The following is a 144,179-nucleotide window of genomic DNA, read 5'->3' on the forward strand; positions in this document are numbered from 1 at the left end:
AATTGATTTGTCCCCCTTTGCTCCTCAAAAAAATTGCTTTTTGGGTACACAATGGGATGCTGCATGGAAGGCTCCAACCTGAAGGGAAATCCTTCTACCCCCCCCCCCCCCCCCATGGTAGAAAACTTGTGCAACAGAAAGGGGAGTGATATTTACATTTTATTGTTTTCAGAGAGTTGCAGAGAAGATTTCCATTCTGTAGATTAATTCCATTTACAGTTTACTGAATTCAAACACTGATGGGAAAACACTGGGACAACACAGTATATAGATAGCAGCCCCCGAGTTTTGGCAACTCTGGTGATTTTAGTATGGACTTGGGCTATAGTAAGTTAAAGAGAGTGAAGCAGGAATCTGTGACAGACTTTATGTTTACTCCAAGTACTGGCTTTGTTTTTCATTTGGGAGGTAGCAGCTGTACTGTCTTTCTGCCAAACCAGTACTATACTGTCATACCTTTGAATTTCTGAAGTTCATGTTAAAATATCTAACATGCTAGAAGGCTGAATTGATCACAATATTCTTACACAACATTGTGCTTTTCACAGTTACAAAATAAGATAGATGAAACCAATATGTACTCTGATCTTTGTTGCTTTCCCACAAGGGAGGCAATCCTTTGATTGGAAGGGGGAGGGGAATGTTACAGTTTTTCCAAATTATTTCTCACACCAAGGAGGAGTAGCAAGTCCAGATGTTAGCTCAGCACTTCAAAATTTCCATTACTACTAAACTTCAAGGAGATATGCAGTTGTCCAAACATCTCCAAATGTGACTATTCTTTTTTGTGTGATCTAATGGGATCCTACCACAGCATTGTCTAGGTGGAACATGGCCAAGCTGTCCCAATCTCTTCAGAACACAGCCACTACAACTGATGACTGAAAAATATTTGACGCATGGCATCTAAAATGGAGGGCACAACTGACTGCTTGACTTTTGCCTGAAGCTCAGAGCTCACCTTGTGCCACTGTCAATTCTTTCTGTGCTCCCAACATGCTACTAAAACTCCTCTGTGCAAACGAACTTTTCTGCTGCTTAAACAGCTCCCACAGAATTCACTGCATCTATTTTTAGTCCTGTTGCCCCAGGTCAATGCCATACCATAATACCAAATAAGGTAAACAAACAGCCTTCTGCCTCACCAATTACAAGGCACAAGAGAAGCCTAAATAGATGGTGAGAACATCCCATCATTATTTAACAATAGGCCTAGCACTGATAGTACAACATTTTCCCTTTCCTCTTATAAATTAGCATTTGAAATCTAAACATTTCTGTTTTAGCTATATCCCATACATTTGCATTTTTCAAAATGAATGCAGAGAAATGTGAGAAAAACAATGAGCCTTTGGACACTAAGTCATACTCAAAACCTCATATAGCCAATTTTTAAAAAGATACTCAGATCACTGTATTCTACTGCAGCAGAGCCAGAAGTGGCTCAGCTGCAGTAGAAGAAGCTGTTTGGATCTAGAACAGAGCTGCTGACAAGTGAGACTTGATTTGCTTTTCTAAAACTGCTGGGGAGCATTACCTAGGGTTGCTGTGGGAGGTAACTGTGGAGTGCTTGGTGCCTGCTGGAGAGGGGTTTCTGATTGCTTTTGTGTGTCTTTTGTGTAGCTGTTGCTGAGTGAGGAGAGTTTGTTTGCCTGGGGGTAATGGCTGGCCCCACCCTCTGCTGTTGCGTCAGAGGTGGTTGGGGGCTTGAGCCTTTAATTTGCTTGGCCTGTGGCTCTTAGCCTGGGGGTCTAGCCTAGGGGTTCTGTAGAAAGGTGCGCAGTTACTCAAAAGTAGTTTCAAGTGGCAGTTGGTAGTGAGATTTAAAGAGAAGTGAAGATAAATTTTGAAATGAATTGCAGCAGTATGGCTGGTGAGGGAGCAGAGGCAGTGATGTGTAAAGACTGAAGGATTTCTACCTGAGAGTAGCATGAATTACACTTGCAGCAAGTGTAAGACTGAAGGATGTTGGTATTTCTACCTGAGAGTAGCATGAATTACACTTGCAGCAAGTGTAAGTTAGTGGCCCTGCTGGAGGAAAAGATACAGGGACTGGAGGCACAATTGTCCATGCTGCAGTGTATAAAGGAAGATGAGGATTTCCTTGACAAAAAGTATGAGGTGCTCTTGAAAGGAAAAGAGGAGGGAGAGGAAACAGTATCTCAGCAATTAGAAGAGGACCCAACACAGGAGGAGGGTTTCTGGAAAAATGTAACGCGAAGGAAAAAGAAAATCAGGAGATATTCTGAGCCCCTGCTGCTCAGCAATAGGTTCCAGGATCTCCCTACAGTAAACTTCCCCAGCCTCCACAAAGCTTGAAGAAAGTTTCTCAGGATCCTGTGGATAAGAAGCCTGGAGCTTCTGCTCCCCAATATAGGAAGAGGAAGTGGTGGTGATTGGAAACTCCTTGCTCAGAGGGGTGGAGCCCAAAGTGTGCCAACCGAACTTGTCATCCCAAGAGGTCTGCTGTCTGCCAGGTGCACGCATCCAGCACGTGACAGAAAGGATTGGAAGACTTATCAAGCCCACAGATTGCTATCCTTTTGTGCTGATCCACGTGGGAACGAATGATACTGCCCATCATAGCCCTGAACGTATTAGAAAGGACTATGTGGTTCTTGGTCAGAAGGTGAAGGAGCTGGGCACACAGGTTGTGTTCTCCTCAGTGCTTCCTGTTGAAGGCCTTGGCTTACAATGAGAAAGAAGAATACTTCAAATAAACGACTGGCTAAATCGATGGGTGTCGTCAGGAAAGATTCGTATTTCTGGACCATGGTTTACGTTTTCGAGAAGGTGGGCTTCTATCAGGAGATGGTTTGCACTTTATGGTGGTAGGGAAAAGGGTGTTTGGTAACAGCCTTGCTAACCTAATAAGGAGGGCTTTAAACTAAATTATATGGGGAAGCGAGACAATAATTCAAAGCCTTGCATGATGCCAGAAACTGGGCATAAAAACATTAAAGATTTGCTAAGAGTGGTGATTACGCTAGGTAATGTTAACTTGCAGGCTTGTATGGAAACCAAACCCTCAGGATGCATAAAACGTGGATTCCGATGTCTCTACACTAATGCACAGAGTATGGGAAACAAACAGGAGGAACTGGAAGTCCTAACAAAGGAAGGAGACTATGACATAATAGGCCTTACTGAAACTTGGTGGAATGACACTCACAACTGGAATATTAGGATTCAGGGGTACAACTTATTTAAAAGGGACAGGCAAATGAAAAAGGGTGGAGGTGTAGCAGTATATGTGAAGGAGGTGCCGTATTTTTTGGACCATAAGACGCACTTCCCCCCCCCCCCAAAAAAAGTGGGGGGAAGTGTGTGCGTCTTATGGAGCGAAGGTACATACCTTCCTCCGGGGGGGCCCGTGATCCGCTGCAAGCGCTGGGATCGCTCCTGCCTGCTGGCTCCAGCTCTGACGCTTACAGCAAGCACCAGGATCGCTCCATCCGCCCTCCACTGCTTGTAGAGAAAAAGTTAGGAAAGCTAAAGCTCAGTATGAGCTTAGGCTGGCCAAAGATGCTAAAAGCAACAAAAAAGGGTTCTTTTCTTATGTTCAGAGTAAGAAACAGAGCAAGGACACAGTAAGACCACTGCGAGGGCAAGAAAGTGAAATTGTAACAGGTAATGAAGAGAGGGCAGAACTGCTCAATTCCTACTTTTCCACTGAGGGAAATGGTGCTCAACATGGCAAAAACAGAACATATAAGGAGGGTATGATGTTCCAACCTAGGATCAGCATAGGGGTAGTACATAAACACCTAGTTTCTTTAAATGAAACTAAGCCCTCAGGGACAGATGAATTGCATCCAAGGGTTCTAAAAGAGCTTGGGGATGTAATTTCTGAGCCTCTGGCTATTATTTTTGAGAATTCCTGAAGAACAGGAGAGGTGCCGGAAGATTGGGGGCGGGCGAATGTTGCCCCATCTTCAGGAAGGGAAAAAAAGACGATCCCGGTAACTACCGACCCGTCAGCTTGACGTCTATACCTGGAAAAGTTTCAGAACAAATCATCAAACAGTCGGTTCTGGAACATTTAGAAAGAATGGATGTGATTACTAAGAGACAGTATGGTTTTCTCAAGAACAAGTCATGTCAGACTAACCTGATCTCTTTTTTTGAGACAGTGACTACCTTTCTGGATCGGGGGAATGCTGTAGACAGCATTTATCTTGATTTCAGTAAGGCTTTTGATAAGGTTCCACATATTATCCTTGTTGACAAGTTGGTAAAATGTGGTTTGGATCCTGTTACCGTTAGCTGGATCTGTAACTGGTTGATGCATCACACCCAAAAAGTGCTTGTGAATGGTTCCTCATCCTCTTGGAGAGAACTGACAAGTGGAGTGCCTCAAGGATCTGTCCTGGGACCTGTTTTGTTCAACATCTTTATCAATGATTTGGATGAAGGAATAGAGGGAATGCTTATTAAATTTGCAAATGATACTAAATTGGGAGGGGTCGCAAACACAGAAGACAGAAACAGGATACAGGATGACCTTGACAGGCTGGAAAACTGGGCTAAAATCAATAAAATGAATTTTAACAGGACTAAATGTAAAGTTCTGCATTTAGGTAGGAAAAATCCAATGCATGGGGGAGAATGGGGGAGACTTGTCTTAGCAGTAGTATGTGCGAAAAGGATCTAGGGGTCTTAGTGGATCATACGTTGGTTAAAAAGGCAAATGCAATTTTGGGCTATATCCACAGAAGTATAGTGTCCAGATCACGTGATGTGATGGTATCGCTTTACTCTGCTCTGATAAGACCTCACCTGGAGTATTGTGTTCAGTTTTCGGCACCACATTTTAAGAAGGCTATAGACAAGCTGGAACGGGTCCAGAGGAGGGCTATGAAGATGGTGAGGGGTCTGGAGACCAAGTCCTATGAGGAAAGGCTGAAGGAGCTGGGGATGTTTAGCCTGGAGAGGAGACGGCTGAGAGGTGATAAAACCATCTTCAAATACTTGAAGGGCTGTCGTAGAGGACAGTGTGGAATTGTTTTCTGTGGCCCCAGAAGGTAGGGCCAGAACCAATGGGTTGAAATCAAGAGTTTCTGGCTTAACATTAGGAAGAACTTCCTGACCGTTAGAGTGATTCCTCAGTGGAACAGGCTTCCCTGGGAGGTGGTGGGTTCTCCTTCCTTGGAGGTTTTTAAACAGAGGCTAGATGGCCATCTGATAGCAATGAAGATCCTGTGAATTTAGGGTGAAGTGTTTGTGAGTTTCCTACATTGTGCAGGCGGTTGGACTAGATGACCCTAGAGGTCCCTTCCAACTCTGATTCTATTTTCCCTGTTACAATGCAGCAAGAAAACCTACGATAATCTCATAAGAATTTCAAACTGGAACTTGTAACACTGAGTTCAGTTTGACTGTTTAATGTTATACAGTATACATACTATAAACTGAACATAATTGAAGAGCACACTAACTGAATTTTAGCAAATGATCTCTCTGTACATTATTTATTGTAGCTACTGTATGCCAATCTCAATGTGTTAGTACATAAGGTAGTCATTATAACAGTATGGGGAGAATAAAATGTAAACGTTTTGAACATTATCATATAATCTGCACCTGGTTGCCTAATTACACATAATATCAAAGAAATTAACATTTATACTGCAAAACTATACTGAATTTACATTAACATTTTATGACTGATATGCAGCAATATTAAGGGAAATAATGACCCAATTGTGTCCATGCAAACAAATCTTCCACAGTCTGCAAGAAGTTTCCATATCTGTTTTATACTTTGTATAAAATGGTTTTAAGATAAATATTCCATAAATGTTGTCAGTGCAATTCTGTAAGTGAAAAAATGGGATACTAAGTTTCTCTAATTTGCACTGCTAAACTACAAGCAATCCGCTTGTTACTTGTACAAATTAAACTATCTAGGTGAAATCATTTGAACCAACTTACTGTTGTAGACAGCTGTTATCCAAAACTATGGTCATAAAAATATAGGAGAGCCAAGGAGGAATAATTACTAGCTAAAAGAGCTACTAGAAAAAAAGCACTTAAGCAGTACAGCTCGATTCACACAAACTGTCTGGCCTCAACTATTGCTGCTGCTGAATAATTACAAAAAAAATCCCCCCAAACAATAGAAATTATATAATTAAAAAAGCTTAGAAAAAAGTTGAATTTCCTTTGAAAAATATACTTGCAAACATGTTCCAAAACTACCACAATTTCTCACATGCCTTTCCCCAGTTTACAGTTCCTTGAAATTTTAAAAGACGCCTAATTTTATGACAATGTTCCATTATTCAATGAAATAAAATATTAATAAATTAAAACTTGATTCTCTCACATTAACAGCTAGCAAAGAGAGGAAAACAGAATGAAAAACTATATAGTTTGCTTGGCTAAGCATAAATAATAACCTATACATTTTGGTTCAAAGACAGTTTGGAAAACTGCATACAGGAATAATGTATTAAGTGGTTTGTTCCTTGTTTTTGCAAGTATATCCAAGAAACAAAGGTCAACCACTCTAAGGTAGGACATATGCTCCATACAGATTTTGAATACCCTGACTGATATATTCTGCAGCCAATCATAGATCTGAAAACACCTCATAAGCCCACCTCCCTAACACACATAACATTTAAAAAAAGTGAACAAAAAAGAAGTATAATAAACTCTTGGTAGAATATTCTTCTCACAAGGCAATGTAGCATACCCTTCAGTCGGATAAAACGTTAAAAAAAATTACATCGCAGTTTCATTACATTTTCTCATAAACATGCAACTCACTGTGAAATACAAAAACACTTGGCTCTGAAGACCAGCTTTATAAAGACAGACTGCATCAATAAAATCTTCTTTCTGATTAACTTTACATGATAATAAAACCTGTATTTTTTTTTTTTGCTAAAGTTCAGATAGCAGGTTTCATATTAGAATGAAATAATTTGCTCTTTGTGAACATAATGTTCAGGAGAAAATATACACATTGAAATACTAGACTAATAAAAAATTCAGTTACAGAATTTTATTGATACAGTAGATTAACAAAAACTAATAAGGAAAATAAGATGATAAGATTTCATTACATTATTTAATAACACATTTTAAAAATTAAAATATTAAATTCTTTTGAAATTCTCAATGCCACTAGCGGTCCAGAGGAGTCTGGTATCAATACTGAGGTGTGAAAAATGAATCCTGTTTCACAAATCTGCATCTGGCTGATTTTTTTTATCCCACATAATTCAAAAGCAATTTGGCATCTCCAGAGACAGCTGGGTGCCAAAAGTAAACACTGGATTACATACATTAAGGAAAACAGACCATGTCTCTTCTGTTACTTTCCAACAAATAGTGTCAAAGAAAGTGTCACTATTTTGTCAAGCTGATTATTTTTTCACAGTTAAATGCCAAGAAAAATAAAAAACACAAACACTGATAGATATTGCTTGAAATCCATTCTAACAATTTTTTTCTCTTTTTTTGAAATCAACAAATCTAACAAACAGTCTGGCACTGTCAGGTTTAAAGCCGCAGTAAAAGCTATACAAGCACTTTAGAAGTCAGAAACATTTAAAAAAGGGATTATTTACAGGTGGTTTCTTCAGTTCATGTGTCTATATAGCCAGCACACATTACACATCACAAAACCCCACAGTTAATGATATTAATATGTGCATGGCTTATGCTCGTGACCTAGGAACTCCAAAAGCAGGGCAGGAAACAAAGATTTGTCTGGACTCTCTTCAGCAACCCTACTGTGAGCACCAATAGCTTAGTTCAGCCTCATGCTTTATGTATATTAAGAGCATTCTTCAAAGCTTCCACTTGAAAAGGCTGATGATGTGGCTTGTTCATCGCCTTTCCCTTTTGGACGTCCTCCGTCGTACCTGTGAAACACACAAAAATCAAGAATCACGTCTCAATTCAGTTGAGCAGAACAATGAGTATCAGCTGGTTTCCACATACATTATTATTCCCTGGATCAGAAATCTTATGTTAAGTCTGCTGTAGCAAAACAAGACAGAAGTCCAGTTGCAACTTAATAACTACCACAACTTTTTTTTTTTTTGCATCCACATGATATCATCCTTAGATGGCTGGAGAGGAGCAGGCATTCACTGCTCAATTGATCATGCAGACCTTCTGTTGCTGCTGTGAATGCCTCTTCATTTTGGCAACAAGGAAAGCAAGACAAAGAATCATCCTTGAGTCGATAGCATCTATCTACACTGCTTTCAATTGGTTGCATGTCTATATTTGGACCAACTAGTACTATTAAACACAACTGGACATGGATTGAAATAATGTATTTAAAAAGCTTTATATGGATTTATAAACTTCATATGAAACTCTATGAAATTACCCCAAAAGATAATAGATGCAATTGCATCATCAACACAGATGCCCATCCAGATAAAACTGAGTCCTTTGTTACAATTTGGAAAACAGAAAACAGGAAATGTGAGTCTTCTTTCACAACATCTTTGTGATTTTAGAGGTGGCTCTGTTATGTATTTAAATTTAGTCTACAAGTACTCTAGATTACAGGGTCTGCAGTGCATAAATATATTCTTACTCTGATTGTGGAAACTTCCTCTTCTTCCATTTCTACTTCTTGGGGGATATCTTCAACAGGAGAACTACTCTGAAATACATCCATCTCTTCCCCAGATTCATTTTCTTTACTTGCTGTTTGTTTTGACCGCACAGCTCTTCTAAAACAGAAAAACAAATCAAATCTTCACTACACAAATTACATTTAAGCAAGCAGGACTGCGATGTGGAAGGGAGAGAAATGGCGGCCCTCATAGCACTTGCACTGTCTTACTCTCTTCAAAGTTCTTTCCAACATTCCCCTTGTTGTTGACTATTGGTGTCTGGCTGTAACTTAGTTTTACATGGAATTTACCTACATGCCTAGGTGCCATTCCTAAGCAGACATGGACCCAGAACACCATGGGCAACTAATGGCCTGAGCAGACATTGTTTGTTTACCTTTTAAGCATTTTATGGCCTTCCAGAATCAAAGAATCATGTCTTACCCTTTTTTTGGCTGTGAGGTTGGTGTTTTTGGTGGTCTTCCTCGTCTTTTCTGTGGTGTAGACTGGTTAGACTCAGTTGTACTTATTTCAGATGATTCAGATCTGTTTTGGAAGCATACCCAAATTAAACAGCAAATTTAAAATGAACTTGCAAGCTGAAAGCTACAACAGGGTTTACAAAACAAAAGGACTCACCTTTGTTGTGTTTTTCTTGGTGTCTTGTACTGCCGACCTTTTGGCTTTTGTTCTATATTCTCTATTTGCCTTTCTTCCTCCTCCTCTTCTTCCTCCTCCTCCTCTACAGGTTTAACTGGTGCAGCTTTTTTTCTACCTCGTTTAGAAGTCTTTACTGCTGGTTCTTCCTTTTGTGTGCCTCCACTGGCTGCCTTTGGAGGTCGTCCTCTTCTTCCCTTCTTTGGTGGACTGTTCTGTTCATCTTCACTTTCTAAGACTTCTTCCTTTAGCCTTTTTTCCTCTGACCACTGAGGTTCCTCAGACTCTGAAACAGCCGCGGATCTCTTCCTCCCTCGCTGACCACTCCTGAGTTTAGGTTCTTGTCCCAGTTTACTCAGGTCATCCATACCTAACTTCTCTTCTGGGTCTGTGATAATTTTCTTTCTACCTCTGGGCTTTTCAAGCTCTGACTAAGAATGGAAAGACACACGCCCAATCAAAATGGGTTGATGACAGTTTTTGAAGATAAAGAGATTTGATAAAAGTTTTCTCAATTATTAAATCGCATATTGATGGACCAGAAGGCTACAGTATGCTATAGAAGTCAATACCTAAGCTCAAGTACTAGATTTTTCTTGCAGTCTTGCTCAGCTATAGAAATGTACAAATGACTAGATAATTCTAATATTAGAAAAGCAGATTAATTAATTTAATATTGGTTTTAATAAAAAACAAGACAATCTCTCTAAGCCATTCCTTTAATTAGACAAGACACTAACACACAGTTACTATTACTGTCTGAATTGCGCTAGAGTTCCTATTTTAGAAAGACAAGATGTATGAGAACAAATGGCAGTTCATTTCAAACAGGAATGAGTTCTGCTTATTTTTCAGATCACAGAGTTTAAACCTGAAGGTTAACCTGACTTTTGATACTGAGTCAGCCACAGGGATAACAACTTTTTAGAACGTTTTTTCTATATTATTTTAAATTTAGTTTTACATAATTTCTATGCCACCTTCCTGTGGCTCAAAAACCATACCACAATTTATAAACTAGACAGTAAAACACAGCAATAGAATGAGGAAACTGCAGTGCAATTAACTAATCCTTACAATTTCAGAGTCATCTCTCTTGTCATTCTTCTTCCCTGGCAAAGGTGAAGCCATGGTATAGTCTTCATTTTCACTGTGGTCCATTTCAGTACTATCAAGTCTAGTACAATATAGATGTTTACAATTATTAGGATCACAGTCTATCCTATTGCTTCCTTTTTAACCCAAATACCTAAGAGACAACAGTTTCTTGGTAAAGTTTCAAGCAACAAATTAAATACTAACAAGAATTCATTTTAACAGGTAACATGTTCACTCACTTTCTGCCTAAGACAGGCTAAATATCTATTTTTATGACAGGCAGCATGCCTAGAAATCCTAGAAACTGCGAAATGTAGCATCTACAGAGATTGTACTTTCCTTCCCTGTTGGGTGCAGGAGTACAGAAAGTACCAGTATACATGCACAGAAGGGAGGGCAGTTAATCTAGATAAGACAGAAGTAATGCTGGTTGGGAAGGCTGAGATTCTAGAGGGAATGAATCAACATGTCCTAAATGGAATAACACTGGCTTTTTCAGACCAGGTCAGGAGCTTGGGGATGCTCACAGACCCTGCCTTGCTGTTTGAAAAATAGGCTGGTGGCCTGGCACACCTTCTGTCAGCTGCATGTCATCTATCCACTATCTCATTACATAGACTCAGTCAATCTGGTCACACTGATCCATACTTCTGTAACTTCATGGTTGGATTATAATAATAATAAGTTTTTATTTTTATTATTGCAACATGCTCTATGTGGTGCTGCCCTTGAAGACAACTAGGAAACTACCACTGGTCAAGAATGCAGATGTCCAACCATTGTCGGGGGCTAACTGCATAAATATATGTTGCTCATTTGGAAACAGCTATATTGGCTGCCAGTCTGTATCTCAGTTCAATTGAAGGTGCTAGTTATAACCTTTAAAGCCCTTAATGATCAGCGATCCACATACCTGGAGGACCATCTCATTCCACATGTCCCTGTGTGCCAACTACAGTCTCAGGCAGCCATCTGCTAGCTATCCCACTATTTAGGCTGGCCCGTCTTGCATTGACCAGAGTCTGGGCATTTTCTATCATGGCTCCAGATCTATGGAATGGGCTTCCTGAAGTGAGGGGACCCATTCCTTAGAGAACTTCAGGAGGTGTTGCAAGACCTGCTGTTTGTCAGGACTTTTAATGGCAGATATCTTTTAAGAGGGGAAAAGAGATAGATTTGGGGCTTGCTATTTTATTTTTAACAGAAAATGTTTTTAGTTATTATTGTAAGTTACCTTGAATCAAGAGGAAAGGTGGGATATGTTTAAATAAATAAATGTTTCATTTATTCAAATCCTCCCTTTCCTTGTTGAAGCTAACCATAGTTAGCATTATGCCTTTTCCAATGTTTTCATTACCACAACTAGCTCAAAACCAGAGCCTGCAAACATAGCTCAAAGTAGGCTCTGAAACCTGGGATCTGAACTCAAGCATAGTTGGCAAAATGCTGAAGGTGTATTGCTAATCATGGATGGCTCCTAAAAGGTAAAGAAGAGAGAACCATGCTAGAGAGGAGAGAAGAGTTCATAGTACCAGTGAACAAAGTTGCACCAGTAACAGCAATCTTGGGTTGAACATTTCATTTAACAACTACAGCTGCTAAGAGCATAATGGAACACAAATACATACCAAAATAAAAACAGCATGTTAAAATATATGTAGTCTACCCAAATATCCTAAACAGATTACATCCAGAAACAGAAATTAACTAGATCAATTTATGATACAACTGTTCCAGATACTAATAGTTACCATGTCATTTGCCAATTTACAATTTAATCTTTTCTACATTAAATGCAAAGAAAGAAGAAGTAAAAAAGAAGAAATTACATTTAAATCCTGCCCTCCACTCCAAATCTCAGAGCGGCTCACAATCTTCTTTATCTTCCTCCCCCACAACAGACACCCCATGGGTGGGGTGCTGAGAGAGCCCTCACAGAAGCTGCCCTGTCAAGGACAACTCTGCGAGAGCAATGGCTGACCTAAGGCCATTCCAGCAACTGCAAGTGGAGGAGTGGGGAATCAAACCTGGTTCTCCCAGAAGAAATAACACTGATCTGATGTAATAACCCAGTAAGGCAGCAAACCTTTCTCCTGTGCTTATTACATAACTACTGAAGCTTCAGCAATTGGATATGACCAAGAATTCTGCTGAACACTCACCTCCCTTTGATTCTTCCAGGTGAGCTTGGATTTGAATTGCTACTGGCATTGCTTACAGTTTCCATTCGTGAAGATTTGGATTGGGATTGCTTGCCTGCTGATGAAAGAGGCTTATTAACGGCTCCAAGAACGTTGGCTGCTTTGGGCTGAAATTCAAAATGAGCAAACAAACCTCCGTTTTAACCTATAAACTTAATACAATGGATACGTATCTAAATTAACAAACCAAACATGGTATGCACATTTTTATGATTCTGTAATCCCAATGCAATTGTAATTCAGTATATCCAAGTTCTGAGTGTCAAAATCAAATAACATGACAAAAGAGTTAGAGAAAAACCTGTATTCCCCCCACACCCAGGTTTCAAATCTTTTCCAATTTCCTCAGCTTCAAACAGAAGTCCACACTGGTAAATAAAATAATATCATATTTAGAAATGTTATTTAGGTTTTAAATTACCAACATACAAAGGCTGTAAATGTAACAGAACATAAATATTCTTGTTCCCTGACAAATTACAAGGACTTTAGTAACATGAATAAAGTTGTAGAACAGATAACATAGAACAGATTTTTCACTGCCAACTATGAAGACACAATACAGCGTGCCAACTTTACCAAAGGCAGCTGTCAATGTTTTTTCTTGTTCTCCAGAAGGCATATGGTCAAGTTCAAATTGCAGTTTTCATCTTCAACAAGATATTTCTCTTTTTACAGTTACCATGTAAACCACAGCATAACTGTTTCAGAGTTACCTTGAGCATGGTTCATTCTGCGGCTTCATTTAGACTTTACATAAAGTATAAGTAAATTACTTGACTGTGTATGCATTCCTATTAGCTCCCATAACAATGATACTCAGTATTTATATACAGGGTTTTCAATGTTCACATTACTTCATATATACTCCCCCAGTAATTCTTACAACAGCCCGATCAGGTAGAGATATACGTGAACGAAAATAGCTTTGTGGCAGAGGCAAAATCTGAACCACAGATCAGCTCATTCGCCTAAGCACTATGTTCAGTTAGTTAAGTGGCCCATACAAATCTTGGTTCAGTTTATGAACCACCCTGAACCAAACCAGAATTTTTAGATTCGTGCCCATCCCTACTGGTTATAATATCAGTTTAGGACACCCCAGATTTGATTCCCTGCTCTGCTGTATAGTGTCCAAAACATTCTTTAGCCTGGCTGTTCTATCTTCAACAGGGCAAGTAAATACATAAGTAGAGTAAGAAACCCTGCCTTAATCTGCTGGAAGACTGTAGTTAGGGCCTGTAAAGTTCAAACTGGGTTTTTATGTTTATTACATCAGTTGCTTTGAGCTATCAAGAGCAGCAGAAAAGCAGGGTATAAGTATTCTGATCACTCTTATTCTGTGATGTTACAGCATTGTTATTACTTTCTCTGTACAGTAATGGAACCAGGTAATAGAATGTAAAAACCCCTGAAGGGGTGTCTACCTCTGGAAGTCTGCTATGCTTACAAGTGAAAATAGATGAATGACAGTTGAATAGCCCATTACAGAGCAGAGCAGATTTTCCAAGGCACATTTCATTTCAAACACTGGTCAGATGTGAACTATTAATGCTTGCAAAGGTTTATATAGTACAAACCTCACTTTTCACAGGCAGGATGCTTTCCTTAACCTACACTTTAAGTCCTGATACCTTTAAAAACAAAATGGAAACCTTTCTGTAGAAAAGGCAGTACATCATTTTAGTTATCATGATTCCAACTTTACTGCTAAATAAACAAAAATAAAAACTCACTTTTCCAGGAGTGAAAAATGATTTCATTTCTGGAGGCAGATAATTTTTGGTATTGCTGAAATTCTGCAAGGAAAAGAAGGAAATCAATTAGAAGAAACATTTGAACCATAGCTTAGGCTGTAATTTGAACTCCAGACTAGTTATTATTTATCTCTTTTTTATATCAGAAGAGATTTTTGACATACTTTTGGAGCTGAAGGAGAAAAAATTAACACAAAAAGGCACTTGATTTATACACTATGTAAGCTGCCACAAGATTTCTATTTTTCTTTGTGCTGCACGAGCGGGGCCAGACCTAGGCTGATTCCGCATTTGACGTTTGCCCTCCGATCGCTCCGGGGTTGTTCCATGCGGGCCAGATTTCCCGATTCTGCATTAGAGGATTCCCCCCGGATTCAATTCCCAATCTATTCCATGTTTTCTGATTCCACATTACCGCTGCTCCCGGAGTTCCCCCTTCTCTCATTCGTTTCCCTTTTTTTTTTTACACGCATGTTTGAATTACAACGTAATGCCGGAGGCATAATACTGGTAAAGTCACGTGTTTTCCTTTTGCCCTGCCATTGGCAGGTTAAGCACCATGAAATCTGAGTTGGTGATCCACCGTTTTTATCCACACATGCTGAATGTTAAGCACACAGTTTTCCGTTAAAACCTATAACAAATTACAGATGTGTGAAAGGGGGGAGGGAAGAAATATGCAGAGGGGTTAAGGGAGAAAGTTTCCCCAACCTATCAAAAATATAAAGCTGTAAACATAATCAAATTTCCGCTCCAGTTTGAGGCCATGGGGGGGGGGGGATCGATAAAGGTGGCAATCACGTATGTTTAAAGTAGTTCGTGCAACATCGCTTTTTATTTAGTTGCGTTGCTACGATCTTATTTGGAAAAAAATATAGCAGCCAGGATAGATTTTTTTCAGAGGGGAGAAGAACATAATCACAATGCAATGGCAAATTATCAAATTCACGTGGAATATAGTAAAGAAGGGGACGGGTGCAAGTAAGTGATGCATTCGGAAAAAGAAAATAGTGTTACATCGTTATATTGTTTTCGCGTTGTAACGCGAAACGAGTTGTTTTTTAAAAAAATTAATCCATTTCAGGAAAATATTGCATAATTTTCAAAGGGAGTAAAATTGCGGAAGTATGACGAAATAACTGGGCGGAATCATGGGCATGAAGTTATGTGGGTGTGTTCTACAGATGCAAGAAGTTTGACAGTGCACTGGCTCGAGTTCCACAGATAAAATTCTGAGCCTCAGAACCGCAGCATAAAAAGATCTGGTATTTTGCCGATCTCCTTAATCCGGGGCAGCACCGCTTCGGAGGCGGGTCAAACTGCCGCCCCGGGTCAAAATGTGCGGAAACCAACATCTGCCCCGGGGGAAACACAGCGTCGGAGCCGGAGCAAAGGCTAATGTGGAATCACCCCTAGAATGTTTGGCATGCTAGGCCAGGCTCATTACTTGCACTCCTCCCCCCACCCCCAGCACAGATAACCAATTTTATCCTATGGGCCCATAGGACAGAATGGAGAGATTGTGCCATTGCTACTGTGCAACCCCACAGAAGGGGTTTAAAGTTTAAAACCCCTTCTCTAGCGTCACGCTGCAGTGGCGTCCCAATCTCTCCATTCTGTCCTATGGGCCCACAGAATAGAATGGAGTCCATTCTATCCTATGGCCTCTCTGGGCAGTCCAATTCTGTGCCCCTGGACCGGTGGCACTTTAGCCAATTGCCTAAGTGGCCTAGTGGGAGGTCCAGCACTATACACAAGACTAAAGGTTACTCCTCTTAATTTTTACTGTGCTCTTAAGTTTGTGTGGACTAGAATATATTATGATTTATAGAGTAGCACAAGCCACAGTGAAACTGTAGTTTAAGCCACAGTGATACTGCTAAAAGATGCTTTGGATTAGATCCAGTAGATCAAGGCTTTTTTGTAGAAAAAGCCCAGCAGGAACTTATTTGCATATTAGGCCACAGCCTGTGACACCAAGCCAGCCGGAACTGTGTTTCTGTGCATTTCTGCAAAACAAAACCCGCCCTAAAGCAGACTATTAATAAAAGGAGAGGTGATCTTTGCTGATTTGCCCCTCATGCCATTCCTTAGAGCAGGGATGTCAAACTCATTTGTTATGAAGGCCAGATCTGACATAAATGGGACCTTGTTCGGCCGAGCCATGTCGAGACAGGCCATGTGTGTACCTATTTAAGATTAGGTAGCAGAGATATAAACTTTATAAAGGACAAAGACATACACAATTAAAGATTAAAAAAACAAACAAACCTTAAAACATGCTTAAAACATTGGCACTTGTCGGGAGGGACGGTGGCTCAGTGGTAGAGCATCTGCTTGGTAAGCAGAAGGTCCCAGGTTCAATCCCCGGCATCTCCATCTAAAAAGGCCCCAGGCAAATAGGCGTGAAAAACCTCCGCTTGAGACCAAGGAGAGCCGCTGCCAGTCTGAGTAGACAATACTGACTTTGATGGACCGAGGGTCTGATTCAGTATAAGGCAGATTCATATGTTCATATGTTTTAAAGGTGCTTTCTTTGCATTTCTCCCACGGGATCCAGGGAATTGGGCAAAGGAAGCTCTGGCTCTTTCCTTCCCCAGGGAACCAGGAAGGGATGAGCCTCAGCCAACAGAAGGAAGAGACCCTTGGCTCAGTAGCTCTGCTGTGCGATTGACAGAGCCTGGCAAAGCAAGTTCTCTCTCCCCCTCAAGGAAGGAGCCTCAGCCAATGGAGAAAATTGAGGTTTTGCTCTGGAGCTCCTGTGTGATTGAGCAAGCCTTGCAAAGCAAGATGTGATGCAGAAGGAAGCAAGAGAGAGGGAGAAGGAAGCAGATGACAACCAATTGCTCGAGGGCCTGATAGGAACTCTCTGGGGGCCTGATTTGGCCCCTGGGCTGCATGCTTGACACCCCAGCCTTAGAGTCCACTGTCTCCTGGAGCAAAACTGCAGGGAGCATCAGGGTCTGCAGCAGAAGCGTGAGATGAGAAAGTTGTGTCCCACTGGATCCAACACTTAGCTGAAGCAGCAGATCAACACGGGCACCCTGTGGAACTTGCTGCAAATTTAATGGTTACATTTAAAATGCTCTTATTAAAAGTGCCCCCCTCTACCTTTCTAGTTCAATGAAATATAATGAGGGAAGACCTTAATCCACAAGCTGAACTGTACCTTATCAGGTTGAGTGAAATATCGAGCTGGAAGTACAGGGTCTTTGGGAGATTCCAAACTGTATGTTGTGCTCTTTGACATGATGATGTTCATTGCTATGTCACACACTGTGTAAAGTTTCTGCAAAACACGGAAAGATACAACAATTAAACAAATTATAACCCCTGAAAAAGTCATTTTGAATTTTTACCTTTTATGCAGAATTAAACTTCTACCGTGATACTAAATGCAAAATGGGTTTTTACGCACACAGCTCACTGTGTGATACTGTCAAGGGGCAGTATGGACATATGTCCTGGAAAGAGAATGTTAGTCTGGTTCACATTTATTTTACAAATATGAGAGATTCTGTAAAGTTTATTGCCCTCTTCAATGTTTCTTAGGTCTTGTTACCTTTCTGAGAGTTACAGGCTCAGAGGGCCCCTGTTCATTCAAGAGCTACATACAAACAATTTAATCCGATGCCATACACAAATGCCCCTCTCCCAAAAACCTAGAATGTATTGAACTATGTAGTTATTCCAGTGAAATGGTACTTCCAAATGTAGGACTAGGGGCTGATGATTTCTTCCTCTCCCTCAGCTGACTCTTACCTTCACCCCCTAAACGTCAGGAACACTATTCAGGGAAGATCTGTGGGCTGAAGCTGGAGGTGAAACCAAGAAAGTCCTCCTTGGAAAAATATGGGGATGATTACAGATATGCCAATCATACCATTAAGCTGGAAATTTATACAGGTTCACAAAGGTCTCCTGTAAATATGAGATTTTTAAACTATTTGTGGTGCCTGGATATTTTTAATTCAACTTACTTCATTCATTTTGGGATCATCAGGTCCTTGAGCATCTTTAGTCTGCTTAATGTTTTCCACCATTCTTCTGATAAAGGCATGACTGTTATTTTCATTTTTAGCCATCAGTATTTCCAAAATGAACCAGAGACACCTAGAAGAAAGATTCTATATTAAAAACAAAGTTGTCAGAAAACCAAGCAATATTCTCTGCAACAGCACCTTACTTCATAATTATTTTCAGTCATTTAGTCAGTCATTAACTGATTTTCTTGATTTTCCAAACCAAATATGGTTTTGAAAAACAATTTTCTTTGTCAAACTAAACAAGTTCATGCAAACAAATTGTTAATATAGACTAACAAAAATGTACCGATGATTGAGCAAAATCATTTTTTAGAAGTCTTACTCTTTAATGTCTTTCAGTTGTTCAATATCTTGGACTTTGACATAATCTGGATCATGTGCCAGAAGATGAATAGTATATGGAACAACATACTCCGGTAGAAGTGACAAAAGTTTCTCTGAAAGCATGTTAAAACAAATCAAAATAGCATTACATGGTACACCTTTAGCATATCACATACAAGAGTACTGAACTTATACAGAACATGGTACATTAGACTAATTAAGAAATTTCACATACATGAAAAAGGACCCAAACACGTTAAATCTGTGCAGAAGTATGAGAAGAAATACTGAAAACAGGAGGGACTTCCGAGAAATGTCAATTGTCTAATTTTATGAGTATCAGAATTACACTGCATAATAAAAGCATACAATTTAACTCACCAACACCAATATAAGAACGTATAGATTTTTAAAAAATTGTTTCCTCCCTAAGTGTCCAGCAAGTAGTCATTATATTTGTAATATACACGATTAATATCATCCCCGGGTCCCATCATCAGCACCATTCTCTGTCATATCTCCTATTCAGTGCTGGTTTGGTTAAGAGAAAAATGGGATTTATTTATTTTATATTCCGCCCTCCCCACCGAAGGCAGGCTCAGGGAGGCTCACAGGTTGGGGTCAACGAATGACCGAACAAAATAAAACATTGATAAAACATAGGAACATAAAAACAATTATAAACATCAATTATAAAACATATTAGTAGGTGCTAGTGCATTAATTCATGAAACAGTTAATTTCAATGGTAGCAGTATAACTGAATGGTCAATATTAGGTGTTTCAAAGGGACCCCAGATCACCATATCGTGGTAGGAAGTCCAGAGTGGTGTTAAATTTCTGGTTTATGGGCCTAATCCGTTGGTGTAGAAGTTGCCATTATGGGAAAGCAAGGTGGAAGAGTGCCGTTTTACAGGCCCTGCGGAACTGTGGGAGCTCTTGCAGGGCCCTAACATCCTCCAATAACTCATTCCACCAGCTAGGTGCAGCAATGGAAAAGGCCCTGGCTCTAGTTGACTGAAGCCTAACTTCCTTGACGCTGGGGACTGTCAACAGGTTTCGAGACCCAGACCGAAGTGCTCGCTGGGGCATATACAGGGAAAGGCAGTCTCTAAGGTATGCAGGACCCTGGTCATATAGGGCTTTAAAGGTTAAAGTGATGACTGGGTCTAGAAACTATTCCATGATTATACCATATCCGGCAATCCCTGTCCAGAAATACTGAAGATGCTTTTAATTCTTCCAAGCTCTTGCTGGTTGTCTTGGTGGATTTGGCTGCTCAGATGGTTTTTAGTCATTTTACTGCTAGTTTTGTTTTAACTATGTAAATTAGCAACTTCAAAGGGTTTTTGAGTAGAAAGGCAGGGTTGACATAAATTAACAGCTGTGTTGTATGTGTCTCCTCAAACACAGACACACAAACCTCACAAAGACCCCTGTAACATGTAGAACATACTTGCTTTAACATGAAGGAATGGCCAGGCCTCAACACTGTTTTGCTCTTAACATTATGGTGCAGTGATTAGAATCAATTAGGGTCTTTCCCTTCATGTTCCATCCTAGTCAGTGAGTGTGGTTTGTGGCAGTAGATATAAGTGATAATTCCATGTCTCATTAGTTTACATGCCTGTTATCTACTTGAACAAAGCAGGAGTCAAGTGGCACCTTTAAGACTAACAAAGTTTTATTCAAAATGTAAGCTTTCGTGTGCTAAAAGCACACTTCATCGGACAATAGTATGGAATGGCAAGCAGTTCTAAAGTGGAACTATTTTGGCTAGTTGAATCTTAATGCTATTTGAACACTTAGGAGATTGAGCATCCACTCTGACTGAGCCAGTCTGCTGAAATAATCCATGTTCCTCAGTGGAGATTGCTTGAAAAGGAGGTTAATGCTCCTCCTGTTTGGCTTTGACGTTGGCCTTCTTTTTAAAGAGCATGCCATCCCTTTCTGGTGACTAACGCAGGCCTTTGCAGACACTGTCCAAATACATGAGAACTGTTGGCCCTTTTATACAAATCCTGGCAAGTCCAAAACACTATTCTGATGACATGCTGTGCTTAATGCAAACTAGTTGATGTTATCTTAGCTAAACCTGCACTGCCACTGTGAGGTCCTCAGGGAGAAAAGGCAAGAAGGAGCAACCGCATTGCTAATAGTAATGCTGAAATTAAAATGCGAGAGGGGGGGGAGAACTGCACACAGTCTAGGTACAGTCTGAGCCCTACTTTAGAGAGTGGGCAGTATAAGAACTGAATTTAATAAATAAATAGGTAAATAGCACTTCAGACTTGCTGGAGAACGGTTGTCATCAAAGAAAGAAATGTGCTTTCCTAAGATACTTCTCCCTATACTTTTTCCCCTTAAGCCCCTTGGAAATCCAGAAAGTCAGAGAACTTTTTTTAAATAACAGAAATGGATGTGTGTCACTTCTACTATGAACTCAAGTAAATCCATTCACTGCTGGACAGTAGTGAGTTATTGCTGGACCAGGCAGACCTGTTCTGGTGACATTGGGCCACTGTCTCATCCTAATCTATCTCACAAAGTTATTGCGAGAATAAAATTGAGAAGGGCATAATGAATGTGTAATAAATAGTCAGCTAGTCAAACAAGCAAGGCTGGTATCATATGCTGGGTAGGTCCTCCCCTTGCCAGCCTAGCAACATAATGATATTGGATTTAAGATACTGAAGATATTGGATTTATATTCCGCCCTATACTCTAAATATCAGAGTCTCAGAGCAGTCACAATTATCTTTACCTCCTTCCCCCCCACAACAGACACCCTATGAGATAGGTGGGGCTGAGAGAGCTCTTGCAGCAGCTACCCTTTCAAGGACAACTCCTATGAGAGCTATGGCTGACCCAAGGTCATTCCAGCAACTGCAAGTGGAGGAGTGAGGAATCAAACCTGGTTCTCCCAGATAAAGAGTCCACACACTTAACCACTACATCAAACTGGCTCTCAATGGCTGTAGCTGAGAATGTGCTAATCCCAGGTGTGTTCACCACCTCCAATTGCCACCTCAGGAGAACACATGGCTGCACTTCTTTATTACTAAGTGATCACCTGTTGCAGACTGACATGAGCATGTGCATGCACAAGCCAGCTGTGGAAACTTCCAGTACTGAATGGCACACAAGGAGCTCCTCTCCCTACACAATTATTCTTCCCACCATTTTCCACAAGAGAAGTGCACACTTATTTCCTCCTGAGTCACTGAGAGATCTCCCAATAAAAGTGATGCAGAGCCCATGACAGGGAAGGGGGGAAGGATATGTGATTGCACAGATAACCACTTGATGAACATTACCTACTGTAGATCTGCTATCGTCATTGCAATCTCTGTGCAGTTCCATGTAGCAGCGACTAATATGGTCACTTACCAAGTAGATAACACTAACTAACAAATGCCACACCCCAACTTGTGATTCTTTTAATCTGCTAAAAAATATTTTCATGACTTTGCATATTAACTCACTGCCCACTTTAGAACTGCTTGTTATTCCATACTATTGTCTGATGAAGTGCGCTTTTAGCACACGAAAGCTTACATTTTGAATAAAACTTTGTTAGTCTTAAAGGTACCACTTGACTCCTGCTTTGTTCAAGTAGATAACAGGCACGTAAACTAATGAGACATGGAATTATCACTTATATCTACTGCCACAAACCACACTCACTGATACATTATGGTGCAGTGATTAGAATCAAACTAGGAACTGGGACACCAAGGTTCAAATCTCCAATAAGTAATTATGTTTATTTGATGACTTTGGACAAGTCACTCACTCTCAGCATAACCTAACCTATCACAGGGGGTTTATGAAGGAAAAATGGGAAGAAGGAGGTCATGTATACTGAATTCCTCGGAGGAAAGATGAGATAAAAACTTATAGCTGTATACATTTTTATAGAAACACACATATATACAACAGGAGAAAGTTTTAATGAAACCATTCTGAATTGTTGGAGTTTTATTTATTTAGGTCCACCCCATTTACCTGAAAGGAGGACTTGGTCATTTATTTTCCACATGTCACATCCACAAGAAGAGGGGGGGTCATTTTAAATTCACACACATATTACAGTTACGTACAGTAATAAAAATGTGTAACCTCTAATTAGAGGGGTCATCTTGCAGTCCTCCCTCAATCTGAGAAAAAATACCTTGAATAAAAGTCTTTTGGAACTTTGTGTTGCAGGTACTTGTTGCACATCACCTTTTTAACAATAACACTTTTATGTTATCTCCTCTCTGTTGGGGATGTTCTCCTGGGATTCTTTGGCTCTATAATGTAATCTTATGAAACCACAGAATAGCCCACTGATCTTCCTTTCCCCCTCCCAGTTTTTCTTCAGAATCTGCCAGCCTGTTTCTGAAGGAAATGAGATATGAGCATAGCATCTCCCCCACCCCCTTAGAAGACTGAGATTTGAAGTTCTCTTATAGGTTTTTAGAATATTTTCTGCCCAAAGTCGTAATATGGTTGAAAGTGGTGAAGATGGTATTTATGTTACCTTTAAAATTTAAGTTTTGCTCGGGGAAACTAGCTTAAGCTCTCCAGCCATGTCATGAAATCTGCTTCCAATTGGAATACTCTGCCAAACCTTTAAGCTTGGATCCTATATGTAGCTCCACACCCACTTCTCTCTGGGCCCTACAATGGTGGAACCTCCGTTGCAGACTTCACAACCTCTGGTGCTTGGCATTCCATTTGCACTAGACCAGTTTTTTTCAGGGAACCCCAAGAAGCTTGATACAAAAGGAACACATCCTGCAATGGAGGACTGACTCTGTAGTGCCTGCAGCACTCTCTAGATTAGAACTGGTGCTATCTAGTGTACTGGCAAGTGGCCTGTTTTGAGTTTCATATTGAAATTATTGGTTGTTTTCTGAAAGTAGTTGTTTTGTAATATAGAAATGTGTGTATCCTGCTTTTTTACTCCACAGTATGTGTGTGGGCATAACCAAAGGACTGAATGGTGAGGGAAAGAAGAAATATCCTTGTTAAAATTTGGGATGATGAGTTAATGCGGGCTTCTCCAAAGCAGCTACCTAACCACCAGTGCTTAGTCAAAGCCTTAAATTCACACCACACAGGTTTCTCTCCCTCTAGTGTCTCCTTTGAAATATTAGCCCCTCTGTGAATAGTCTTCAGCTCTTTTAGTCTCTGTTTAGAAGAATTTCCCATCACTCCTTAACCTTTCATCACGGGCTGAGCAGCTGTGTTGTCACAGTAGAAAGGAAGCCTGGAATGGGTCAGGAAGGCAGGGGATAGGAAAGAGACCTGAAAGCAGGGCTTTATCAAGCTTGTTTTTAGTGTTATGGCTTAGGCCTGCCACAAATAAGAAAAAGAAGTAACTCTCTGAATGTGGGTAATCTTCCATTCAGTGATTTCAGTCAACTTCCACTTGTCTGAGATTAAGGAACAGCTTCCAGAACAGAGGATGTAACTTCCAGTGGTGTGTTCCATTTTTCTAAAGTGAATTAATAGAATGCATTTTAACCCTCGTGTCCCTTTTTTGAGTTGGATGGGGAGGGGTGTGGAGAAGAGGATTCAAATTTTGCATGTACCCTTTGCTTCTCTGCAATTTCATGTCCTTCTACTGATAAGCAAAGACGCAGGAACAGCAATGTCAAAACACACATACATATATGTAGTTAGAGGACACATGTTACAGACAGGAGAATGACTGAATTTACAACAATTCAGTGACAAACATCTTTAGATGCCTTTGACTGTTCCTCATTCATTTCTTACCACTGACTGCTGCATGCTGTTTCAGATATTCTCTTCTTACATTTATGTTTTTCACCAGGCATTGCCTTGCGTGAGCTCTTCTCTCTTTTACTGGATCCTTTGCACACAGAGCACAAATGGCCATATACTCTAGTGGTAGCCGTAGCCTTGAAAGGCCCTTGTGAAGCTTCTGAGCAAATGCTTGTCTAACCTGATAACATTCATCCTGTAAGAAAGAAAAGGCATTTTAGAGATGTTGATTAATTTGCCAGCTACTTGAGAAAATATAGAAACAAACATATTTCAAACACACCTACATTATCTCATATAAAGTTGCAAATTATGCATAATTAGCATACACAGCCAGTAATTGCCCAGCTCCCTCCCATATATGTCACTCCAGTTTCCTTACATTAATTGCTAATGCACACAGCTGGTATTGTTCTAACGTGATGATTTCATGATAACAAGGCTCCTGTGCCAGCTTCACAATAGCACTAGCAGCAGCCAACCTCAGACGAGACATATCTGGTTTGCTGGGAGGGAAAAAAGAGATATTGGTGAACTAATTATGAAGGGCTATGCTGTGCAAGACCTCTCTATATATGTGCACACACAAACACAATGGCTTCTCTATCTAGATGTTATGATAAAAAAAATCCCTGCCATCTTCACAAAGAAAAGACTGGTCATATGCCATCTGCTATAGAAACTAGGGCTGAATTTACAAGCTCTGTGATTTGTATTTCTAGTTCACAGCACTGGATTGGGAACTAGACTAGCAGACTACCAGAAAGGTCAGTGTTAGCTTTCATAATACCAGCCACATGTTTTGGCAAGGACAAAGGTATTTTGTCTCTTCACTCTTGTCCTCATTGGCCTGTGTTCATATCTCTGGATAAGAAGTAGCTCAAAAGAACTGCATTAAATATCTATAATTTATATACCTAATTTTCCCCTGTTCTGTAAGGTCTCCATCACTGTGCAATATTGTTGTTAACAATCTCAGGGTGGATGTTCCTGATTTACTGTGGTTATTCTTCATTCCTAACAACCATCGAACCATCATTTTGATGGCCTGAATCTGTAATAAATATAAAGAAATAATAAAAACAAATTATGTCATACATACAAGACTGATGCAATAACTAGTAATCTAATTCTTAGCCCATACATATTAGTTGGTGGTCAAAAATGATGCCTTAGAAAACTCAATGAACCTAATAGGAGTCAAGTTGTACCTTTAAGACTTAGTTTTATTTAGAACGTAAGCTTTCGTGTGCTAAGCACACTTCATCAGACGAGGAATCCAGTACAGTGAGCAAAGCCCCATTTAGCTGGTAATCAGTGGCTCAGAATGCAAACTGGAGATTCTGAGCCACTGATTACCAGCTATGTGTGGCTTTGCTCACTGTACTGGATTCCTCATCTGATGAAGTGTGCTTAGAGAGTGTGCTTATGTTCTAAATAAAACTAAGTTGGTCTTAAAGGTACAACTTGACTCCTACTTTGTTCTACTACTTCAGACCAACACAGGTGACTATTTGAATCTATCAATGAACCTTGTTTACTCTGGATCATATTACTAGCAACCGACATAGCCACTTCATTTTATTCAGCCAGAACTATAGTAAATGGAGGACAAGCATAGACTAATAATGCTGAAAGTACTGTGGAATTTTCAAGCATGCAGGGCAGGACAAACCTCTGAAGGTATCTATGCTGAACTATAAGGAGGATTTGAGTGTTTGTATACACAGACAGACACACACATTCCCTTCCTCCCAAAAATAATAAAATATTTACTTCTAAATATGTGTACAACTGGTTTATGTTTGTTTACAAAGCAGCTGTGAAACTGAAACTGACAGAATATTGTCAGTAGTTCAGGGGAAAAACCTTCTGACAATAAAAATGTATGCAAATAAATTACTTGTTAAAGTGGACAAGAAAAAGCAGTCACAAAGGAATCCTACTTTATCAGTCCATATGTATCCTGCCCTTCCTCCAGGGCACTCACATGGCTCTCACCCCTATTCAACCATTAGGCAGAAAGTGTATGACTAGCCCAAGCTCCTCCACAGCTCTGTAGCAGAACAGGGGTCTGAATCCAGGTCTCAGTGTAACACTCTCAGGGGTGTCAGACTCATTTGTTATGAGGGCCAGATCTTACATAAATGGGACTTTGTGAGGCCAGGCCATGTGTGTCATAAAATGTAATGCCAGAGAGTGGAGATATAAACTTTATAAAGGACACAAACACAATTAAAGATCTTTTTTACTTAAAATGCAAACATATCTAAAACTTTTGCAATATTTTGTTTAAAATAGAAAGGTGGGGGAATAGTGACATCTGGAAATGCAATTTTTAAAATACAACATCAAGAAAAAAACACAAGGATCTCAGTAGAAATTAAAAATATAAAATAACCTGAGTCTAGAAAAACATGAAATGGCTGGGCATTGCAGGCTTCTCCCCACCCCACCCTCCAAAAAAACTAAGTCTACTCAAACTGGCAATAGCTCTTCAGGGTAATATCCTGCTTTGGCTGTAAGTTTCCAGGTTACTCACTAGGCACCAGTTCTCAGGTCCATTCAGCAGAGACAAGCCAGTTCAAAGCATCAACTATTTATTTGCAAGGACACAATTCCAGGAAGCAACAGCTTCAGCTGGTCATAGGAATGCTGGAAAGTGAAAATGAGCTCCTCACCACTGAAATACATTGCAGCACAGATAAAATTGCAAGGAAAATGTGGAATGGATTTTCCATTGAGATCTCTGGGCCCAGACAAACAATCTATCTGGGCGCAGAGCCCTTAATGGAAAATCCATTCTGCATTTTCTTTGCAGCTTTGCAAGCCCAGAAGAGCTTCTGCTGCAGCAGGCAAAGACAAGGTAGAAAGAGCTGGGAACTTTGGCAGCCTCAGAGCTTCAAAGGAGGAAGGAGAGAAAGGGGGAGAAAAGAGCCATGGGCCTGATTAAAGCCCTGGGCAGGCTGGTTCTGGTCCACAGGCTGGACATTTGACACCCCTGCTTTAACTGCTACAGCCCACCACCTCAATATTCTATATGATATTCCTAAATTAAAATCACAACATGTCTACCATCTGAAAAGGTATATCTACAAACTACTTTAGAAAGGTTAGAGAATTAAACAATGCAAGAAATAAATGAGAACAAAAGTACAAAAAAGCATTTAAGGCATATCAAATATGCTTATAGTCAAGTACACAAATTAAATAAATAGGTTTTATTTAAGCAATTCACCTTTACAAGTGTCTCAGGAGAAACTTCTTCATCTGGCACCCAAAGCTTAGTTGTCTTTTTTCCTGGCATCTGAACAAAGTTTAACAATTTGTTATTTCCTCAGTATCTTATCAGTCTTTACTGAAGTGATTATACTTTTCAACACAATCTTTTAAAATTAAGCACATTGGGCTGCATCCAGACTAAATTTTTCATCAGTATAATAAAACTGTCCTCTCTCCTACTGCAGCCTAGTGATCTCCACAAAAATGCTACTTCTGTGGGGATTGTGGACCTTGAGGAAGGGCATGAGGAGGGTCTGCAGTGGGAAGGGAGATCAACAGAAACTGTCAATTTAGTCTGTCAAACCCATTACATCTCCCAGTGCAAACAAAATGTGACAACACTATTGCAACTAAGGACAGCAATTTGGGTCCAGATGCACAACTGCAACAACTACTGCTGCTTAACACAAGCCAGTCCAATAGTATATGCTAAATGGATTCTTCCATTAACATGTAAAGCTATTAGAGATCTACTAATCCAAAAATATGCATATCTGATAATTCAGCTGGAATGTTATTTGTGTGTTCTGTGAAAATAAAAGCAGCAGAAATGAAGGATATTTGCATCTGGATTTTCTCTTTAAAACGTGGAATGAATAATAAGCTCCTAGGAACCCTTTCTAAGGTTTAATTTTTAAAAGGCTAATTACATTTCTTCCAACAAATAACTGCAGCAGATTGGTTCTGCACACATTTACTTGTCAAGAGGACACTGTGTGAATTGGTTTTCAAAAAATGGATCATAGTGTGAATGTAAAACATATGAGCACTCTAATGGTTGTGTCTGTTTAATTTTCTTCTGCAAGGTTATAGGGGAGAAGATAGCCAAGTCAGTCTTTTAACATGATTTAGCCTTTACATCTCTGTTTTGCCATATGTGATTTTAACAAGCTTAAATTGTTTTGTTACTGATAAAGAGAGACTAGTTTAGGCACAATCTGACAACTTCATCCTTTCCCATAGTTATATGCATATATTTTTAAAAATCTGATACACAAAAAATATTTTTATTGCTACTTTATCTTTTCTATCTCAACATTTCTTACTAGAGAAAAACAACAATGAAAGATTCTTACCCTATCACTCATTAATAAATCTTTAACAATAAAGGTGGCCACCAAGGACTTCAATGGGGCAGCAAACTGATCAGGTGCTAACAAGGCTATGTGACCGATGGAAACCAGAGGTGTAATCAAATGTTCAAGGTTGCCTGGATCAAGACTCTTATGTAACGGCTGAAATGTAAACATCGGTATAAATGAAGGAAAGTTCAAGATATCAAGGAAAGATATCAAGATAAATGAAGGAAAGTTCAAGATATCAAGCCTTTTTAAAATTTCAGTTTTTCAAACCTACTAACGAAATAAACTAGAAGGGCTTAAATGTTCTTTAAAACTGGATATCACATAATTACAGTAATTTCTGCTGCTTTTCACTGAAAAATTCAATACACTGGTGTTTTTAAAAAAAATGTACCTCAAATATCTGTGCAAATTGAGTTTCTTTGCTGGAAAATATTGCATGGATGCAGTGAATGGCATACTTGGCCTGGCGTGGAGGTCCTTTTTTAGCTTTGTGATGCAAAACTGGAAGCAAGGCTCTAAAAATTAAAAGGTAATTTTTTAAAAATCACATTATCAAACAAGGATGCTTGAAACATTTTAACTTGTATTTATGACATCTATTAATAGCAGCCTCTTGAAATGGGTCAAATGAAGGGTATATATACCTTGGCTGTTTCTTGAATGCAATGAAAACACTTAGTACAATAGCCCAGCCAAGCAAAAAACAAATCCCCACATAAACACACAACCAGATTGCTTAATATTTCTTTTAATAAGATACATATATAGAAGCATTGCAAAAGACTGTGATAACGGTTCCAAATCCAGGCCCCTCCCATGGGAATATTTCAACAACTCTGGTTAACGCTACAAGCACAAAGAATAACAGGTACACTGAGTGGATGGATAGGAAGGCATGCTTCTCATGCCCTCATCCTAAGTGAAAAAGTGGAGAAGCGCATTGTCAAAACAATCAGGAGATACAGATGCTTCTTGCCATAACCTTCCCTCTTAATTCTATAATTTAATAAAAACTATAGTTCAATACAGTCACATCAAAATCAAAGAGCATTTTATTATTGATTTAAAAGAGAAGTAGGTTTAGCTAAGTATTTCTAAAGTCTAATTCACTGTGGAATTGTGTAGCGGAGCAGTATAAAACTATTCAACTCACGATCTGATGTGTGGGAAATCCTCTTCAATTTTGCTTCCGGTGTTTTTGAAAATTTGCAATGCAGCTTCAGCTACCTTTTCATCATCCATTTTCAGACATGCCAGGAGAGATTCAAAAGTTTCAGCTGAATGGAACGAGATAGGGTGTGTAAACGAAAGCACCTGCAAGAGTAAATGATAAGGGTTTTTTTAATTTTTTAAAATTCTCATGCTACTGTTGCACTGTTATACTTTATTCAGGCAGATCCCTAGTCATTCGTATGACTGAATGTTAAAAAGAAACAATAGCAAGAAAAATATCTGCTGAATAACAACTTGGTAGGCAATGACAGCATTCCAAATTATAACACGGGGCTCTCAGCTGTAAAGTTAAAATATAAAATACGTGAGACAGACTAGTGCAAAGACCAGCACCTTATTTTCTCCATTTATCATCAAGAAATATCTGACTGTGCAGCACCTTCATCTTAAAATAATGGGCCTTGGTCTAGGTAATATTCATTCATCCATTTCTTGCTTTAAACCAAGTCACCCAAAGCAATCAGCTTCAATTTTTAAATCACTCTTTCAAGTATTATAACAGATCAAAACCAGATAGTCTTGGTCTAACTATCTCAGAAATATAGTTTTCCTAAGGGTTTCAAATCTAGGGAACATGACTGGATCACACACACACACAGTTACCCCAATACAGAGTGCTGAAGTCACGACACAGACCGCACAGTTTGAATCAGAAAGAAAAGACACTATTGAAGAAATATTAATATACGGTACTTCTGCAATATTGCTGAAAACCATTTCCTTTCTACTTCAATCTGACACACATGAAAACGATTTCAAAATATTTGACTTAAAAAAAACTTTAAATTACAGTGACCTCCCCCCACCCCTCACTCAGGGACCCTACCACCCTCTTCATCATGTGGGTTCAGGGTTACAGGTAGGTCAGGCAGTCAGAATTTGCCACCCGTCTTGCCTCTTAAAAGAGAATCCCAACCCTTTTGCACACTAGGTCCTCCTGCTCACTCACAGAGATACCACCTGACAGGTAACCCAGTCCCCTTTCACTCCTCATTCAGACATTTCATAGAGGTCTTGGGGCTGGGAATCAAATGCTGCTTCAGTCACAAGCTGCCACCATTTCTATCTCTCTCAGTCTATCAATATGTACATAAATCTTGCTTTGGGTGTGTATATGTGCGCTTCTTTACCAAAAACCATACACATCCAGATTCCAGATCCCAGGGCTAATCAAACAAAGAATTAATTTTTATTTATGGCTTAAATACAACATTACAGTGAATCAAGGAAATAATTATAAAATTTCTCCACACATGAACTTTTGAACCACAGCTCTATTCAGCCATTTGGGATTCTTTGTTACAAGCTGACTTTCTCTCAGTCAGCAGCAGCCTGTTCTGCTACACGCTGGCTCAAGCTTATTGCTTCTTCCCTCAGCAGATTTTGATTCTAACTGAAGTAATGGTTCTTTAACTGTCAGTCTCTCACCAACACACTGTCAGCTCCCATTGGTCTCTCCTAGGGAGAGGCAGAACTTAACCTGTCTGTTACAATTACATTTCAGTCTTAATGGATAATCATAAACAAGCATTATAAATGAATATGTAAACAAAAGCAAGGCATCACCATCTTCACACTAAAACAGTTATCACAACTGTATTTTACACTAAAGGAAAAAGACTGTTACCTTAAGCAATTCAAGACCTGCCCTGATTGCCTGATCAGTAGGCACACCTTCATCTTCATCATCTGCTGTTCCATCTATAGATTTGTTCACTTGTTTAATAAGAGCACTAAAAGGAAAAGACCACCAAGTAACTTGCTGATGATTCATTTCACAAGATATATGTCACTAATCCAGTTCACATTTGCTTCCTAGTTCAATTAGCACAATATGTTTGACATACACATTTTTGTCACTTTTTACAAAACAACAGCAACAAATATATCCTGAAGAGATATGGTGCAATTTAAACTGATTGTACTTATTACCATATCATTTTTTCACTCACGACCACAAAATCAAACTTCCAGTTTTGAAATTCAGAGCACCATCTGTATAGCACTTTTAATAACAAAAAACATTTTTTAAATTATATTATGCAATGTGTATTTTATATTAATCATTGATGATTTTAAACTATATGCTTTGTTTCCTGGTTGCTTTTTGACTTTTGAATGATCAAACGTTGCTAAAAATGAATTAAGCACATGAATATTCTAAAGACTTCAGTTGCGGTTTTTTTAAACCAGTTATACCAATTTACTGAATCTATACTGATTTACTGCATCAGGAGGAGAGGAAATCTAAGTTCCAACACGACTTAAACCCTTTAGCATAATACTGAATATATAATTTTGTATATCACTGTTTTATTACTTCCCTACCACACCATCAAATTAAAGTTTAAAGAGATACCTGATGGATTCTGTATCAATGTGCACTGGGGCTATCCTCTCCAGAAGGAACTTTATCATTTCCAGAAATGGGTTGGTCGGTTGTTTAGGATTGCCTAATTTCTTTGTAATTTCTCGCTGCAACAGTCATTGCAAATATGTTAACAGACAGTTTGGCAACCAAAATAAGTTATTTATTATTCATTTATTTATTACGTTTTACTTATATCCCGCCCTCTCCGCAAGCGGACTCAGGGCGGCTCACAGTATCATATCTACACAGTTAAACCAATAAAACATATAAAACAATAATTTACATTTTCCAGTTTAAAAACATATTACAATTTTAAAACCATTATATAGTGCTGAATCCATACATTATAAGCGGCATTAAAATTCCAAACAGTGATCACCGGCATTCTGTATGATGTCCGGTGGCAGCCGTCTTTTCGTCAAGCATCGAAGGCCGGCTTGAACAACTCGGTCTTACAGGCCCTGCGGAACGCAGACAGATCCCGCAGGGCCCGTATGGCTTCTGGAAGGGCATTCCAAAGCTCTGGTGCTGCCACCGAAAAAGCCCTAGATCTTGTCACAAATAACCTGGCTTCTTTTGGTCCGGGGGCAGAGAGTAGGTTTTTTGCCCCTGAACACAGTGCTCTCTGGGGGATATATGGAGAAAGGCGGTCCCGTAGATATGCAGGTCCCTGACCATAAAGGACTTTAAAGGTCAATACCAACACCTTGAAGCGAACTCGGAACACAACAGGTAGCCAGTGCAGCTCTTTCAGCACTGGCTGAATGTGCTCCCATTGTGGCAGCCTCATTAACAGCCGTGCCGCAGCATTCTGCACTAGCTGTAGTCTCCGGATTTGAGTCAAGAGTAGCCCCATGTAGAGAGCATTACAGTGATCTATTCTTGAGGTGACCGTGGCATGGATTACCATCGCTAAATCGTTTTGCTCCAGGACAGGAGCCAGCTGCCGCACCCGCCGAAGATGAAAAAAGGCAGATCTAACAGTGGCTGCTACCTGGGCCTCCATTGTAAGGGAGGACTCAAGGAGCACGCCTAAACTCCTGACCTTAGAGACCGGTGTTAGTGGCACCCCGTCAAGAGTCGGCAGATGGATCTCTCCTTGGACCACCCTGACTCAGGTAGAGAACCTCCGTCTTTGTCGGATTCAGTTTCAGTCGACTCAGTCTGAGCCAAGATGCCACGGCTTGTAGAGCCAGGTCTAGATTTTCCGGGGTACAGTCGGACTGGCCGCCCATCAATAGATAGAGCTGGGTGTCATCCGCATATTGATGACAACCCAGTCCGTACCTCCTGACAATCTGGGCAAGGGGGCGCATATAGATATTAAATAGCATCGGGGATAGGACCGCTCCCTGTGGCACCCCACAACTAAGAGAGTGCCTCTGGGATGCTTCCTCCCCGATCACCACCCTTTGTCCCCGATCTTGGAGAAAAGAGGTCAGCCCCTGTGAGGCAGATCCCTGAATCCCCACATCAGCAAGGCGGCTAGTCAGTAGCTGTTTTGTTCACTCTATTTGTTCTTACCACGCATCCTTCAGCCTGTTTGCATGAACACATTGGGCTAACAAGCATTTCCAATTGGTGCCTTATTTTATCATCGTCTTCTAGAACTTGAGTGAATTTCTTCATGAAATCTTGTGCTTTGCCAGGATCTGGTAAGTTTCCTTTAAGGAAGACAAAGTAAAGGATGTTCTATGGAATTCTGTATATATAATTATAATGTATATATAATTATAATTTAATTATAACGTTATAATTTAAATATAATTATGAAAAAGTTGTCCATTTAAAAATAGTTACACCAAGACTGGCTTTCAATGACAGGCAATGATTAGTAAAATTAACCTCAACGCTTTAATTGCTTATAAGGAGGGATAAGATGATTTCAGTAGCTCTGTATCATTGTTGTTTGATGGGTTAGCTCTGTTTTGCTCCACTCACCTTCCAATTTAAACAGGGGGTATTATTAAAATTAATTTCAAATTTTTTTGTATACACAATTTGCTGCAACCTTCACATCTTTCAATTTCATGTTAAAATCTTCACAGAAGGAAGTGGTGGGAGAGATCTTTCCTGCCTTTCTCTTCTCCAAGCAGCCTTATTGCTCTGAAAATCCTCTCAGAAGGTTTGGAAAGCCTCATGTGCATGACAGAAAGGAGTGCTGCAGTGATGAGGGGAGCTCAGGTAGAATTTGTCTTCTTTTCAGCTACTGATGCATGTTAGTGAAAGAAGGAAGTGATTTAGCTCATCCCCTTCCATTACTCCAGTGACCCAAAGCATTGACCCATTTTGCTTGCAATGACCTCCATAAAGGATTTTCACAGCAAACAGCAGGCAGCTAGGGGAAGGCAGTTGGAAACGTAACTGACTGAAGTATACAGAAGCATACAAAAATATATACATAACAATGCAACCTAAAATATCTTCTCCAACCTATCAGCTCCAGCATTCAAGCCAACTAAGCATCTTTTCCTGCTAATGGAAGGCGTGTACACCAGCACAGAGAGGCTCCCCCTTCCCAACCCGCTGCAGCTTCCTGAGCTCCCTGATATGCTACTCCTCTGAGGACAAAGGACTTCATTATCTTGAATGGACCTCAGGAACAGCATGCGGTATAAAATTGGGGAATGTACAAAGGAGGAGGGAATGGCACTGCCCCAAATTTCCACTGGTGGAAAATGACATTTGAATCCAATCTGTGTTCTTGCTTGTGTTTGTATTAAGCACTGCCAAGTTGCTTCCAACTTTATGGCAACCCTATGAATTAATGTTCTTGCTTATGTTTTAACATATTTCTTTACACAATTCATTGTTGCTGTTTCAAAAGTAATTACATTGCCGCTCTTGCAAAGTTAGGAAGACTTATATCAATAATTCGTTGCTACAAATTATCTAAGGAGCATGCTTAAAACAATAAAACTTACTTGTTATTACCATCACTTTTGAAAATATAGCTTTACCACTGGCATCTGTCTGCAAATTAAGTGAGAGAAACCTTATGAAGGTCAATGCAGTACAAAGTAAGCTCAGACATATTGGAAATAATGGTTTAGCATTATAAATAATACTGTATGTTAATTCACTGTTCAAGTATTATAGCTATAAGTAAGCTGAACATAATGTAGACTGGGATTTTAACAGAAAAAAGACAATTTTCAGAGTGAAGTGTTTCTTGTCAAACAAGAAGGATCATTCAAAGGCTGCAATCCTAAGCACATTCATTCATAATGACTTCAATCCAAAGACACCCTTAATTGAGGGGAAGGTATTTCTGTTCATACAAGGGAAGGAGATGATGATATTGGATTTATATCCTGCCCTCCACTCTGAAGAGTCTCAGAGAGGCTCACAATCTCCTTTACCTTCCTCCCCCACAACAGACACCCTGTGAGGTGGGTGGGGCTGAGAGGGCTCTCACAGCACCTGCCCTTTCAAGGACAACCTCTGCCAGAGCTATGGCTGACCCAAGGCCATGCTAGCAGGTGCAGGTCGAAGAGTGGGGAATCAAACCCGGTTCTCCCAGATAAGAGTCCGCACACTTAACCACTACACCAAAATGGCTCTCAGGGAATAGGTTACATTTCCACAGATGTCTTTTCTGAGATGCAGCTTTCCATGCCATGTCTCTTAACTATTCCCAAGCATCCTCTGACCCCAGGAATAGCTAGCGAAGAAGAACAGGAGACTGCTGCAGGAGGCATGAAGCATGAAACATACTTGCAGTTCAATGGACTGACCCCAAAGAAACTAATGTCTACATGAACAAAATTTAAAATGGAGCTAAATTAAAATCAGAAACTGCAGAATTGGTATTTATTATCTCTATTTATTCTCAAACTGCATACATATTTAGAATTAAGCAAGGGAGATCTGAAGTCACTTAAGTGCATTTGAAACTTGTTTCTACAGAAATAAGCTACTTTTCAGCATTAAGAGCCACTTGATTGGTCAGTAGTAGAAGCTATAGTTACAAAATTAAAGAAAAAACCAAGCCTACACAGGCACTGTCCTTACACTTTTAAAATTAATATTTTAAAGTTATATGACTAAGATTTTTTTTAAAGCGGCTATGGCTAAAAATCAAGCATTTACATCATATACAACTTTTAAAACAAAGCAGGAATCACCTTCATCAGATGAGGAATCCAGCACAGTGAGCAAACTGCACACTGTGCTGGATTCCTCGTCTGATGAAGTATGCTTAAGAGCACATGAAAGCTTACATTCTAAATAAAAATTGATTGGTCTTAAAGGTGCAACTTGACTCCTGCTTTGTTCAACTGCTTCAGACCGACACGGCTGCCTGCTTGGATCTAACTTTTAAAACAGATTTCACAAAAGCAAAAAAATCAAAACAACCATGCAACTCCAATTCTTCAGAAATATGGATAGCTGGTGTCTTTATAGGCTGTTACTTCTACTACTACCTCTTACTACAGCAATGTAGGGAAAATGTAAGTTTGCTTAAGTATGCGTTTGATCCAATAACAACAACATTCTAAAAATATTTATAATATTGGTGGCAGAAAGTGCTGCAAGTCAAAACTGACTTATGGTGACCCTGTAGGCTTTTCATTGGTAGTTTAACATTGCCTGCCCCTGGTATTCCTTGGAGGTTTCCCATCCAAATAGTAGCCAAGGCAAACCCTGTTTAGCTTCCAGGATATGATAAAATCAGACTAGTCTGGACTATGCAAGTCAGGGCATTTATAATATCACACTATAACAAATTGCAAACACTGACTACAAAAATAAATAAATAAAAAGGCAAAAATAATTATGTATATCTTCTAAATTTTGTTTTAAAAAGCAGCATACACGATTAATAATATTTATGATCATATGATTTTATTTTATTTAGTTTTATTGCAGTGTATATCAATTACACTGCTGCCTTAATCCTAATAGTACCCTGGCTATTTTTCATTTTTCCTGGGCAAAAAAACTTTGTGAATTTATACAGATTGTTTCATATATAGATGTTATTTATTTATTGTATGGCAGTATGTACATGTAAGCAAATGCTAACAATGGCAGTTCTTCATATTAATTGTGTTAAGAATTGTCAATAAGCAGGAAAAATGTTACATGGTAGAACGAAAATTCCATGTAAAATGGTCAAGCTTGAGGAAGTCTTGAGTACTTGTGGAATAAGGAAAATAATATTGCAAAAATATGACAAAATGTCAATGTAAACAGTACATTTTACTTGAATTTACTTATACCAGATAACTGCCCTTTGGAAAGGATTTTGTTATTTCCCCCCAGCTTGCATTGAATTTCTGTAAACATTCAACTTTAAAACAGCCATTAAAATATTCAGCTGCTCACAATTCAGAGTCAACTGCAAAACATGGAGAGCTAATGCTTTTAACTGTAATTATAGTAAGTTTTAGACCATGGTCTAGCCTACAAAACAGCTCAAACAAGTTTAGTCTGATTAAATGGGAACAAAATCCAATACTGCTGTTGCAATCTGTCAGGTTCTTTCTGTGAAGTCTTCTAAAGGATTAAACACAAATGAGGCAATTTCTCGGAATTAAGCTCTTCCATTTCTTATCAGAAAAGCCAGGCAACATAAGCACTGATTACCTGTCAGAAATCCACATAATCTTCTTTAAAAGCCCTTTCACAGATCACTTATTTAGATACAACATTCCATGGATCAAAGTTGTCATTACTACCACATTTCTGCTGGCATGGCTGAAAGACATCTAGCATTCTTGACATTTCTAGAAAGTGTCAATGGTTCCTCTACTCAGTTACATCTTTAATTACACTGGACTATCTATGGAGCGAGGTGAAATCTGAATTTATACTATCCCATTCCACTTATTCCTTTTTGTTGGTCTGGATCACAGGTATCTTTAATGTTGCCATTACTACCACAAATGTGTAGCCAGGGCTGGTGAAACTCCCTCCTCAGGGACTGTCTGCTGGTCTTGGGGCTCTCAGCCACCACCATCTGCCCTCCTGTCATGGTTCAACATGGATTCTTCTTGATTTCAAGTCTGGTGGAGCAGAAGAGCTTGTGCCACATATTGTCCATGCCCCTCCCCACACACATTGGGAATTTTAAGTTAATGCTCCCTCTCCCCAAGATATTTTGAAACACCCTTTCTCATAAGCTGTGTGCCCCCCCCCCCCCCGGCCCAAGAATTGTCTACATTCACATCTGCCTCAAGATTTAAACATTTGAAGCTGCCTTATACTGAATCAGACCCTCGGTCCATCATAGTCAGTATTGTCTACTCAGACTGGCATTGGCTCTCCAGGGTCTGAAGCTGACGTTTTTCACGCCTATTTGCCTGGACCCTTTTTAGTTGGAGATGCCAGGGATTGAACCTGGGACCTTCTGCTTACCAAGCAGATGCTCTACCACTGAGCCACCGTCCCTCCTCTGGCTACACATTTGTGGTAGAAATGGCAACATTAAAGATACCTGTGATCCAGACCAACAAAAAGGAATGTGCAATGGGATAGTATAAATTCAGATTTCACCTCACTCCATAGATAGTCCAGTGTAATTAAAGATGTAACTGAGTAGAGGGATCATTGACACTTTCTAGAAATGTCAGGAATGCTAGATGTCTTTCAGTCATGCCAGCAGAAATGTAGTAGTAATGATTTCTGTCCCCCCTCAGAGCCTCCATTTTCCACATCTGACTCTTCATGATTTCAACCCCCCATCTACCTCACTGTGTAGCACCCACCTAATTGACTGACATCTACCTCATGACACCCCCTCATAAACCCAGATCTACCTCATAGTCCAATGGAACTAATGGACCAACATCTACCTCATGAACCCAGACCTACTATCTCACAGCGCAACACCTACCTTGTGGAACAACAGCCACCTATCCAAGCATCTACCCATACGAGTACCTTATTTGACCACACCCAAAGTTCCTATGCCCATCTACAGGAACAATGTCCCCAATGAGCAGGCAGGTGGGTGACACCTCTCAAGTCAGAGGAGAAGGTTTGGCTGTAATTTCCTGGGAGCAACTTTTTTTTTTGGGGGGGGAGCCCTACTAAGCCCCCCACCCATCCTCACCAAAGTTGGAGGGCAACTAGAGGGGCACCCAAGGGAGGTCCTCTGTGAGTTTGATGCCTCTAGCTTGCATGGGATCTGTATGACATGCTCCTGAATCTCCCGCTGTGATTGCCCCACAGAGCACTTTCTTGAGGACACCTGCTTTGGAATGACCATAACTCAGCCCTCCTAAATCCAATGTTTACCAAACTTGGAGAAGAGGTAGAGGGGGAGCCTGCTGGAGACTCACTGCAGGTTTGGCTTCTCTAGCCCACCCCCATTCTAGTGTGTCTTTAAGTCATGAACCTATAAGGACCTCAATTTTTTTACTCTATGCCCATCCTTAGTCACAAATTCAGTTCTGTGGTTCTGCTATAAAGGAGTTATGGAAAGAGATGAAATGGGCATATTTCATCAAATGAAGTTTAATGTTTACTAAAATTTCAAAACTGATTAGAAAATGGTGGGACACAAAGAAAGTGTTCCATTTTGAAAAAGTCTGTTTAAACCCTGACTCCAATAATTAATTGGCCATCTGACATATAACTGAATTTTGTGAATTTTATTTAGATTTTATTCCTGATTCTCTGATCTCAACATTCTTATTAAACTTGTATATGAAAATCTAGTCATGTTTTTGCACTTTATGACCTCACTGGTTTAAAAGGAATATGCCTTTTCATCAATCCCAAAAAGATTAACAAGGACTATTTCATTAATGCAGATAGTAAATTGATATTCTGTCTCACTTCAAAGCAGAAGTGTATCCTACAAAAACACTGCAGCATTGATGCACCCATAACTGTCAGTGTTCCTTGCAATATCACTGTGTTTTTAAACAATACACATATTTGGAAATTTAGTTTTAAAAATTCAAACCAGAAACTATACTCTTTCTCTTAAAATGTGAAACACATCCCCACAATCATGTTTAATTTTCTGTACATTGTTGTTATTCAAGGTTTGTGTAAACTAATACATGGTACCAAGCAGCTTTAGAGACATCAGATTTTTTCTTCATCTAGTTTTATTTTCATTTATTTCTCAGTACTTTAGAAGAATTTTGTCTGTTTTAGAATCACAGTGTAATATTAAAGATATTATATTAAAAGGGTCATTGTTAATTCAGACAGGGTTATTTCTTTTAAAGAAAGCAGAAAAAGCTTCCTTTTCATTGACTTTCTCATAATCGCATCTCTTTATCACTGGCAAATATGTTGACTGAAGGTTTGAAGTTCAAGCAAAACTTAAAAATTTTATCAAATTAAAAATGTATTAGAGAGAGAGAGAGAGAGAGAGAGAGAGAGATTCATGCATACAGAATGTAAAAGTGAAAATAAACTTACTTTGGGCTGCTTGATTAAGTCAACCAAATCCTTTACCTGATGCCTCAGCAGATTCTGGCATTTCCACATTTCATTCAGTGCCCTAATAGTTAAAAAAATAGTAACCATCTTTGCATCTTTCTGAAATATGTAAAAGTTATGCATGGTGAGAGAATCCCACAACAGAGTTAAACTATTGGTATAAAGGCCTGACTAAATTGAGATCTTCTGGAAAAAATCTAAAGCTAGAATGCCAGCTCCATTGTTATAATGGATTTTAAACCTGTATAATCAACAAAAAGTAGCTACCTGCTGCTTCAGATTACCTAATAAAAATTTCCAGGTATTTAAAATACAGCTACTGCACATTCCTTAGTGTTCACCAAAATGGATCTCAACTGAATCAACTGACACATTATATTAATATACTAAAAGTAACTGAAACAACTGGATAAAAACATTACAATTTTTAAAACAAATAATACTTTTAAGACTCAACAATGGCTTAACCAAAAAGCGACAAAAAACACTCAAGTCTTTACTTAACATCTAAACAGAGAAAGAGGCGGCATGGGGTAAGTTGTGGCTGGGGGTGTGCATTCTAATCTACCAAGGCTGAAAATCTACCTGATATTTTTGAAGATTTCGGCATCCCAAATGTATCCGGGCCTACTCAGGAAAATGGGGGGAGGGTGTCCTGAAAGAATCCTGGATATATTTGGGGATCATTGGGTAGATCCAAATACATGGGAGAGGTGGGAGCAGATTGCTCCCACCTCTCCACTGTTTGTTAGGCATCTTCTAAAATCCCTTTAAAGTGTGACACATTAAAGAAAAAGTTCTGGCTCACAAAGCTTATAGCATAAAAAAAGTTCTGATTTACAAAACTTACAAAACGGTCACCTCGAGACTGGACTACTGTAATGCCCTCTACATGGGGCTGCCTTTGTACTGAACCCGGAAGCTGCAGCTGGTGCAGAATGCGGTGGCCAGATTGCTGTTGGGGCTCCCAAAGTGGGAGCACATACAGCCTGGGCTGCGCGAACTGCACTGGCTGCCAGTTGTATATCGGATTTGTTACAAAGTGCTGATCATCACCTTTAAAGCCCTATATGGCCGAGGACCTGCCTACCTTAGGGACCGTCTCTCCCCATATGAACCCGAGAGAGCACTGAGGTCAGCTGGGAAAAACCTGTTGACCATTCCCGGGCCGAAAGAGGTGAAGCTGCAAAGCACCCGCGACCGGGCCTTCTCCACTATGGCTCCATGCCTATGGAACCAACTTCCAGAGGAAACGCGGGCCCTGCGGGACCTTGAACAGTTCCGCAGGGCCTGCAAGACTATCCTCTTCCGACTGGCCTTCACTAACTAAGAGGGAAGCTGCTAGGGGACTTGCCATCGGAAAATAGCACTAACATATCATATTATACTATTTTATTAATTTTAGATTTTAATCAGAATTTTAATTAAACTGTTAATGTAGTTGTTTAAAAATTTTGTATAACTAATGTATGGAATTTTGTTGTGAGCCGCCCTGAGCCTGCTCTGGCGGGGAGGGCGGGATATAAATAAAATTGTTATGTTATAATATTTTTTCCATCAAGTCACAGCCAACTCATTGCCACCCTGTAGTTTTTTAAAGCAAGAGCTATTCAGTGGGAGTTTCCCATACAAATACTAACCAGGGTCAGTCCTGCTTAACTTCTGATATAAGATGAGACTGGGCTATCTTCTGATATAAGATGAGACCTTGGGCTATCCAGGTCACAAAGTCTGCATCACAATAAATTTTCTAGTTTTCAATGTACTGTAAGACCTTGCTGTTTTGACTGTAGCACACTTAACAAGGCCATACCCACTGGAACTGAACCCAGGAAACCATTTTTACACCATTCTTCACATATGATACATATAGCATAGTATCTTTTAAAGCTGCAGTCTTCTGTCTTCTTCTCAAAGCATCATTTATAAACTTTGCTTTGCTAAAGGTTCCAGCTTTGCATGCTTTTCCTCTTACAGCTTAGGGCTCGTCCATGTATTTAATCAAGGTACATAAAGCACATGATCACAGGAGCCAGCTACCACTTAAAGAGGAAACGTTATATTCCAGTGGGAACTTGATGTGTCATGCACTATGTATTCCAGTGGGAACTACATAGTGCATGACACATCAAGTAATTATTTTATAAAAGGAAAATCAGAAATGAGGTGATTTCATGAAGTTAAGCCAACTACAGCAGAGCTGAACTCCAAAATAGATCTCACCCCCCAAAAAATATCAAGATGCACATTATTCAACACTGCAACTAAAATTACCAACCACATTAATTCTACATAAATTAGAACTTTGTATTTATCATATGAAACTTACTTAACGGCATTTGAATCCAGGGTTGCATAAAGATAGTATAAGCATTTCATTCTTTCATTTGTTTCTAAATTGTGAGGGACCATGTACTGAGCAAAGATGCGTTCAACCAACAGTCTAAAAAGAGACCATGAACAACAGCCATCAGCTTTTATAAAACACAAATAGAGCGATTTGTCAGAAATCTTCTCAATTAGATGTTCATTGCATAGATGAGTAATTGTCAAACTAAGCAGTCAAAATAAGTATTAAATTGATAATTAAATTTGTAATTAAGGAATGATAGGTTTCAAAACAGCATATCCATAATATCCCTCCAAATTAAACATATTTAAAACAATATAGTAAACTACTGATCTCTCCATATCTTATGACAAACTATTATATAGCCAACAACAAATAGTAGCTTCTTTAAAGAAGTCATGCTATTTAAAAGTCTTACGTTTAAAACAGGGATGTGATTACACAGATCCAGTTTGATGTAGTAGTTAAGAGTGTTAACTAGTATTCTGGAGACCCAGGTTCAAATTCCAAATCATGCCATGAAAGCTCACTGGGTGACTTTGGGCCAATAATACTCTCTTAGCCTAACCTACCTAACAGGGTTGTTGTGATGAGAGGAGAATGATGTAAGCCACTTTGGGTCTCCATTGGAGAGAAAGGCAGAGTACAAATGAATGAATTACATAAACAAACAAACATACACGTATACATTAAGGCTTCAACACAGGCAAGTATATAAATTTAGTCAAAGATTTAAATAATCTACCTTCTTGAGTTTCAAAAGCAGTTAGGTGGACACTTAAGGTGGTGCCACTCAAAAGCAGTCTCCTGGGCACATGGAGTTAAATAACACTTTCCTGAACCGTGGCCCAAGCTGTTTCTTCTTCCTTTTTACTGGTCACTAAGCCACCCACAACATGTACAGGAAAGCAAGTATTTCCTCCCCCCAAGTCTTTAGCTAACCTACCGATCATCAATACTATTTTGATAGTATATATGTAGCAGCTTGTCCTTTATCCAAGCAATCTGTTTTGCTGCTTCTTTTCCAGCTTCTGACTGCAAAGAATATTTCTTGTATATCTGTGCAAGTCCCATCATTGCCTCTTTTCTAACTCTCCACTAAAAACAAATATAAACAGAAAGCTAAATGTTAGTTTTAAGTCTAAATATGTTTATTTCTATCAGCCTGATTAAAATCCAGTTTAGTATGGTGTCTGAGTGCCTGAATGCCCAACCCATAATTTGGTTGCTGAGTTATGTCAGGATTTTAAAACCTGGTATGTACCTGGTTTGTCATCCACCATTAGAATGGTGGAGCCTTACTTCATTCAAATTCTGCAATGCCAGTTTGTTCAGAAGCAGCCCCCCCATCAGTTTCCTGCATTCATATTTATTTAAAATTTGTTTGTCACTTTTCACCAAAATATGGTATTTCAAGGTATTTTTCAAAAGTTCATAAGTGCATAATCAATACAAGAAAGTAAAGCCATTTAAACATTACAACAAACACAGGAGCTACAAAATATAACCAAAGCCATAATACAGTAACTCAGAAAAACCCATTACAGACCTAAGCAAATGAAACATTCCCACCCCCATTCTAAGGACACAGCAGATCCAGGTTCATTCATGAAGTTCACTGGGTGTTCTTGGGCCAGTCACTGTCTTTCAGTCTAACCTCTTGGGGGTGACTGTGAGGATAAAATGGATGAGAGGAAAATGGCATAAGGTGCTCTGAGCTCCCTGGAGGATGAGTAGAATAAAAAAATGTAAATAAATATAGCAATGCAGCATTTCTAGAGTGGCCCATGAACAGAGCACAACTCAAGTAAATGGTCTATGTCCGATGGACTAACTTCAGGAAAAGGTTCAAGAATCCAGCAAAGGACTTTTGATTAATATCACAAGGCATACTCAAGCAAACCTTAACATATACTCAAAAGTGAGAGTGCACTTATTCAAATGCCCTGGTTCCAAACCTTTTAGGGCATTAGTCCCCAACATGGTGCCAGCCAACAACTTTCCTGGCACCCATCAGGCCTTTTTAGAAAGTTGGTGAAACCAGGTGGGGTATTTACCCATCTGTGTTTCTAATAGGCCAGTGGGAATCTCGTTGGCTGCATAGATTTTTAAAAAGTTCTTATGGAAACAGGTGCCACCATACCACAAAGAAATTCACTGCACTAACTGAAGGTAAACTGTGTGTATGCAAGAAAATAACAATATGTTAATTTTTCAAAGAATCCTGTTAAATAGCACTTCTGCCTGAAATGTCAAAAAGTTATTATTAAGAGTTATGCATGATCTCACTCCCTGACAGTTTATGATTGGTTCTGCCTTTTGTGGCAGCCATCATACGCTTGGCACTGCTTCCAGTGGTAGCCATTTTGTAGCTATGCCCTCCACCCTGTGTCAGAATCCCAAGTATGCCCACAGGCTCAGAATGGCTGGAGACCTCTGCTTTAGGGATTTATAGGAAAAAAACAGCACAACTGTACCAGGAAATAAGTGGGAAGACAGTTGATCTCTCTAAACACAGCAAATATATATTCCCTGTAGTAAACCCTAAATGTGCATATTCTGTATAATATGAAGTTTTTGAACTTTCAAAGACAGCCCAATAAAGCAGTCAAGTTCAGATTAAAACAAGAAAAAATATGGAACAACCATAAATTTAGAGGGGCCAGAGGTGGCACATAGGTGATAGCTATACCTGTCCAAATACTTTGCATCAGCTGAAAGAGATCCAAGCAACAGCAACAAGATAGTAATAAAAAACTGCATTCAACATGGAGCCCAGATTACAGTAAAGAGGACCAATTTTATCAGTAAAAATGCTTCACAAATATGGCATAGCAAGCACTTGAAGATTATGACTGATCACAAGATAACTCCATACAAAGAAGCTGTCTTGCCATACAAAGAAGTTTCACTGAATGGCACTGAGTAGATGGCACCAACTGCAGAACTGCAGGGGGGTTTTTTAACACCTGCATAGAACAGGCCTTCAAATGAAGTCATATTTGGTCTCTGTTTTCCTTAGCTTACATTCTAGGTCACTGTTAAAGCAGATGCATTGCATCCCAACTGCCAAGTATACCAAGTTGCCAATATAGTCAGCAGGCAATAACATTTAGAAGTGTTTACATCAGGCCATCTCTGTATCCCAGAAATTAGCCAGAGTAAGTATCTCAGGAATTAGCCAGATGACACAACACCAACCAGATTTGTCAGCCAGAGATTTCCTCAGAATTCCATTCCAAACCATCAGACTTGATGCATCAACCATCCAATTTCTTGTCCATACTTGTACATTTCAAAACTCTAAGTACTGAACTCAATGGGCAGTGATGGGTCCACAAGTCACTCACACCCCAGTACCAATCTGTCCAGCAGATAATACCAAATCTAGAGTGCAACCTGCTATATGCCTGCTTCATAATTTTTTGGGAAAGACCCATGTTAGTCATGAAGTTTTAAGCTGCACCAATCAGAAGCTTGTGTTCTACTACACTTTCCAGCAAAGTCGGAAGCCTTTCTTCAATTTACATGGCTCCTCCAATTGGGGAAAGAGACAAATAAGTTGGAAGAAAGCTCCCTCACTGAGTGGTAAGAGGCAGGCCACTGTGGCCTTAGTATAATTATTATTATAATCCCACTGGACTAAAAGCCTAGCGGTCCATAGTACCAAATTACACCACCTCTACCAGCCCAGACAGAGAGTAGTCAGTACTCTAACAGGACCTCTAACCTAACCTAGGGGCCAACCACCTTGAGATCCAAACACTCAACATTAGATATTCCTACTTGGAGGGATTCTGAATCAACAGTCAAGTTCCACCTCCTCAACAGATGAACCAATACTGCTGCTGTACTGAAAATCCAGTTTGCATGCTCAGCATGCAAGGGGGAAAGAAGAAACCACATACTCCAAGATTTGTTTTGTGGAGTTAAACCCTGGTCTGAACTGAGTCACAGAAAGCACTTGTGTCTGGCATCTTTTGATGAGAATGTAGATTTCTTACAAACTCTATGCATTTAAAAGAAAGGAATTTGCAGAAAGAAGAATTCTGTTGTGCTTCAAAATTAAGTAACGCCATATTTTCAGAAATACAAAAGACGCATAATAGAATTAACAAACACAATATGTGAATACAAAATTCAACAATTCTGTGATGGATTTTAACAGCAGAAAAGTTTTTAATATGTTTAATAAAGTGCTCATTCTTAGACTTTTAGTTTATGTAACTGGCATAATGACTTACCCGTTTGTCAAGTGTTCTTTCTCTCACAAAGTTAAGTAGATGATCATTGACAAGCAGAAGGTCTTTCTTAGCAGCAGTAACTATTGATACAATAACATCATGCCTAATGGCTTCTTCAGGGTCATGAGACCTCACTTTAAGATATTCTGCACAGAGAAGACACCTTAAGTAAGCATATCTAGTTAAACAGAATATCATTAACAGACTGCAGTAAGAATACTGGTCCTAGAGAATGAGATACAGAGGCATGTAAAATACAACATTTCATCTTAAACTAGTTATAAAACATATGATGAACAAAATATTTTCGCCCTGGCTCCACTCAATGCACAGCAGCCAAGAAGGTCTGAGCGCCTGCTCCGGCTGCAATGCCACTGAGGACGTTCTCCGCAGCTGAGAACGAAACGTCTGGAAGGAAAACTTTCTCCAGTAGAACACGGCACTTGATCCCTACAAACCCTAATAAAATATTTTCACTCATGAAAATAGGTGATGCGAGGGGGGTCTTGTCCAATAGCAGTTGTGGGTGTAGACATGGGTTAAAGGGCTTTCCCCCCTTCTGCATGATAATTTCCTAGCACACGGGTGGGGGGGAATCAATGCTAACTGCAGCAATACATCACCCTTTCCGTTCACCAATCCCCCCCAATTTGGTTTATAACAACTACAATTATGACAAATAGCCACTTGCTCTTAGAAACTGTAGACAATCAATATATTGAAAAAAGCACACATTATTATGCACAATCAACTTAATGTGTGATGGAAAGAACCACACATAACAAAAACATAAAATCATTATGTTTCCTTTTCTATACAGTGAACACCTGAAATGGTAACAGTAAAAATTCATGCAAACATTATTTGTATTAGAGAGAGAGAGAGAGAGAGAGAGAGAGCACAAACACAAGATTTATCTATTTTCATTAATGAAAAGTATTTCTATTTTGCTTAATGCTATCATCTTCCATTGCCTGTAAAGTACCTACTATACTCATGACCTATACTGATTATATACCAATTATTAAATGTAATTTTGATTACTACTCCTTCATCTAAAAAAGCTGTAAGAATTTACTTCTTTTTACTGATCTCACTCTTTTATAGGGAAGGACTTCTGATAAACTCAGTGGCAGGACAAGGTGCAGTCTCAAACTTGTAAAATACCAGTCATTCAAAAACATCCTACGATTTTTTGAAACCACAAAACAGCAGTCAGATTTTATTACAAAGAGAACATAAAAACTGTGATGGATTTCACTTCTTAGGCAGATTAAACTTATTGTTACCTGTTAAATCTTTTGCTAGATCTGGATGATTCATAAGGCAGTGACTAGCAAATTTCACACATTCAAGACGAATGGGAACGTGAATGTCATTAAATCTGTTTTCAAAACAAATCATAGCATATTTAAATAACTGCCAGGTTATGCTAATTTCAATTTTTCACCCTGGATATGACAGAATCCATCATTTTGTTTTGAAATGCAATTATAATACATGCACTGAGGAAATTATTGTCACATGGGCTTGCATTCAAAGAGTTACTTAGGGAGAATTCAAGGATTTGGGCATGATCTGGATGATTTTTTAAAAATTATTTATATTTATTCATATATTGTATTTGTGAATCGCCCAGTCCCTCCGGGCGATGTACAACATTATTAAAACAGATCAATTACAATAAAAACCATAGTTAAAAACGCTTTAAAATAGATGGTGAGTAATATTTTTCTTTGAGCCTCATGGCCTATAGTAGGGTGTTCTATGCATATGAAGTACATAATGTATTTCATTTTCTTGGCTTCAGGAGGAATACAGAATTTGTATGCTGCTTATATGCAACAATATTCTCATCAATTTAAATAATTAACAGTAAAAAAAACTATTAAGCATTAGTAATTCATAGATAGAAATTAAGAAACGTTCAATCACAGATTTAGACAAGGGGTTAGATCCATAGTAGCCAGTGAACTCTGTGCCAAATGAACACATGAAGCTGCCCTATACTGATATTGACCACTCATCCATCAAGGTCGTTGTTATCTACTGGTAGAGGCTGTCTCGAGTCTCAAGTCGAGGTCTTTCATATCACCTGACCCTTTTAACTAGAGATGCCAGTGCTTGTATCTGGGAACATCAGCTTAGTAGATGTAATGTCCCTTCCCCCATGTAAGTTGTGATTTCCCAGCTCCCCACTAAACCCCTAAAATTTTTCTCCCGGGGGTGGGTGGGTGGTCAAGGAATTTTTATGAACAGTTTGAGGAGCTCTCTAGAGAGAACAGGGAATTGTTAAAAATCACTTGTCCCTTCTCCAGTGGACCTGGTAGTGGGTCAGTCCTCACTACTAGGACTGACCCACTCCAGGACCACTGAGAAAGAAGCTTCATGGTAAGTGAAACAGAGCTTCCATTTTTTTCTTTTTAAAGAACTTCTGAAACCACTTGAATTCACATATTTCTCAAAGTATCTCTAAAAGGCTGCATTCAGAGACACAGCAGGACCCAAGAAGTAATGCAAAGAGCTTGCCCACATATGCTCTGTGACTTCTTAGCCCTCTTCTCCTTTTCTTAAAACAATTCCTCACACTTTCTAAAAAGTTATTCCAGAAAAATCAGCCGTAATAGCATTCAGTGTAAACACACGGAACAGCAGAAATTCAGACAGCCCAACACTGCAACCAAGCACTTTGGACCCCTGGCTTAAAAAAAAGATCTGATGAAGAACGGATAATGAATTCACTGAAGTGCATATCTCCAAACTAATATTTAAATAATTTTTACCAATATGCTTCTAATTAGTGATTTCAGCAACCCACCCATTTATGTAAGTACGTCTATGATAATGAAAACATATTATCATTTCTCTCTTACCAGGGAGTACTTCCTATTATGTTAAGACAGTGTACTGAACTTAAATGCAGTCATACTATTTTAGCACATTCTAAATGTTAACTACTGCCTCACTACATCAAATAAACCAGCCTTGAACATTCACATATAAAAGGTATTTCAAAGATGTAACTGTAACATGTCTGCATCTTAAACAGGGTTTTTGCCTGCAGAAATTATCTTTAATTATCTATCTTGCTTAAACTAAAGAAAGGACCAAGTGGAAGGAATGTGCTTTGGTCTGCCTTTCTTTCATGCAAATGTTTACACTAACGCATATTTATAAGTCAATTCAAAGTCTATGGTTTTTCATTTCTAAATTTTTAAAACATTAATAAGATCTAATATAATAAATGAATACATCATTGCATTCTGTGTGTTATTACAATCCAATAATATTACCAAAGGCAATGAACTTAGTAAATGCTGCAACCTAAAGCTTAGTGTAATTTAAACTTTAAAATGGCTTGTAACGATCACCTCTTCGGAATGGAATATCCAATATCTAGCTTTATCTGTGTCATAGAAAACAATATAAGAATGTATTCAAGCACTTTGTTCGTATCTGTCCTTAAAAGGAACATTTCTAAAATTCTGATTGCTACAGAATGTCAAACTACAGGAAGAAAAATAGAACAGTATATACCTTCCCAAGTAGCACTGCCAAAGTGGTTTGTTTTGAGATGCCAATTCTGAATCCTTTGCTCCAAACATTTTTGCTAGTAGTTTTACAACTTGTAGGCGTTCTTCATTGTCATTACTCTGAAAAACAAATATGTTTTGAAAATAAATTTAACACATCACTATAAAAAATACAAGTATCTTTGCTGTCAGAGTTAAAATGTACATCAGGCTAAAATTCCAGACACAAACAAAGCAACATAGACAGCTTATAAAGAATGTAATGAGATTTCCCCTGTAATAAAACAAACTAAGTATATAATTAATGTCTCAGAATATTATTCACTTATTATTATTATTTGCACATTTATCCAATACATCTAAAACATACAAGAATCACATCCATCTACAAAAGGGTGATGTTGGAAAAGGGATTTTTGACATCTTCTCTGTCCTAATACAAGTTTCAGTGACACCTAAAAAACTGTTCTTGAGGACAGGGTGGGATCATCATAGGTTTCAGAACAGGGGGGGATCATCAAGGGGCTACGGCAAGAAGAGGGGAAATGCAAAAATACACCATACTACTCTTGCAAGCCTGACAAGTTCTGTAAATGGAGCAAAATCTTAACACAATATTGCACAAGTGCAATTTCTGCCAATTCCCCCTTTTTGCAACAACTGTGTTCCTGAGTGTCTGCAGTTTCCTAGAAGCAGTTCAGAGTTTGAATGGCTGGCACCAGGAACAAAGTCACAGCAATGACCCTTTCCATAAACTGGCTATGTTCTGTCAGTGAAACAGCTGGATCTAACCTACTGCAATACTCCATGTATTTAGGCTACAAAGCTGGACAGAAACAACAGGGTCAGGATTTTGGCCAGATGCTAATGCAATATAGAGCACATAAGATTGTTTGGCACAGAAAGATTACAAACTGGTTTGGACACAATGGTAAATTATTTGTTATTTTTAACTGGTTCTTCCCAGAAAAACTAAAACTAGAATACACTATATAAATCTGCACTGAACTAGCAAGAGTGAAAATAATTTATAAGAACACTCCAGTTTCTAGCAGAATAACAAAAGTACATCAAAATGCTCCATTTCTAGCTAATGAATAAATGTTTTCAAATCTTAAATATATCCATTCAAAACTGACACAAAGTCTTAGTCATTAATCTATGTAAAAACTGCTGCTGGATCTAGAATGGTCTGATATGCTACATTTCTTCCATACTTTCATAACTGTCCAGAGAGTTCTATGTTGTTTGTTTATAGAATTTAACATAATTTCAATTTTTGAAATGGGAATCGCTTTCTGCCTCAGTTGCCCATAGGCCACAATTTGTCTACTAATACAGGAAGCTAAATCTTGGTTCAGAGTTAAAAAAATTATTTACACTCAAATTATGAATTTAATCTAATTGACAGTTTAAATACTTTTTATTGTTTATTTCAAAAAGATGGCATATAAACTTCCTAAATAAATACATAATAATTCTTAAAGAGATAAATCTGGCCCTCATGCTAACCTGAGTATAACAACCTAAATCAAAAAGCTTACCTTAAGCTTGAATTCAAGCTGTGGCAAAACTGAGAGTAACAGATGACTGTCAATATTATATAGTTCCAGAATTAAGTCAAAAACATGCTCTGAGAGATCACTGATAGATGTTTTTCCTAGCATAAGCACTTGATTAAAAAACTGGAAGATAGAACAAAATATATCAATAGCAGAATACAACCAGTTCTCAGTCTTTCCAACAATCCACTTAATTTTCCTGGGTAAAAAAACCACAGGATGAAATTCTGTGCATTAAAATACCCCCAAAAGCAAACCTAAAGTTGCATGCCTCAAAATTATTCTATTATTCTGTTGCCCACAGTAGGAAAATTATTGAAACAATTTCAGAAACCCACCTGAACAAGTTTCTATTTTCATCTACAGCAATTTATAAGTACATGTTTAAATTCCTAACAGAATGTCCAGCTAATCAGCATTCTTTTGCATATTCCTGCACATTGAATATTTAGTAGCATAACCAAATTTATTACAAAAATAACCATTATATTAACTCTAAGCCTATGTATTTGGAAAAATTCTCTCTGGTTCAAATGGATTTACTGCCAGGTATGTGCTTAAGGCCCACAGCCTTATTTTTATGTTTATCTGCACAAGAAAACTTTGTGAAGAAAATATATTGAGGAAACCTGCCTTAAGACCATGGTACTCTGGTCACAGAGAACCACATTTGTAATTATCCTCATTCAAAAGACACACATTTACTTCCATCTTTAGAAGAGTCTTGCATTCCTTTGGTGACAGCTGTTTCAAGGTAGGAATCTATTACCAACCGCAAGCAAGGGCACTGTCTACTTTCCTGAAACATGAGGCAGGTCCCACTTTGGAGAATAGTACTCAGAAGAGCATGCTTCTGAGCCACTTAATATTATTGCCTTACGATAACACAGTAATTATATAACACAATCACTCATATCCATTCACCCCTATTCTATGTATGTTTATTCTATTTAATAGACTATAAAGTCAATTTAGTTCAAGGGGATTTACTCCCAATTAAGCATATATAATGCTGCAAACTGCTTTCACAAACGTAAGTATGACATCTTATGGAAATTTATGTTGTTGAAAATATACACACCAGCTATGTCACCTATCCCATTAGGGATGCCAGTCGCCAGGTGGGGGCTGAGGATCCCCCGATTTTGGAGCTCCCCTCAGACACCAGCCAGCTGGGTAGAAGGGGGAAGTCCTGCCCCCCTTCCACACCCCCAATTGAAAAGAGTGCGTCTGTGTGTGCCTGCCCTGCAAGTGACAAATTTGAGGCTTGCAGGGCAGGTGCACAGGGCACCTGCTCTTTTCAAGCAGAGGCCATGAGTGCCTGCCCTGCAAGCAGAAAAAGCAGGGGATGTGCAACACTGCATCCCTGACACAATGGCATTACTCTGCTTGATATCAGTACGTCGGGGACAGCCCCAGCCCCTTCCCAGAACACCCCCCACCAATCCCTCTGCTGAGGAAGATGGGACCTGGCAACTGTAATACAATTAGCAGCATTGCTCTGTTGAACGGTGTTCTAAACCATTGAAATTCCATGTAAATTCTGGATATCCTCATTTTATAAGGGCATAATTTAATGTGTTTTTAGTCTGCAATATAAAGTTGTAAGGTCTTATAAAACACAATTTATACACCTTGTCATAGTCATCTCCACAATCACAGCAATCCTCACTTACATTCGTAATGTATGGTTCAATAGCTTGGGCTGTCCTCTTCAATAAAGCTTTTGCCAAGTCATATGCTTGCTTGTTCAGGTTCTGAAATATATATTTTAGACAGAAATGCTGTAAGATTAAGTTTGTGATTTAACCTTTGCTACCAATAAATGAATCATAGTAAGTGCCTGGCTTCACATTCCCTGGGGAGGGAGAGAAATTGATTATTTTTTAATTGTCATCTGTTTAGAACAATCTAATTTAAAAAAAGAAAAATCAACTGTAGTATCAGTTTTAGAAAATGCATGTTTAAAATGAAAAACAGACAAAAGAAACTATTTTCTTGTTTCTAAGCAGCATTCTGCAGTGCATGTACAAAATCAAAGGCTTTATATTGCTTCTGTGTTGTATAAATTTAACTGCAACCTCATGTTTTAATTGTTATGGCAACCAGACATCAGGCACACTTACTCAGTAAATAAATGATTTTTTTTTTAAAAGAAAATTGATTAAAGTTCTTTTTTTGTGGGGGGGCGATTAAAAATGTAATTTAAATGTAACATAGAATTCAGTCCCAAAATACTGTTGTACAAAGATCAGACTGACTGGTGAAATCATGAGCTTTCCCATGTTCTACAAAGAGCTAAGCAGTAATTTATTCTTTCAAACATAGTTTCTCCTTCTTGGATCACCATGGGAAAAAGATGGCTATTTGGCCAACTAAAACTTGCTTATATTCAGAACAATGGAGGCTGCCAGAGATGCAGGTATTTCAGATATGAATATTACATAGTTAAACATCATAAAGAGCAATGTGCCCGATCTCATCTCAGGAAAGCATCAAATAAATTTATTCAGTTCTTTTTACATTGAGCTATATACAAAAGGCTCACTTCAAAAGCATTGAATGAGAAAGAAAAAGAAAGAAAAACAATCACAACCAAGGTAGCAGCCAATGTTGACTGGATACCTGATGTGCAATTCCTTTGTGTTGTATCTTTTCTTGTTTATGAGAATACAAAGGAATTTAAAACCAAAGTTCAGAACACGTACCAATTAACTGAAAGGAAAAATTAGATATGCGTTTATGTTCATTCTGTACATATCCCTGAAACAGCACCATTTCTGTCCAGATGTACATGAAAGTGCATCCTATTAATTAAAGTGAAGTTATTCCACATGGCATATTCAAGAATAAGGGGGAAATTACTTTTACAAATTGTCACTTATGAGGAAAGCATCCATCCCCTATTCTGCTTTGTTACATTGCTCTTCTAACCTACACTAGCGATTGCCATAGTTATGAACAAAACTCCATCCTTTTATTCTCTGGTAGTGTCTGGCTACAAATACTAGTACTAATAATAATTATATTTGAACTTGGAAAGAGGAAAAAAAACAAGTATGCATGCGTGTGTTTAAATGAGCCCCGTGGCACAGAGTACTGCAGTCAGAGCCCTCTGCTCACGACCTGAGTTCGATCCCAGCGGAAGCTGGTTCAGGTAGTTGGCTTCAGGTTGACTCAGCCTTCCATCCTTCCGAGGTCGGTAAAATGAGTACCCAGCTTGCTGGGGGGAAAGTGTAGATGACTGGGGAAGGCAATGGCAAACCACCTTGAAAAAGTCTGCCATGAAAACGTTGTGAAAGCAACATCACCCCAGAGTTGAAACCGACTGGTGTTAGCACAGGGGACTACCTTTACCTTTTTAGCACTGGGTTAAGTATGTGCACAATTCTACTCCTAGCATCATGAAGCTGCTGAATGCCTGAACACTAGGGAGGAGGAGCAGAGGAAGAGAATCAGGTCAATCCATCTGTGAATTATAGCACATTTATGAAGTAAGTAATTAAACAAAGTTGCAATTTCCTGTAACTATTGCTCACTGAATAACTTCTGTGCAGGCATACATGGAGACTGTGCATGAGCAGGCCTGCCATTCGATACATCTTTACAACTAAAAGCCATTAGGGGGTGCTGTGCCCTGGAACCAGAGGCTTGTTCCTGCCAGGGACCACATGCTCATGTGCAGCAATGCCCCCAGTCCTCAATACCTCTAGCATTGCCAAAGCCAGAGCATGTAGGGGAGCAGGATAGAGGGTATGTGTGCCTGCATAGAAGATAACCACTGCACAGACGATACTCACAAGATAGCCCACTGGGGGGAAAGTGTGGGGTATAAATAAAATAAATAATTAAATAAAAATACTCAATGAACAATAGTTACAGGTAAATGCAACTTTGTTTTCATCAAGCTTCTGTGCATTCCCACATAGGGATTCCAGCAAGCTAGTCACCAGCTGGTGGGGCATGCTCACCTTTATTTAAAAAGCATTTTTCTTTGCAGTATTTGAAATATTTGTCAGTATGACATGATACAATGCCACTGTTCCCACCTTGTAATTCTGGTATGCTTGAGCAAGAAATGCTTATTTAGAAGCTGGTTGTTAATGCCTGTAAGTTTAAATTTTTCTTATCTGTAAATCTTGCATGTTTCAATAAAGAATAAAGTTTAAAAAGAACTGCCTTCCTCACTTGAGCACCATGTCTTGCCTTCTCCACTTGAGCCTCACGTCTCACCTGTACAATATGTGTCTGCTGATGACCAGGTGGCAGCTCTGCAGGTCTTTGTCAGAAGATCTAGGAAAGCTGCTGAAGAAGCCATTACCCTAGTGGAATGGGCATGAATGTTCAATGGGCATGGTAATCTGGCCCAGTTATAACACTCCCTAATGGTCCTGACAATCCATTGGGACAGGATCTGAGATGACACTCTCTTAGGGCCACTCAAACAAACAGGACTCTATCCCTGCTAAACTCCAGGGATCTCTAAAGGTCTCCATGGTTTTCTACTGGGTAATGGATCAGAATTGTCCACTGAGATGGTGACAAACAGTATGGAGTGTCTGCCAAAGTCTCGAGGCAGCAGGAAAGAGGAAGATTGCGGGCCTAACTTGCCTGGGAAATTATAGGTGTTTGTATACAAATGCTAGAAGTGTTCAAAGTAAAATTGGTAAGTTGGAATGTTTAGTGTTGGGAGAAAACATAGACATTGCGGGAATTTCAGAAACTTGGCGGAATGAGAAGAATCAGTGGGACACGGTGATTCCTGGATATAAGTTATATCAGAAGGATACGGAGGAAAGGGTTGGAGGTGGGGTGGCTCTGTATTTCAGAGAGGGTATACAGTCCAGTAAGACTGAGGTCAGAAAATTAGATTCCCTTCTAGAAATGCTAGTCGAAATAGAGGGCCCAAAAGGAAATTTAACTATGGGAGTTTGTTATAGTCCACCAAATCCAAAAATAGAGGAATATTATAATATGATGGAAGGATTAAAGATAGTGGCTAAACATAAAAACTATGTTGTAATAGGTGATTTTAGCTACCTGCAGATTGATTGGGTCAATATGTGTTCAGGTTGAGAGAAAGTGATTGAGTTTCTAAATGCTCTCAATGACTGTGCTATGGAGCAGATGGTCACAGAACCTACCAGGGGTGGGCGATCCTGGATTTGGTTCTAAGTAATGCCCAAGACTTGGTGAGAGATGTAAAAGTGATCACACCACTTGGGAGCAGTGACCATAACGTTATTGATTTCACTATTTGTATAAATAGGGAGTTGCCCCAAAATACCAGCACAACCACGTTTAACTTTAAAAGGGGTAAATTCTCTGAGATGAGGAGGCATGTGAAGAGGAAACTGAAAGGAAAGGGAAATACAGTCAAAACCCTTGGGGAAGCTTGGAGGCTATTTAAAACTACAATCCTAGAAGCTCAGATAAAATACATACCACAAGTTAGGAAAGGCACAAACAGGCATAAGAAAAGGCCTGCATGGTTAACAAACAAAGTAATGGGAGCTGTAAAAGGTAAGAAGGACTCCTTTAAGCGGTGGAAAGCTAGTCCAAGTGAGATTAATAAAAGGGAACACAGGCTGTGGCAAATCAAATGCAAGTCTGTGATCAGGCAGGCAAAAAGGGACTATGAGGAGCATATTGCAAAAACATAAAGACCAACAATAAAAATTTCTTCAAATACATTAGAAGCAGAAAACCAGCCAGGGAGGCAGTGGGGTCCTTGGATGACAAAGGTGTAAAAGAATTACTGAAGGAGGATAGGGAAATGGCTGAGAAGCTGAATGCATTTTTTGTCTTCAATGTGGAAGATGAGAAGTGTTTGCCCACTCCAGAACCACTAATTTTGGAAGGGGTGTTGAAAGACCTGAGTCAGATTGAGGTGACAAGAGAGTAGGTCCTACAACTGATTGACGAATTAAAAAATAATAAGTCACCAGGTCCAGATGGCATACATCCAAGAGTTCTGAAAGAACTCCAAGTTGAACTTGTGGATCTTCTGACAAAAATATGTAATATTTCATTGAAATCTGCCTCCGTTCCTGAGGACTGGAAAGTAGCAAATGTCACCCCCATCTTTAAAAAGGGTTCCAGAGGAGATCCAGGAAATTACAGACCGGTCATTCTGACTTCAATACCGGGAAAGTTCGTAGAAACCATTATCAAGGACAGAATGAGCAGGCACACTGATGAACACAAGTTACTGAGGAAGACTCAGCATGGGTTTTGTAAGGTAAGATCTTGCCTCACCTGTTACAGTTCTTTGAGGGGGTGAACAAACATGTGGACAAAGGGGACCCAATAGATGTTGTTTACCTTGACTTCCAGAACGCTTTTGATAAAGTTCCTCATCAAAGGCTCCTTAGTAAGCTCGAGAGTCATAGAGTAAAAGGACAGGTCCTCTTGTGGATCAAAAATTGGCTAATTAATAGGAAGCAGAGAGTGAGTTTAAATGGGCAGTGTTCGCAGTGGAGGACAGTAAACAGTGGGGTGCCGCAGTACTCAGTACTGGGTCCCATGCTCTTTAACTAGCTCATTAATGATTTGGAGTTGGGAGTAAGCAGTGAAGCGGCCAAGCAGGTAACACTAAATTATTCAGCATGGTGAGAACCAGAGAGGATTGTGAGGCACTCCAAAGGGATCTGTTGAAGCTGGGTGAGTGGGCGTCAACGTGGCAGGTAAGGTTTAATGTGGACAAGTGCAAAGTAATGCACATTGGGGCCAAGAATCCCAGCTACAGATACAAGTTGATGGGTTGTGAACTGACAGAGACTGACCAAGAGAGAGATCTTGGGATCGTGGTAGATAACTCACTGAAAATGTCAAGACAGTGTGCGATTGCAATGAAAAAGGCCAACGCCATGCTGGGAATTATTAGGAAAGAAATTGAAAACAAATCAGCCAGTATCATAATGCCCCTGTATAAATCGATGGTGCGGTCTCATTTGGAATACTGTGTACAATTCTGGTCACCGCACCTCAAAAAGGATATTATAGCATTGGAAAAAGTCCAGAAAAGGGCATTTAGAATGATTAAAGGTTTGGAACACTTTCCCTATGAAGAAAGGTTAAAACACTTGGGGCTCTTTAGCTTGGAGAAGCGTCGATTGCGGGGTGACATGATAGAGGTTTTCAAGATTATGCGTGGGATGGAGAAAGTAGAGAAAGAAGTACTTTTCTCCCTTTCTCGCAATACAAGAACTCATGGGCATTCAATGAAATTGCTGAGCAGTCAGGTTAAAACGGATAAAAGGAAGTACTTCTTCACCCAAAGGGTGATTAGCATGAGGAATTCACTGCCACAGGAGGTGGTGGCGGCTACAAGCATAGCCAGCTTCAAGAGGGGATTGGATAAAAATATGGAGCAGAGATCCATCAGTGACTATTAGTCACAGCATGTATATATATATTTTGGCCACAGTGTGACAGAGTTTTGGACTGGATGGGCCATTGGCCTGATCCAACATGGCTTCTCTTATGTTCTTATGTAAAGGTAAAACAATGTCCTTCTTATACCTAAAGAATACAAAAAGCACTCATTCTCAGAACTCAGTGAAGGAAAAAAAACACAGACAGAATGATATCTTGGGATAAATTAAACCTGGAAACTATCTTAAGAAGAAATTTAAGACTAGGACAAAGGAGTAGCCTTTCAGGGAAGAACTTAAAAAATTGGGGATCTATCTGAAGAGCCACTAACTCACAAACTCTCCTGGTTGAGGTAACAGCCATTAAGAAACAGAGCTGCCAAAAAACACACAGCAAAGGGTTCAAAAGGCTCGAGCATTAACTGTGCTAACACAAAAGATAGAGACCTTTGGGGCACTAAATGATCCCAGGGTGGGCAAAGATTAGCTAGCCTCTTAAGAAACCTCTTGGATAAATGGCAGGAGAAAAATGATTCTCCCTCTATTGATATCAAGAGATAGTGCCAGGTGAATCTTCAAAGAGTCCTAGTTTTCAGGTGTAATAATCAAACATAGCATGCAACGGGGTACTACCTAGTAAACACGTCCTCACCACACCAGAAGGAAAACTGCGACTACTTATACAAATAGGATTTCCTAGTATTAGGTCTCCTCCTTCAAAAAAAATTAAGTCTCTTTCTGAAGCCTCCAAGTCAGGGATGTTGAACTCATTTGTTATGAGAGCTGGATTTGACATAAATGAGACCTTGTCAGGCCGGGCTATGTGTGTCATAAAATGTAATGCCAGGTAGCGGACATATAAACTGTATAAAGAGGGCGCAGACAAACACAATTTTTTTTACTTAAAACATTTACATTCTTGCAATATTTTGTTTTACAATCTGATAAATGTCATCTCTTGCTATGACTTATTGCATCAAAAATGGCAGACAATGTCTGTGTCATACCAATCTTCAATATGCTGTTCAAGTGTGCACATCTATAAGTTGGAAACCTTTTGATTTATTGACATTCATTACAAAGATCCCATAGTCAATGCTTTGAGCCTCAGACTCAGATGAAAACATGAAGCAGCTGGGCATTGTGAGCTTTTGTACATAAATTGCTTCATATGCTGGCCAAGATTATGTGAAGGCGCCATGGCACAGACTGAGGGCTAAGTGCTTGTCTGCAAAACTATAGTCTTCTCCAGAAAAATAACTACAACTCCTATGTGGCAGTACAAGAACAGAGACAGCCATGTACAATGATTAGTATCAGCCTACTATCTGGAAAGTCTAAATTCAAGATCCCCAATCAAAGGAAAATGTGAAAGAAAAAGGAATGGAAATTTCCTAGGTAAACCTGGGCTACACACACACACTCAGCCTAATGCTAGCTTGTTGTTATTTCTCTTCTAAAAAGTTCACATACTTTCCTATTGAGAAAGACTGGAGGTCATGAATACAATGAAAAAGATGAGGGGAACCCAGCTGCACCCATAACAAGCCCAACAAATCTCCCTCCCTCTTTCTCTCTCTGTAGCAAGGCAGAAAGCTCATACCTTCAATAAAACATTGCTAGTCTTAAAAGTGCTGTTTGTATTTCTTCCTACGGTGAGGACTGGGCCAAGAACGCTGAAACTCTTTCCTTCCTTCCGCCAGGGCACAAGGAGAGGGAGGAACCTCAGCCAGGAAGGAAGAGAGACTGGGCTCAGTAGCTCTGCAGGGTAATTAGCTGAGTCTGGCAAACTTAATCACCCAGCAGAGCTATAGAGTCAGGTTCTTTCATTGGCTAGGGCTCCTCCTCTCTCCTCCTCCCTTTGGGGAAACAGAGGGCGGGGGAGAGAAGGAGCAAATAAAGGCTGCTTTGCTGGCAGGCTGATCGCTGGGGAGAAATACAAAATGGTGACTGAACACAGCAGGGAAGGGAGAATGAAGCAGACAACAGCCAGTTGCTGGAGGGCCTGATTGGAACCCTCTGTGGGCTGGATCTGGCCCGTGGACAGCAGGTTTGACACCCCTGCTCCAAGCCATTAGGTTGAGCTAATTCAGATCATGATCAAATACCTGATTGTTGCTGATTAAATCTGGTCAATTTGGCAGGGGAAGGAACTGGCCCCTGGAGATCTCCATAAGGCCTGGAAACTATATTTGACAAGATCAAAGGGGTGCTACCAGGATCACATCCAATCTCTCCCTCCTTGCTTTCTCTATTTCCCTGATAAGCTGCAGGAATGGTGGGAATGAGTAAAACAGGGCTCAATGCCAATGCAGCTGAAACGCATCCCCTAGAGAACCATTCTCTACTCCTGCTCAGAAACAAAACCTTACAGCCTTGTTTTCTCTCACAAAACACCATCCAGAACCCCCAGGGAGTAAAAAAGCAATTCTGGGTAAGTGTCCCTTATGGACCATTTATGGGAGAGTGTGCCAACCTTGCTCACTGTGTTGGTTCCCATGTTTAAACTTCCAGGGATGTGGATGGCCTGAATGGAAGCACTGAGCTTCACATAAAGAAAGCATGAAAGGTCTGGGAATAGAAAATCTGTACCATAAGCCACGAACCACAGCTGTATAACAAGATAGAAACAGAATTGCAGGGGTCACATCTGTAACCTAGCCATAGGCAAGACTGCAGTAGTAGAAGCCATGTATTCCAAAAGGCGCAGAATTTTCTAAACCAACTGCACCCAGTGAGACCTGAACTGTCTCACCAAGACAAAGATGGCCTGTACCTTTTTGGGAGGTAGAAAACTCTTTTCCACCAGGGAATCCAGCATAGCCCCAATAAACTGTAACCTCTGGGATGGGGCTAATCGTGACTTATCTCAGTTCACAAGGAGTCCTAATTTTTAACAGGCCTCCAGGACAAGAGTACAATGACTCAACAATCAGTCCCTGGAATCGGCCACCAGCAACCAATAATCTAGAAATGGAAATAAAAAGCAAACCTGCATATGGAGAGAAGCAATAACTGGGGCTAAACACTTTGAGAATACCCTGGGTGCAGCAGCTAGACCAAAGGGTAGGACAGTATACTGAAAACCTCACTCCCTACATAAAAAATGCAAGAACTTCCGATGTTGAGGGTGAACTGATATATGAAAACAGGTATCCTTCAAAACAATAATGAACAACAATTCAATTTTTTAATAATTGTAAAATAGAAGGAACAAATGCCATACAGAACTTAGAAACATGAGGAAAAATGTTTCATCTTCTGAGGCCTAAGATGGGTCTAACTTGTCTATTAGGAACATACAAGAGAAGAAACCCTCAGATGCCTGTGACCATATAATCTCCTTGAAGGCATCGTTATCAATTAGGAAGGCCAAAGCAAGACCCAAGACTGCTTGGTTGAAATCCCTTCAAAATAAAGAACAAGGGAGAATAAACTTAAATTCTAATTTGTAACCAAATCTAACCCAATTGTCTGAAGTAATAGCCTCTCACAGGCTGCAACAAATTGAGCTAGCCTGTCCCTGAACTTAACAGGGGTTGACTACTATTCTGGTCAGAAGTGAAATGAAATTGCCTCTCTGGAAGAGGGTAGCTGCTGGTTCAATCTAGGCCGATCGGAACTTTTACAACTAAGGTATCCATGTTGTGAGGTAAATGGTTTATGGATAGGATACTGAGACCCCAGGGGGCCAGAAAAAGCGGTAGTCCCTTTGATACCGACGCCAGGGCTGTCTTTGCTTAAACTGAAAGATTGTGACACACCTAGGGACTTAGCTGTCTGCTTGTTTTTTCTCTATCAGGGAAAGCTTCTCAACCATCCTGGAAGAGAACAATGTGGAACCTTTGAAAGATAGGTCCTCAACTTTAAGCCTGGTCTCCATAGGCAATGGCATTGGTCTTAACCAAATATACTGTCTGAGTACAATGGAGCTTGCCAAGCCCCATGCAGCCAAATCCGCAGAATGCTATCCCTCATTAACCAGCTGCTTCAACAGTTTAATGGCCCCAGTATGCAGAACTTTAGTGAGGAGATGCTTATCTTCAGGCAGGAGTTCTAAGAATGGAAGAATCCTTTCCTATAAGAAGAGCTGGTAACCAGACATAGTGGTTTTGTAGCTAGAGATTTTGAAATCCAGTGCTGCTGAAGAATATAATTTCTGAACCAGGCCATCCAGTTTTCTCCTCTTTCTATCTGTGAAAGCGCCCTCCTTGTGGCCCTCTGGCTGCATCTCTTCCATCACCAAGGAGGATGGTGGAGGATGAGTCGCCTTAAGATCTGACACACTACTCTCCACACTTTAGGACTGCAGCATTGGCAGGCCTTACATGTAGAGACCTTATGACCTCACCAAAAGAGAACAGACAGAGCATTTCTTGAAAAGAGACTTCTAAGCCATGGAAAAGAACTGAAGCCAATGTAGTTTCAAAAGATTTGGAACAAATCCTCTCAAATGGAGACTCCATAAACCATTACCTTCTTTGGCGGCAAAAGGAGGATGCTGGGGGTGCTACTACACAGGAGCATGTGGTCCCTGCTGGGAACAAGCTTTTGGCTCTGGCATGCAGTGCTCCCCTGGAAGGTTTTAACTGTAAAGACCTATCTGATGGCAGGCCTGCTCATGCATATGTGGCACTGCACAGACGATCCATGATGGAAAATGTAGTTGCAATACCTCTTTTATCACTTAAATCACTACTGATGTTAACTAACAGCACAATCCAAAAGGGGAGGGGAGTCTTTTGGGAGCAGACGAGCTGCTACGTGGGAGCAGGAAGGATTTGCACTGACGTATGACTGGCGCCGCCACAGTGGAGGGAAGTTACGTGGGCGGGGGGCCACCTGAGCACCGCTCCATCAGACAGCAGCGGTGCCTGAGGGCTGCGTCCAAGCGTGGGTGGAAGTGAGGTGGAGCGCGGCATTCAGGTGGAGGAGGGGGTGGGGTTGGGGGCGCGGTCAGGCTTGGGCAGCTTCTTGAGCAGTTTGGCCCATGACACGCCCCCCCCCCGAGAGGTGCAACGTTATGCCTCCAAAAACAGTGGCGTGTCCCATAAGCACTCGTTGAAACCAAAAACAAAGGTTGCCTCTGCTGCTGCGGAAGCTCGCAAACCCCTTAGGGAGCGGATTGATTGCCTCGCCAATCCCCTCGCGCCTCGGGCTGATGAGCCCCCTCCCCAGCACCCAATCATGGTCTCCCCACTCCTAGAAATACTTCTGCTCTGGCCTCGCACAACTCAGCTGTTCGGGAGAGGAGCGCGTGGCAGGAAGTTCTGCCGGTGAGCTCCCGGCCAAACAGACTTAGAGTGAGGGACAGGCAGGAATGTTGGTGATGGGTTTTGCACTGCATGGTTGCTTTGACAATATATTTGACTTGCGAGGGGGAGAGTCTCTGACAGCAGGAGGTTGTGAGGGGATCGCCCCCACCCCCACCTCGCCACCAAGCCAGGCTTCTCGTGCGCGCATGCCCAGCCTCACTCCTGTTCCCTCCCCCATGTTGGTGAGACGTCTCTCCTTTGCCTTTGATGGTCTGCTCATCATTGGCTCCCTTCTGTTTGAGGGTGGGTTGGGGATGGCTATCAGCCTCTCTGGGGCTGCCTCTCCCCATCCCTGACTGTCATGAGCTGCAGTGCATGCACCAGGACTGGCTAATGGGGGGGAGAGTGGGCTGGCCCTCCCCGCCGGCTGCCTCCACCTCCCTTGCGTGCCTATGCCAGCAGCACTGCCATAGCGACCGTCTCCCTCATGGCAAGCTACGCCTCTCCCCTCCAGCGTGCCGAAGTCCTCAGGAAGTCTACTAGTGGCGTGGCAGCTACGCCATGGCCGGCCACCACTTATGTCTGGATTGGGCTGTAAAAGTAGTAATAGTCACACAGTAAGAAATATTAATGCTTACCTTATGTGCAGGCACCAGATTAACTAAAACTGTATCCAAAAGCTCCTGGGATACTGTATCACCTTCACAAATAATGGAGCTCATCAAATCCACCATATGCATATGAACCTTCTGATTATGGCCATTGCTGAAAATAGAAAAGTTTCTTTTCAAGTCAGCAAAGCAAAATGATTTATAGCAGCTAACACACACAGTTAATTTTAGGAACAAACACTTTTTGACTAATTATTGTATGGATCTAAAAGGAAACAATAGTTACTTTTAAAAAACGCTCCTCTAAACAGTAAAACAAACTTGATTTATTACTCCTGTTTTCTAAAATTGCAATACAAAACTGTTAGTGCAAAATTATTAACATCATAATGTTTTTCATAGCACTGGAAATTAGATCAATAGTTTAAATATTAGCCAGCAGTTTTGTTGAAGTTAGTAGAGATATAACCAGCAACAGTCTACCTCCAATCCATAAACTAGACTACCGCTGTTCAGCTCTTGTGGTCAATACCAAGCACAGTGTCCATACAACAATTCATGATCAACTTTAACATATTATTTAAAAGGTTCCATATACACCATTTTGTGTATGTTGTCTCATTAGGGCAAGAGGTGTCTAAAAATGTTTAGTAAATTACTACAGCAAATTAAGCAAATTCATTAATGGCAGGAAAAGCTGCAGTCACCAGGTCATCTAAAAATTTGATGCCTAACAGTTTAAAATATCCTTTTGGTCCCACCATCATGAACATAACATAAAGATACTCACTTGATTACAGAAAACAATGTTCTGTATAATTGTGTAAAAATTTCATTACTATCTTCTAGTTCAAAGCATATGTTGTAAGACTTAACCCAGGCAATGTTCTGTATAGAAAAAAAGATAAGGGTAACTGGAACTTCTCAGAAATTAACAAGCACAGTTAACAGTTTCAGATGAACGTAGCTATCTTTTGCATTATAAAAAGCCACCAGCATTTTATTTTTAAAAATGTTAATGGTGTAGAGGTTTGGTGGCCAAAACAAGCTTTGTACACAATCATTTATCTCTTCAGGTAAAGATATCAGGTGTTGAGAATGCTTTTTTTCATCTAAGACCCTAGAATAATTGTCTGACACATCATAAGGCATCTCCATTTATACTAGTTGTAAATTGTTTTAACTTACCTCAAGTAAATAAAAATATCTATTGAACTGCGGGCTTTTTGTGTCTTCTAATCCTTTCAGCTGTCTTGTTATGAACATAAATATATCCTGAAACAGAAAATACAGTAATTTACTTCACACATGACAATGCATATTAGTTCTATTACATAATCACTTCAACTGAAAGATACTTTTCTACAGACTAGTAAACTTATAACATGTTTAACTAACCTCTTCTTCTCACAATCAAAGTCTGAAGCGCATAAAAAGACAGAAAATATTAGGAATGTCAACCAAGAGCCTGCAGCATGAATTTTCAGATTCATTCATTTTATTTTGAGACAAGATCAGATTCTGAGTTTTCCCATGCTATAATAAATAATGTTGATAGAAGAAAACCTCACTCCTGGATTCTTTTTGTTGAAAAAAATAATCCATGTTCTTTTCTTCCCCCTCTCTGAATCGGCATCCATTCAGCAAAACCAATGTTTTAATGTTATTTTAGTATGAAACCATATTGAATATGCTAAAGCTTTCAACATTTGGTATTCCCAAACCATGTGCTTGTACTGGGTACAAAACAGTGCATATCTATACAGGAAAGCACAAATTTTCCCGAAGGAAAAATATGCAGCTGCCTGTCGCCCTTCTAAAGCTATGGCCTGAAGGTAACTGTTTTCCAGGTTGCTACTACAGCACCCAACTAGCTACATAGGTGCCACGAAGAAGTACAGTACTATTTCCTCCCAGAAAAACTGCTAGACTCACTATAGGAGCCCACAGGGATACTATACCCATCTGTTTCAGCTCTGTAGTAGTGAGCATCTTTAGCAGAGATTTTTCAGAAGAGATCAAGAATTTGAACTGCCAAAGCAGCACAAAAGTCATAAATATTTCACATATGGACAAAAGCTATGGTTTCAACAAAGATTTCCTCACTGTTAAAAAATCAGAAACAACTACAAGCTAGGCAGTCCTTACTTCATAATTCATCTTACTTTGTAATTCTGCTCTAATTGCCCCTTTATGTTTAGTTGGACAACAAACAAATTCCCCAGGAAGCTTTGCAACAGATATCAAAATTTAGAAAAAGTAACTTGGTTGTTGTTTCATTAAATCTTTCGTATAATGGCGAGGACCATCAAAGCGAAAAATGCCATTAATATCGCAAGGTACTGCCATTAAACATAATCAAATTTGCTTGTTTCACTTGGGTACACATCCAAGGCCAACCAGGATAGCTTATAGGCACAAAAATGCAAAATAAAATGTCATATTATCAAAGCTCTTGAGAGAATTAAAACAATTTCTTCATCAGAACCAATTTAAATAAAAATTTTACAGAGATGGCCACCAGGGGGCTTTCCCCCTACGCCAATGCTTTTCCATTCCAGAAGTGGAGAACAAGTCTACACAGTGCAATGCCAAGCAAGAGCAGAAAGCAAGATCAGAGGAATGGTTTCCAAAAAAGCTTGCCTTGTAATTATTCTTTTTGAAAGGTTATGTTAGAAATTATTGAATTGCAGGTGGCACACAGAAAATCTAGTAAAAAGGGTCTGTAAAAATAGATTTAATTTCTTCTTCCTTATACATATTAGAAAAAAACACTTTTAAATACATTGTAGGCAATTTAGCCCATTTATTTATAATGTGCATTGTTGTTTAATATACATGGCACTTTATAGAGTAACAAGATGAATGATACATCCCTATCCCAATGAACTTGCAATCTAATTTTAAATTAAGGGGGTGACAAAGAGAGAGGAGAGGAGCAAGGAATAAAAAGAAGGAGCAAGAATAAAAATGGATGAATAGTAATATAAAATCAGAGTTAGTTTTACTACCTGGGATGATAATCTTCATGCAGCAGTCTACTGCTCACTTACTCTAATCTAGTCCTGTATAATTAAAAGGAGTTCTCCAGACCCAGAGAAACACAGCCTGTGCCTTAAGCAGCCTTCATGTTATCAATACAGTAAAGAGACCTACAGCTAACTACCTGGTCTCATATCTAATAGGTTCATCTGGATCAACAGCAAATATATGTGGAAAGAGGTATGAATAAATGATAACGGGTCCATCGGCCAGTTATCATTTACTCATACCTCTTTCCACTTATATTTCACTTGGACTTTCACATGGATTTGTGGGATTGGAGAGCAGATTTTCCAGGAGGACAGGCTATCAAAGTTTGGATAAACTGTCATATTACAGTCCCAGGACAGCATTTGTTTCTAACTGCATGGTTTACAGAAAGATACACCTGCAGACGTACTCGATGCTTGCTTGCTAGGAAACTAAATTAAAAAGACAGAAGGGTGGTAGGGTGCCAATTAATGGCTTAGTATTTAGATCTAGATTGGTTAATATGCATTAAGTTGGGTCTCCTAATTGCAATTTTTTGTTTCAAGTGTATTTATAAATTCTGATAATTTGTGGTTCATCTCTCCACTATCTAATATATTCTGTGATGATTTAGAGTTTTATTTTATTTGTTCATGTTTCACCACTATTTATTTACCTGTTTATATTGTTTTCTATAGCTATGACAGTTTTGTATTCATGCTTTTAAAATATGTATTCCTGTATCATTCACCTGATTCAGTTTGCAGTTTGTAATTTCTATGTTCAACAGTCAGAATCTTTTTAGAAACTGTAATGTATTCTACTATAGGAAGAAAATAAAAATAGAGCTAAATAAAGCTAATTGATAACTCTAGCTACTTTGGTGAAAATTTTAAGCAAAAAACCAATATACTTAAAGTGAAATGAAGAATGTAATACAAGGCAGCCTCATTGTTCCCCCAAAACGTTGTCTATATGAAAAGGAGTCTGAGTAATTCATTCAACATTCAAATCAGAAGCAAATTCCAACTACACATGGATATAAAACAGGGCAGAAATAATTCATTGTGCACCCTGCCACACACACACACACACACTCTTGCATCATTGGAGTCAACAATTTTCAAAGAACTGGATCCCCTAAAATAGATGGTACCAAGCTTTAATATTATGATCAATGTTAAAATAGACCGGGAGAGGTTGGAATACTTGAGAGCACCTAATAGATACAAGGAAGAAGCACTGGAACTTAGAAACTTAGAAGCACAACAGCCACAGTACACTGCAAAAATCTGATATTTCAGAAGAGAGCTGAGGTGAGCAACAACAGTCCATGATGCATAAAATGTATTTTATTCTCCTCAGGTGGTTTTTCCAATATAAAAGATGCAGCTGCTCTGCTTTAAGGCAGAGGTGTTGAGCTCATTTGTTATGAGGGCTGGATCCGACATAAATGTCACTCTGTCAGGCTGTCCCATAAAATGTAACATGTACCGCAGATGTAAACTTTGTAAAGATTATTTCAGATGCTGAATGGCAATAGAAGGCTTGATTGGATTTGATGTAATATGCAGAGGGGTAGTAAGCATAGAGATATCAGCACTGGTAATGAGACAAGAAACCTAGGTCTCATTTTGGTCCAGGAGGATTTAATCCAGGAGGAGACAAAGAATAAGTGGAAATAAGCCTAAAGAAGTGAGCAGTGACTAGTCGTGAAAGCTCATATCTTACTACAAAGGTTGTTAGTCTTTAAGATGCTACTGGACTCTTACTCTTTTTACTGCTATTAGAAACCACAACGTTAAAAAAAAAACCAGTGGGGGAACATTTTAACCTTCCAGGACATTCAACTGCTGACCTAAGAGTAGCAGTTCTCTTAAAGGGAGATTAGAAAGAAGGACTGCTGAATTGCAACTGATAATGAAGCTCAAGACAATGCATCTTCCTGGACTGAATTGAGACCTAGGTTTCTTCTCTTGTTACCAAAGCCTGCTATTGTCATTTCGCATCTGAAATCACTTCACTCTCCAAGATATAAGGACTGATGGACTCATATTCTAGCTGTATCTGAAGAAGTGAGCAGCGACTCATGAAAGCTCATGCCCTGCCAAAAATTTTGTTAGTTGTTAAGGTGCTACTGAACTCTGGTCCCTTCCATTAATAAAGACTGCAGGCTGTGCTGTTAGGTTTCTTTCCCCCTCCAATCTATTAGAACTGGAAAGGGGGATCTCTCTCTCTTTTTCACCCTCCCCCTTTCTCTGAAGAAGTGTGCACATACACAAAGTTTATACCTGGAATAAAACTTTGTTAGGTCTTAAAGGTGCTCTCTCTCTCCTTCCCTCCCTACTGGACTCTTGCTCCCTTCCACTAATAAAGATTGCAAGCTGTGCTGATATGTTCCCCCCCCCCCCACATCTGTTAGACCTGGAAAGGGGGATCTCCTTCTCTCTCATGCTCTCTCTGGCTATCTCTCTGGCTCCTCCCTCCCTCCCTCTGAAGAAGTGTCCTTGCACACAAAAGCTTATACCTGGAATAAAACTTCGTTGGTCTTAAAGGTGCAATGGGACTCTCTCTCTCTGGCTCTTTCCTTCCCCTACCCTTCCTCCACAAAGGAAAAGAAAGGGAAGGAGAACTCAGCCAATCAAGGGAAGGGAGGCCTGGCTTTCTTTCTCCCCTCTGTGAAGCAGGAGAGGTGAGAGCTAGACAAAAGTAAGATGCAATGCAGGAAGCAAACAAGCCAGTTGCTTATGGGACAGATAGGAGCCCTGAAGGGACTGGTTTTATAGAGTTTATCCCAGGGGTGTTGAACTCATTTGTTGTGAGGGCTGGATTTGACACAAATGGGACTTTGTGAGGCTGAGCCATGTGTATCATAAAAGGTAGCGGATATATAGACTTTATAAATGACACAGATAAACACAATTAAAGACATTATTTTTTAACTTAAAATACAAATATGCTTAAAACTCTTGTGATATTTTGTTTAAAATGGAAAGGTGGGGGAATAGTGGGACTTGGCAATGCAATTTTAAAAATAAACATCAAGAAAAAGGATCACAGAGAAACTAAAATAAAAAATGCTCTGAGCCCAGGAAAACCTGAAATGGCTGGGCATTGCAAGCTTCCCCACCCCCATCTACTCAGATTAGTGATGGCTGTCCACTGTAGTATCCACATTTGGCTGTGGGTTTCCAGGTTAGAATACTCACTAGGCAGCAGTTCTCAGGTCCATTCAGCAGAGACAAACTGGCTCAAAGCATCAAGCCTTTATTTGCAAGGAGCTTCAACAGGCCATAAATGCTGCAAAAGTGAAACTGCTTGATCTCCACTCCACTGAAATATACTGCAGCACAGACAAAGTTGCAAGGAAAACACAATGGGTTTTCCATTAAGGTCTCTGGGTCCAAACATCTGGGTGCAGAGACCTTAATGGAAAATCCATTCCACATTTTCTTTGCAGCTTTGCAAGGCCAGAAGAGCTTCCAGCAGAACTAGGCAAAGATAAGGCAGAAGGAGCTGGGAACATTGTCAACAGCCTTGGAGCTTCAAAGGTTGAAGGCCCTGGGGGGTGGGGGGTGAGAATTGCCATGGGCCTGATCGAAGCCCTGTGTGGGCTGCAGGTCAGGAGTTTGACAGTCCTGGTTAATGCAGAAAGAAAGCATTCCACTGCTGGAAGCTTCCTCAGAACACAATGTGTTTATATACTCAGTTTTTCTGGCCATACCCACATGCAAATGTCATAGCTGGCAGGGCATAACCATGGAAGGTAGGCACAGAGCAGAAACGTGGATGAAGGCTGTTCAATATAAAGGTAACTGTGATCATGGATCCAGAATTTCCAAAACAGAAGCCAATAATGGAAGCAGTTTTTTCCCTACTACAATCAAAACAGCAAACTCCAACCATACTGTACAGTGCAAGAACTAAGTCTAGAAAGTAAACTGCCTAGCTCATCCATGCAAATGTCACAGTCATGTTCACTCACTACTGGAAACTGCCATTTTTCACAGCCTGCACTAAGACAGCCTTATAATAAAAACTGCAAAAAGCAGTCAACAATTAAGATCATTTTAAATTTATGTTCATTTTAATCTATCATTTTAAAATTCTGTACTCCACCTTAACTCACAGCAAGAAAGGCAGGCTAGAAATGAAGTAAATAAATACAAATCTATACACCCAAAGTTTCAGAAAAGAACAGAACTGCAGATAATGCACCATAATAAAACTGAATGCTGTAAACCTGAGTGCTGGTTTCTGTCATTTGGACATTGCATGCTACAGAAACAAGGTCACTTAAATTTCATACACAGGCCAAATTATTTTAGACTTTGTGCAGGTCAAAAATATGACAATGATTGGACAAAATTGCTTTGCCTCTTGACAGCAGACAATGCATATTATTTAAACAAATTATGGAAAAATAATAAACAAATAACCCACACACAAACCGATTTTAAAATCAATTACATACGTAATTGGGGTGGGTTCTGCTTGTTAAGACCAGTTTCAGTTCAACATAGCTAGTGAACCTTGGCATTACCGCAAAGTACACTCAACTAGGCAAATGTTTCATGTGCAGACCTTATTAATATCTCCTATTTTTCTTCCTAGGTCATCACAATGTACTTGCAAGAATTCTGAAGTGGCCAGATGTGCAAAATGACCATGTAGCCTTTGAGGAGCACTTGGGGCAGCTTTCCTGATTGTAACTGTGCTATTATCGAGTAAGAAACTCTTTAGAGATAAATATTAAGACTGTGAAACTCCAAGCCTAAAAACACTTTTCATAAAAGTAATGTCAGATTATTGGGAGTTCATTTCGAACAGTGTACAGATAACTGGACAATGTTCACAATAACTTCTCTCTGTTGTCACTGTAACAATAATTTAATTCAGAAAACAGAATTTAAATTCTTGTGAAAATTATCTAATCTATATTTTAATATCTGTACAGTGTAAAGCTTGCAGCTGAAGAGTGTGAATATATCAACTATTTGTATTTCCTTGTAAACATAGAATAACATCACATATTCAGATTCAGAGAAGATAGACACCACCTTACCTTAAGTTTATCTGGTGAAGTATATGGTGCTTCAGGAGCATATATTCTAAAAATATCAGCAAGACAGCATGCTACAAGCAAGCGAACATCTTTATCAGGATGCTTAAGGAAAAAATCAGAAGCAAGATGTAAAGCAAGATTAAGATACAGCTCCTTTTCTTCTTCAGAATCCTGGTCCATATCCATGAAGGTTTTTACAACCATCTGTCACAAAAAAAAAAACAAGTTCCAAGATAAGCAACATTCTAGAAACAAGTGTACTTTCAAATCCAGACAAGAGACAGATCATTAAAACTCTGAGTTGTCAACTATGTTGAAAATGGCAGAATAAAAAATGTGTGTGAAAAAAACCTGTATTTCCCTTCATAATAACCTATGTTTGTATTATCATTTTTCTGAAGAACTAAAGTGGATTGGAATTTTCCTGAAAAACTACAATCAACTAACGTGACTATTCTTCCACAATAAAAATAAGAACCTGGTTAATTTATGAGAACTTGTTTTAAAGTCAACACAGTTTGCTTTTCGGTATTTATATCCTACTCTTCCTCCGAAAAACTTAGGATAGTATACTCTATGAGCGGTTTTTCCTACTTTAGTTTCAAAACCATCCTAGTTGAAATATTGAGCTGAGACACAGCAACTGTCCAAAGGCTAGCCAATGAGTTTTGGGGCTGAAAACTAATCTCAATCCAAGCCATTCCATCAAACCAAATCCAACATTACATTCACTACATCACAATGGCATACCATTCTGAGAATATTGCTATATTTTATTTACTGCAATTTAAAAAAAAATTAAATAAACTAATTATGTTTCTCCCCAGTTTCCATGTTAACTTACAAAGCAATATACCACCAGTTTCATGCTGCCTTTATCAGCAGTGTATGATTTCCCAGCAAAATGTCCATAAGACTAATATTTTTATTAGTGTACACAGTACAAGGTTTAACAGCTAGCTGACTTCAAGCCCACAACTATAATTCTTAACTGCCTTTAAACATTAAAATACTTAAAACCTTATTGTAGGGAGATTTAATTAAAAAGCAAAGATTGCAATCACATTTCAGCCTCCAGTTTCTCACTAGAAACAGATCTCCTCTGCAGACACAGAAGACATCAGTTAATTACCATATTGATCATTTTAATGATCATTTTACATTGCAAGATTTTGTTATCACTTAACATGACGAAAGCACTCAGACAGCTATTCGTGCTTCATGCAAACTATAAGGCAAAAGATCAGCCGTTAATTTAGAATAAAAAAAAGACAAAGTATAAGATATTGATTCGAACACACTGCATTCTATTATTTTGAAATAATCTCTCAAGTAGCAAGTCATGTACATCATAACAAAGGCAATAAAGATTACAGATGTTTTTATTCAACACTGTAAGAATTGAAAGAAATTATCTTGACTATAGGGCAAAATTAATGTATGCAGGACACAGTTCCAAGAAGTATTTAGCTGTAAATTTTAATCTTGCATTTTCTCCAAAGAGTTCAGGTTAGTATATGTGGCTTCCCTCCCTCAGTCTATCTCCATAACAGTCCTACCATGTAGGTCAGGCTGAGAAAGACTGTGTGACTGGCCAAAGATCAACCACTTAACTTTACAGTTGAGTGGAGTTTTGAATTTGAGTCTCCTAGTACATTATAGTCACTACACCACACTGGCTCACAGATTAAAATTTACAAATACAGCTTATCTGTTTATGGTCTCTACTAGCTCTGATTTACACTGATAATTCAGTTAACTACCAACAGGGCTAAGTTAGGGTTGCCAGCTTCCTGGTGGACCCTAGAATTCTCCCAGAATTACAACTTATCTCCAGACTGCAGAGATCAGTTCCTGCGGAGAAAAAGGCAGCTTCAGTGGGCAAACTCTAAAGTATACTGTAGATTCTACGTGAAATCCCTCCCCAAATTCCCCTCTCCATGGGCACTGCCCCCAAATCTTGATGAATTACCAAAACTGGAGGTGGCAAAGCCACAGCAGAGGTATGTTAGGGGCAAGTGAGACTGATATATCTACTGCAAACACTCTTGATAAAGAGCTCGTTTGTATTTTTGCTACTATAGGCATCCAGTATACATGGGGAGCATAAGGTGTATGCCTACTGAAATGCATGATGAATGTTCATACATGGTGAATGTTGTAGTCATGTATGACTTGTATTCATGTATCTACAAATTCTTCCACTATTCGGTAAGTTTTTCACTTAGCTAAACAAATTAGTTCAGTTATTCCTTATTCTACCATTAAAGAAAAAGTTCAGAAATCACATTTTTACCTATATTCTACAGTGACAAGACTGCACTTAAAAAACCAGATTCCTGGTGCAGCAGAATGAGAGCTAAGGGAAGTGAAGGATTAACACTCCACTGGAATGGAAAACCTTGAGGATCGCTGTTCCCCATCTCTGATTGGGCAGCACCAGCCAAGAAAAACTATACTATCAGTCCAATGCTGAAGAGAGTTCAGTTCAGTCCATCTTGGAGGATCTGTCAGTTGGAACCATTCTGAATGTAATCAGTTGGTTTCTGACAGAGTTTGGAATCAGTGAGTCTGAGAGGAAAAGTCAGTCAGGTTCACTTTAAAAGGTAAAGGTAGTGCCCTGTGCAAGGACCAGTTGTTTCTAGTTCTGGGATTTTCATGGCAGACTTTACAGGGTGGTTTGCCATTGCCTTCCCTAGTTATCTACACTTTCCCTCCAGCAAGCTGGGTACTCATTTTACCGACCTCAGAAGGATGGAAGGCTGAGTCAACCTTGAGCCGGCTATTTGAACCCAGCTTCCGCCAGGATGAAACTCAGGTCATGAACAGAGAACTCAGACTGCAGTACTGCAGCTTTACCACTCTGTGCCATGGGGCTGCCTAGGTTCACCTTAGAGTGAAGGCAAAAGACTCCTCTGACTTTATTGTAATATTCCTATCCTGAGGAAGAATTAATCAACAGAATTCAGAGTCTAAGTGTCAGCCTAAAGAATGCTTAGGATGAGAGTTAAAGGATTTACTTACAAATATAGAGCATTTGCTGATGATATAATGTTTATAAATGAAAATCCTACACAAGTAACACCTTTGATGTTAGCTAAAATACAAGAATATGGAGAACTGGCGGGATTTTATGTTAATAAAGAAAAATCAAAAATTTTATGTAAAAATATGCAAGTAAATAAACAACAGGAGTTGCAGAGACTAACAGAATGTGAAGTTATCTCTAAAGTAAAATATTTGGGTGTGGAAATAACAATGAAGAATATTGACATGTTCAAAAATAACTATGAAAAGCTATGGCGTAAAATGGATGAAGATATGATAAAATGGAATAAGCTTAACTTGTCATTGCTTGGAAGAATAGCTGCAATTAAGATGAATATTTTGCCGAGAATAATGTATTTGTTTCAAACTATTCAGATTGTGAAAGACAGTAAACAATTTAACAAATGGCAAAGGAAGATTTCGGAATTTGTATGGGCTGGGAAGAAACCAAGGATTAAAATGAAAGTTTTAACAGATGCTAAAGAAAGAGGAGGATTCCAATTACCAGATTTAAGATTATATCATGAAGCAGTTTGCTTAGTGTGGATAAAAGATTGGGTGATGCTGTTGAATAAAAAAAGACAGGTTGCTTACCTGTAACTGTAGATCTTCGAGTGGTCATCTGTGCATTCACACTCATGGGATAGTGCGCCTGCGCCGATCCCCGAATCGGTATCTGAAAAAGCCAGGGATTTTTGCGCATGCGCAATGCGCATGCCCACCGGCGCCCGCGCGGAGGATCCCGCCAGTTCCTTCCTGACCACTGAAAGCCTCTTACTGGAGGGAGACCGTCAGCAGTGGGGAAGGAGGGCGGGTAGTGTGAATGCACAGATGACCACTCGAAGATCTACAGTTACAGGTAAGCAACCTGTCTATCTTCTTCGTGGTTTCTGTGCTTCACACTCATGGGAGACTAGCAAGCAAGCATACCTGGAGGCGGGAAGACGGTCAACCTGAAGACACAGCTTGCAGCACCGCAGCTCCCAACCGAGTCCTCTGCTGAGCATGCACGTCCAGCGCGTAGTGCTTCATGAAGGCATGCGGAGAAGACCAGGTAGCCACCTTGCAGACATCAGAAAGGGACACACCCTTCAGGAACGCCACCGACGTGGCCATCGCCCTTGTGGAGTGTCCACGAACAGGTCCAGGTAAAGGCCTCTTAGCCAGCAAATAACAAAGTTTAATCGTCTCAGTAAGCCACTTGGAAAGTCTCTGAGACGAAATCTTGGACCCTAACTTGGGGGCAGAGTAGGAAACAAAAAGCTGGTTATCCTTACAAAAACCCCGTGAACGATCCAAATAAAACAGAAGCGCACGCTTGACATCTAGCGCATGCAACCTACGTTCCTCGTCCGAGGAAGGGCTAGGGAAAAACGTGGGTAACCAAACTTCTAAGTTAAGGTGGAATTGGGAGACCATCTTGGGGAGAAAAGTAATGCCCGGAGCCAGGGAAACCCCCGATTCCCTAAAGGCAAGGTAGGGGTAGTCACAGCGCATTGCCGTAATCTCCCCTGCCCGACGTGCTGAGGTGATGGCAACTAAAAATGCAGTCTTCCAAGACAAAAGTTGCAGGGAACATGTTGCCATGGGTTCAAAGGGGCGACGAGTCAACTTGTCCAGAACCAGAGTCAAGTCCCACAACTGTGGGGGGGATCTAGAAGGGGGATGAAGGCGAAACAACCCCTTCATAAACCTCTTGGAATGAGGGTGAGCAAAAACAGAATAACCCTCTACAGAACCATGGAAAGCAGAAATAGCTGCCAAATAAACCCTGATGGAAGAGAAAACCAGCCCCTCATCCACCAAGGCTAAAAGGAACTCAAAAACTGCTGAGAGCCCAACAGAGTCAGGCGGCCTAGGAGAGCCAGCCACAAAGTTACTAAACTTCCTCCACTTCCGCTCATAGGAGGCCCGAGTGGAAGGCTTCCTACTGTTCTGGAGGACCTGCTGGACCCTGGCAGAAAAGCCTAGTGGTCGATGAGCCACGCAGTCAACTTCAGGTGAGGCACGTTGTGGTGGAGTACGTGCCCGCCCTGGGCTGTCAACAGGTCCGGATCTGCCGGGAACTGGTAGAAGACCCCCCTCGATAGCTGGAGCAGGATCGGGAACCAGCCCTGACGAGGCCACCAAGGAGTCACCAGGATGCAACGTGGCCTCTCTTGCGTTAACTTGTGGACTACCCTCGTCAACAGAGGCAAGGGCGGGAACATGTAAAGGAACCAGCCCCCCCACTGAAGTAGGAGTCCGTCTCCCAGCGAGGCTGGATCCGCACCCCCCCGGCACAGAACAAGGGGCACTTCTTGTTCTCCGCCGTGGCGAAGACATCTAACTGTGGGAACCCCCACCGTTGGAACACCGGCTCTAGGAACCGCCACCGCAGTTCCCATTCGTGCGGCAGAGCTGCACCCCTGCTGAGAGAGTCCGCCTGAATGTTGAGGACCCCCGGCAGGTGTGTTGCCTTCACAAAAATGTCCCACTGGAGGCACTCTGTCCAGAGATCCACTGCTAGCGAACATAGCCTGCGGGACACTGTCCCCCCTTGTCTGTTTATGTAGCATAGGGCGGTGGTGTTGTCCGTAAGTAGTGCCACAGACCTCCCCGCTAGCAGAGGACGGAAGGAACGAAGAGCGAAATGAACCGCCAGCAGTTCCAGGTAATTTATGTGGCACCGCCGCAGCTTCGGTGGCCACTGTCCCCCCACACAGAGGTCTTCTAGATGAGCTCCCCACCCCCACATGGAAGCGTCGGTAGCGATAGTCACAGTGGGGGCTGGCAGATGGAAGGGGGCCCCCTGGCAAATGTTGCTCTCCGATCCCCACCACTGCAGAGATTGGAGAGTCCCAGTAGGAATAGAGAACCTCTTGCGAGGCGAGTCTCTGAGGGGACGAAAGTGGCGTAAGAACCATAGTTGCAGTCCTCTCATTTGCAGTCTTGCGAAACGTAGCACGCTTGTCGTCGCAGCCATCAGCCCCAGCATGCGCTGGAGCTGCTGGGCTGTGCCCCACTGCCGCCTTTGAAGAATCTGTACCAGGCTGGTAATGTCCTGTGCCCTCTGCGAAGGCAGGAACGCTCGGTGTTGGTCTGTGTCCAGCAGAGCCCCAATGAATTGAACTATCCTTGAAGGAGTGAGATGGGATTTCTCCAAGTTGACCTGCAACCCCAGGGCGTCCAGGAGACGTAGAGTGATGGCAATGTGCGTTGTTAAACTCTCCTTCGACTTCGCCACAAGGAGCCCGTCGTCGATGTACGGGAAGACAACGACTCCCTGAAGACGAAGATGAGCAGCCACCACACTCATCAGCTTCGTAAACACCCGAGGGGCAGTAGACAGTCCAAACGGCAGGGCCCTGAATTGGAAGTGCCGAGCACCCACTGCAAACCGTAGGAAGCGCCTGAATGCAGGATGAATGCTGACATGAAAATAGGCGTCTTTGAGATCCAGGGTCGCCATCCAGTCTCCCTGATTGATGAGAGGTAGGATGGTTTGCAGGGTAGCCATTCTGAACTTCTGGTACATAATGAATTTGTTCAGACTCCGCAGGTCCATGATAGGCCTCAGGCCCCCGTCCCGTTTGGGGACCAGGAAGTAACGGGAGTAAAAACCTCCTGTCCTGGCCTCCGGTGGAACCACCTCTATGGCTTGTTTCTGTAGGAGGTTGTTTACCTCCGCCAGCAGAGGTGAGGAGGGGGGAGTGGTAACTACCACGGACTGGTCTGGGGTCTGAACAAACTCTATCTTGTAGCCCTCTTTCACGATGAACAGAGCCCACCTGTCTGTGGAGATCAACTCCCAGGCAGGCAGGAAAGGGCGAAGGCGGATGGAAGAGCCAACAGTGGGAGCGACGACGCGTGCTTGGAGGAAGTCAAACCCCCTGCTTCTGGGGACGAGACCCCTTCGACTTGTTGGAAGGCTGGGTGCCGTAACGGTTCCTGCCGTTACCCGAGTAGGAGGGTCGTTCAGGCTGTGCAGGCCGGGGACGCCATTGCTCAGGATAGAAGCGTTGGTAAGGTTTCTTGGTCCAAGGTCTAGGCCACTGCTTGGACTTAGAGGACTTAGGGTTGGATTGGACCCCTAAGTTCTTAGAGGTCTTCACACTCTTGTTGAACTCTTGCAGCGCCGTGTCTGTTGTGGTGCTGAAGAGCCCCTCACCCTCGAAAGGCAGATCCTCAATAAAGGTCTTCGTGTCTTGGTGGAGTGCCGTGGACCGAAGCCAGGAGTGACGCCTGATGCAGACCGCAGAGGTGATCTGCTTAGCTGACGCTTCTACCATGTGTTTCGCTGCAGCCAGTTGTTGTCTGGCCACAGCGAGACCTTCCTTTTGCAGCTTGAGCGCAGCAGCCTTCTTGTCCTCGCTCAGAGACGATAGGAACGGGGTAAACTGCTCCAGTACGGCATACTGATATCTAGCCATGCAGGCTGCATAATTAGATATCTTTATGCCGAGTGCCCCAGCCGAATAGACCTTTCGGCCCATTCCATCGATCTTCCTCCCTTCTTTATCCGGTGGGGAAGAATGGACCTTCCTTGCCTTCGAGGAGGAGGAAACAACCACTGAATTCGGGCGTGGGTGTGTAAATAAAAACTCCGCCCCTGTCTCTTGGACCTTATACATGTGGTCCAGCCGTTTGGAGGAGACCGGTGTCGAAGAAGGCTTACTCCAAGGCTCCTTGATCACCTGAAGGACTACCTTGGTAACTGGAAGGGCGACCGCAGTGGACGTGTTTTTCTGCATGATATCAAACACGCTGTCGTCCACTATCAGTTCTGGCTGGGTCACAGGTAACCGGAGGGTGGCAGCGATGCGTTTCACAAGGTCCCCATAAGACTTTAGGTCTTCCGATGGCGAAATCGGGAGGTCCTCAGCCGTCTGGGAAACCGGTGAAGGCTCCAAGTCCTGGACTTCGCCCTCCGACTCCGATGAAGACTCCTGATGAGTGGAGTGCTCCGACAGGATCGGGGTCGACTCTCGCTGTGTCCGCTGGACCAGCAGTGACTTGCCTGGAGTCTCGACCGGAACTAGCTGTCGCTCTGGGGGAATCGACACCGACGCCTTCCTGGGTCGGTGCGAAACCCTCGACATGGAGTACTCCGATGCTCTCTCCCAGTCCTGGTACTCGTCCGGGTACCAACGGCCGGGGTCGTACCGCGAGTAGGGCGGTTGCCACCTTCGTTGCTCCCAAGGAGGTATAGGGAAGCGTTGAAGCGGATAAAACGGCTCCGGTTCATGCAGATCCCGAGGTCTGAACGGGATCGATGGGACAATCGGTGCCGACGGCTCCACCTCCGAGGCCGATCCGCTAGCCGACCGTCGACGGGACCCAGAAGATGACGAACGTTGGGTCAAGTCGATCTCCTGTTCCTGTTCCGACGCCAGGATCTTCTTAGGCGGCTTAGGGATCACCGACGCCGATGTACCGACCGATGGAGAAGGAGTGCGGGGTAGCTTCTGCTTTTCCTTCGATTTCGCCTTCTTAGGAACTCAGGTCCCCGAGTCCTCTCGGCGTTTCTTAGCGGGCGTATCCACCGAGCCCTCGTGGGAACGTTTTGTGGAGCCACGCTCTTCCGGCTGATCGATCAAAGTCAGTATTGGAGCAGCATCGGCCGATGCAAGCTCCTGAGCCGGGGTGTCGGTCGACTTCGGTACCGAAGATTCCATCGGTTTACTAGGGCGAAGCGCCGATTCGGTGAGCGCCGCCGACAAACGAGCCGCTCGATTTTTCCTGGTCTGCTTTGAGAAACACAGACAATGCGGACAGGAGTCGACTCGATGGGCTTCTCCCAGGCACAGCAGGCAAAGGGAATGCCCGTCCGGAGGGGCGATCTTCCTTCCACAAGCACGGCAGCGCTTGAAAACCCCCCAGCGACTTTCCATAGAAAGAAGCCGCAGAAAAAAAACTGCTCAGAATAATCTGAGAGAAAAAACGCGGGGGAAAGCGGGAGCGAAGCACCCCAAGGGGCCGTTCGCTTCACAAACAAAGAATGCTTTTTTTTTTCTAACTAACTATACTACACTATAACTAAACTAACTAACAACTATAAACGGGCTAGACCGAGAAAAGGCAAAGCCAAAAATTCTCACCGACCGGGGAAACGGAAAGGAAAACCTCTCAGCGCAGCGGTCAGAAAGGAACTGGCGGGATCCTCCGCGCGGGCGCCGGTGGGCATGCGCATTGGGACGCCTGCGCATGCCTGCTGGCGCCGAGCGCGAAAAAATCCCGGGCTTTTTCAGATACCGATTCGGGGATCGGCGCAGGCGCACTATCCCATGAGTGTGAAGCACAGAGACCACGAAGAAGATCTTTTAGCGTTGGAGGGTCATGGAAATAAATTCGGCTGGCACGCTTATATGTATTATGAGAAGAAAAAGATGGATAGTTTTTTCTCTCACCATTATATAAGAAATAATTTGTTAAATACCTGGATGAAGTATAAGAAATATGGTGATGAAAGAAAACCATTATGGATAGTGCCAGCAGAAGTGATAAAAATAACAGCTGAGACAGGTGAGGAAAAATGGCTGTCATACAATCAACTATTAAAAATACAAAGTGGCAAAATAGAATTGAAAACTGCTGTGGAGTTGAATAACAAATACGATTGGTTTCAAATGCAACAAATAAAGAGTTTGGTGGAAAACAATATTAAAACTGAAGGAATAAGATGAGAGCAAACAGAAATGGAAAAAGTTCTGCTTGGAGATAATGAAAAATTAATTTCAAAATTTTTTATGTTACTTTTAAAATGGTCTACAGAAGATGAAGTAGTGAAATCTCAAATGATTAAATGGGCAATAAATGTAAATAAAGAAATACAGATGGATACATGGGAATATTTATGGAAGAACTCTATGAAACTTTCAACATGTCAGAGTATTAAAGAGAACTGTTTTAAAATGATGTATAGATGGTATATGACTCCTAAAAAATTGGCAAAGATGAATAACAAGATGCCAGACAGATGTTGGAAATGTAAAAAACATGAAGGTTCTTTCTACCATGTGGTGGACTTGTGAAAGAGCGAAAAAGTACTGGCAGATGATCCAACAAGAAATTTCTAGGATCTTGGGATATGAATTCAAGAAAGCTGAAGAGACTTTTTTGTTGGGATTACAAATGGAAAAATTTCCAAAAGAAGATAGAACTATAATTTGGTACTTGCTTTCAGCTGCTAGGACACTATATGCGCAATTATGGAAGCAAGAAAAAATACCAGAAAAATGGGATTGGATTGTAAAAGTTATGACATGGAGTGAGATGGACAAATTAACAAGAACTTTAAGAGACTATGATTTAGAAGATTTTAAAAGGGAGTGGAAAAAATTTAATTTAGAAGTTATGTAGAAGATGAGTGGAAAGTAAAACGACATTGAACAATTTTTGATAATGATTAAACTTTAGACGAAAGAAGAATATTAATTTTAGTTCTTAGGAATTAAGGGTACCTTTTAATGTTAGTATTTTGAGTAAATAACACTTGGGGGAGTCAAGTAACGGGGGGAGGGGTGATTAGAAAGAAGCATATGGGATAGATGAAAAGAAGTTTTTAATGGAAATTACCATATGTTATCAATAAAATTGTTTAAAACCAAGAATGCTTTACATAGACTCTAGAACTGGGATGAAGATTTGGGAAGAGTGTTTAGGTAGTATGCTGAAACTCCCTTTTAAGCCAAAAGGAACAGGGCTATATCTTTTGTGGAGAAGAAAATTCCTGCCCCAGTTTCTCTGGGGTTTGGCTCTGAGGAGGACCCAAGGTCTGATGTGAAGGGGAAACAGTTTTAGGCAAATCAGGATCAGAAATAAACTGTAGTATCAAGAAAAGAGAGAGTTAGGTGCTCAAAGAAGGAGATTCACTTCAGGAAAACTGTACTGTCATAGGAAACTCTCTGAAGAAACACTGTTGCTATAACTAAAATACTAAGTAAAACATCTCACAGTTAAGAGCCTAGAATATATGCAAACAACCTTCAAGATCACTCTTTTGTTAAAAGAAGTGTGCTTTAAAATGCCAACAAGTTTTACCTCAGCTTTTCCAACACCAGACTACACCTATTCATACCTGTTAAATAAACTTAAGATTTCTGTTTAAATTTTATACCATCTCAAGTGCCATTTCAAAGGGTAAAACAAGAGAGCTCCTGTTTTCACCATCAAGTTCCAGGGTTGGGCTAAAAGCCAATTATACTCTGGGTGACAGGGTGGGTCAAACAGACTATCAAAAATACAAATATTAATTCACTACTTGGGCCTGCTCAGTCACAGCAGGGAACAAAACTTTTGGCAGGAAAATCTGCCTCACAGTGGGCAGATTAAGAAATCACATTTTTACCTATAATGGCCAAGACAAAATCTTATCACATTCCTAAATAAACATTAGAGAAATAGAACACTTGTGTTAAAAATTGGCAGAGGCATGTCATAATAATACCAATATTTGACAGCAATATAAATGCTCATAATGTAACCAATTTTTTTTAAAAAATATTATGGGTAGATTTATGTGCACTGATGTCAATATGACAGCAGTATGTGACACAGATAAACATAGATAAGCACTATTCTACTCCTATTCTTACAGACCTTTTAACAGCGCAATCCTAAGCAAGACTCCTTTGAATCCTACTCAGGTTCATTCAATGGGCTTACTCCCAGGAAAAGGTTCTTAGGACTGCACTGTAAAACATGTGAACAGCAAGGTATTTTTCTAATGCTGCTAAAAGAACTCTAAACAAGAGCACATATCAACACACACAAATAAACAAGGAAAGTAGAAAAGAGTAGGCATTTACATGATTTTAAGCTGCTCAAAAAGAATTTTCAAAAAGTATCAAGCTGTTCACTTACTTTTAACCGCCGCACCATTTCTTCTTTAGAAATTTTATCAGATATTTCTTTAACTCCTGGAGGATAAGTAATTTTTCCATCATTGGCTCTTGTCTTGGAGTGAGCCATGATGCCACTTCAAAACCTGAAGGAGGAAGAAAATGAAAATAGGCAAGATAACAAATCAGAGAGGTAACTAACTTTGTTCTACATCTCACATACGACCATTTGACACATCTGACATATAAAGGGCCCAAATGCATAGGATGTCACAAATGCAAACTTCTTCATACAAAACTATTCCACCTATATCGAACTTTTAAATCCATCAAACCAGCGCATGATCTACGCCTATACAGGCACAATTAGGCCAACAGGAAAAGACAAGCACAAGGCTGAAGAGAAGGCTCTCCGCCTCCCTCCTTGGCCCTCTCATGGCCTCATTATTTGACCAAGGTAACTAGCTTCCTCCTGACCTGGCTAGCCCAATCTTTGCCATATCCTGAAAGCTAAGCAGGGTCAGCCCTGGCTAGTACTTGGATGAAAGTCCTCCAAGAAATACCAGGGTCATGACATGGAGACAGGCAATGACAAGCCACCTCTGAAAATCCCTTGCCTTGAAAACCCTACAGGTCACTGTAAGACAGCTTTGACTTGACAGCAAAAAACAAAACAAAACAAAATGTTGCTTGCTGGGGATGTAGAAAGAATAATAGCAGCCTGATGGACAGTCAGCAGCCACAGGCAATCAGAAGCCACAATCAGCAGCCACATACCAACTGCCTATCAGTAGAATGGCTGGCATTTTTCAGTGTATGAACAACTGAAAACAAATATATTGGGGGGGGGGGGGGAGAATCTACAGATACAGCTGAACTTTGTGGAGCTGAATAATGTCCTTAGCAAACAAATTTATTATCATTTGAGAAAACATACCATATTACAGTATACTTCTTGCTTTATACGAAACTATCTACAAGAACACGGCACTTGATCCCGAAAGATTCTACAAACCCTAATGATGTTACCAGCCGTGAAAACCTGAAATCTTTGATATCTACAAGATGCATGAAGCTGTGATAAAGGCCAGTTTAAGGCTTCATGTTTCTATCTTTGTATATACGGTATGTAAAAAGAGTAACAAGAAATGATGGTGACTAGAAAGAAGATAAAATAACCCCTCCCCCCAAAAAACAAATCCACAAAGAGCTGGAAAGTTACTGCATGGAGTGGGGGAGGCATGTCTCCAATCAAATGCCACCTAAAGCTGACGCGGGGATCCAGGAACTAGCTTTACGATGGCTGGTCTCCTTTCTCCATGGTCGGGGATAGAGGGTAGCCCTCGGTGGGGGGGGAGTTGTCCCCGTGACACCCACTTGAATGTGGCATGCCGCAGGGGGCAATCCTTTCCCTGATGTTATTTAATATCTATATGTGCCCCCTTGCCCAGATGGTCCGGAGATATGGGCTGGGTTGCCACCAGTACGCTGATGATACCCAGCTCTATCTGCTTATGGATGGCCACCCAGACTTCGCCCCAGATCAATTGGGTGAGGTGTTGCAGGCCATGGCTGGTTGGTTGTGTCAGAGCCGGCTGAAGTTAAATCCATCTAAGACGGAAATCCTGTGTCTGGATGGGGGGGGCAGGGAGTGGGATCAGGCTCCCGCCCTTCGATGGAATTCCATTAATGCCATCGATAGAGGTGAAGAGTTTGGGGGTAGTCCTGGATGCCACCATATCTATGGAGGTCCAGGTCACCGCCACTGCAAAGACCACTTTTTTCCATCTGAGGTGAGCCTGGCAACTGGCCCCCTATCTTACACCCTGTGATTTAGCCACAGTGATTCATGCAATGGTCACCTCCAGATTAGACTATTGTAACTCTCTCTACATGGGGCTACCCTTGACTCTGCTCCGGAAACTCCAGCGGGTGCAGAACGCAGCAGCCTGGTTATTAGCATTAAGACCTATGCTACGTGAACTGCATTGGCTCCCTATCGAGTACTGGATCCGTTTCAATATGTTGGTCCTTACCTTTAAGGCCCTATATGGCCTGGGGCCTGCATATCTTCAGGACCGCCTCTCCCCATTGAGCCCCCTCCGGGCTTTGAGATCATCTACACAACATCTTCTTGTGATCCCTTGTCCTAAGGATGCCTTGTTAGCCTCAGCGAGGGCCCAGGCCCTTTCAATCCGGGCCCCTACCTGGTGGAATGAGCTCCCGTTGGGGATCCGGGTCCTGCGGGACTTATCTAAGTTTCGCAGGGCCTGTAAGACAGAGCTCTTCCACCAGGCTTTTAATTTACCAGGCATCCTCTGAAACCTTCCCCCAGCACTTTACTATCCTTGTGCTTGAGTTGGTCAAGGGTCTGAGTGGTGTCAATGACCTGAAGTTGTGCTAAGTGGTGTTAACCAGCTGAAGTAGTACGAACTGGTGAACGGTGGCTTCTGGTTGTGTTACTGTTGGAGTTTTATGTATTATGTTTATGAGATATTTTAAATTTGTTGGGTTAAATTGGCTGTTTTATTTATTGTTACTGCAATGTTTTTATGTTGTAAGCTGCCCTGAGCTCGCCTAGCAGGATAGGACGGGATATAAATCACAAATTAAATTAAAATTAAAAACCTACAGAGCAGAATTAGATAAATTTGTTGGCTATTTTATGTGGGATCCAATTTTTAAAAATGTTAAGCATAACCAGATTGAAAAGAAACACCATAATAAAACTAACCATCCCTAAATCAAAACAGGAGTCTTATAGCACCTGACAAGCGAAAACTAAAAATAAAATTCCCATGTAGGCTTTTGTAAATTAGAGTTCACTTAATGAGATGCACAGAACGAAAGCAGCTAAATTTATTCTTATTTATACTTAAGAGAGGAGCCCCATGGCACAGAGTGGTAAAGCTGCAGGACTGCAGTCTGAGTTCTCTGCTCAAGACCGGAGTTTGATCGTGGTGGAAGCTGGGTTCAGGTAGCCAGCTCAAGGTTGACTCAGCCTTCCATCCTTCTGAGGTCGGTAAAATGAGTACCCAGCTTGCTGGAGGGAAAGTGAAGATGACTGGGGAAGGCAATGGCAAACCACTCCATTAAAAATGCTGTCGTGAAAACATCGCGATGTGATGTCACCCCAAAGTTGTGAAACGACTGGTGCTTGCACAGGGGACTATCTTTACCTTTTTATACTTAAGAGGGGGACAAGCATAACACAAAACCCAGTAACTTTATTTAAATAAAAAAATTAAACTGATTGATTGATTGAGGAGTACAGGGTTAGATATAATAATAGAGCATTGTGGATAAGTATGGATCCATTTTATCCAGCAATCAGCGCCTACTAAGCACAAATCCTCAGCACCTAATAAACTCAAATAAGTAGCCATGTCTCCTCAGTCTTTAGAGTTAAACAAGTAATGGACTGCAAGGACCTGTGGGGGGCCAGTTCATCTTCTCTTCCCTTTCCTCATTTTTTTTATAATCTCTCCCCTATTCCTGTTTCCTTCTCTCCTTCTCACCAGCCAACTAAAATAGTGTTTATCATTACACCCCAAGACCTTAATCTGTTCTGTCTTCAGCTTTCCTTCCTTCCCTCCACCTTCTAATATCTTCCTAGGAAACTGTAAGTGATTCCAGATGTCAGGCCACTATATATTGGGAACCCATAAGGGCTTGTGGGTGGAGGGGCACCTCACTTTCCCTTGTACCTCTTTCTCCACGGTAACACTATTTCCTCTTTTCATCTTCCATGCAACTCACTTTCCATGCTTCCTTTCCTTCTTGGTACCCAGCCAGCCTTTTATCTGTCCTACACCATTTTGGTGTAGGGAGAGCCAGTTTGGTGTAGTGGTTAAGTGTGCGGACTCTTATCTGGGAGAACCGGGTTTAATTCCCCACTCCTCCACTTGCACCTGCTGGTATGGCCTTGGGTCAGCCATAGCTCTGGCAGAGGTTGTCCTTGAAAGGACAGCTGCTGTGAGAGCCCTCTCCAGCCCCACCCACCTCACAGGGGGTCTGTTGTGGGGGAGGAAGGTAAAGGAGATTGTGAGCCGTTCTGAGACTCTTCGGAGTGGAGGACGGGACATAAATCCAATATCATCTTCTTCTTTTTCTAATTGTATTTATTATTTCCTGTATTTATCCATAATGGTGACCTAAAGCATTTGACAAGATTCCCCTCTACAACATTTTATCCTCAAAACAACCCTGTGAGGTAGGTTAAGCAGAGAGTACTCCAAGGATACTATCTCCATGTTAGCTTTTAAATTGTGCATGTAATTTGCTGTCAAGTTGCAGACAACTTATGGCGACTCAATAGGATTTGCAAAGCAAATCGTTAAGCAGAGGTGGTTTGCCATTACCTTCTTCTGCAAAGTCTCCCTTGGTGGTTATCCCATCCAGTTACCAACACTGCTTAGCTTCCAATAGATGAGATTGGGCTATACTATACCATTCTAATCTTCTTTTAAACTATTTAGTCCCTTCCAAATAGTCTACAATTCCTCTTCAAAAGGAAAAAAGTATATCAAACTACAAGAGAGCATAAGAAAGAATGAATTGTGCTGAGAGCTGGACTAGACCCTGGAGGTCCCTTCCAACTCTATGATTCTATGAATCTAAGTATCTAAAATATTTATTATATGCCCAGCTTTCTCTTAAGCATAAGCTTTGGCTCCTTGATCATTTGAGTTCCTGTTTCCTGCACAGTTTCAAGCTCCAAGTGTGCTGAAGTGGTTAAGTGTGCAGACTGTAATCTGGGAGAACCAGGCTTGATTCCCCACTACTCCACATGCAGCTGCTGGGTGACCTTGGGTCAGTCACAGTTCTGACAGAGTTGCTCATTCAAGGATAGTTCTCTGAGAGCCCTCTCAGCCCCACCTATCTCATAGGGTGTCTTGTTGTGGGGAGATGAAGGAAAAGGAGACTGTAAGCCACTCTGAGAATCTGACTGAAGGGTGGGGGTATAAATCCAATCTCTTCTTCTTTTCCCTTTTCTTTTGTTTTTACTACAGCATGCAAAACTGTACATAATGGCCAAACTATGGGTAAATAGTCTCCAGTACTAACATTTCACATATTTGTCAACTTGTGAAACTGTCCACCTCAAGAAGAGGTCAACAGGTTGTGTTTGGGAAATTAGCAGCATTCCAGAAGGGCAACTGCACTCCAAATGTCCTTTCCTCATAGGAATGGCTTTGGAAAAGGAATAATCTCCTGTCCCCAACTATCTGTATAATTAGCAGCATCAAGCTCCTTCCAAAGTGGTAAACCTTCACAGCACTTCAGACTGCAGGTGAGGGATGACCTGTCAAAATATACTAATTTTCTCAGAGCAGAAATTGTTTGGGGATAGAGTTATTTCAGACTCCATCTTTGGTCCAAAGCAGTACACTCAGACACAGAGTTAATTTGTTCTGCTGTTTGTGAATTAGGCCATAGCAATACTGGGGGGGGAAAGGATTCAACATCCAAAGCTAAAGAGAATGGAAAACTCAGCGCTTAGAAAACAGGAGGCTGAGAAAAACAGAAACAAAAAAGTATTGAAAAAGTTAGTGTAGAAAAGATGATGCTGGGGAAGGAGGACCATTTGGAGAGTACAAAGAAGAAAAGAATGAGATAGGGTTTGTAAGAACTTGAAGGAAGGGAGAAAGTGAAACAGAAGACAGCAGCAAGGAATCCATCTGTTCCTAGACATAAAACAGGTGTTTTACCTGGATAGGCAACATTCCATCTTAAAAACTCACATTCTCAGTGAGTGTGGAGTGTGTGTGTCTGTTGGATTTATTACCTATCTTGAATGCCCAGGCAGCAACTGTGCCCACCTGTTATCAATTAAAACTAGCTCCTAGAAAACAAGGACCTAGTCATGAAACACACAAGTCTAGCTTGCCACCTAGTGGACCATAATGCTAAAAGAGCTAGAACTTAAAGCTTGCCTGATAACCTTAGGAACTCCTGGCTATACTACAAACAATGCCATACAAAACATTAATGACATCTATATTATATTGTTCCTCCTGAAGCTGTGCACTCAGTGAAAGAGGACGACCATCCCAGGTAGAAGGAGTGTACCTTTCTTTAGACATCTAGATTATATTATTTTAAATGTGCTGTACACAAGGTTGCCTTTGAAAGGCATTCAGAAATTGAGGGGAGTTCAAAATAATGCTGCTGCCAGAGGAAGCCACATCATAAAGCCACAACTATATGAGGAAACCACAACTATGCTGGCTGCCAACTGCTTTCCAGTACCCACGAAAAATTTGAAAGCTCTTAATGCAGCTAAGACACAGCTTCTACATGAATCCTGGGTTTTAATATCCTCCCCAATGGCTCTGATATGTGTACTATCACCAGCTTAAGCATGTTGCATGGCTATACTTGACAGGGCCTTTTCAGCAATAAAATTAAAACTGTGGAATGTTTTCACTAGAAATATTTCTTTGTCCCCATCATTAAAGTGGCAAAAGATAGTTTCATTTATTTGTATCCTGGTTTTCTCCCCAGTGGAGATCACAAAGTAGTTTACCTCATCTCTCCTTCTCCATTTCCTCCTCGCAACAATCCTGTGAGGTAAATTAGACTAAGAACGTGTAACTGGCCCAAGGCACCAAGTGAGTTTCCATGTTAGAGTGGCAATTTAAACCTGGATATGCTTCCCAGATCATTGTCTGAAGCTCTAGCCACTACACCACACTGTCTTTTGTGCTGTGGCTACTGCTGAACATTTACAAGCAGTCAGTCCTGGGTAAGTCATGTAAAACATACACACCAAGTGGCCCAGCAGTGGCTGCCAGGCTTAGAGGGCTCCTGAAAGACAAAGGCTGCTTGGAAAAGCCCTCCCCCCCACCGCCTTTTCTGACAAAACCAAGTCTAGAAGGCTGGTGATACTGTTGTGGTTGCCTAGCAATGAACACTTGTTGGTGGAATCAGCTCCCGGAGGAGGTGAGGGCCCTGCGGAGCCTTGAACAGTTCCGCAGGGCCTGCAAAATAGCCCTCTTCCGGTTGGCATACAATTAATTGTTATCGGAATGCCTGAACACTCAATCTCGAACACCAGATTATTTAATACTGGAATATTGAAGAATTGATTTAAAGAAGGTAGCATAGTACATACTGAAGTGAGCTTTATGTGTTTTTATATATTTTATATGTATTTTATGTATTTTATTGTATAATTATAATTATTAATGTATTATTAATGTATTTAAATTGATTTTGTTGGTTTTTATGTTGTAAGCCGCCCTGAGCCCACCTCGGTGGGGTAGGGCGGGATATAAATCGAATTAAATAAATAAATAAAATAAATTGTGGCATTTGTTTCTTAAAGTTATAGGTGCTCTTCTATTATGCTGGAGAGTTTTAACCTGCCTATATGATTTATTTTTTTTTAGATTTCAGGTTTTTTGCTAATCCAGGGGGTTTTTTAGGTTTGTAAAAAGATACCTTGTTTGTCAAGTATTAGATATATTGAGGATATGGCTTTCTTTACATGCATCACTTTCAACATTTAAATAAATTCTAAATCTAATATGTCATTCTCTTTGCTATTTTTGAAAGATTCTTTGGAGCTCTGTGCCAGCTACTTGAGGATCCACCATTCTGAATAACTTGTTACCACCACTTTGTGAAAAACATTTGTTAAAACTGCATTAGAGAGGGGGAAAGATGCACTTGTTAATGTGCTTTTAAGACAGGGATTAAATTAATGGGGAACAAATGTGCACGAAACTCTGTGTGGAGAATAATATTGTTTATGTGTACAAGTAACCTTAAGGCAAAGGACTGAGAGTAATCTGATTTCACTGTCCTGTCACCTACATTTATTTGATTTTTACATCAAATATTCTAGTCATAAGGTTGCTCATGCAAGTGAATGCCCTGCACACTCATTTCGAAATACAATCTATTACTATAAACACCCATTATCTTCAGGCTGAGTACTGAAGGCGGCAGTACAATCTACTCACAATCCTATATTCATAGTAAGGATGCTAATCTACAAATGTGTGCAAAACACAAACATACAAATTCTACTATTGCCTAATACACTTTAACAGAGCGTTAATTACAAACAAATTATATAACCAGTAAAAATCATTACCTATTCAACTTCTCTTATTATATCCTAAAAAGGCTGTAAGAATGGCTTAGAAATTTGTGATCAGAAAGAGCAGAGTATGAAGTAAAAGCAGTGGCTAAAGGGAAAAAGAATAACTTAAGAACACACTTTCCGCATTACCCAAAGTTCTGTATAAGTGATGTCTCATGAACATCAGCAGTATACTTGAATGACATATAGCTCTACAATGTTTTACTGATATTTTCCATTTTGACTTGGTTTGGGCGTGTTGTAAAGAACTGAGAGTCTGACAGACAGGTGATATTACACATTGTCTTGGAGCCTTTGGGCCAACTGTGATGGAAAAATATTACACCCTGAACATGCATATAGCACATGTAGAACCATGGAAGTGGAGTGCAATATAGACACTCCTTCCCCCATGAGGATTCTCAAAGCTCTCAGGAGCTTGAGGATATTATCTTATTCACCCACGCTCTTTCCCTGTAATGGACATCCAACTACTCCTAACATTTTGTTCTTTCAGAATCCTCATCATGCAATTTCTTTGACCATTTTGTTTAATCTACAAAGTCATATTTTTCCATATTCCATCATAGTAAATTCCATAATTTAATTAGGCATCATACAGTTTTTGCCTGCCTTGAAATCATTAACTCATTGGTGAACCACTGTTCTAGTGCTGAGGGAGAAATTTGTTGCTATGTTGAATTTTGAAAACTAGAACTGGCCATTACCAACTTTTTCCTAAACAAAGAAACCCACTCACTTCCCTGTTACAAAATGTTTTCCTGTGAGCATCCCTGTGACTCTTCTACCCTCTGCCATCATGTCTCACCCATCTGAGTCTCCCCAGGCCTCAAAACAGAGATGCAAGACAAGGGTTGCAGCTTGTCTGGCTCCCTAGGAGCACTCAGCCTTTGCTCCAGGATCAGTGTCTCCTATCTCCTCCCTGTTCTGATTGTGGGACCCTCTCTTTATACTGTTTCCACAAGTCCTGACCCCATCCCCCTTGATCCCATCAAAACCAACCCCCCACTGCCTTTCCTTTATCCCCTGTTGGCTGTTCTCTTCTGTTATTGTTTTCTGAGGCCTGGCTGGCCTGAATCACTTCCCACTGTTCTTGACCAGGTGGCCCATATTAGCAGCCTCCATGTAGCCCTGCAGTGAGGGATTCTCTAATGCTGCAAAAGGAGGTTGCTATCCTCTCAGTGCTGGCTGCTGACATCATTGACCAGCACCAGTGGATTGTGGCAGGCACTGGCTGCTGCTGAGGCTGGCTCCTGATTCAGGAGATCAGCATGGGACCAGGCAGCAAAATGAGGCCTTGAATCAACCGTGTCCTTGGTCCCCATGGCATCTCTGAAGCTGGGGATAACAGCAGTGCTGGGCCCTGCATGGCAGGCCCCATTTTGATGGCAATAATGGTGCTGGTCACAGGTGGTTCATCCTATCAGTGATGGCAGGACTTGGTTTGGGGCTGTGACACCTGATGTTGTTGGTCCTTGTTTCACCCATGGCAGCTCCCAGCGAGGTAAGCCCAGGGTTGTTGCCATGGCAGAAGACGTGGGGGTTTGCACTCAAACACCCCCCCCCCCGACAAATTTGTCTTTTTTATACCTTTCTAAGTTCTTAAAATAGCATTTTGAGAATGTGATCAAAGCTATGTTATTCAAAGTATTAAAAAAAAAACACCACCCCACACACAGATCAAGAAATTCACAAAATAAAGGACACATAGAACAAAGGTAAATATTTCTGTAATGCCCCAAACACCTTCATCTATAGAAAAATATAATTTAAAAGTGGGAAGAATCTAAAAACACACCCAAAAACAGAAAAGCAAAATCTATGCACATGGGTGCCATTTTAGACTGCTGTAGCAATATAAAAAATGTGCCCACCAATACCAGATGAGTTTGGGTGTGTGTGTGTGAAAGGAAACAGTATGGCAAGTAGCCAGAATGAATTGGGCTGTTGGGAGATGGAGATAGCAGGTATGGGGACAGGTGAGATGGCAGAGTAATTAGGTAAGCAGGAGAAGATGCAGTAAAGGAAGGGGGGGGGAGAAAGGGAAGACCATGAGATAGAAAGAAATCAAACACATAAACACAAACCACATTTCTCTTGTGAAAGTAGTAATATTAGTTGCCTCTTTGGTGGCTGTATCCAATTTAAAAAGCTAAAGGTAATCCCCAGTACACGCATCAGTCATTTCCAACTCTGGGGTGACATCGCATCACGGCATTTTCATGGCAGACTTTTTACAGGGTGGTTTGCCATTGCCTTCCCCAGTCATCTACACTTTCCCCTCAGCAAGCTGGGTACTCATTTTACCAACCTTGGAAGGATGGAAGGCTGAGTCAACCTTGAGCTGGCTTCTGCCGGGATCGAACTCAGGTTGTGAGCAGAGAACTTGGACTGCAGTACTGCAGTTTTACCACTCTGCTCCATGGGGCATGACCCATGAAATTAGAACTTAAAACCTAGACCTATGAAGTTAATACGGTATTTGTTTATGTCTCACTGCGCACTATTCTGGATAGTCTACTATCACCCACAAGCTTGTTTTAATTAAAAAGTCTTAAGTTCTTAAAGAATGCTAGCGTGGTCATTATCTGTCCTAAGGGCCATTCTTTTAAATTTCTCAGTTTATCTGTTTTCACCTCCACTTTGCTCACACATCCTCCAAACAATGGTTCAGATGTTTAAAATCCTCAAGATCTTTGCAACTGTATACCAGTTTGAAGAATACACTGAACATGCCCGTCTTACTTCTTTTATACCTCTGACATGCCTGTCTGACTGATTCTCTGGTTTCAGCATTGTTGTTTTTAACTTAAGCAATTAGTCCCTCAAATACTTTCTGGGGTTCACTTCTATTTGTTTGCCCCAGTTTCTGCAATTTAGAATTTTTTCATATGAGCGAGGCATGTTTTTACAATTTTGCCTAGGCTTCCTAACATATAGTAGGAACATAAGAGAAGCCATGTTGGATCAGGCCAATGGCCCATCCACTCCAACACACTATCACACAATAGCCAAAAAAACCAGGTGCCATCAGGAGGTCCACTAGTGGGGCCAGAGCACTAGAAGCCCTCCCACTGTTGCCCCCCACAAGCACCAAGAATACAGAAATCACTGCCCCAGAGAGTTCCATCAATACACTGTGGCTAATAGCCAGTGATGGACCTCTGCTCCATATGTTTATCCAATCTCCTCCTGAAGCCATCTATGCATGTAGCTGCCACTACCTCCTGTGGCAGTGAATTCCATGTGTTAATCACCCTTTGGATGAAGAAGTACTTCCTTTTATTCATTATATCCCAACCGCTCAGCAATTTCATTGAGTGTCCGTGAGTTCTTGTATTGTGAGAAAGGGAGAAAAGTACTTCTTTCTCTACCTTCTCTATCCCATGCATAATCTTGTAAACCTCTGTCATGTCACCACTCACGTCAATGCTTGTCCTCTTGATTTACTCTCATTTGGGAGGGGAGAAACCCTTCCCCTCTGAATATAACTGAGTGGAACTTTTTTGGCAATTTCCTAGTCAATTAAATGTTGAATTTGGTAGTGTTATGATCACTGTTCCAAGCAATCAGACCTGAGTAGCACCTTATAATTATAATAAGGCAATTAATTCTTGTTGGTTTCATGCTGTTCTAAGCCAAAATAATCTACAGTATCTGGATATATTGTGTCCATTAATACCTCAATTTATTTTTCTAACTGAATGTCAAGATAAGTCAGCTATTGTCAGTTTCTCCATGGCTGGCCAATTGGCCAGCCTAGTTTCTTGACAGCATCTATCATTTGAACCCAAATTTCTACTCATAGCATTTTGTTTCCTCATGTCTAGGGTCATTGTCGGGGGTGAGCTAGAGTATAGCTCCGAACATTTAACTTCAGTACTGCATCAACTGCACTGATACCTATTTGCTTTCAGGTTAAATTAAAAGTGCTGGTTATTACCCTTAAAGCCCCTCACAACTTATAACACTCAGTGAAACATCTTCTGGTATACTTCCATGTACCAGCTATATTCTTCAAACAACCTTCTCCTCATGGTACCCCTTCTTAGTACTATTATTAGGGCAACAGTCAAGCATTTTCCATGTTGGGTCTTGTTTTCTGGAATGGCTTAAGACAATGGATATGGAAGGCACCTTCATGTCACACAATCAGGAAAGCATGAAAGAGTTATTTCTTAGAGTGCTTGCTGAAGAGTAAACTGTCTTGACAGAATTGACTGTTTTCATGTGTGCATTTTTAACCTGCCTGTTTTCATTTTGACATTTTTTGTGTGTCTTTGCAACTTTGTGTTGCACTGTAAGCCTTGTAAGGAGATAAGGTGGAATATAAACATTTTGAGCAACTAAACTTGCTAAATCTATTAAGGATGTTGATTTTATTTTTTCTAGACAACAAAGGCCACTGGTATCAGTAACTCCAATTTACCTATCTAGCTTTATTTAAGCATCAAAATGTGAACATGAAGGTTTGGATGCAACCAACCAAATGCAATTTTGGGCTGAATCAACAGAAGTCCAGATCATATAGTGTCCAGATCATGTGATGTGATTGCTTTACTTTGCTCTGGTAAGACCTCATCTGGAGTATTGTGTTCAGTTTTGGGCACCACATTTTAAGGATACAGACAAGCTGGAACGGGTCCAGAGGAGGGCAACAAAGATGGTGAGGGGTCTGGAGACCAAGTCCTATGAGGAAAGGTTGAAGGAGCTGGGCATGTTTAGCCTGGAGAGGAGGAGGCTGAAAGGTGATCACTATCTTCAAGTACTTGAAGGGCTGTCATATAGAGGAGGGTGTGGAATTGTTTTCTGTGGCCCCAGAAGGTAGGGCCAGAACCAGTGGGTTGAAATTAAATCAAAAGAGTTTCTGGCTCAACATTAGGAAGAACTTCCTGACGGTTAGAGCAATTCCTCAGTGGAACAGGCTACCTCGGGAGGTGATAGGCTCTCCTTCCTTTGAGGTTTTTAAACAGGCTAGATGGCCATCTGACAGCAATGAAGACCCTGTGAATTTAGGGGGAGGTGTTTGTGGGTTTCCTATACTGTGCATGGGGTTGGACTAGATGACCCTAGGTCCCTTCCATCTCGATGATTCTAACCACCAGTGGAAGCTATTCACAGATTTGGATCTTTCCCCTTTCCCTTCCCATGGCAGCCTAATACTATCAAAAAGATGGTGCTAGACAAAAAGCCACAAAGCTGACAAGGTGCAGTGAGGAGAACCTGCTACAACAATCCTCACTTTGTTCTTGCACCTGTGCTGCATCATGGGTTAATGGATACCCCACTGATAGAAGAGGAAGAAAGAGGTAAATTTCCTCTCTTCTTTGCAGGGCCTTGGATCAGAATGGATGATAAACTGTACAGATTCCAATACTTCCAACATCAGCTTTTGAGAGGTGTCAGGGAGTTGCTTTATCACTTGCATTTTGCTAATTTTGTTATTGTTTAAACATACTGTGTGCATTTAATTTTACCTCCTCTACTGCACTGTAGTATTTCAGATTGGCAATTCAGTACACAAAAACTAAAAGGCATCTTCATTCCCCCCTTGGAAAGCATAAAATGTTAGGTAATGTAAATATCAACTTAAAAGTTGCTCTACAACAATTTATTATTATTGCAAATAAATACTCTGGTTTCTCTTCAGATCGCATAAATCTTGCAAATACTGCAAACCTCAGCAATCTGCTCCCATTACAGCTCTTTTGTACAGGTATTCCTACTCTAAAAACATTTCCCAATGCATAGCAAATTTCCACCATTACATTCATTCATTGAAAGCTTGCATCTTTTTTCTACCTTGCTATCCCAGCTTGTGGAACAGTAAGCATTTAAGAAAAATGCTATCCTGGCTCCTCCTCAGACCTCATTAATGGTTATGTACTCATCTCATAATGCCTGCAATCTTCAACACATGAAGAGAATCCATCTGTCTCTCTCACCTCAATACAAAGATCCCAGACCCTCAAGGTATATCATCAGTGGAACTTGCAGCTATAATTCATTAAAGGCAGGATGATGTGTCTTGCTAGGATCTCGGAGAAATGAGATCCCTAGCAAACACAAACAAGGTACTCTCATTTATCCTGCTAGCTTCTCTAATTGGGTTCTACAGACAATCAATAAAACAAATGGTTTTCTCAAACTGATTCATTCTTACATGCTTGACTCCAGGCTTCAACACTTGTAAACATAACGGACAGAGAACATATACAACTGAACTATGCAATGTTACATACTCCTCTATAAATTTTTACCATGTTAAAACATTGTATCACTAGGTTGTACTCAGAGAACTTAAGTCCTGCGAAACATGACAAAACAAAATTCCACAAGCAGACAGCATTTACAGGAAGAATAATGCAAACATTCAAAAAATAGCTTACTGTTGGATAGTAAAATAAAAATAGCCATTCCAAGAACCAGTACTATTGATCCTGGAAAGAATCAGAAATGGGATACCATTCTATTATAGCTTAAATCTATTTTAACAGAAGGAAGTAATGTACTTCTAAAAAAAAAGCGAAAGGTGAATTTTCTGCAGGTGGCAGTTGCGATTATAGACTTTAAACACTGTTTAAGATGTATCTACCACATTACATTTGCAAAAATATTCAGGTAAACAAAGTTTCAACAACTAGCACTGGCTTAACTATTCTAAATATTACTTATTCATCTCAAATCCTGAATATGAACTGATTGTATTTTGTCTGGCACCAGAGCCAAAGATATCTGCCAGCTCTTGTGGATTAAAACCTATTAAACAGTAAGCAGGATGTAGGACTAGATGGTCAGTTCTCACAATGAAGGGAAAGTAAACAGTGGGGACCCACAAGGATTGATATTGGGACCAGAGCTATCTCACTTGTTCAGAAATGATCTGGAATTGGGAGTGAGCAGCCTAGTTTGCGGATGACACTAAATTATTGAGGATGAAAACCAAGGCTGCCTGCGAAGAGCTCCTGGAGGATCTCCTCAAATTGGGTAAGAGGGCAACAACGTGGCAAATTAAGTCTAACATAGGTAAATATAAGGTGATGCACACTAGTACCAAATATCTCACCTTCCAATATATATGCTAATGAGATTTGAACTTGCTGAAACTGACAGGAAAAGAGACCCTGGGATCTTAGTGGATAGTTCAATGAAAGTGTCAATGTGCTGCAGCAATGAAAAAAGGCAAACTCTATGCTGGGAAAGAGTCAGAAAACAAAAAAGCAAATATTATAATTGCCCTTGCATAGATGGTGCAGCATCATTTGGAATACTGTGCACAGTTCTGGTCACCATATCTCAAAAAGGACACTGTAGAGCTGAAAAAGTACAGAAGAGGGCAAAAAAAGAGATAATTAAGGGGTTGAAAGAGCATCTTTCATACGAGGAGAGGCTGAAGAGTCTTGGTCCTTTCAATTTAGATAAGGAATGATAGAGGTTTGGACAGAGATAATTTTCCCCCTCTCTTGAAATATTAGACCATCCAATTATGTTGATAGGTAGTAAAATCAGGATGGACATAAGGAAATACTACTTCACATAACAAATGATTAAAATGTAGAATTCACTGTGAGAGGATGTAATGAATGCCACAAACAAACAACCAGAAAAGGGATTTAGGCAGATTCATGGAGAACAAGGCTATCAGCAACTACTAGTCAAGGTGACTAAAAGGAACCTCCACATTCAGAGGCAGTAAACCTCGGAATACCAGTGTTGGGATGCAACATTATTAGGGGAAGGCCTCAGCCTCTACGCCCTGTTGTTGGCCTTCCAAAGGAACTTGCTGGCTACTGCGTAGGACAAGGAGCTGGACTAGATGGACCACTAGTCCATCTTAAAATCATATGCAGAGACTTCCTAGTAACAATTTTGAGATGGGGCACAAGAAAATGCAGTCAGTGAACACTCTCTGTTCACCTTGATAGGCAAATACAGCAGTTTTATTATATTCATATTTGTCCACACCAGAAAACAAGGGGAACTATACTGTAGGAAGACACTCAGTCACTCAAAAGGTGACCACCAACCAAAACAAGTGACCAAGCAATTGGTTGTTACAAGCCTGCCACATATAATGGGCATCTGCCCATTATGAAAAATTCAAAAAAGTATTTTGGAAACATGTCAGATTATTAGACACTTAATCATATTCAATATTATAAACATCATAAATGCACTTTTAAAATTTCATCCACAAGTACTCGCCATAATGTTTACATTTTCCTAACATCAAGATTTTACTGCCAATTGCCTACGAATACTCAGAGAAGTCAAAGATGTCATCTTTCATAACACAACAAGCACCTCTAATCCACCAACAGTTTCACAAAATATCAGAAAGAATTTTTTTTTTAAAAAAGAGGAATAAAGAGCCACAATCATACCTTCAATAAAAGAATATATTAAAGTTAACGAGCAACACAAGCATGCAATATACTTCACACCACAGTTACAAGCCCCTGTAGGGGACCATTACAAAGTTAAAATCCCACACAACTAAGAATGCCACTACAGCTTCAAATGGTAGACACAACACCGCAGGAGGTGTGCTAGAGCAGCTTAATTTTGGAGGCTTTGCAAAACCAACGATTTGCTTTTCTCCACCAACAAGGGAGGGGGGGGGGAAGCTTTGAGAAAAGTGGCTTATTTACATAAAGGGTGAAATTCCAGCATAGATCACAAATCTTTCTTTCAACCTAAACACCCAGTGAACATATAATCACTGGAATGCTTCAAGGTGGGGGGAAAATTAAGCTATTTTTAAAAAGATATTAAGCACATTTTAAATTGATATACTTCAACTTCCCCAAATCAGAACTGGGTGTTTTTCTAAGGGGTAAGGGAGATCCATCCTCTACTCTCTTTTCCAGTGAAAAGAGGGCATAGCCTCTTTCAATTCCTGGCAAGTTAAAAGTGCATTGAATGGGGGGGGGGGTGAGTCTCTTTCCCTCCTACCACCCCCACCACCCAGAAGGCTCAACCAATAACTGCAGGAAGGGGCTGAACTGGGTCAGGGTGTCCCTGCGAGGGGTGGGGAGTAATAGGCCAAGTATGGAAAAAGAGGGGACTCTCAAGCAGTACATTCTTCAGTCTGGGGAGAAAGCAGCTTCTGGGGCGGGCGGAGAGAAGGAAGGAAGGAAGCCCGAGCACGGGAGCGCCACATTTGAGGGCGCCTTGCCGGCTCCTCCTCCTCCAGTCTCGCTTTCCCGGCCATCTAGGAAAGGGAAGAATTACAGAAAGGGGGACCCAGGCAGGCTGAGCAATGCCGTGGAAAGAAGGGGGAACCATTTTTTTTAGAGAGAGAGACTGCTCCAGGCAAGGTCAACCCGCCCCGAAAACCACCACGCTCGCGGCTTCTCCCCCCCCTCCCTTAAGGAAAGGGCGGCAAGTTCAACATGAAGAGAACGGCTGAGGCAGCTGAAGAGGACAGCGGTGGAGGGGGGGGAAGCGGGGGCCGGTCTCTTCCCCCCCTTTTGCCTCAAATCACCGAGCCGGGGGCGGGGGGAGAAAAAGAGGGCGCGAAAAGGGTTTCTTCTCCCCTGCACCCCCCTCGCCTCTTACCTTCCTGTCCCTTGCAGCGGCTTTTCTGCCTTGAAGCGGGCACGGCCAGGCAGGCTGAGCGAGAGAGCTCGTCCAGCTCCTCTCTCTGGCCCCGCCGAGCCGCCGCCGCCGCCGCTCGCTCCCCGCAGCCAATCGCCGTTAGCCCCCCTCCCTCCCCTTCCGCAGATCGCCCAGTCTCCCCCTCCCCTCCCGTCGGCTTCAAAATGGCGCCAACTAGTCTCCTCTTCCAGCGATGGACCCCGCCGCTGAGCGGTAGGGAAAGGCGAACCGCAAAATGAGGCAGTAGCGGCCTCTGCTGGCCGAATGCGGGTTTTTTTTTTAAAAAACGGGGGGGGGGGAGGAAGAGGAGGAGAACGGCGGAACCCCCCTTAAAACTGAACGCCCGCCATCAAACCTTATGCAGCGGGAGGGAAGTTTACGCAAGGATGAGCTCTTTGCACGTGAGGAGGAGTCGTGGTGATTCCCCAGAATGGGTTACGGGAAGGAAAAGGGTGAGAGAGATCCCAGTTGCAGTTCCAGCTGCACCGTGCGATCCTTAAACGTGTTGGGGCGGAAGTCAGCCCCCACTCCCACTGTACATTTGCGCGCGTTTATTCAGAAGTAATTCCTGCTGCGTGCAGTGAGCGCTAAGCGACGCTAAATAGTAAGCGCAGCATCTTCTACAGTTGGTGGAAGTTAGTGTACATAATGTTTGGGGACATGTGTAACCCTAATGTGTGACCTATTGCTCCTCCTACCATTCTGTGGGCGGGAAATAGGATCTGTGGAGTGGAAGGAGAAACTTTTCTGGCAAATCCTTAATGACTATGCGCAAATCAAGCATTCAGTGTAACAAATTGCACTACCGAGAGACAGGTATGGAATAACGTGAGGCGTAGGCGTATGCTCTGTTCAAATAAACATCCGATATACCAGGCTTGACTGAAGCCACGGGTTTTAAGAAATTGCCAGGTAATAAAACAAAGTTATCATGAACAATGCTAAAGATTGTTTCAGCCTCCTGTTTGCAAATTGATCCATATTGTTAATGAAAAATTAATTAGAAAACAAATTGACCAATAATTCAATCCACACACCCCTACTGCCAAAGCTTTACTTTTCAAGACAAGTACAGGTATAACACCACAGTAAAAAAAAGTTTAAATTATCAAATGCACTTAACTATACATTATCAGTCTTTAAAGGTAAGGCTCTCATTCCATAAATATTTTTTATTAGACTGTGTATTTTGGCTGATCTACCATAGTTCTTTTGGTGAAACACAGTGCACAGTTAATTTGGCATAAGTCCTTGGATCTTGGGATGCTGTCTTAAACAGTCCCACTTTATTTCAATGAGTTTATGCCCAGAAAGTACTCTTAAGACTGCATGCAGCCTTATTTCCACATAAAAATGAATATGATCATGTTAAAAATAATACCTAGGTAAAATGTGGCCAGCTTTTTCATTGCTCAAAAAGTTTTAAATATGACAAATAAATGCTAGACAGTAAACAATTGCAAACTTGCATATATCCAAATAATACTTTCTCGGGATTTTCTCTGGCAGAAATTAACAGTCATTAAAATTCTCTTAAAATATTAATAAACTGTTTCTATTAGTATATGTAAGAGTTTTTTAAACTCGGTGGGGAGGGCGGGGTATAAATAAAAATGTATTATTAAAATAAAATTATTATTATTATTATTATAAAACCTGCAGTGCTACATATAAACTATTTCTCTGGTTATTTCATCCTGCAAATACATAGACTAGTAATATACACAAATGTTAAATACTGTATCCTGCATCCTACCACTCCATTAAGCAAAAGTGTGAAGATGTCCTCCAACAAAATAGGATACCACCCACTCAATCATTGTAACTGTGCCCTACATAAAGACTTGTTCTCTTTACATGTAAACAACTGTTGCCAAGTTATTTCTGCCTTATGCACTGATGAGCTGCAGTCCTAAGCAAACTTTACCTAGGAAAAGTTAATTGAACACAACAGGCCTTACTTCTGAGAAGATGTGATAATATTGCACTATTAATTGCTGTGACCTAGATAATTTCTACCTCGGCCTAAATAGTCCAAGCTCGCCCAGTCTTATCTCAGAAGCTAACAGTATTTGGATGGGAAACCACCAAGGAGCACCAGGGTTGCGAGTTGGAGGCAGGCAATGGCAAACCACCTCTGAATGTCTCTTGCCTTGAAAACCCAGGGTCACCATAAGTCAGCTGTGACTTGATGGCCAAAGAAAGGAAGGGAAGATCCTTTCAATTTTCCATAGAATTGTTGGCAAAGGAATGTTTGCTATCCATCGAATGCTACAGAAGCAAGACTTGTTATTTAAGATGAGAATGAGCTGTGGTAGATGATGCAGATTGCAAAAGTGAAGTATAAGAGATTATGAGCAGGAAAGCAGAAGGGAAGTTGGAGAACTGTCTGCCAGGAACTCATGGGCATTGAATTAGCTGGGGCTAACTAGGGAGGGTGTGTGTAGTATGTGCCATCAAATTACTTCCAACTTCTCCAAAACATCTTATCATTTACAGTCTTGGTCAGGTCTTGCAAACTGAAGGCTGTGGGTACCTAGGAGTATATGAAACATACAAGTTTTATTTTAAAGGGGAATTTCACAGAGCATGGCTTTTACTACCAATGCTGTAGCACAATTGTGGTGGGGTGGGGTGGGGAAGCAGACTGTTGAATTCTCCCTTCTCTGCAGTCTTTAAAGTTTCAGAAGATTTTTGAACCTAAAAACAAAAAAGGGATGGTAATACCTAGAAAACACTGGGAATGGTTCAGAATTTCTCAGATTAGTTTGAATAAAGGAGAGGAGGGAAATAAGACACTGAACATTCTGGCAGACTCCCACAGTGGGGTGCTAGAGACTTGTTTATTGGAATGTGACACAGCCCTAGCATTCATCCACCTCCTTCTGTACAGTATTGATAGCACTAGACCTGCCTTTCAAGCAGCACAGCTGCCTCCACTGCTAAAGCACTAGAACACAAGAAGAGACCCAGGCCTAGATGTGGCCTGCCTGCCTTGCTCTGGGCTGTAAGTTAACCTGCCGTAGTAGCCTTAAGCTATATTCTAGGGTTACAAATTCCAGAGGAGAAACCATGTTATCCTTGTATAGTAAATATAGTTTTAAAATGAGCTCTGAATAATTGAAGTTTAAACTCAAATAAATTTTGGTGGACCAAAACCAGGGGTCCCCAAACTTTTAAAGCCTGTGTGCACATTTGAAATTTTGACAGTGTGGTGGGTATCCCAGGACTCCTGTTTTGTTTTACAAATTTGTCATGTAATGATAGTCTATTGATCACTGCTAGATTTTCACAAACCAATCATGGGTGCAAGTATTTGAGACAGGAATGCAGAGTCTCTAGACATGCTAGTGACGTCATCGTGCAGGGTGGCATGGGGGGAGAGAGCAACGGACGGCACACAAGAGTGCTGCTGTGCCGCCGCTTTCCTCCTGCACTGCCTGGCCACTTTAAAGCCAAAAGCGGCCACTGTGCTCTTGGGAGGCTTCCTTGGAAGCCTCTGAATAGCGCTGCCATTTTTGGCTTGAAAGCGGCCGGGCAGCACTAAAACACTGCGCTCTTCGGAGGTTTCTAAGGAAGCCTCCAAAGAGCATGGCGGCTGAGCAGCGCCTTCCAGCCGGGGAAAGGACAAGGGGAGTAAGCGGGCACCTGGTGGCACCCCCAGGCGGGGTAGTGCCCTAGGCAGCCGCCTATCCCACCTACTCCCACGCGCTGGCACTGTAGTCAAATTAAAAATAGTTAAAAACAGTAAAAATTTCAGTGACAATTTCAGAGGGCATCTGAGTCAATTTGCTTTCCCCAAAGGCAATGTTCCCTCTAGTCTTGTGAGCAAAAATTCTACTTTATGAGCTAATGAATTTGCTCAGAAGTGAAACACTAGAACTGATTAATTAAATATAACTAGCTGTATTGCTGTATTACTTTGTGTAGGGGAAAGAATCTTGGGTTTGCATGTGAAAGTCTAGGTTCAAATCCCCTTACTCAGCTATGAAGTTCATTTGTGACCTTAGGCATGTTGTCATGTTACAAAGTTGTTGTGAGGACTCAATGTCAAGCAAAACATTTGTCATGTTTTTTATTAATTAGAAACAAAAATATTGTTGAACAGTAGGACTGCCAGCAGGCCTGAAGAGTAAATGTCTCCTTAACAGAAATTTAATCTGTGGAAATGGGCAGTGGAAGATGTAAGTAATTAATATCCTATTAAAAGTACAGGATGCTTATTCTCCAAGCAGTTGGCAATCCTATGACCAGTATTAATGATTTTATTTGCTTTGCAGTTTCAGTCTGACCTGGTTATATAAAGGCCATGGTTGTGGAATTTGGGTGTGAGAAATGACCAAAAGGATGTGCAAGATACCTTTAAATATTCACCTAGGATTGTAAACTGAGCAGGAAAAAACTTGCTCTGCTTTTGTGCCGTTGACATCAATTTAATCTACAGACATAGCTGGTAGAAGCTTTTGTGGCACAAAAGATGAGTGTTAGCCACATGCTGATGACCCTGCAGGGGTTTCAGGGCAAGAGACCTTTGGGTTGGTTTGCCATTATCTGCCTCTGCATAGCAACCCTAGACTTTCTTTGTGGTTTCCCATCCATGTATTCACCAGGGCCAACGCTGACATGATTGACATTCTACATATCTTGAGTCAAATAATTGATCCATTTAGCCCAGTATTGTCCATTCTGACAGTTAATAACTTTCCTAATGTTACTAACAAATATCCTTTAACTGGAAATACCTGGAACTGAACTATGTCCTTAACCATGTAGGGTATGTACTTGGTTGGTGTTCTAGGGCCCTGCCAGTTGCTTTGGTATAGTTTATCTAACGTGGATCCTAAAGCATAAAGTACATCATTTCCTTGATTTGTTTGTGCTGAGGACTGCTGGCCTTTGAAATAACCAAAACATATAGTTGCCAACTCCAGGCTGGAAAAATCTTGGAGATTTGGAGGTGCCGCTTGGGGAGGGGAAGATAGCTTTGTTGGGTATACTGACATAAAGTCCATTCTCAAAAGCAGCCATTTTCTCCAGGTGAACTGATCTCCATAGTCTAGAGAGCAGTTTTAATTCTGGGAGATATTTAAGCCCCACCTGGAGGTTGGGAAGCCTAATTAGTATGACTGAAGGAAAGGATGCAAGTGAAGTGATGGTTGTGTATAAGAAAGCAGATGGACTTAAAGGTTTTGGAAGAGGACTGTAAAGTTGAAAAACCTGCTTGCCAAGTAAAATGAAGACATATCTGACCAAGCTAGTTCTTTGGATAACCATCTGTTGTGCAATAATGATACAATAAAAGATCAAGATGCAACTTCCCTTCTGGTTCAATACTTGCTGTTGCACTCTGTGTTTTCATTTCTTAACTGTTTTAATGTGGGACTTGCCTCAAGGAGACACAAACCTTAATGTATTCGATATAACTACATGGAGTATGGTCATTTTCTGAGGCCCTGATTCAAGTGCTCTTGCCTTCTGAATTTAGGTGGCTGGCAACCTGAGAGAGGGCCTTCTTGGCTGTCACACAAAAACTGTAGAACTCCCTTCTTTGGGATATTAGTCTGGCCCCTTCCATCACTGACTTCTGCCGGTAGAGGAAGACTTTTCTGTTTCATTTGGTGTTCCCTTGTTGACTTCTTCTTCTGCTCTATTTTTTTACTTGCAGTTTTAATTGGTTTTATTATAGGTTTTATAATGCTCCCTATTTAATTGTTAGCTGCCTTGCTGTCCCTGTTTAGGCTGAAATGTGGAATATTAATAAAGTAATAAAAATTAAAAAGTGAACCAAAATCCAGTTTTTCAAACAATTCGTCTAATGCTCTCACAGGGTTGTTGTATACTGCTCTGGAATGTAATCATCAGAACAGCGGTGTAATATAGAAAACTAATTTGATTTCTTGTTGTTTGTGCTTGATGCTAATATTCAGCAGGAGAACATTCCTCCCTAGACATCCAATGTTCTTTTTTAAAAATTTAGTAGCTTTAATTGGCAAAAGACTATTTTTTTTGGTCTATCAGTCTTCTCTGACTGCCACCAGGAAATGTGGAAATTACTTCACTGATACCTCAAGGGAGGAAAAAATTGATAGAATTTAATTATCTGCATACCATCATTTCTGTTCATTTACATTTCATATTCACCCTAATCCTTATACTAAAGCATGTGGCTTTAAATGTTTCAAGATGTTCCAGAAAATTCTTTCCATACTTCTGATATAATTTTGAAGCGATACCAGTTGCAACTTCTCTGTGAATCAGGTTACTGTTCCAAACATTACACTGGAAAAGTGAAAGGAAGATGCACAACTTAATTTATACCCTGCCTTTCTCTAGTGGGGATGCAAAGAGGCTTACAGCATTATCTTTTCCTCCATTTTATCCTCACAACCCTGTGAGACAGGTTAGGCTGAGAATGGCAAAGATCACCCAGCAAGCTTCCATGGGGGATTCAAACCTGGCTTGCCCAGATCATAGTCTGACACTTAATCCAGTTTCCCAAACTTTGTCAGGCCACTGCTCCCTTTGTTCCATAAACTCATCCACAGTGTCCCCTGCCGAACCTTATAAAAAGTGTTATTTGGAATAGTGGTTTCCACTAAGGAAAATCATAATTCAGTAAATTCTTCATGTGATGGATGCGCTTGATGAAGTGATACCGATTTCCCAATATCTGGTTTAAAGTCACATAGCAGGAACATTGAGTCACCAAGTTTAGTAATCTAGAGTTGATTTTTTTTTTGTTTAGAGAGAATGTGGCTGTTCATACTCCATGTTCCACCAAATATGATGCTGATAATGTAACAAAAATGTTTCTTAACCACTGTTCTTAGTGCAGGATAGCGATCAGAAAATTCCTTCGGTAATCAAAACCCTTAGTATGATTTCTTAAACCAGGAGTGTCAAACATGCAGCCCGGGGGCCAAATCAGGCCCCCGAGCAACTGGCTCTTGTCTGCTTCCTTCTTCCTTTCTCTTGCTTCCTTCTGCATTGCTGCTTGCATTGCATTGCAAGGCTTGCTCAATCACACAGGAGCTACAGAGCAAAACCTCTATTTTCTCCATTGATTGAGGCTCCTCCCCCTGCTGGTTCCCTGGGGAAGGAGGAAAAGAGCCAGAGCTTCCTTTGCCCAGTTCCTTAGACCCATGGAAGAAATACAAAGAAAGCACTTTTAAGACCAATGAGTGATAAATGTTTTAAGCATGTTTTTAATTTTTTTTAAAAAAATATTTAATTGTGTTTGTCTGTGTCCATTATAAAGTTTATATATCTGCTACCTAATTTTGAATAGGTATGCACATGGCCCAGCCTGACACGGCCCGACCAGGTCTCATTTACGTCAGATTCTGCCCACATAACAAATTAGTTCGATACCCTTGGTCTCCATTGTGCTTGAATAGAGTTAACTTTGGAATAAAGAAAAAGAGAAGAGATTGGATTTATACCCAGTCCTTCACTCAGAGTGGTTTACAATCTCCTTTCCCTTCCCCTCCTCACAACAGGCGCCCTGTGAGGTAGGTGGGGCTGAGAGAGCTCTTTTGAGAACTGTGACTGGCCCAGAGTCACTCAGCAAGTGCATGTAGGAGGAGTCAGCACCTTTGACTCAAGATGTTTATGAATGTAGTGTAAACTGTGATGGAACTGGCCCGATTCTGCCTTCAGACCCGGTCCCGTCAACTCCCTGCTGAGTCACCAACTCCTGGAGGGAGCTATTTCTCCTCCGGCCACTTGGGCTCGCTGCTACCACCTGCTCAGTCTAGGGGTTCAGATTGAGAGGAACAGGACTCCCAATCCCCCTCTCCAGCTATGAGGCCAGGCCTCAAGGTCCTCTGCCACCCTGTACTTGGGTATCACAGAGACCACAGCACTTCTTTGGGGAATCCCTGGAGGATTGGCACCTTATCCAACTGCATGCCTTCCCCCTTCCCCGGGGCCCCCTTCATAAAGCAGCGTGGTCTAAGTGGTCGGGATCTATGTGGTACAGAGTTTGACTGCCAGCATTCAAAACAGTAAATATGTTTAATAAGAAGAGAAAGAAAATAAAAAAACAAAAACAGTTACATGTAAAAGTTTAGCACAGCACCTGATCAGCAACAAGAAGGGCAAATAAAAGGTGGATTTAAACGCATCCTCTCGTCCCTGGTGTAAACTTGGTCTACCTTGTGAATTACTTACTCGGTCTGACTGCCTGGGGTCCTCCTCCTCTTGAGTAGGCCTCTCCCACAGTCAGGAGCCCACAGACTCACAACCTCTCTCTTCGAGGGCCAGCTCCGGACTACCCTTTTCCCGCCTAATTCAAATTAAAAAAACCAAAAGAACTTCCTGCCCCTCTAGGAGGCTTTCCCTCTAGAGTTGCTGGTTTAACTCCAGAAGGGAGGAGGGAATGAGGGGAAGGCTAAAGAACTTCCTGCCCCTCTAGGAGGCTTTCCCCCTAGAGTTGATGGTTTAACTCCAGAAGGGAGGGGGGGAGTGCAGGAAAGGCTAGGCCCCAAAGCCTGCCTAGTAGTTTCGTGTTCCCCTCCAGCCAAGCACCAACATTAACCAAGATGGCGTTTCTCCACATAAACGTTTGAAGATTTGCACGACCCCAGCACGAATATCTGACGAAGCCTCCATGTGAAATGGCCGGCTCCAGCTTGCGGCCCGTGATCAATTAATGGAATTGGGGTTCAGCTTCATTGCCACCGACGATCTCTGAAAAATGGCACTGTTTTTTGCCTCTGAATTTATGGAATGATTGCAGTGGAGTTAACTGGATTTTGAACTGCTGATTTGTTGTCTCCCAGTTACACCGGGAGTTTGTCGGGTCAAAGTGAAAGTTGTATGAACAAACACATGAAATTGTTTTTTAATGTTTATATTGCACTTTTGAATTTTGGAATAATTACACTCTTTAATTTGTTATATAATTGTTTGCCAGTAATTGAAGCCGTGAGCCTTTGAGGTTTTTTCTGGGTGTCTTTTCCACAGCTTCCTCTTGTTGCTTGTGATCTGTTTTGAGTTCATAACTGAGCAAAGCATTCATTTTGTCAAAAAAAAATCTCAACAGTGCAAAGGACAGAAAAGTATCTCACACAGTTGCCTTTGAATATCCAGCAAATTTCAATATGAAGTAGCAAATGTGAATGGCAGGGCTTTTTTTGAGCAGGAGCACAGTTTCAGCGGGCTTGGTGTCAGGGGTGTGGCCTAATATGCAAATGAGTTTATGCTGGGCTTTTTCTGCAAAAAGCCCTGTGCAAAACAAGGGTGACATCAGGGGATGTATCCTAATATGCAAATGAATTCCTGTTGGGCTTTTTCTACCAAAAAAGCCCTGGTGAATGGTAAAGACGTTTCATGCTAGGGGGACTGCGACAAAAATAACTTCATAATCAGCAGGTTCAAAAACTGAAACACAGGAAAATAAATATCACACTGAATATTATTATGTTAAAGACTTACTGGCACAATCTTGGAAAAATGACATAGACAAAAGCACCTGCAGTGATGGCAGTTTCTCAAAACCTGGTATACTGGTCTAACTAGAGCTCTTGTGCCATATTTAGTAAAAATTCTGATAGTCTTTACCAGATTTCAGTACTTGTGCCAATTCAGAATCATAAATACAAATGTGACCAAAGAAAATAACTTTGAAAGAGATCAGTAAAGTGAGGAAAGTCTTTCACTCTAGGGCTTTAGCCTGGTCAATCATAAATAAGTGAACAACAAAGTCAAAGGGGTCCAAGCTAACACCCTTCTTGCTTCTTCTTGCCACTCCAGGTGATCCCACTGCCTCCTAGGGTTGGTACTACCCACTTTGCAAACCACTGCTCTAACCACAAAACATTAGACATCAAGTTACTTTATATAGTCCTGTAGCACCTGTGGCACAGAGTGGTAAAGCTGCAGTACTGCAGTCGGAGCTCTCTGCAGCGGAAGCTGGTTTCAGGTAGCCAGCTCCAGATTGACTCAGCCTTCCATCCTTCTGAGGTGGTAAAATGAGTATCCAGCTTGCTGGGGGGAAAGTGTAGATGACTGGGGAAGGAAATGGCAAACCACCCCGTTAAAAGTCTGCTGTGAAAACATTGTGAAAGCAACGTCACCCCAGAGTCGGAAACGACTCTGGGGCTTGCACAGAGGACTACCTTTACCTTTTTTAGCATCTTAAAGATCAACATTTACCAGGAGATAAGCTTTTGTGAATTAAGGCTCATTTTGTCAGATCTGATTAAATGAGTTTTGCTCATGAAAACATATGGCCTGGAAAATGTTGTCTTTATCTATTTATTTGATTCCATTTATATCTCCCCGCCCCCGCCCAAGTGGGCTTAAGGTGCTATTGGACTCAAATTTTGTTCTACTACTTCACACTAACATGATTACCTATCTGAAGTAAGTTACTTATGCATTCTTTAGCATTTCTGTAAAGCCTGCAAGTTTTCTACAATAAGTATTTACTGAATTGGTTCAGAATGTAATTGGTTCATATAGCCCGGGCTAGCTAAAAAGCTACATAGAATTAACATTAGATGTTGAAAACTGCAAGACAGGAACATAAGATGTTGAGAGGCACAAGGATGACAGGAAAGCAGACAAAAAGGTGTGGGGAGGAGAGGTGGAAAGAAAGCAACTTTAACTTTAAATGCATTTCCCAAGCTGCGAGCTGGCTTGGCAAAGTGATTTAAGGAGAGAAAAAAGCCTTCTCCAAGCTGGCCAACGGGCTGGTGGGGGCTTTGAGAGTCACAGGTTGGACGCACTATGCCAAATGCAGCCCACAAGCAGTATTGGATGTTGATAATCCAAGTAAATAGGTTAGTAAGAGACCACGGAGGGCCACTGGCATAGTAGGTCAACTGCGTTTGAATAATAAATTGTGGTCGCCTGTTCTGGAATGCGGCTTGCAAACTAAACCAGAACGTTTCTATTTTCTAAGCCGTGTTTAGTAGGGCGAGGACACAAGCTTATGGTTGTCCATTTTCTTCTGGCAAGACTCACATGCTATTGTTAACACAACAGACAAAAAACAGAGTTTTCCCATTATTGCATTTCCAAGCCAGGAAAAGGTTGCGGCCGAATATCTTCTTTCATTGCCTATGAAAGCACTGGGTTCCTTCCGAAATGAGTTTGCAAACCTGCCTCAAAATCATCTAAACAGATTACAGTTACATGAGGGAAGGCAGTCTGCACTCGCTCAAATGCACTGTTCTTATCCCTTCATAGATCCCAAGAAGCAGTCCAAGTTTTGAAATGAAACCCTGACTCTACCCTGCGATATCACCTTCACTCTCTCTACACACCTTCCTCGCTGAGCCTCGAACTGGTTAAATTAGCCCGCTAGGAATTCTGGGAGCAGTAGCTTTTTGTTACCGCCGTAGAAAACTACAAGTTCCACATTACATCGGGTGCTGGTGTACGCGTAGTGTGGCAAAGGAGAGCCATTTTGAAGGGGGGAGGGCTGGGATTGTTGTGGTTTGTTGTACCGCAGCCTGGGATCCCCAATGTGTCCGCTTGACTAGAGGCCTCTTGGGCGGCGAGTGGCTTCTTTCCCTTGAGGTAGGTTTTGTTGCTTAGATTCGAATAGAGTCTTGTACAAGGTAGTGCTGAGCGGGGCGGACCTTACGGGGTTCACAGCTGGAAATTATATTGAAGAGTTGCGAGGGATGCTGACAAGTCCCCATGAGCGCTGGTGGGGGTGGGGTATTTCGTTATCCAAGTTCATCACCAAGCGTTGGGGAAGGAAGGATGTGGTGGCGGTTTAAGGTGAATAAGAGTCCCACCTCACTGATGTTCCCAACGATGGCGAAGGAGACGCAAAGTTGAGGGAAAACAAGGCCCCCCCAGGCTGGTGAATAAATCAGTTCAACGTGGGAAGAAGGTGGGAGCTTTCTTCCGTAAGCGTCACAAACCCCGCCTGGCGGGGTCGGTATGCAGCCTTAGGAAAGGGCAAACTTAAAATAGTGTCGTGACAGCGCAGCCCTAAACAGGATCCTACTCTGATAAGCCCATTTATATCAATAGATTACGAGGAGAGTAATTCTGTTTAGGATTTCGTTTGGTGTCTTGTGCTTACCCTAAGGGAAATTATCTATTTGTTTTGTGTACGTATATGTTTAAATAGAGGAGGTGGTTGTGGCTGGGGTATCATGCAGTTAGAAACAATTATGTAATTTATTGTACTATTCTGTTGGTTTCACAATACTTAAATCTGATTTTGGTATCTGTAACTTAAGACTGTAAGGATATGGATGGTATTTTTAAAATGGAAGGGCAACATTATATGAGAACTTTCCCCTCCCTCCTTGTAAAATGAAAGACATGTTTCACAATATCCGCATGGATAATAAAAGTAACTTAATTTTTTCCCTAGTAGGATCCATTTTGGATGGGAGGGGGTCTTGAAACAGAAGACAGAAAGCGCCAATTCAGCTACTTTCTAACCACCACTGTACTGGCCCATAGCAGTTCTCCCCATATCTGACTACTTTTAATCATAAAATTGGTAGCAGATAAATATTGGAAATAATTTTGTTCTGTAAGCATAATAATGTGTTATTGTTTTAAGATGCTTCCTGTGGAAAGTAAGTCAAGATGTCTTGAAAGTCAGGATGGATCAGCAGTTGAACCATGTTCTAAAAAAATGAAATCAACAGAAGAGCCTTATGGCAAATCCTATGATGGATTGCAAAGCCTATATGAAGAAGTACACATTAAAAAAACCCATAGTGGGTTTATACCTCTGTCCCTCTCTGATGATGAGGATGGAATACATGAAACTACGGGAGACCGGGTCCCACCTAAAAAAGTGTTCCTTGGTATAAAGCCAGTGACGTATAAGCCTTCAAAGGCAACAAATAATGAAATTACAGGAAATAAGTACACTTTCTCTGGTAATAATACTGTAGAAGTTAATAGAGCAAATAATGAATCACTGCAAGAACCCAAGACTGAAAGAGTTGATGAAGTTTATAGCACAAGCAAAGCGTTCATTGGACCCATATATAAAATTGAAGTTGTTCAGCAATCCAAGGAAAAGAAAAACTACACCAACAGAAACCACCAAAAAGTGCCAAAAATGCATGGTGATAGTTTTAAGAAAGAAATGATATCCAAACGGAGTTTATCCTGTGATATACCAAAAATAGAAGATGAATTATCCCAGTTCTATAGTGAAATTCATCAGCTTGAAAGTGATGAAAATACCTTGGATAAAGCTGAAAGAGACTTTCATAAGCAGCCTGTGGAATATAACAAATGGAATCAAATAGAGTATGTCAGCTCTCAAGACCTATCCTACAGTAAAACAGGTTCTAGTCGTGACGATGGTCCATGTTTTTACAGTGAACCCAGTGATCATAGAACATGCACTGAACAGAATCCCTACAATGGGCAGATGGGCCATAGAACTGGCAATGGACAGTCTTTTAATAATGATAGAAATGCATGGGAAGCTGAAAAACCATGTAATAAACAAGCAGATTCTAGATTCTGGAATGATTCTATTCCCTTTAAGCCTGGCTGGCAACAGGCACCTCCATTTATAGTACCTTATGGCCCACCACCTCCCCAGTTCATCCCTAATTTTAATTTTCAGGAGCTTGTTTCGTCATCGCATCATTCAAATTTCAGTTCTTCAAATGTAGGTCCATTTGAAAACACCCACATTAACACAAGCTGTTCACCAGCGAATAAAAATAGTGACTGTTCTAGTAATTCTAGTACTCCAAGTATACAGACCATTCAAAATGGATACAGTGCCCGTGAAGGGTATATAGGTAATGGTTTCTGTGAAACTGGAACATGTTGGAAAAATGCTCAACAAACTGAAAGGTCAAGTAGTGTTTCTCAGCAAATCCTGGAGGGCAGCTTATATGAGTCACAAAAGCAACTTTTGATCCTGAGAGGCCTTCCAGGCTCAGGGAAGACAACATTGTCTCGGTAAGAAAATGCTAACTTCAAACAAACCATATGACTCTTCCTTGTATGTTGCACTGTATGGAATTAAATCTGCAAATAGTTTGGTTTTTATTAAGAGCCTGTGAGGTTTTTTGGACTGTGGGGCAGTATGTGTTGTAAACATATTGATAAGTACTGAAAATTTTAGAAGAACAGCAGTAAAGTTGTTTTATTTGCATATTTAAAACATGGTTTACAACAGTCCTAACAATTTCATATTGACCAAGTAAATTGTAAAGGATGCTGATGGATTTTTTTAAAAAATGTAGTATTTTCTGTTATAATCAGAGTGTTATAGAAATACTACTTTCAAGCCCTAGATACAGAGTTCAGCTCAATTAGAAGATCTCTGGTGTTAGGCTAAGATAACTAAAATTATTTCTGTAAGGATTACTTGTTTGCTTGTTTACGTAGTAGTACTTCTCTTACATATGTATTTATTTTTAAAAGGGAAAAACTTGGAGAAATTATCAGTGACAAACTTAGTGAACAGTGTGGGGCTTGCAGACAGGCGTGCATTTTTGTGTGTGTGGTGGTTGTATGAACCTGTATGCCAGCTCTGGTCAGCTCAATGATTCCTTTTTGTAGTGCTCTTATTACAGATAACCTACCTGTTTACAAGCCTTCATCATTGCCTCACCTTGCATGATGAGCTCTCAGAAGTGGTGAGGAATGATTTATTCCTCTTAGGCTTTTAGGAAGCCATGTTAAGTCAGTAGTGTTTGAGAGGAGAATTTTGCTGAGGACTTGGACTTCAATTATTGCATTTTTGCAGGCAGTTCTATCTGTCTTTTGGCTGTCTCAGTGTGGGGATTTCCCCTGCAAGGACATCAGGAAGCTGACACAGTAAAGGAGAACAGATGATACTGTACCCAGTTATGGCATGACATGTTTGTGCTCTGTTTTTTCTTCCTGGAGAAAATATAAATCTCATATTCTCCAAAGTACAGAAAAAAGTGGGAGGTGGCTTTGGGTGGAACATCCATCAAGTTATTCTCCAGTAGCCACCACTAAGTTCTGCTGCCTTTAAAATGCTTTATTATTTCTTTACCAAGCAGCTGGGTTAGGAAAAAGAGGGGATATTGCAGGCTGAGAGGGAGCCTGTGCAATATGTATATGTGACCGGAAAGGTCAGAGAAGACAGCAACAGAGGAAACAGCATGTGGATTGTATTCCCACGAGTCCCTGCACCACTTGCTGCCATGACAAGGACACACTTTTGAATCCTTGTTTGAAAGCAGCCTTTCTCTATTGATGGTCAGTCGAGTTGATTGCTAGTTGTGCTGTAACCCTTTAATTTATTTTTTTTATTTATACTCTGCCCTATCCCGCAAGAGGGCTCAGGGCAGCTTACATCATTAAAAAACCTTACTGCAACATGAAATAAACCACATCAAAACTAAGCGATATCTTAATTACAGAATTATTAAATTAAATCAAAAGACCATAATCCACATTATGGCAACAGATCATAAAACCGCATATAGGCTGGAGGCATTCAGCTTGAGTACCTAGGTGGTAGGGCGCTGGGGGAAGCGATGACTTCAAGCGATGCCCACTGGATCAATTAAAAGCCTGGCAGAAGTACTCCATCTTGCAGGCCCTGCAAAACTTGGATAGGTCCCGCAGGGCCTGAATCTCCAGTGGGAGCTCACTCCACCAGGTAGGGGCCTGGATCGAAAAGGCCCTGGCCCTCGTTGAAGCCAGTCAGGCATCTTTAGGACCAGGAATCATGAGAAGATGTTGTGTAGCTGACCTCAGAGCCCAGGGGGGCTTGTATGGGGAGAGGCGGTCCCAAAGATATACAGGCCTCAAGCCATAAAGGGCCTTAAAGGTAAGGACCAACACCTTGAAACAGATCCGATAAGTTGTAGCCAGTGCAGTTCACACAGCACCTGATGCATCCGCACCCGTATAGGCCTCGGTTTTTAATATATATTATAAGCAACTCTTACCTATTGGAAGGGCAGGGCAGAAATGTTATGGATATGTTTCATCTTTACTCCAAAGAGCACATGGCATCCATGGATTGCATTCCCCTGCCCCTGTTTACATCAGCCCTATGAAGTAAGTTAAACTAACAGAGCAGTGAATCTCATGGCTCAAGTGAAAATTCAAACTCTGGTCCAACTCAGTTGCTGTGTCAGACTAACCCACAGTTAGTTGGTCTTCATTTGCTGCATAGAAGCTCTATTTATGAATGGGTCTTCAGCCTTTATTAGGGGAAATTACATAGATTGCATATATTGCCACTGGACCATAACTAAGTAAAGCCTAAACCACATTAGTATATGATTACTTGTATGTGTAGAATACTCAGCTTTACGGTTAATTTTTCTACAGAATGTTTTCTCAGTGTCTGGTGTGTTGGAACTTTCTCTGTACCTGGGAATAAACTAAACCTTGATCTGTGAGATGTAGCTGCAAATTCCATTTTGTTACATATCAGTACCTATGCCTAGTGATTTTTCTGGTAGACAGCTATCTTATTAGTTATTATCTGGTAGTATTCAGTGTTATATGGGAAGGGTAATGGAATTAATAATTATAGTGACCAATGTTTGTTCCTATGGAAATAACTGCTGAAGTAACATATGTCTTTAACAGAGGATGTGTGTGTCCTCTTGCTACTTTAAAAACAAATTAACTTGAGAAGCATGCAAGAACATCCCAGTACAGTATATTAACTTGGCTGCCACCTAGAATTTATGCAGACTTGAGCAAGGGCAGTTTTTGCCTCTGCCCCCTCAGCAGTTGAAAATACTCCCTGAAATACAGTTTGTATGGCATGTAGATACCCAGGAATAGCTTGGCAGGGAGGAAATCAGTGAAAACTACCCTCCCTTCTTTTTGTGCCTGCAGAAATGTTGGGTCAGATCCAAGCCATTACTTTTGTTAGAATACCAGTTATGGGGCTAGAGAATGAAAAAAATGAGCTGGACTGTTTGAATGTTAGGTTGGGGAACAAACAGATTGGAAGCCTTCGTCATTTACAGATCCTAGCATTTGGGCTGTGAATTTTCATACACAGTTTACCTGAATGGAAGAGTGGTTTAGTTTCTAGTAGGCTTTAACATTAATAGATACTTTGGGTATAGTGTGCCTGTTTTTAAGGCTGTATTAAAAATATTAACGTTTTAACTGTAGATTGTCCTAGACAACACATTTCTAAGGAGATCAGATTGCTCATGAAATGCTAACAAGTATAGGTAACTCCTTAGCTTGTATAGTTGTATAGCAAAAATAGGAATTTAGGACATAGTCTTCCTGGATGCTTTCTATTGGTTTCCACCTTTTCTATTATGTCTGTGGTAGTTATTTTATATGAGAGAAATAGAAGAAAAAGTCCAGGAAATTAGCATTAGCCTTTGAACAATACAACGAATGAAATAGTTGGTGTAGAGGTGAGTCAGTTAATTGTCCCTGTGCAGAGTGGTAAAGCAGCAGTACTGCAGTACTGTGGTCTGAACTCTCTGTTCACCACCTGAGTTTGATTCCTACAGAAGCTGGATTCAGGTAGCCGGCCCAAGGTTGACTCAGCCTTCCATCCTTCCGAGGTCGGTAAAAAGAGTACCCAGCTTATTGGGGGGAAAGTGTGAAAGACTGGGGAAGGCAATGGCAAACCACCCCGTAAAAAGTCTGCTGTGAAAACATTGTGAAAGCAACATTACCCCAGAGTTGGAAATGACTGGTGCTTGCATAGGGGACCTTTCCTTTCCTCTAACACTTTTAGTGCATGAACCAACTGTACTTCAGGAAAAAGGGTGGAATAAATATGTAGTGAGGAAGAAGAATAGTTAGATTTATACCCATCCCCTTCACTCAAGAGTCTCAGAACAGCTTACAGTCTCCTTCCCTTCTTCCCACAACAGACACTTTGTGAAGTAGGTGGGGCTGAGAGAGCTCGTTTGAGATCTGAAAATAACTTTTGAAGTAACCAGGGCCACCCAGCTGGCTGCATGTGGATGAGTGGGGAATCAAGCCTGGCTCTCCAGATTAGAGTCCGCCACTCTTAACAACTGTGCCACCAAAAATATTATATTTAAGCAGGAGAACAAAAAAAATACTAAATATTGTTAAAAACAAGTGAGTTAACATTCCAGTCTAAGCACATTTTTCAGCACTACAAAAATAAAACTTTGGCAATTCTATAATGATCTTGCTTTTTCTTCCACAGCATTCTGCTTGGTCAGAGTCGTGATGGCATTGTGTTCAGCACCGATGATTACTTTTGTCAGCAAGATGGATGGTCATATAATGTTGGTCAGCTTGGTGCTGCTCATGACTGGAACCAAAAGAGAGGTGTGAATGTATTAGATTTCATCATGTATAGTCATGTTAGAATGAAAAAATAAACTTAAACTCCCACTTTATAATAAAGCTCTATTGCAGAAGGTCCATCTGAATACACAAAGATTCAGTTGGCTAATTGGTTAATTTTTCAATTATTATATGTACTATTTGTACAATTGCATTTTTACTATTTATTGCAGCAAAGCAAGCAATGGATCAAGGAAGATCTCCAATTATAATAGACAACACTAATACGCAAGCATGGGAAATGAAGCCTTATGTGGAAGCGGTAAATAGAGACTCCCTTTCTTTTATAATAGACAAAACAATTCAATCCGGAAATAAATCAGGAGAGCCAGTTTGGTGTAGTGGTTAAGTGTGCAGACTCTTATCTGGGAGAACCGGGTTTGATTCCCCACTCTTCGACTTGCACCTGCTAGCATGGCCTTGGGTCAGCCACAGCTCTGGCAGAGGTTGTCCTTGAAAGGGCAGCTGCTGTGAGAACCTTCTCCAGCCCCACCCACCTCACAGGGTGACTGTTGTGGGAGAGGAAGGTAAAGGAGATTGTGAGCCGCTCTGAGACTCTTCAGAGTGGAGGGCGGAATATAAATCCAATATTATCATCTTCTATTAATTTTTCTGTTTGTTCTGTTTCACTTGCCATAATCTCACCACAAATGTTGGTAAACACCATGCCTTTATACTGAAATAAAGAACCTGGGATTTGGTCCTCTGAACTTTATCAAGAAGGTAGACTGTGACTCAATGGTTAGACATGGTTTGCTTGCAGAAGGTCCCAGATTAGTCACTCTGATCTATGGTTAAAAGGTCATAGATAACCAGTGTTAGGAAGGGCTTTTCTTTACCTAAGATCTTGGAGAACTGCTGACTGATTAGGTGATACTGTTATAGATGTTTCAGATGGATGACTTGGTGTAAGACATCTTCATATATTTTAACTAGTTTCTGATAGTTTCCTCTGAAATCACATTACAACACTTGGGTTAGAAGGAGACAATAAGTAATGTGCTTCTTTTTTTGTTTATTTGATTGCTTAGGCTCTAGGAAAATTCTATAGAGTGGAATTCCATGAACCAGACACATGGTGGAAGTTTGACCCTGAAGAATTAGAAAAGTGAGGCCTATGTTTTATTTTCTTGTTTGAGGAATGCATGAAGTTCTCTTTAGAATCCAGTATTGTACTAACATGTGCTCTTTGTAGTTTTTTTCTTGTACTCCCACTTGTAAGCATCTTCAACCAAAATTTTTCAACACTAGACCTGTGCTACCCTTTTGAGAACAGATATATCCTCTATGTTACTTCTAATGAGACATGCTGGTTGGGTCAGGGGATCCTTTGCCCTGAGCTTCCATTGCCTGCTGCCACTCCAAGTAGTAATAGGAAAAATTAAAGCTCACTGGCATCATAAGCATGAAGATGTTGCTTCTGTGGAAATCCCAAAGCAATGGCTGTACCATTCAGGGTTGATTTGATTTAATTCAAATTAAAATCACTTGTCAGTAACACTCAATTTAAATTATGGTTTTCTACATAAACTCTCATTCTTGGCGGCCTTAATATTTACAACCCATATTGAGGTTTAATTTTAGTATAATAACTTTTCAGGTTAGTTTTAGTTATATCAGAAAATTAATATATATATTCATTCATTTTTATCCACCCTGGTACCATTGTCACTTCTGGGATTTCTCAGAAGCAATGTCACCATGTTTACAATGCATTCCCCCAGCCATGTCCCTGCCAGTTGCCTGAGAACCCGATTAACAACAGAGGTCATATTTTGCTTCTCTGTTCACTTTCATTTCCTTGTTTGTATCTTCTGTTTGTCTTCTAGGTCTGGGGGTGGGGGTGGGGGTGGGTGGGCAACACAGTCCTGTGAGTCCTCTTTCTGAAGCTTAGTAGTAGAAATTGGTTTGACAAATCTTTTTTTTAAAGTTATTATTAAAAAGACATTATTTCAAGGTTACTGCTGGCCAGTTAAATTTGTTTCGTTAAACATATAGCCAAGTAGACACTTTTCCAAATTTCCCTTTGAAGTGCTGGATTACCTCTGGATAGTTTAAATGTCACACTTTTAAAAATATTTAAATGTATTATCAGGTCTTCAGTATATAGTATATTATTTTCAGTGTGCATGTAACCCACACACTGTAGCTGGAGATGAGCAATTTCTTCTTAGGTTTTTAAGGAAAAATAGCCAAGCAATATTCCAACTTTGAGTGGAAGGCTGGGTTCAGGTTGGGATAGCCCTGTTTAATCCTTTCTGCTCAAATTTGTGCTCTGTTCCCTGGTTGCTTTTCCACCCCTAGGAGAGGGGGGCATCACTAGTTTTGATTTTGACTCTGACATGATTCTTGAAAGTAGACAAGCTGAAGGCATTCTGGGGTGATCTGATTAATCAAAGACTTGAACTTAATTTCTTGTTTTTTGTAGGAGGAACAAGCATGGGGTCAGTCGTGAGAAGATTATTCAAATGCTGGAAAGATATGAATATCAAATATCTATACCCATTGTTATGAATTCAGTGCTACCTTTTCATAAAACTTCACAAAGGCCTCCTCCACAAAGAAGACAGAGGTGGGGAGGCAGTTCAGACTCTTGGAATACGTTCAGTGTTTCCAATAGCTGATAAGTTAGGGTTCATTGAACTTAGGCCAGTTTGTTTGCAATTTGAAAATATGTAAATACTGCAATCCAGCATAGAGTTCAGTTTACTTGCATCTATGGAAATTAATGGATTTAAGTTTCCTTCACTCTGTGTAGGATTATCAAACTATTCAGCCAATTTCTTTTGAGGCTTAAGTAATTTTACTGTAGATTATTACCTCTTGGAGACTGTTTATAAATAATGTAAATAAATGTTTAATTTTAAAACTGAGTGTTAAATATTTTAAATATATATATATTTGTACTAACCGTGGTTTTTAAGAATCCCCATCAGATTATGTGGATATTCTGTGCGGTTTATAATTGGATTTTAACAAGAGTGTTCTTGCTTATGGAGAAACTGCTGAGCAGTTTTGTTAAGAATTCTAATTAGACTATAATGAATTTTCATAAGTACAGTATCCAGAAGAATAACTTTTTACATTGGTGTTACATTTGAACCATTGCCTTTCACTGCTTTTCAGTAGTGATCCCAGTTGTATTTTATATCAGTTATTTCAACTGTAGCTAAGCTTGTCATTTTCTAAAAGACTAAGGCTAAATTTGTTTTTTGTATAAACAAAGAGCTGTGAAGCATTAGTCAAGCCCCTACAATTAAAATTTGTGGTTTGAACATATCAGCAGGCAACATGCAGACTTAACTTGGAATCCTAATACACTCCTCTGTCTGAAACTTTTTAGAAATATACTGAATTTCATACTATGCTGTATGGAAATCTAGTGGTCTTGTTTTTTGTGCACGTAGCTTTATAAAAGAAGCAGTATGTCTTAATGATGTGTTGAAAGACTTCAGACGTTGACCACAGTTACTTTTAAGTCACGTTACATTGTTATGTGATGCAGACAAGAACCAGGTTGCTGAGGCAGTAGATAATTGTGTTAATTCTGTATTATTTTTGTATGTTGTAAATGTTTATCAGTTGCTTGCCTCTTTTCATATCAGCTGATGCAGCTTATGGTAGGATTGCTGTTTCAGCAATTCATTGTGTGCTATTGAAGGCTTGGATCCTGTGGAACTTTTCCATGCAAGACTGTGTTTGCTTCTAGCACAAATAGCCTTGCACCATTAGAAGAGCCTCTTGCCGTAGAAGAATGTTGCTTGTGTTGGAGGAAAACTCCCCCCATTAGCAAACAAGTGTCATTGGATTCAGTCCAGTATCTTGATATTTGTACTTCATGGCTTTAGCTCAGAGAAAATATTTTTAAAAATCAGGAATGAAACATTAGGACCTTTGTGTTTTGGCCTCTCAAACAACTGTTGGGAGCATACCTGATGACAGTTTTGGTTTTCTAAAATTGGTTTATCCATCTTTTTTTTTAAACATGGGAAGTTTTCAGAGATCATAGTTGCATGTCATATTGCCTGGGTAGTTTGATTTTTTTTTTTTTCATTTCAAACAGCTAGTTCAGGTATGGTGGATTTTGTGGTGGATTTTGCGGAAGAGAAATAAAAGCCATTCATCTCAGTTTTTGCAAATCTTTGGAGCTTCTGCCCTTCTATTTCAGTATTGTTATCCCAGATGCCTTTCTTGGCTCTTTAAAGCAAAGACAGCACTCACTGGTTTTTGCATCATTTGGGGGAGGCTGTATTTCTCTGGCAGCTGCACATGTACTTGTGTTTTCTTTCTCTCCTGGCTTTACAAGGCCATGACAGATGAGTGGGCAGGTCTAGTTAACTACACAGATGCTTCTTTGAGGACTAATGCCACTCAGCTGAGCTTTTTACGCTGCTGTATGATCACTTAACTGTCCTGACACTTTTGTGAAGCCTGGGATTATTTTTTATTCTTCAGTAGGCTATTCATGTGATACATTTGTTGGCTTCATTTTCTGGAGAGCATATGTGAGCTTCTGTGAAGATAATGTTAATTGGTTCTGTACACTTTAAACACTGAAAAGCTAAGGGCTACATTCGTAATGCTGGGTCTGAACATTTAGTCTGGATAACCCAATTTAAATAAACCTTGCTTAAAGTGACATGTAATTTCCTGAGCTGTACTCCTGGAATCTCATACACAAAAGTAGCCCCTCTTAAGTCGCTAGGATTTTTTATAAATTATAGAGACAGAGTGGCTAAGTTGCTGGCACCCAGGATGTGCAAATGAAAAAAATGTTTATGCTATCTGTTGCTTCAGAGTAGCTTTCTCCTCCTTTTACTGTTTGTTTTTTTAACACAGAAGATGACTGTATTGTCAGCACAGTTAAATATCTTGGTTTCAAACACTGCTAAGAGTTATCTGTATAATTCAGCTAACATGTTGGACAAGTGTCGCTTGGCAATTTTACTTGGATTGCATGTAAGTTTAGTGGCAAGATTAGAAGAGCAGAAACACTCCTTTTGTGCAAGCTCCGCTGGAAATGGATGGCCTCTGCGGAAGATCACAGGGATGCTCTTGCCCCAGTCATGTACATTTCTGCTGTATTTGTGCTCCAAGCTGACCCAGTAGGCACATTGGCCTAGGACTGGTTGAAAGATAATATCAGCCAGATTCAGCGGGTTATTTTTGATGTGAAGAAAAGTTATCTCTGCTTTTCCAAATTAAGTAGGGGTTTCTTTTGGGGGGGGAGGGGGGGAAGCTCATCAGAAAACAGTCTCTTGAAATACCTTTCTAAAGAGGTTACATTATAGAAGAGCTGTTATCTGTTGTATAAGAGTACAAGTGGAACACAATTCAAGTCTAGTAGCATCTTAAAGACCAATACAATTTTCCAGGATGTATATATAAGCTTTCATGAACTGAAGCTCACTTCTGTTACAGTTGTTACTCATGGAAGGTTATATCCTGGAAAATGTTCTTGGTCTTTGAGCTGCTGCTGGGCTGCAGTTTAGTTCTGCTACTGCTCGTTAACATGGCTGCCTGCCTGAAACTCTTCATATTACAAGTGCTTGCTGATCAGCTAGCTAATTGTTTCCAAGTTAATAGCAGTATCCCACATCCATTGATGCTAACACTCAGCTTCCTTGTAACTAGGATTATGTGCATAACTCATGCAAATATGTCAAAAGATTGATGGAAACTTTTATTCTTGCCTATCGGGCCAAAGGTTGCCATATTGCATTGCCACGTTTATGGTTCACAGGCTGCCTCTATGTGTATGGGTTGCATGATTTTTGCCTTTATGCCCCCGGAAATGAATTGAATTGTGGAGGACAGTTTTGCTCAATTCAGTGTAAGCTTGCAAATGAGGATCAGATATTTGTGCATTTGCAAGACCCTTAACATGTAAGAGGTTATCAAAGATTTCAGGTTTTCACGGCTGGTAACATCATTAGGGTTTGTAGAATCTTTTGGGATCAAGTGCCGTGTTCTACTGGAGAAAGTTTTCCTTCCAGACGTTTCGTTCTCAGCTGCGGAGAACATCCTCAGTGGCATTGCAGCCGGAGCAGGCGCTCAGACCTTCTTGGCTGCTGTGCATTGAGTTCATGTGATACATTTCAATGCACAGCAGCCAAGAAGGTCTGAGCGCCTGCTCCGGCTGCAATGCCACTGAGGATGTTCTTCGCAGCTGAGAACGAAACGTCTGGAAGGAAAACTTTCTCCAGTAGAACACGCACTTGATCCCGAAAGATTCTACAAACCCTAATGATGTAAGAGGTTCATTGGATCAGACTAAGTAAAAGCAACAGCCAAAGTGTCCTACAGCTCTGAGTTTCTTCTTGCAACATTAAGAAGTTCCTGAGATCACTCAGCATTTTTCTATAGATTGGCTTTTGTTTAGTTTAATTATCCAAGGTTTATATGAGCAACATAGGGTAAGAGAAAAGATAGAGGGCTGAGAACCTGTTATTAAAATAAAAAAAGGTTAGAAATCAAATCCAGATATTTAACTTTGTTCAGTTACTTTTGTGTGCAATCTGTTTTAATGTGTGATGAAAATGTGCATGTAAAACCCTTGATATAAATTTTTATTAAATTAAAAATTAGAATTGATGCTTAATTTATTTGCAACATGTTGTGTTAATGTTTCACCAGTGAGTTTAATATGAAACTTTTGATATTCATGTACTAAACTTGATGGTTTAGTAAGCTGAAGGTATTAAAATATCTTTTAGATTTATTGGATTTATATCCCACCCTCCCCTCTGAAGCAAGCTCAGGGTGGGTCACAATGGTAAATGGTAATAACAATTCAATTAAATAAATACTGAATAAACACAATTCATAAAATCAACAGTTATCCAGTCTCGAGGTGACTGTAGCATGGATCAGTTGCCAGGTCACCACGCTCGAGGAAGGGGACCAGTTGTCTTTATCCGCCAGATAGAAAAAGGTGGATTTGGCAGTGGCCACTATCTGAGCCTCCATTATTAAAGAAGGCTTCAGTAGCACCCCCAAGATTCTGAACCTGGGTGCCATTGTTAGTGGCGCACCATCAAAAACTGGTAGGGAAATTTCCCTGCCCAGACTGCTGCGACTCAGGCAAAGGACTTCTGTCTTCGGGTTCAGCTTCAGCTGGCTCAGCCTAACATTTGAGAGAGGCAATCTGTAATTGTTACTTTGTGGACAATATTAACTAAGTAACCTGTTTGGCTTGCTCAGATTTGTTTCTTGGCTAACAGTTAATGCCATGATATATGACATCTTTTAGTAACTGAGGAGAGTATTAAACCAAAGGGGGAAAATTCTGTCTGCAAACCAGGGGTCGTTTTGTAGAAAACTAGATGGTGGAGCTGGTCCAGGGATTGTTATGCAGCTGCACCTACTATTCAGTGGACAAGGTAGATAGGCAGGGAGGAGGAGGGGGAACCCTCAGAAAGGTTCAGGAGCTGTGCTCCTGTGAGCTCCTGCTGAATTCAAGGCCTGCTGCAAACTATCAAATGCGTATGAAGTAACCTTTTGGATCTCACACTTATAGCTTCAATGACTTCAAAGAGTGCAACTGGTTGTCTTCAAAATCACCTTTGTTGGTTTGGGAGATATAGTTGATTACATTATGTGCTTAATCAAGGAAGTAAACTGTTCAGAATGGTTTAAAGTTTTGTCTTTTTGTAATTTTATCCACTACTCAGCAGAAACAAATAAGACAATAGTGTAGTATTCTTTTCTTGATTAGATCTCTGTTTTAAACAGGTATATTAAGCTGCATGCTTCTTTTCATGTCAGTGCTCAAAATGTACTTTTGGATGCCACAATGTTGTTTGCTTATTCACAGATGGATTTTACCGAGTCCACCATGAGCTGTTCTGACACAATCCCAACTGCTACACATTTACTTAATAACACAGCAGCAGCACACAGTCTATTTCATAGAGTTAAGAGCCAGTTTGATGTAGTGGTTAAGTGCATGGACTCTTATCTGGGAGAACCAGGTTTGATTCCCCACTCCTCCACTTGCAGCTGCTGGAATGGCCTTGGGTCAGCCATAGCTCTCGTAGGAGTTGTCCTTGAAAGGGCAGCTGCTATAAGAGCTCTCTCAGCCCCGCCTACCTCACAGGGTGTCTGTTGTGGGCAGGAGGGAGAGGTAAAGGAGATTGTGACTACTCTGAGATTCAGAATATAGGGTGGGATATAAATCCAATATCATCATCTTCAAGTGTACGTAGTATTGTGGTGGTGCTCCATCACAGAAATAATGCAAAGCAGCCAAATCAGTGCAACAGTTAGAAATCAAGTTCTAGCAACTCTAGTGTTCTACTCATTTCACACGTATTATATTAGCATAAAGCTCTGTCTTTGGCTGATTGAAAGTAGTTTCATATACCTGTGGCATCTTGTCAAAGCTGCAGTTATCCCTTGCAGAAAATACAGTTGCAGTAGACTGACAGAACTGTCTTAATGCCTCTGTACGTGAAGTGTGGTTTTCTGTTATTTTCTTAATATTACACATTGAAATGATTTCATGAGTTATGACAGTGACAGTGTTAAAAGTTCAAATAAAGCCTCCAAATCGATTGGAATCAAGAAAACCAACTGCAAATCATTATGAATCTATCACAGACTTAAATCCAGCAGAGGATTTCTGTGGCCAGAATCCATTTTCCCCTGCCATGGACCTATGACTCCCTCTTAATGCTGTGCTTGGGGATTCTCTATGCTAAGAGCTGCAGCAGAAGGGGGAGAGCACATGCATTGTCACAAGGTGCTAAGCTTTAGATCCAAGTAAAATTTGTCTAATAACTTTTCACCCGTTCAGTATGCACTTTGTCAATGACATGGGGATTTTACCTATCACAACTCTTTTTAATTTGTGTAATGCTGCCACCAGGAATTTAATTCCAAACTTTTCATTTAATGTTCCCAACTGAATTTGTGCCTAAGCTCTAAGGCTTCTTCATTGGACCATGTGGCCCTGAGGATGAGACTCTTATAAAATCATAGGACTCCAGGATAATATAAAACAACATAAAACTTTATTTGTACAATAAATGTATTGGTTTCAAAATGTTTATAGCTTAATTCTTCAATGAATAATAATTTCTGACTGAGGTGTCACTCTTTCACTGCACATACTCCTTTCCTCTCAAATCTTCCTTTCTCTTAACTTTCTGACAGCTTTTGTCTCTCACTCCTGTAATACTCTGACAAAATTACATTTTGGCTCTCTGTCTAGCCCTAATATGCCCTCTTAGTATTTCTACTTTTCTTCTATAGAATCTTAATGCTTTTCACAGCACTATATGGGATTCTAATCAGAAGACTGCTTCTCAGACTCTTTTGACTGCTGACCACAACTGATAGTTAACTGCCTCCCCTCTGCTGAGAGATCATTGCTGCGGACTGACTTTTCTCTCTCTCTCCCTCCCCCCTGCACATACGTCTTAGCTCTGCCCATACTCTCAGTCACCAACCAATCACCTCACTTGCTCATTCCCCCTCTTTCACCCCCCTTTCTCTACAGCAACTTACCAACAATTAACACACCCATATAAATTCAGATCATTACAATACCACAAAGCAGTAACTACAGGTGTGGCTGCAGACTTCAGAATTAGTTTGGAAGATAACAATTCTTATACTATAGATGTGGCACTAGTATTGTCTAATATATGCCAAGCCATAATTTATTCACAAACTTGTTCATTGTAGCATCAATCTTATTGCCCTTTTCCAGGCATTTGGTCCAGAGATAAAATTGCTTGTGCTTAGCAGTTTTGAATAAAAATGCCAAATTATCTACAATATGCAGAATTATCTTTACAGCAAATTATCTTCTACAATATCTTCTGACACATACTAATGTAGGACAAAAACTAGTTGAAAAAACAAAACAAAAAACAAAACTTATGTCTTGGGGATCATAGTGCTTCCATTTTCTACTTATGGTGTATTTTTGTTCCAGGGCATCATTGGGGGTTGAGGTCGGATAGAATAAGGGACTATGATTAGTTGGCAGAGTGCTGAGATAGCAGAACAGATTGTGTCACTTGAGATTACAGATGGGGCCATACTACTTTTGAGTCACTGTAATAAAAATTGCTCCAAACAGAAAACTGGTGCATCAAAGGGGAAAAGTTGTAGCTCAGCCATTTCCCTAAACACAGGAGAATTTTGGAAAGGAGAGGATATAATTTCTTGCTTTTACAGGAAATCTGAACTAGTTAAAACTATAATCTGCTGTCACCCAATAAAATAAATTGCTAGCATATGTCAGTCTTGTCTAGGGAATTTTCAGGAATGCGAAGGTAACAAAGGTGACTTGACAGCACAACAGTTTTTTCAAAGTCCTTGATATGGCATTCCTGAAGATTATTCATGAAAGCACCCTGTTATCATCTGTGTTAAACAGTTTGTGATAACACATTGTAACAAAATCAGTAATGCAATGGTGAAGCCTTTCACATATAAGCATGCACTTAAAGGTTGGAATAACTTCTACCTTTTAACATCTCAGTTGTGAATATGATGGTTCAGAGAGATAATCCATTAAAAGGTTTTGATTTGCATCAGACATAATGGGAGGATACTCTTCATAATTGTCTATACTAGAGGAGGAAAAGGCAGCCATAACAATTCATTTTTATCTTGGTTTGATTTAAACTTGAAGGTATCTCTAAGCCATGTTGAACATAACTTCTTACTGTTTTCAAAGAACTTAAATACATTCATGTTACATTTTCTCATTAGAAGCAAAGTCTTGTCATTTTTTGTTTAAATGTTGTAACATGTTATCCTAATGTGCGTATAGTATCGTTATCAGCATAGTATAACATTATGTGATGTTGAATTCACTTAGTAAGTACAGCCCAACCCTAAGTATTTACATACTGGACCAAAAATACAAAGCAATTCGTAAAGAAATTGAATTGATATATATTCTTAACAAGTAGAATGGTAAACCTTTCATAAGTGTGGTCTTTGTTTGCTCCTACTTACTATCTACTGCAAAGTATTATATAGACTGTTAATCTAATAACTGTATTACGATTATTTTAATGCTTTTCATAGTTAGTTCTTTATTCTATTTAGGGAAACAGTTGTAAAGAAGAAACACAAACTGCACAAGATGAAACAGAGAAGGAAACGAAAGAGGAACGGGAAAATGAGGGGTGCTGCTGTTAAAGTAGTGGAGAAGAAAACTGACCATCAAACTCCTAGTGATAAGGACTGGTCACAGAGTGGAGAGGAGGATTTGGAAGACAATAGGGAATCTGCATGTATTGATGGGTATCTGAAGGAGTTTATAACAGATGGTGAAGTTGATTCTACCAATGAAAGCAGTCTGAAACATTCTGAGTTGCAAAAAGGAAGCTTCTGTGTTTCGAGTATGGTGAATCAAATCACTTCAGACAAGTCACTACAAATTGATGTTCTTTTAAGAGATGAATGTCCATCTTCCACAAGTTTGCCGTTTGTTCCAAACAAAAATATAACTGAACTATTGTCCAGTGATTATTTGCCAGATGGAATCCATAATGAAAACTTGGTGGAAACCAAGAACAGTATTTTGGAGTATAAAAATGCTCTCCCCAAATCAGTCTACACCAATGCAGAAAATAGTCCTATTTTATCCAGTATAGAAGACAAAGCTCTACCTACCAAAACTATTTCTGAACTGGGCCCAGTGAGCAAGCTGTTAGGTAACAAGAAGGAAGTATCTGTTTTTCATCAGCATGAGACATCAAATAAGACCGAAAGAAACACCTGGGCTTTCTTTTCTGTTGACTTGGTTGATGAACAGCCCCGTGCTAGCTCTGACAAAAATGAATCATGTTTGACTTGGCCTGAGTGTTCTTCTAATGTCATATATGAGCAAAGGCCAAGGAAAGCAAGGAAGCTCAAACAGGTCTTTTCAGAGAGGACAACAGAATTCAGCGATAACAAATCTAACAAAGAGCTGGAGAATGGAGGTGATGGGGCAGTATTAAACAAAGGAGATAACAGAATAGATTGTTCTCTGCTATTACCTCTCTCTGAGATGCCAGGCATTGAAGCTAGTAATTTCCCCATAGAATCTATAACTAAAGACAATGATCCCAGTGGTGTGATTTTGTTAGCATCACCCCCAGGAAAAGGAAGATGTAGAAGGATCTTCAACTTGGCTCCAAACTTTGATTTGCCCAGGCAGATTCCAGATAGGAATGATGAGAAAGTGCTAAATGATGCAGATGTATTTATAGATCAAGAGAAAGTTTCAGGTGACAATATTAGAGGTGAGGATAAGCAAAGTCTTGGATGCCATGGATCTCCAGTGCCTTCTAGTTATGCTGTAGTAGTAGACTCTTTTTGTCCTGATGTAGAATCTCCAGTGTGTAACTTGGTTCCAACCAAATTGACAGAATTTATGGAGTCTTCAAAGAATATAGTTGCTTCTCCAATTCAGATATGTACTTCTGCTTCTTTACACAAAGATGGGCAAGCCGTTACTCCTGATAAAACTCTGGAAATTAATAACGATAGAAAGGAGAAAATGCCACGTGATATTTCAACCACTCAACCAGATATTTTATCTTCAGTTAAAGAAGCTACTGAGAGTCTTACAAATCCTGTTGCTGAACAGTGTAAAAATACGCACCAAATCAATAAACTTGGAGCAACAAAATGTTCCCAAATTGGAGATGATCAAGGTCTTTTAAGCACTAAATCCAGTTTTCTGAAGCTTCCTTTATCACTAGGGTTTGCACTTCAACTAGTAAAGCTGTTTGGTTCTCCAGCTGTTCCATTAGGTAATTGCTACTTTTTAAATAATTTAGCGATTAGTAAAAATAAATAAAATTGAAATTGGGAATTCTGATAGATTTGTGGTTAGGATAAAATTGTGCCAAGGAATATAGATGTATTGATTGACGATGTGTCATGTCCTTGTCTTCAGAGGGATTCTTTCCACATGTCTTGCTTTAGAGTATACATTGCTAGTAGACTCGTAACCTTGCTTTTTTAGTTAAATGTTGTATCCAAGGGATTTAAAATTCATCTAGTGCTCTGGACTGAGAATTGCACCAAGAGTATTCAGTTGACTTTTAAAAATATAAACTCTAAAACATTGAAAGCTTACTGAAGAAAATCTTTAGGTTTAATCCTTAGAAAGTAGCATTTAAAAACAATACTTTAATATATATCATCCTGTTATTTTACTCCTTAAATATCAATCTGAGGGTCTCTCATTTACCCTCTCTGCAATTAAAAACACAGAGAAAATGTGACAGACTTCCCTTGACACCAACAAAATGTTAACATATGCACCAGGTAGGTTTACAAAAGGAAGTTTCAGGGGGGCATCTTTATTGGTCTGCAGTAGAAGAGCAAGTTTCAAGTTTAGCAGCAGCTTAAAGACCAACAAGATTGCTAATATATATGCTTTCTAGAGTACCAGATATCTGACTAAAGGAACTCTTGACTCTAAAATGGTTATATATTGTTAATCTTGTTGGCCTAACCTGGGAATTAACCAGAACATAGGTAAACAGGGAAAGAACGTAGGTAAACAGGGAAAGATCCCTGGTGACCTTCCATCCAAGGGGTCGATCATGTTTGTACTTGCTAAGCTTCAGTATCATAGAATTATTGAATCATAGAGTTGGAAGGGACCTCCAGGGTCATCTAGTCCAATCCCCTAGTGCTGCTTCAAGATTCTCCCAAAACAATTGTTTGGCCTAGCAACTTTGCATCTTCAAGTTTTTTTACTGGTTTAAACACTGACTTTCTAAGCCATGTGAAGGAAGTTAAGGTGCTCATGTGCATGCACTATTCATTAGTCATTCTTTCTCAAAGCCTGGAATTCTATATTAATATCTTAATAATACCATCCTTACCTGGAGTAAACATAGGAAAGGCTCATAATTCAATTTCCAATGTTAATATTTTTGCTAGTGAGAATGTTATCTGAATCCCTCATATGACATTGAGGTGTTCCCTCTGAATACGGAATTTAATTGTAGCCATATTAGAAGCAATTAAAAGACCTGTCCTCTATGAATTTGTCTACCACTTTTTAAGGCCATCTTAACTAGGGTCTGTATTGAGATGATGGACTCCATACATTATGTGTAGAAGTTATATGCTTATAATGATCCCCTTCCCTTTCCCTGCCTCAGAGGCAAGATTTTCCCTCCATTTCTATTTGCTTTTCTGGCTGTCACACCCTATCACAGATATATTTTATTGTGGCTGAGCCCAGGAACCTCAGGGAAGGGTTGGGATTGCCCTTTAATTTGAATTGAAAATGGCACTTGAGACGTTTTGAAATTCAAAATTAATGAATTTTTTTTATTCAACATAGAGGGGAAAGGTCAGGTGAAATCAAGGGTTGTAATTTTGAGGTAACTCAATATAAATAACTCTGAGGTTAAACCAGTACTTGCACAGACTTTCGTTCTTTGTCTTCAGGCTAATTAAAGTTTCTTAAGCTATTCACAATTAAATCTTTATGCTGAGATGCTTTTGTTCCAGTGGTTTCCCAAACATTACAGTACATTTTCTTTGAGTATTCTCTGACTCTTGGTTTCCAGAAAACTGGTATAGTCTTTCCAGTAACTAAACCCCTTCTCCTGAAACATCAGTACTCTTCCTGAATTTTTAACTGACTCTCAAGGTTTTTACAGGTTGTTTCTAACCACACCAGATCACAGATCTCTGCACTCTTTAAAGCTATCCCCCTGTTCAGACTGGATAAGGAAATTCCGTCTTGCTCTAGGTCTATTCACTTTCCTTGGCCCAAGTGGGAGTCTTCATCTAACTTTCCAAACTTCCATGCCAACTTCCCCACTATTCTCTGTCTGTGTAACTGCTGTCAGCTGAGGCTGAAATTAGACTCAACTCAGTCAAGGCAGAAATCTGACAGACTCTCTCCTCAGCATGCAGATCTCAAGTCTTTCTGCTCAACTGATGCTAACCAATCAAATTGCTTGGAGCCTATCACTCAAGGTTCTCTGTTTCTGTGAAGAATTTATCCATTACAGTTCTTCAGCTGTTTGTACAGCACTTCCAAGGTTTTAAAAAGTGCAGTCCATCACAGTGCTGTCACTGAATAGTAGGTACAGTTTTGAACAGTAGTGCTTTCAGCAGCAGATACTAAGAAGGACATTTGCATGAGCCTTTTGAAAACTGCTGCTGGTCAGAATTAACAGGACTGGATCAGAAAGACCAGTGGCATGACTTGGCAAAAGGAAGCTTCACATGTTTATATGTAAAAATTGATTTTAGTCCATTTGCAATTGTAAATCAGAGAGACCTGCAAGAGCATCCTTTTCTCTACAACATTTAACCAAGTGTTCCTGGAAAGACCACAAGCAGAGCATGAAGTCCCTCCCTGATGCTCCTTTGCTTCTGTTGCTCAGTGATCAACAGACCCTTGCAGCATCTTGTTCTTCTATGGAACTTAACTAATGCAGGGGAGGAATGGTGGCTCAGTGGTAAAGCACCTGCTTGGTAAGTACAGAGTCCCAGCTTCAATCCCCGGCATCTCCAATTAAAAAGGGTCCAGGCAAATAGGTGTGAAAAACTTCAGCTTGAGACCCTGGAGAGCCGCTGCCAGTCTGAGTAGACAATACTGACTTTGATGGACCGAGGGTCTGATTCAGTATAAGGCATTTTTGTATGTTCAGAAGGTCCCAAGCTATTAGACTCTAAGAGGGAGTTCACCATTCCAGTTTTATTACATGCAGCACCAGAAATAAGATTCCTTTTACTACTGCCACTACCTAGTCTTCTAGAAACAAGGATATTTTTGCTGGTTAAAGGAAACTTCATTAAGGACTCCATTCCTGGCCACAAACTACAAACTACCTTGCAGACAGGAGATTCTTCATCTTCTCTTTGTATCTTGGTAACATGGCATGGTCAGAGAGTGTTAAGGTTTTAAAAATTTTCTTTTAAATATTAGCTGTTTTTCTGCCTTATGAATGTGGCTTTCAGTGTAGATAAAATACATTAAATAGAATGCATAAAATATATTTAAAAACACAATTCTAAGCTGCCACTAAATTAATCAAAATTCTCTTTAACTACCTCCTAATGATTGAAAGTGAGGTAGTCAGGTGTACCTCTGGGGGACTTTGTTCCATAATTGTGGGACTGCCACTGAAAAGGTCTTCTCTAGTGTATCCAACAGATGAGCTTTGATTGATGGAACAGTAAGAAGTGTTTCTCCTTGTGATGCTAATTCCCAGGCAGGGCTATAGGGGAGAAGATGGCCCCAAGTTATGTAAGGCTTTAAAGGACAAAACCAATACCTTGAATTGGGCTCAGGAGTGGATCGATAGCCAGTGTAATCATGTCACATGGTCCCAATAACTGGCCCTAACCAGCAATCTAGCTGCAGTTTCCAAGCACCTTTCAAGGGTAGCCCAGAGTAGGGCACATTGCAGTAGTCCAGTCTAGATGTAATTAAGGCATGGGTCATTGTGGTAAAGGAGCCCCGTGGTGCATAGTGGTAAAGCTGCAGTACTGCGGTCTGAACTCTCTGCTCACGACCTGAGTTTGATTCCTGCGGAAGCTGGTTCAGGTAGCCAGCTCCAGGTTAACTCAGTCTTCCATCCTTTTGAGGTCAGTAAAATGAGTCCCCAGCTTGTTGGGGGGGGGGAGTGTAGATGACTGGGGAAGGCAATGGCAAACCACCCCATAAAAAGTCTGCCGTGAAAACGTTGTGAAAGCAACGTCACCCCAGAGTCGGAAACAACTGGTGCTTGCACAGGAGACCTTTCCTTTTTCCATTGTGGTTAGATCTGGCTGAACCAGGAACAGACAGTTGATACATCAGCCGAAATTGAGCAAAAGCACTCTGAACCAGCAATGCTACCTGGTTTTTTAAGGTGACCACTATGTCAAGTAGCCTTTCCAAATTGCCAACCTGGTTTTCAAGAGGTGTATAACCCTATTAAGTCTCTGGTCTGCCTTTCTGCTAACACAGAGATCCTCTGTCTTGTCAGAGTTAAGTTTCAGCTTATTCACTCTCATCCATTACTGACTGAAGTTTTGACTCAGAACATCAACAACATGCTCAGAATTAGGTAGGAAGGAAAGGTACAGCTTTATGTGGATGCATCGTAACTCCAATTTTATGAACGGAATAAAAATTCACTTGAATTTGCAGTCATTGCTTATAAAAAGGGAACCATATAGTTGAACGAAAAACATCTTAACTGTTAGGAAATGGGAAAAGTAAGTAGGCAATAAATCTGTTCCTTTCCCCCTAGTGATTGTAATTGTCACATCAATCTCTTTTAGATTGGAGCTTGCTGTCCATTGTCTGTGCTTTACAATAACTTGATTGAATGATCAGCTTATGTAAATGTCTTGTTTTACAGATACTTTGCTACCAGATGATTATGTTGTTCCCCTTGACTGGACAATATCAAAGGAGATCTATTTACGGTGGAAAGCTTCTGTGGAGGTAGGAATGCTAGTTCGCCACTATACTTGCCCTGAAGAATGCATTTATTTATTTCCCACATTTATTCCCCAGTAGGTACACAAAGTGCTGTACAGAATCATTCTCCCTTCCATTTAATCTTCCCAGCAAGAACCTTATACTAGGATGAGAGAATGACTGGCCAAGGTTACCCAGTAGCCGAGTGGACATTTGAGCCTGGATCTCCCATATCCTAATCCAACAATCTAATCACTACATCACGCTGGCACTATTCAGCTATACATTCATTGCACAAAATTATAAATATTCAAAGAATATGCACTTTGAGCCTTCTGAAATACAGTGGGTTTGATGCACTGAAAAGGTGAAGTAATAGTGAACACCAGCTCTTTATTAGGTACAGCATTAGGTAGGCTGCACTTCAAGACTGTGGAACTGGGCCAACAGGGCCAATTATATAAAACTCAGGGTTCCCCTGCAAGCACATTATTAGATCATTCAAACCAGCAGGGGACCCAGGACCCATTGTTCCCAAGTCCCCAAGCTCCATTCTTATGGCTCCAATGAGCCAGGCAGGAACACCCTATTCAGTCTTCACTCGAGTCCGCATACACAACAGAAAGGAACTGGACTAACCTTTGGAAGGCTATATCTTGATAAGGAATCTGAAGTTTTCTGTGGTTGGAAGACATGGAGGACAAAATTGTTTCCTTTTTATTTTAGGAAAAACAGAGAAAGAATCGATCCAAAGGATATGATGCCTTGCCTGGTGAGTATGATGTTGTATTTCCTAAATGCAGCTAAATTATCACCAGCTGCAAGCCTTTGTACAAAAGGAGTGCTTTGCATACTAATGTCTGGACTTTGCATCAACTGATTTGACTGAAACGTAAGGATAGTATTTTATTTTGGCTACTTGTTCAGTGAGGGGTACCTCTTGGCTGGCTGATTAATTTTGAAACCAGTCATGATTCTCAGTTACAGATGCTAGTAATTTATTACTAGGCAGCAAATAATCAATCTGTTCAAAGGTGTTGGTAGTAGGATGAATGTTCCCCTCTGCTTCTTCATAGTTATCTTGCATGTGTTGCAATACTTTGGGTCTGTCCTTAATCTTAGGCACTCATGGATCATAGACAGCTGCCACCAGCTTGGGTCCTAGAGATTCTGGTGTTGAAACACTGTGATTCCCTTCCATGCTGTTCATTTATATCCTCAGTCCACTTCCATTTTTTCTATCCAAATATGAACATGAACATATGAAGCTGCCTTATACTGAATCAGACCCTTGGTCCATCCAAGTCAGTATTGTCTACTTCGACTGGCAATGGCTCTCCAAGCGAAGGTTTTTCACGCCTACTTGCCGGGACCCTTTTTAGTTGGAGATGCCAGGGATTGAACCTGGGACCTTCTGCTTACCAAGCAGATGTTCTACCACTGAGCCACCATCCCTCCCCTAATTTATATAAATATATATTCTTGCAAACTATTCTGGAAGGCTAGAGAAGCACAATGCAGCCTTGATTTAGAAACCATATATCTTTGGCTGAGTAAGAGTTGTGGGGCAGGTTTGGGATGCTGGATGAAGGTATCTGCTGAGATGTGGCAGCAGTCTGTAAGCAGCCAGGATGCAGGCTGATCATGAGAGCTGGGTACCAGCAATGCTCTCCTGTTCCTTATAGAGAGAAACCTGACTACCACCCAAAGATAACGCCTGTGTTATGTTGCTTATGTGGTCTCTTTGTTTGCAGCTGATGCAGCTGCCCTGGAAGATTCAAAGGAGGTTGATGATCAAGAATCCTCTGATGCAAATCCACAAATGCACTTGTTCCAGTAGACTTGGAAAAACATCATCGCTCTGACGAACTGTTTTCCTGATATGATATTCAAGCAACAAAAGTGGTTCATCTGAACTTTTGTCTAAAAATAAACAGCATTTTGTGCAGAAAGGTAACAACTCTAAACATTTATCTTTTTAAAAAAACTAGGCAGGTTATCTTTATTCTTATTACTGTGTCCGGAGATTGACAGACTTCCATTCTCTAAACACTTATCTTTCCTACATCTGTTACATCTGTACACTCAGGGCCCCTTAGACAGAAGATAACAGCTTGCTCTCTGCCTGTCCCTACCCCTGATTAGAACATTTAGACTGGTATGAAAAATTAATTGGTCCTGGCAAACCATGAAGGATGCAGTTTGTTTTCTTCACTTGTTGGCTGCCATTTCTCCTTGTCCATTTCAAGTCAGATTTATTGTAGAAAACCTATCCCAAAAGAGGGAAAAGTTAGTCTTTCAACATTTGAAGCAGATTGAGTTCATTCTTTAATATGGAGGGGTTGACTGAAGCAGCAGAACACTCTGCATTTCTGAAAAGTTATACTATTTAAATTGCTAATTTCCTTTTCAGGAGGTGAAATGGTTCTGGTAAGTTATATCCATTACAGTCCAGCTATATGGTTGTCCAGTGAACTAGTGTTTGTCTGTTGGGCTTGAACTGATTGATCATAAACAAAATAATTCTGTCACCTAAAAGATTCAGCAGTCCCACAAAGAACAGGGTGGACAACTTGATGTGAGGTTACTATTGTTTTTGATGCTTCACCAGATTTTTTAAAATTTTGTTTCCACAGAACTTGCTCAATTTAGGCTTCACCATGGATCAGAACAGCCAGCTGTGTTACAGTGTTGGTGAGAAGCGCATAATGCAAAATTTGTTGAATGATCAACAACCATAGTTTTTGCCTTCCATCCATGTAAGCCTGTTGAGTTTTTGTTTGAAATAAAACCAACATTTAAAGAGCATGCTTTAGTCTTTGCTACTTTGTAAAACAATATGAAATTACTTCTACTTGCTGTATGACACAAAGAACATTAGAAGTCAGTGATAAATTCCTAGTTATATTGATTGATGATTCCCTTTACAAAATACCCTTCTGGACAGTTCAACTTTGCACATCTCTCTCTCTCTCGGCTTGGCTTCGCGAACGAAGATTTAAGAAGGGTGCAATAGTCCACGTTTGCTGCAGGCTCGCTGGTGGCTGACAAGACCAATGTGGGACAGGCAGGTCCGGCCACAGCGGCTGCAGGGAAAAGTCTGATTTAGGGTTGGTCCTGTAGCAGTGCGATTCTTCCTCAATCTCCTTTTGTCCTCAAGACCAGCTATGCGTGTGTTCTCAAAGGAAGAGACAGCCTGGTGGATGGTGTGCCTCCATGCTTTGCGATCTGAGGCTAGGTCAGACCACTGGTGATGGTTGATGTGACAGGTGCTAAGGGATTTGAGGGCAATGCGCACGCGCTAAGACTCAGACGCCTCGTCCCCACTCTCCCTAAGAAAACAAAGATACAAGCTGTAAAAGAACGTAATTAAAAGCGGGAGTCATCGAAACTGGCTGCGAGACGTCTAACATAAGGAGGAGCAGAGTGAAAAGATAAGTGGCTTAAAGATAAGCAAGCTTAAATAAGCAATAATATCAAAGAAAAGGAGGGGAGGTTGAGGAAGCTGAGATAACATGGCGGTCACTGTGAAAAGCCTCTCAGAGCAATTAGCACAGTTCCAGACTTTAATGCTTGAATCTCAAGCTAAAGTACATGCAACGTTGGCTGACTTAACAACACAGATGCAGAGCTTAGGCACAGAACTTAAGGCAGTCGCTGGCGTTGCGACAGAAGCAAAGGCTCTTTCGCTGCAAAATAAAGGGGAAATTGACCTTTTGAAAAAACAATCCACAGAACTTTCAGACCGAAGCAGGAGGAAGAATGTTATCTTATTTGGCATTTCAGAAGAAGTTAAGTCTTGCGATTTAGAGCAAACACTGGTGGATTTGTTATTAGACCAGGGCATGGAGATACAACTAGAAGAAGTAGAACGTGCTCACAGACTTCAAACAAGAAGGCAGGGCGGGGCGCCCCGCCCAGTTATAATGAAACTAGCAAGAGAGAAACTGCAGCAAAGAGTCCTCAAAACACTTAAAAAAGCCAAAGACTTAACTTTTAAAGGCAGAAAAGTTTATGTGAAAGAAGACTTTTGTAAAGAAACATTACACCAAAGGTCTCAAATGAAACCCTATGCACAGAAACTTAATCAAAGTGGCATTAAATTTAGCTGGGCATATCCAGCGTCTTTAGTTATCTACCAGGAGGGAAGAAGACTTTGTGCACGGCACCCTGAAGAGGCACGGGAGCTATTAAAGACATTGGGAGCAGATGAGAGGAGCAGTGAACCAATGCCTATGGAGGAACCTCACCAACCCCAGTCACAGGAGCAGGACCCAGAAGAAGGAGCATCCACTCGATCGGAGAAAAGGATAAGACTGTCTCGAGACTGAGACATATTAAGGGAAGTATCCAAATAAAAATAAAATGGTTAAATAAGTAGTAACATAACCCGGGAGGGGGGGGAGTGCGCTTGCTCAAGGTGTAGAGAAGGGATGAGTGATCATCCTCAGTCTATGGCTCTACACAAAGGGGGGGGAGAGATGGGGAAGGGGAGGGAAGAGGTATTTGGGAATGGGAAGGGGTACAAAAGTAAACTAGGTATTCAGCCAGGGGTACAAAAGAATGGTAGTGTTCGATCTAAATATGGATAAAACATTAAGGATGCTGACACTGAATGTCAATGGCTTGGGATCAGACTTAAAGAGATACAAGCTCTCTAGATTCCTTAAACAACAAAATATAGACATAGTTTGGCTCCAGGAAACTCATAAATCTAAAAGAGATAAAAGACCCTTGATTAGTGACCCAAATTGGGAAATTTTGGCAGAGGCACGGGGATCAAATAAAGCAAGGGGGGTAGCAATCCTAACTCATAAAAGGTATGATATAAGAACAATAGAGGTGATAAGAGATGCTGAAGGGAGATTTGTCATGGTTAAGTGTTTGATTGAAAATAGGTTAACATCATTGATAAATATATATGCTCCAAATACAGGACAGAAAACCTTTTTATTAAAAGTTCTAAAAAAAGCTAGTAAATTTATTGAAGGGGAGGTGATATTAGCGGGGGACTTTAATAAGGATGTTAATAAGGATAAAATAATAAATTGGAGACAATGGAACTTTATTGAAGTATACAAAGCTCTTAAATTGGTACCTGAACCC

General features: G+C 40.6%; 2 protein-coding genes across 3 annotated transcripts; one reads left to right on the forward strand and one right to left on the reverse strand.

The window, feature by feature from the left end:
* Window positions 1-6,997: 6,997 nt before the first annotated feature.
* Window positions 6,998-103,533, reverse strand: LOC132590527 (sister chromatid cohesion protein PDS5 homolog B). The gene is made up of 35 exons (XM_060263441.1): window positions 103,379-103,533; window positions 85,727-85,850; window positions 73,835-74,038; window positions 66,946-67,032; window positions 66,548-66,645; window positions 65,785-65,911; window positions 54,192-54,272; window positions 52,498-52,638; window positions 50,958-51,073; window positions 48,710-48,804; window positions 47,421-47,566; window positions 44,123-44,274; window positions 43,156-43,269; window positions 40,806-40,887; window positions 35,345-35,393; window positions 33,945-34,084; window positions 32,409-32,524; window positions 31,677-31,782; window positions 29,970-30,130; window positions 29,208-29,331; window positions 28,808-28,966; window positions 27,688-27,756; window positions 25,367-25,503; window positions 24,832-24,955; window positions 24,441-24,645; window positions 18,670-18,784; window positions 18,282-18,414; window positions 17,471-17,590; window positions 14,281-14,343; window positions 12,506-12,651; window positions 10,323-10,422; window positions 9,228-9,676; window positions 9,033-9,134; window positions 8,567-8,705; window positions 6,998-7,877 (listed from the first exon to the last, which is right to left on the reverse strand). The coding sequence occupies exons 2-35, from the start codon at window positions 85,832-85,834 to the stop codon at window positions 7,842-7,844; spliced, it is 4,344 nt and encodes a 1,447-aa protein (XP_060119424.1). The 5' UTR covers window positions 85,835-85,850; window positions 103,379-103,533; the 3' UTR covers window positions 6,998-7,841.
* An 11,239-nt stretch (window positions 103,534-114,772) lies between these two features.
* LOC132590528 (NEDD4-binding protein 2-like 2) lies at window positions 114,773-141,881 on the forward strand. 2 transcript variants are annotated; one of them, XM_060263442.1, is made up of 11 exons: window positions 114,773-114,946; window positions 115,956-117,328; window positions 121,524-121,648; window positions 121,840-121,928; window positions 122,698-122,774; window positions 124,095-124,238; window positions 132,737-134,433; window positions 139,012-139,097; window positions 139,800-139,845; window positions 140,828-141,026; window positions 141,710-141,881. In XM_060263442.1, the coding sequence occupies exons 2-10, from the start codon at window positions 115,956-115,958 to the stop codon at window positions 140,911-140,913; spliced, it is 3,723 nt and encodes a 1,240-aa protein (XP_060119425.1). In that variant the 5' UTR covers window positions 114,773-114,946; the 3' UTR covers window positions 140,914-141,026; window positions 141,710-141,881. The 2 variants fall into 2 exon arrangements, with proteins under 2 accessions (XP_060119425.1, XP_060119426.1); XM_060263443.1 differs by lacking the exons at window positions 132,737-134,433; window positions 139,012-139,097; window positions 139,800-139,845; window positions 140,828-141,026; window positions 141,710-141,881 and having other exon boundaries at window positions 114,789-114,946; window positions 124,095-124,539.
* The last annotated feature ends 2,298 nt before the right edge of the window (window positions 141,882-144,179 follow it).

The sequence above is a fragment of the Heteronotia binoei genome, unplaced genomic scaffold (assembly GCF_032191835.1).
Source record: "Heteronotia binoei isolate CCM8104 ecotype False Entrance Well unplaced genomic scaffold, APGP_CSIRO_Hbin_v1 ptg000122l, whole genome shotgun sequence".
Taxonomy (NCBI): domain Eukaryota; kingdom Metazoa; phylum Chordata; class Lepidosauria; order Squamata; family Gekkonidae; genus Heteronotia; species Heteronotia binoei.

Bases quoted from the DNA above. Each gene is read 5' to 3' on its own strand.
- LOC132590527 (XM_060263441.1), bottom strand. From the start codon at position 85,834: ATGGCTCACTCCAAGACAAGAGCCAATGATGGAAAAATTACTTATCCT. The intron at 25,504-27,687 runs GTGAATTGCTTA...TATTTATTACAG, and splicing joins CTCCTGAGACACTTGTAAAG to ATTCAGGCCATCAAAATGAT. The intron at 10,423-12,505 runs GTGAGTGTTCAG...ATATTGTACTAG, and splicing joins CCTGGAAGAATCAAAGGGAG to ACTTGATAGTACTGAAATGG.
- LOC132590528 (XM_060263442.1), top strand. From the start codon at position 115,956: ATGCTTCCTGTGGAAAGTAAGTCAAGATGTCTTGAAAGTCAGGATGGA. The intron at 121,929-122,697 runs GTAAATAGAGAC...TTGATTGCTTAG, and splicing joins TGAAGCCTTATGTGGAAGCG to GCTCTAGGAAAATTCTATAG. The intron at 134,434-139,011 runs GTAATTGCTACT...CTTGTTTTACAG, and splicing joins TTCTCCAGCTGTTCCATTAG to ATACTTTGCTACCAGATGAT.